This window comes from Hyaena hyaena, unplaced genomic scaffold (assembly GCF_003009895.1).
Source record: "Hyaena hyaena isolate Hyena2069 unplaced genomic scaffold, ASM300989v1 scaffold_2, whole genome shotgun sequence".
Lineage (NCBI taxonomy): Eukaryota > Metazoa > Chordata > Mammalia > Carnivora > Hyaenidae > Hyaena > Hyaena hyaena.
Genome location: NW_024080634.1, coordinates 7,357,425 through 7,501,603, shown reverse-complemented (window position 1 = coordinate 7,501,603; position 144,179 = coordinate 7,357,425). Strand labels below are relative to the sequence as shown.

General features: G+C 44.4%; 1 protein-coding gene across 9 annotated transcripts; it reads right to left on the bottom strand.

The window, feature by feature from the left end:
- Positions 1-60,546: 60,546 nt before the first annotated feature.
- On the bottom strand, positions 60,547-134,766 carry KCNJ15 (potassium inwardly rectifying channel subfamily J member 15). Of its 9 annotated transcripts, XM_039229405.1 has the most exons (4): positions 134,510-134,766; positions 133,935-134,056; positions 65,959-66,059; positions 60,547-63,671 (listed from the first exon to the last, which is right to left on the bottom strand). In XM_039229405.1, exon 4 carries the CDS (start codon positions 63,649-63,651, stop codon positions 62,524-62,526), a length of 1,128 nt encoding a protein of 375 aa, XP_039085336.1. In that variant the 5' UTR covers positions 63,652-63,671; positions 65,959-66,059; positions 133,935-134,056; positions 134,510-134,766; the 3' UTR covers positions 60,547-62,523. The 9 variants fall into 9 exon arrangements, 7 of the variants coding, with proteins under 7 accessions (XP_039085336.1, XP_039085349.1, XP_039085362.1 ...); XM_039229418.1 differs by lacking the exon at positions 133,935-134,056; XM_039229431.1 differs by lacking the exons at positions 133,935-134,056; positions 134,510-134,766 and adding an exon at positions 104,851-104,933.
- Between the last annotated feature and the right edge of the window lie 9,413 nt (positions 134,767-144,179).

Sequence of the window (144,179 nt, the reverse complement as noted above, 5' to 3'; positions counted from 1 at the left end):
TCTGAAGCAGGCTATCAGCACAGAGCCCGACGCGAGGGTCGAACTCACGAACCGTGAGATCATGACCCGAGCCAAAGTCAGCCGCTTAACCGACTGAGCCACCCAGGTGCCCCTGCACACATCTTAAAATAGAAGTCATTCAAATGAAAGGACATTTGGGAAAACATCTCGAGGACTTTTAAAACTGTGACCCGTATCTCTTCCCAGGGCAGAATTTATATTAAACAATTTCTGGGAAACACCCAAATATTGTTTGCTAATCTGCAGATTTGAGGTTGGGCTACATGAAGATTTGAAGATATCTCACCTTGCTGTGAGATATAAGAGCGATAATAATAAGGGAATCTCCTGGAAGGACACTATCTACATCAGAGGTAGAAATTCATTTACTCATTCATTCAAAACAAAGGTCTGAGACCTACAAGAGCAGATGGGAAGTTAGTTCCAGGGGAATCAAAAGCAAACGGACCCCAAGCCCTGCCTTTGTGGACTTCAGAGTCTTGAGGAATCTATGTCCTCATTTGAAGGTGAAAGCAGAGAAGCCAAGAAGGTAAGTATGGTTCTTAAAACATACAGGACAAGTAAGAAGTAGAGCCTGAAACTGAGTCCAGGGTTTTGATGCTTGCTAGGCGCACTTCCAACTACTCAGTGCTGCCTCCTCAGGGGTATTGCAGGAACTCCATACAGAAACATAATGAAGCGAGGCAGCTGTTAGTGTATTTACACAAGTGCTGACCTTTCTGCGTCATGATGCATGCCTATTTCTTTTTGTACAAGTACCTGATCTTAACTCTCAGCATCTTATTCATTCAACCCTAAGTCCAATATAGATTAGCTTTAATCTAAAGGTTCTTGAGGGAGGAATTACTGAGAATAACATGGAAAAGAGCTCAGAAGAGCACTCAGACAGGAGCGAGGTTGGGAGGAGCTACCCCAAGAATGGGAGAAGATTATGGTCTATGGGATTCACTAGCAGTGGAGGTCTACACCATCATGAATGCGTAGGCACTCAAGCGATAGGGATTCAGAGATGTGGCTGAATGGTACCCCTAGGGAGCTGGAGCCCAATCCTGGAGATCCCAGCCCTATTAAGGACCCTGCTTGACACTGAAGCAGGAATCTCTAGGGTGTGGGCCAATTAGTGTGCCCTGGACACCAGAGAGCTTTCACTTCCGGGACCTAGAAATGGAGGAACCCATCACGATGATGACATTCAAAGATTCAAGGTCCTCACTAACTCTTGGTGGAATCAATTTCATTTCATTTAGTTTAGTTTAGTTTATTTATTTGAGAGAGGGCACAAATGGGGGAGGAACAGAGAGAGAGTGTGCATGAGTAGGGGAAAGGGCAGAGAGAGAGGGAGAATCTCAATCTGCTGTGGGGCTTGAACTCATGAACCATGAGATCATGACCCAAACTGGAATCAGATGCTTAACCAACTGAGCTACCCAGGCACCCCTCCTTTTGATTTTAAAACAAAATAATTTTAAAATAAAACAAAAGAACCTAGTTTCTTACGCTAGGTTCATATTTAGGTATCAATATACTTATCAATAGCTTGTGTTATTGATAACACAAGTGGAAAAAAATCAGGAAGATCCAAGATTAACAAACCTGCTCTACTGAAGTTAGGGAACTATTCTCAACAAGTGAAGAACAGACATTGTTTTCAAACACATATGGATCATTTATAAAACTCTCCATATGTAGGCTTATTAGGCAAATCTCTGTACGTTTTAAGGATTAAAGTCATAAAATACCCTCTCTGACCCAAATTATGTTAAATATCAATTTTTAAAAGTCAAGTCAAAAATTATACTCAAGAAATATGCTACCATTTTCAAGAAAGAAAGTATAATGGAAGTTAGAAAATATGACATAATAAAATGAAACTATATATCAAAAATTTGTGGAATGTAGCTAAAGCATCACATAGAAGTTTCTAGTCTTAAATGGTTATCGTGATAGAAAAATGGACAAAATTGGTGGGCTAAACACCCATTTTTTAAAACTTAGTACAAGAACAGCAATACAAACAAACAATTTTAAATACAAATTTTTTTTAAAAAGGAGAAAGTTGGATATATAAACATGAGGGCATAGAGTGAAAATTAGGCTCAAAATATAATTAACAACAAAAGTTGTTTTGTAAAGGATTAATAAAATTGAAAAAATCTGGTTAAATTGCTTAAAAAGAGAGAGGATACAAGTTAAATAATAATTGAGAATGACTAAAGGAATAAAGCTATGGTTGTTGGAGACATTTAAAAGATGAAAGGGTTCTGCAAACCAGTTTATGCATTTTCATTTAAAAATTAGATTGAGTTGACAAGTTCCTAGAAAAAATAAAACAGACCACATATGATTCAAGAAGTAGAAAGCCTGAATAGTCTTAGAACCATTAAAGAGACTGAATTAGTTTCAAAAATCTTCCCAGAAGAAACCTACAAGCCAGATGGCTTCGTTGTGAGATCAACCAAATATTCAAGCTGAAAATAGCTCAAAAATTGCCCAAAATATTATAAGGAATATATAAAGAAGAAACAATCGTCAGTATAATACACAATTGTAACATAACCTTGATACCTGAATCAACAGACAGTACAAGAAAAGCCAATCACACTTGCGAATATGAGATGCAAACGTATTCAGCAGTATTGGCCAATAGAACTCAGCCATGTATAACAAAGAAATTACATTATAACCAAGTTGGGCTTCTCAAAATAATGCAAAGTTGAGTAATCATTGGAAAATCAATTAATGTAACCCCCACATGAGCACACCACAGGAACAAAACATCATAGATAGATACAAAAAAATTATTTAATATAATTAAACCTTGATATATTATTAACTGTTAGGAAACAGAGAAGAAAATGTGATCTCTTTAAGCTAATAAAGGGTATCTGTAGAAAACATACCAGCAAATGTCAGACTTAAAATTGAAAGTATTTTCTTTGATGTTAAGAACAAGAAAAATGTCCCTACTATTACCATTTCTATTCAACATAATTTTGGAGTTTGTCACTAGATTACTAAGGCAAGATCAAGAAAAATGTGAGTATTGGATATAAAGAAATAGTTCATTATTCACAGAAAATATGGCTGTGCATAAAGAAAATCCAAATTAATCCCTAGATTCATTTTTTTAATTTATAAGAGTTTTGGCAAAATTATTGAAATAAAAATTCAATTACATTTCTACATGCTATCACATACATCTAGAAAATTAAGCTTAAAATGTATTATTTACAGCAGCATAAAATATGTTGTATCTAAGAATAAATCTGATAAAGAGGTGCAAGATCCCAATGGAAAAATAATAAAACTTCATTGAGAGACATCGAAGATTTCAGTAAATAAAGAAATGAATCACATTCATGGATTTGATGATGCAATGTTACAAAGATGTCTATTATTTGCAGAATCACCTTGAACTTCACTGCAAATACTGTGAAAACTCCCAACAGTTTTTTTTTAACTTTTCATGCTGATTCTAAAATTTATACAGAGAACCAGATTCACCAAGACATCCTTGAAGAAAACACAGCCTGCCTACATTTTATGGGGTTTTTTGTCCTGCACCATACTAAATCTTAGAATGTTATAATAATTAAGAATCAGAGTGTGAGATGGCTCAAAGAGACAAAAAGACCAATGTAATAGAAGTCCATAAACAAATTCAACATATATGAATATCTGATATAATCACAAATGATAGTGAAGATCAGTGCACAAAAGATAGGATTTTATTTATTTTTTAAATTATTTTTATGTATATTTATTATTGAGACAGAGAGAAACAGAGCTTGAGTGTGGGAGGGACAGAGAGAGAGACACACACAGAATCAGAGGCAGGCTCCAGGCACTGAACTGTCAGCACAGAGCCTGACGCAGGGCTTGAACTTATAAACTGTGAGATGGAGCCCAACGTAAGCCTTGAATCCACAAGCCATGAGATCATGAGCTGAGCTGAAGTCGAGTGGTTAACCGACTAAGCCACCCAGGCACCTCAAAAAAGGTGGGCTTCTAAATAAATGGAGCTAGAGCAATTGGAAATCATATATCAGGAAAAAATACATTACAGCACTATTTAATACTACACATAAAAATCAGTAATACATGACTATGACTAAATGTTTAGAATACAAAAGTATAGACTTTCAAAGATGTTACAGAAAAAAACATGTTCATGACCTTGAAGTACAAAAGAATTTAATGACAGAAAAACTACAAAGTATCAAAGAAATATTGATAAAATGTTTTATATTAAAATTATGAACTTGAAAGGTATCATTAAAGACAGTTAGAAGATAAACTGCACACTGGTAGAAGATATCTGTGACCCATGTAGCCTGCAAAGTACTAGTATCCAGAATGTATAGCCATTATTAAATCAGTCAAGAAAAAAAATGTAGATATGGAAAAGAATTGAATAGCTCAGTTCTCAAGAGTGGAAACATGATAGGCAATAAATGTATGGATAGTGCTCAAGCTCACGGTCATCCAAGAGATGTATGTTAAAACCAAAATGGTATCCATTTACACTCATCATATTGGCAAACATTGAAAAGTCCAATGAAGGGGCACCTGGGTGGCTCAGTCGGTTAAGCATCTGACTCTTGGTTTTGGCTCAGATTATGATCTCACGGTTCATGAATTTGAACCCCGCATAGGACTCTGCACTGACAGTGCAGAGCCTGCTTGGGATTCCCTCTCTCTCCACTCCTCCTGTGGTCTCTCTTTCTCTCTCCTTCTCTCAAAATAAATAAACTTTAAAAAGTCCAATGAAAAGCAGTAATGGTGAAGATGGAAAACAAAGGGAGCTCTCACGCAGTACTGGTAGGCATGGAGATTGATAGAGTCTCCTTGGAAAATAGTTTGGCATTCACTGTACAGCAGATGATGCGTATGCCCAAAATCCTGTTAGGGAAATTCCAAAGGAACTCCCCACTAGTCCACTAAGATACATGAACCACGATATCACTACAAGCATGCTTATAATAGTCAAAACTGGAGACAACACAAGACTCCATCAACATTAGATTAGATAAGACAATGTTGGTATATCTACATAATGCAAATAATGAATTAAACCCACAAACTTAATATTGAGCCAAAGAAGCAAATAGCAGGAAAGCATATACAATCTGGTTTCATTTATTTAGATTTCACAAGCAGGCAAAGACAAACAACATATTGTTGAGTGATCGTGCAACACTGTTTAAAAGATAAGAACGAAAGCAAGAGGCTGATTATTTCAAAGTCAAGAGAGTGATTACCTCACAGCAGAAAGAAAAGAGGGCAAGGAGGGATGCTTGAGTATTTTTTTTATATAATGTTTTTTTATTATTATTGAGACAGAAACAGAGCATGAGTGGGGGAGGGGCAGAGAGTGAGGGAGACACAGAATCTGAAACAAGCTCCAGGATCTGAGCTGTCGGCACAGAGCCCAATGCAGGTCTCGAACCCATGAACCGTGAGATCATGACCTGAGCCGAAGTCAGGCGCTTAACTGACTGAGCCACCCAGATGCCCCGATGCTTGGGTATTTTAAAGACCTGGTGATGTTTTCTTTCCCATGGTGGTGGTAATTTCTTTATTTGCCCTGTGTAGTCATTTTAAACGCTCGTCTGTACATATGATGTGTCTTCCAGCATAAATGTCTTACAAAGACTGTGCCAGAAAAAGGATAAACAGACTAAGTCACAATTTCATGCCCATGGAGAGCGGGCTCCTGTCGGAACAATGTTTAGCAGCCTGGGGAAATGGGGTGTATTCTCATTGCTCTTGCACAAGGATGCTCCATTTCTGCTGTGAGACGACTCAGAGTTCACTTTGGGCACACTGGGCTTTGGGATCCCTCAGAAGATTTACTGCCTCTGCCAAATGCTCTCTGTTGGTTAGTTATTGTGGGATGTCTCTGCAGCATTGTGTCTGTCTCTACTGTGAGGGCCCTTGTGATTGTCCTCCCTTCAAGAGGTAGAGCTTAATTCCCCACCCTTCAAGAGTCGGAAGGACTAAATAACCTGCTCCTACTAAATAGAATGTGGTAGATATGACAGTGTGTATCTCCTGAGATTAGGCATTGTGACCTCTCTGCCTTGTCTCATTGGGATAACTCATTCTGGGCAAAGCTGGCTGCCATGTCAGAAGGACACTCAAGCAGCACTATGAGGTCCAAGGTGTGAGGAACTGAGAGGTCCCACCAATAGCGAACCCTCTAGCCCCCAATCAAGACTTCAGAGGAGCTCATTCTTGGTCAAGATCTTGTCTGAAATCTCATAAGAAACCATGAACCAGAACCACCCATTTAAGCTGCTTCTGAATTCCTGATGCACAGAAGCTATGAGGTAGTAAATGCTCATTGTTTCAATACACTAAGTTTTAGGGAAATTTAGTACACAGCAATAGATAACTAATGCACCTTGTGTTCTCAGGATTGATTTGGACCCAGCATAGTATTTGATTTGGACTTTAAGAATGGCTGAGGTGACAGAACATGGTTTGACCCCAGATGGACAAGGTGCTTCCTCTGCTTCTGAAATACCTTTGGCTGGTTCTTATCTCATGCCACTGACAAAGTATATGTTGATCCTTAGGTTTTCTGAGACTAAAGCCTTGGAGAAATGCTTCTCCTTCTAGATGATAACGGGGTCATTATAAAAGCCTAAGACTTTGTTTTTTTTGTTTTTTTTTAAATTTTTTTTAATGTTTTATTTATTTCTAGGAGAGAGAGACAGCGTGAGCAGGGTAGGGTCAGAGAGAGAGGGAGTCACAGACTGAAATTTTTTTTTAATTTTTTTTAATGTTTTATTTAAAAAGCCTAAGACTTTGAAATCCTGGGTTTTGCGGATTGTAGATGAGCTAGTGTGGGCTTACAAACCCCACAGGCAAGCTCTGGGTCCTACCATTTGCTGGTTGTTTGACCTTGGAAATGGCATTAGCCTCTCAGAAGTTCTTGCTCCTTATTTGTTGGTCAAATACCAGTCACACAATAAATCCATGCCTCTTAGGATTAAGTTTGGCTATGAAAGAAGAAAAACGACGGCTTTACTCAAGGTAGGATTTTGTGTCTCTTCCGTGTCAAAACCCGAAGTTAGATGGTCTAAGGATGCAGGGTGTCCTTGATCTCAGGAAACCCAGAATCTTTTTGTCTTGTTGTTCTACCATGCGTAGTTATTCTGGTCAAAGGTAAATGTTCTAACTCCAAAATACTCACTGAAAAGCAAAATTGGTCTTGGACCATGTGTCGGTTAGGGTTCTACCAGAGAAACGGAACCAGTAGAATAGTGGGGGACTGGCCAGCTGACTGGAAACTCTTGAGAAGAATTTCAGTTTTGCTCCTAAGATTGTTCAGCTGATTGGAGGAGGCCTACCCAGATCACTAAGGATGATCTCCTTTCCTTAAAGTGTACTGATTATAGCCGTTAGTCACACCTACAAAATACCTTCAGAGTGGCACCTGGATCAGTGTTTGAGGACCTGTCAAGAGCGACGTTTACAGGCTACAGTCTAGTTAAGATTGATCCGCCACTTCTTGGTCCCCTGCAAAGCGCCATGAAACACAGCCACAGCTGAATGCTCGGGGCGCAAATCAGGAACCTCGTTTACAAGGCCTGCACTTGGAGCCCTGGTTCTCCAGACGAGGGGCCAGAGCTCCCCAGGCATGACTCTGAGCTGTGGGGACGGGACCGGAGATGAAGTCCTGTCACCCCCACAGCTCCGGTCTTGCTGGGAGAGGCAAGCTTAAAACCCCTCTAGGGGTAGGGGACCCACCCTGCGGCCTGATGCCGGGCCCTCCTAGCCCCCCCCACGGGCACTGCCACAGAACGAGGGTAGCAGGTGGCCCAGGCACCCGCTTCTGTGCTGATTCCATACGTTTTCTCCAGTTCATGCTTTCCAGCAGGCTCAGCGGGTGTGATCAGGCTGTGCGTCCTTGATGGCTCAGTCAAGAGAGAGCTAATGAAGAAGGGACAAAGAGGAAGAGGGACACAGCACAGGGTGAATGCGCTTACTTTCCACGGATGCACCTAGCAGCACAGAGGCTGAAGAGTGCAGTCATGATTCCGTTAATATGGAGAAAGAGCAAGGGAAGGGATCAACCTTTGCCATCAGGGCTTCTACTAGCACACAGGGCTCCTTTGTGCAGATTAGAAAAGGCACTTGCTCTGGGCAGACAACCTCCCAGGGCCTACGATTCACAGCAGGGTGGCCCTCCCCTGGGACATCCCTGAGCCAGGATGCAAGGCTGGGTGACTCGGAAACAACCTCCACCAGCGTCGTAGGGGGCTGTCATCCTGCGGTGCCCGGAGGTCTCAACCCTGTGCTGCAGCACCGTCTGCCCCAGAAGAGCCTGCTCTTTCTTCTGACCTAAGTGACTTGTGGTTGAACATGTCCTTTCAGTAACCGGGCCAGACGTGGGGGTAAGTGCTGGAGACACCCGCCCCCCCCCCCCCCCCCCCGGCCACCGTGACGAGTGTCTGCCCTGTGCTCCAGCCCAGGGATAGAACACCACGTGATGACAGAACTACGCATCTTTCCCATTTGGACGTCAGAAACACTCTCTCCTGTCCAGGAACCTGAATGGCCGTCCTTGACGGGTTCTGGACTTGGCCTTCACGAAGACCTGGAAAGGACTTACTGACATGACTGTAGCCATGCTTTTTAGGAAAAGCTGAATACCGTGTACTGGATACTTCTTCTTTTCACATATAACGGAGTGTAAGGGACACAGACGGAGGATGCTTTCCAGTTCTTTTGTACAAGTTGCCTGGGACTTTTAGTTCTAGAAGCTTCTTATCAGGCCAAGAGTACAACTCACGAGTTCCCATCAGGTCTGCAAGGCTCTGGGTGATTTGGCCGTGCTGCTGCCTTTCTTACTGTGCCACATACACCATGGCCTCGTCTACGGCCAGGTCCTCCACACTAGTGGTCCCCTGTCTTTCCCCCTAAGGCACTTTTCCTCCAGGTCTTCACAAAGCAGGCTTCTTGTCCTGCAGCCTCAGGGAGGCCTCCCGCCTAGTCCCGAAGGCCCTGGGCTGGTCCCTCGTGCCCTTCTCCCTGGGATTCCCCTCCCCTACATTCTACTTTTCCACCATCTGCTATGGCTTCCTTAAAGGAGAGTCCTGGCCCCTGGGTGGGTGGACTCAGTAAGGACCTTTTTACTTGTAGATGATGCTGGTTTGGAAAGTTTGGGGATGGATTTCAGGCAGAGATGCACCCTCCCCACAAGCCTCAGTGTTGGGTGGGCTCATTTTATGTCCTACCAAGGTAGTTGCCCAAACAAAACTCCAGGCTTCCAGATCTCTAAGCTCCAGTACCATTGATATTTGGGGACAAAAAATTCCTTGTGGCGGGGCTCTCATGTGCATGGTGGGTGGTCAGCGGGATCCTTGGCCTCTCCCCACTAGATCCGAGTCATCCCACTCCCCCCCACCCCCGCCCTTAGCATGACTCCCAACAAGGTCTGTAGACATATTTCCAAAGAGCCCATGAGACACAAAGTCACCACTGGTTGAGACTCACTGGCTTGCATCATGGCCTTTGAGCCACTCCAAAGGAAAAGCACTTCTTGGGGCACCTGGGGGGCTTAGTTGGTAAAGGGTCCGACCTTGGCTCAGGTCATGATCTCATAATTCATGAGTTCAAGCTCCATGTCAGGCTCTGTGCTGACAGCTCAGAGCCTGGAGCCTGCTCCGGATTCTGTGTCTCCCTCTCTCTCTGCCCCTCTGCCACTTGCTCGCTTGCTCTCTCTCTCTCAAAACTAAATAGATTAAGGGGCGCCTGGGTGGCTCAGTCGGTTAAGCATCCAACTTCAGCTCAGGTCATGATCTCACAGTTCATGGGTTCGAGCCCCATGTCAGGCTCTGTGGTGACAGCTCAGAGCCTGGAGCCTGTTTCAGATTCTGTATCTTCGTCTCTCTCTGACCCTCCCCTGCTTACACTGTCTCTCTCTCCCTCTCTCAGAAATAAATAAAAAATGTTAAAAAAAGATTAACATTAAATTAAAAAAACACTTCTTTTTTTCCAATATTTACAAGAGGACTAACTGGAATTATTCCCTGACTTCGGTCACATGTCCACCCCTGAACTCATCACAGAGAGAGGCCAGCCTGAGCCTTGTGCCCTCAAAGTAGGGTTGGCTCTGTCACACTCAGACCTTTGATGGTAGTGAGGAAACTTCAGCCACAAAGGCAGAGCTATTGCGAGGTCTGCAGGAAGCCTCCTCCAGAGCGTGCATCGCTGTCCCCACGTGTGCAGCAGGCTGCACTGGGCCCACTTCACGCCAGCTCAGGAAAGCTCTAGGAAAGCGCAGACGATTTCAGGACTTTTCCATAGAGTGGAGATCCTTAGCTGGGGCTGGGTAACCTCTCAACTGCATAGCCAAATCCCTTGCATTTATGAATTTTTCTGGTGAGATGCTCCATTTCTTTCATCAAAACCCCGAAGTTTGCCATCACCCTGGAATATCAAAGGCAACTGTTGTAGAGGCTGACCTCCTAGTTTCCAACCTTTCATTTAAAATAATTATTTCTTTCTAAAGTCCTCCAGAAGTATTTATGTCCATTTTCCAGGTTTTTGTTAAGTTTATCAGATGAGAAAATGAACAATCACCAATGAATTTTTCAACAGATTTACTGATATGAGATAGACAAACATCAAGTTTATTTACTTTTTAAAAAATATTTAAATTGAAGTATAGTTAGCAGACAGTGTCACCATGAGTTTTGGGTGTACAATATAGTGATTCAACAGCTCTACACATGTCTCGGTGCTCATCGAGATGACTTTCAAAACTTTTAATAGTGAATCCAGGTAAACCTAGGAAGAACCTTCCATACTTCACTGAATAGTGCTCTAAACAAATACCTGTGATCTGTATGTTTGGACCCACAGTTCTTTCATGGCAAACTGACTATGCATTTGTAGATAATAGAATTATGAGTCTAGACTCAACCAAATGTTCTCTGTGAATATATTAATCAAGGTTGTCAAACTTTTTAAATTAAATTTTTATTTATTTTTTATTTTTTTTAAATGTTTTATTTATTTCTAGGAGAGAGAGAGAGACAGCGTGAACAGGGGAGGGTCAGAGAGAGAGGGAGTCACAGACTGAAACAGGCTCCAGGCTCTGAGCTGGCAGTCAGCACAGAGCCCGACGCGGGGCTCGAACCCACGAACCGCGAGATCATGACCTAAGCGAAAGTCGGATGCTTAACCGACTAAGCCACCCAGGCGCCCCTAAATTAAATTTTTAAAAAATGTTTCTTTATTTATTTTGAGAGAGAGAGAGAGAGCATAAGTGTAGGAGGATTAGAGAGAGAGAGAGAGAGAAAATACCAAGTTGGATCCATGCACAGCCTGACTTGGGGCTCAATTTCATGAATGGTGAGATCATGACCTGAGCCAGAATCACGAGTTAGATGCTTAACAGACTGAGCCACTCAGGCACTCCATCCAACCTTTCTGTTGAAGCCAAGAAGTGTAAGCTAGGTGATTCTGACCTCAATGTTTCCGACTCTGTTCTCACCAGCGGCTCCAGGAGATGTGATTGCAGGCAGAGAGCACTGGTGAGGGAGGTCATGAGCATATGCCTCTGTTCTGAAAGGCTACAGAACCCCAGGTAGTGAGTGGCCATAGCAGTAGCAGGCACCAAACCCACAGAATTTGTTTGGTTGTTTATTGATTGATTGATTCATTCATTCACTCATTCATTGGTTTATGTATTTAATTCTTTGGACAAACAGTCCTGTAGCTTCCTTCCATGAAATGGAAGTCATGGTGGGGTCAGGTGCAATGGACCCCTAGGTTTGCATTACGATTTTTAGCTCGTGTGATCGCCCTTTACGTTGGCAGGACCCAAGCTCTGGCTATCTCCTGACTGGGAAGAACAGATCTGATGCCATTTCCCCCACAACCCCTGCGTGTATCTGAGGGCTTGCACTCAAGAGAGTTCAAGTAGTTTTCCCAAGACCTCTGTGACTTTGACAATTATGCCACAGTCTCTGCCCCCTGGATCACATGGTTTTGTTCCTTCTTTCCAACCCTCCCAATGTGTCCCCTTGTCTTTTTTTCTCTCCTCTTTTTTCAATCCCCCACTCCATCCACCTTCAGGTTCCTCTTTCATCCCAGAAAAATTTCCAAGAACACAGGAGAAACAGGTGGATACACAGAATTCCTCTCCTACCCAATAGCTGCAAGAACAGCCAGACACACTTTTCCTAATATTTCTGGAATGTTCCAGACACCACGATAGTGACGGGGTCCCCAGGGACTTGAGGTCCCAACAGGGTTGAGAGCAGCTGTGAGGGAGTTGCTGGACGGAAATGCAGAAGGCGAGAACGTGAGCAGCAAATTTCTTGTCTTAGAAGGATCGCTCTGATGACTTGGTAGAGGAGGACCTGGGTGGGGGGAGAAACTGGCTGCAGGGTCTGCAAGCTAACTAACCCCCCTGGAGTGCTGGACAAAAGTGGAGCAAACGGCCCTTGTGCTGGGACTTGCTCATGGATGTTCTGGCCAGGTCATTGGCAAATAATGATGAACTTGAGGGCAGGAAAGGCTGACACAGGGGGAGAGGGGGGTCCGGGCAAATCTCATTCCTTTCACAGTAAGATAAAGTCTCTGGTGACAAAAAGCATTCTTGTCGATGGAGAAGTGTGGTGGTGCTGGGCCACAGTGGTCCAACTGCAGTTGGGCAAGATGAAGCCACCTTTAGGTCATAACAGGGAAAGGGGACTATGCCTAAGGGTTGAATCAGGACAGGGAAAGGCTGATTGTCACTGGTGGTTAGCGATTTAAATCTTGGGATGCATGAGAACTAGTCCACCAAGAGTAGATCTAGGGAGATACTTCAAAGCAGAGTGTGTTGGTAAAGAATTGAGAAATAGGAGGGTAAGGCTTCTAGATGAGGAAGGCCCAGAGGGATGGAGATGAGTCCAGGCAGTGGAAGAACACTTCCACTGCCCACCTCCTCAATGCTCCCACGTTCTCTCTCCTGCTCATCTTTGGGCATCTGCTCCCTCTCCCTGAATGCCCCGTCTACATGGCCACTGCTCAGTACTCCCTCATCTCCCCAGGACCATCTCAGATCTCCCTGTTCCATGTTGGAGAGTGCCTAGGTCAAGGCCTCAGAATGCTTCTCTCTCTACCCCTTTCTGGATGAGCTCAGACAGTCTCTGACTTGACATGCTATCTGTGTCTGCTCAGGGTGTAAATGTAAATAGATGGTTCCCAAGATGAACCTATAGTTGACACCTCCCATGGGCTCCAGTTGACCCCTTCACACTCAGCATGCCTCCAAGCAAAGCCGAACTTCCTCTTCTGCCACACATCAGATTCAAGTTCAGTTGGTTGTGTATTCAGAAAGTGTATAAAATCAGTCCAGTTCACATCACCTCCACCAATATCTCCATAGACTGAGGCTTCAGCAGGCTGCAGCAGTTAGTTTTGCTGACTAATATTCCCAAACCAAAGAGGCTTTGGATGGCCATCTATTTCTCGTTCATACTTCATTTCAGCAGCTGGGTTCAGTTCCTGACTTTGCCCATGTGTTTGCTAGTTCTAGATTCTGGGTTGAAGGAGGAGCTCCTCTCCCCTAGTTTGGGACTCCATTTTTGCTAAAAAAAGAAAAAAAAAAAAGCCAACCAGGCAATGACCTTTAAAAAAACTCTTGCCAAGATGTGGCCTCTGCTTACGTCCCTTGGGCCAAAATAGATCACATGGTCAAGGGCACAGTCAGTAAGGTTACCTTAATTTTTTAATAATTAATATGTTCTCATGATTCAAAAATTTGGAAACATAAAAAATGGAAAAGCAGAAAAGCAAACAGTGAAAAGATTTATTCTCATCCTGTCCTCTACCTTCCCAGGTCATCCTCAACATTTAATGACTATTGTTCAATTCTTGTCTATCTTTTTTTTTTAATGTTGGTTTATTTTTGAGAGTGAGAGAGACAGAGTGCAAGCAGGGGAGAGGCAGAGAGAGGGAGAGAGGGAGACAGAGAATCTGAAGCAGGCTCCAGGCGCCCAGCCATCAGCGCAGAGCCCTGTGCAGGGCTGGAGCTCAGGAATGGCGAGATCATGACCTGAGCTGAAGTTGGACACTTAGCCAACTGAGCCACCCAGGTGCCCCTTTTTCTATCTTTGTAAAATTAATATACAAAAAACCACGAATATAAACTTCTATCTTCCTTCACCTTTTATATGAAATATAGCGAAATACATTCCTTTTACACTGCTGTGTGTTTTGCCTTTTCCGCTTGAAAATGCATCCCAGAGGGGCGCCTGGGTGGCTCAGTAGGTTAAGCAATTTTCAGCTCAGGTCATCATCTCACGGTTTGTGGTTTGAGCCCCGCATCAGGCTCACTGCTGTCAGCACAGAGCCTACTTCGGATCCTCTAACCCTCTCTCTCTCTCTCTCTCTCTCTCTCTCTCTCTCTGCCCCTCCCAAGTGCGTTCTCTCTCTCTCTGTTTTTTTTAAACTTTTGTTAACATTTATTCATTTTTTAGAAGACAGAGTGTGACTGGGGGAGGGGCAGAGAGAGGGAGACACAGAATCTGAGCAGGCTCCAGTCTCTGAGCTGTCAGCACAGAGCCCGACCTGGGGCTCAAACCTGTGAACCACAAGATCATGACCTGAGCTGAAGTCGGACGCGTAACCAACTGAGTCACCCAGGCACCCCATCTCTCTCTTTCTCTCTTAAAAATAAACAAACATTTTAAAAACTCTATCCCACAGGCATTCAGTTCCCTGAAAGCTTCCTGGTTTGTTTTCATAGCCGCATGGTATTCTAGTGCGTGGATGTGACTTCCCCACTAAATTTTGACTTTTGCCAACCTCTTGATTACACAAAGAACACTGTAATGAGTAGCCTTGGACACACAGAGGAGAATTAGCAGAAGCCAGAAGTGGTAGATGGATTCGTGTTCCAAAGGAGCAGTTTTGAAAATATTTCTAGTAAGGATTTCAGCCCCAGATACATATGAAGTCACTTTGGGGTATCTAAAAACTACTGATCCCCAGAGCCAGCTTCCAGAAATTCCAACTGCCCCCATCTGAGGTGGGACTCAGGGGTTGGGTCCCTTTGCAAGTTTTTCAGGTGCACTGAATGGACAGGAAGGCTAGGAAAAGTGAGGTTGAGGAGGGCTGAGAGTGCGTGGAAGGGAAAGTATTTGTAGAGCAACACTGGACAGAGAGGAGAGGTTTGGACTGCCTGCTGTGTGGACCTTAGCAAGGTAAGCGGGTTAAAAGCTTTTACAATCTTTCTGTGCACTTAGCTGGGGTTTGTATTATGTGGCTCCACCTCCCATCTCCCTTCGAGTGACAAGGTTTTCTAAATCCTGTCCTTTCCTGGCCTCTTGAACCTCCCTTCCCATCAGCTTCCGCAGGGTAGACCAGTCTATGGGGGGGGGGGGGGGGGGACAGAGGCCATCGCTCCCCTGCAAGGGGACTTACCAGCCCAGCAGCTCAGTGGCCCTTGGCAGGAAGCACTAGAGGAACGTGGGGGATGACCTGTCCCCGGGACCTTCCGTGGTGGCCGCTGATAAGGGCTGGTTGGCAGAGATGTGAATGTGAGCCACCAGCCGCCCTGGCTCATAGCCGGAGCATTGAGGCTGGTCCACTGCCCCCCTCCCAGGACTGCCCCCTCCCTGATCTCAGGTTGGCAGGAAAGGAGACTGTTTTAGACCAGCGCAGGGTCTTGATGGGGCCCCTGGGCCATCAGGGCCCATCCGTGTACCGTTTCTCCCGCACTCTAGAACACAGCAGATCTGGGGGCTGCGTGCTGCGCACAGCTCCCCCACCCCCGGCCGCGGGCCTGCGCAGGGCCTGGGGAGAGATTTGGGATTGAGCCTGTGGCATGCACTTCTCTTTCTGAATGTCTGTGTGTCTGTCTGTGTGTATCCTTGTGTGTGGGGAGGCGTCTGCATGTGTCCATGTGTGTGTCTGTATGTGTGTGTCTGTGTGTCCCTGTCTGTGTGCATGTCCCTGTGAGTATGCCTGCACGTGTCTGCATGTGTATGTGTGTATCTGTGTCTGTGTGTCTGCATGCGTCTGTGTGTGCGTCCCTGTGTCTGTGTGTGTCCGTGTGCATGTATCTGTGTGTATCTGTGTGTGTACCTGTGTCTGTGTGCGTCCATGTGTGTTTTGTGGGCTGCAGTGTCAGAGTTCTAACTCCGTGTAAACGTCTATGCAGTCCGCATGGAGGGGCAGGGCGGCCTCGCTCCCCCCTCTGCCGGAGAAGACCCCCGGAAGGCCCCCCGGCGCCCCGCACCTGCGGCTGGACGCCGCCGCGCCGGACGGACCCGGTCGTGCCACGAGGGGGCGCTGGAGCCGCGTGCGCCGCCGCCTCGCCGGGACCGAGGCTGAGTCCTGCGTCCTGCGCCGTCCTCAGCTGGAGCGCTTTATTTTGAAGGCACCGCTGGTCCCTCCGGAATGTAGACACCAGCTGTCGGGCCATCTCCCGACGCTCCCGAAGCACCAAAGCTCCTTTTCATGGACATTTAAACTGAGGCCCGGCTGCACCGGGTCTGGGGGCCGAGGGAGCCTCGGTTCATTATAAATGAATTATACATTCAGATCATAAATGTTCATTGAATTTATAGCCTCGCTGAAAACCTATTCTACAGGTTCTTAGCAAAGCTGTGTAATATGGGTCCCGCTTTCCGCACCCCTGGAGGTGGGGGGTCTGAGGTCGCGGGCGGTGCACCTGCCGCGGGGGGGGGGGACTAGACCGGGCAGCAGGGGGCAGCAGAGCGAGAAGTGCGCGCCTGGCACACGAACCGGCTTCAAGTGGGGACACTGGAGAGACACCGGGCAAGGGCTTTCGTGGCCTCCGATGCCGGCTGCAGGCACCCCCACCCCCACCTTCCCCCGCACCCCTCCCCCCACCCCACCTCACCCCACACCCCGCCCCCCGCCCCCACACCCCTCCCGCCCCCCCCCGCCCCGCCCCCGCCCCCCCCACGGCCGCAGGCTCCCCCTTNCCCCGCCCCCCGCCCCCACACCCCTCCCGCCCCCCCCCGCCCCGCCCCCGCCCCCCCCACGGCCGCAGGCTCCCCCTTGCAGGATCTGCGGGCTTGCTCCCTCCGGCCGCCAGGCCCTCACGCCCACCCCGCCCAGGGCCCAGGACAGAGCCAGCTCAGCCCCTCCAGGCCCCAGCCCTGCGGCCCGAGTCAGCGCAGGCGGGGCCCAGGGCAGAAGCTGAATGGCTGGGCCATCGGGGCCCCTCCGTGTCATGTTTCTCTCCGAGTCTCGAAAATGCAAGATCCTGGGGCGCCTGGGTGGCTTAGTCGGTTAAGCGTCCGACTTGATGCTCGCGGTTCGTGGGTTCGAGCCCCGCGTCGGGCTCTGTGCTGACTGCCAGCTCAGAGCCTGGAGCCTGTATCAGTCTGTGACTCCCTCTCTCTCTGACCCTCCCCTGCTCACGCTGTCTCTCTCTCTCTCCTAGACATAAATAAAAATTTTAAAAAAAAATGCAAGATCCAGAGAGGCCAGCGTGCTCGGTGCAAGTGCCCCCAGCAGCCTGGGCAGGGCCCGCAGAGACACTTGGGATTGAGCCTGGGGGCACTTCTCTCTTACAACGTCGGTGTGTGTGAGCTGTGTGTGTGTGCGCTGTGTCCGTGTGCACCCGTGTGTGTGTTGTGAGTCTCTGTGCGTGCCTGTGTGTGTCTATCATAAGTCTCTGTGTGGACGTGTGTTGTGTCTCCCTGTGCGTATGCATGTGGGCGTGTTGTGAGTTTCTGTGTGTGTCCGCATGTGTGTGGCCATGTGTCTGTGTTTGTTGTTGGCTGCGGTCCCAGAGCTCTGATGCCCTGGAACCATCCTTTCCAGAGTTTGGGGCAGGCGCCCTGGAGAAGAAACAACCTTGGGGCTCGGGGTCAGCCGACCTCCTGGGGGCCCCCGGGGCCCGGAACCTGAGCCGTGGAAACCGGGCGCCTCCTGCAGACTCTGCCCTGGATGTGGCTTCCAGGACACAGGCTGGGCCCTGTGGCTGCATGCGAATCCGCCCTGCCTGGGGCTCTGTGAAATCCTGCATCACACGATGGAGGTGTTAGATGTGTGGGCACGGAGGCACCGTCAGGGTCGTGTCTCCCAGGAAGAGTCAGAGAAGTGCCTTCTGGGTGGATCCTGGGGGTCAGAGCACCGAGGGTGACCTGCCTGTTGTCACTGCCCGAGTTGGCCGCGCACCAGTGTGTTAGGCGTCCCGGGCCTGGCACACTCTGTGAAGGGTAGCCGCGCTTTCTCTGCCCCTCGGTCACATGTCCTTCAGCTTCGAGAACAAGTCCATAGGGAGTACATTCTTTGGTCATAAAACATCAGGAAATTCAGAGCCAGAATCCTCATCACTCCCTGGATCTGGGTGGGGAAAGACCTATTTATTATTCCGTCTCCTTTTCAGACAGAGTTCACGAAAACGGCTCGGCTCTAAAGGGAAAATGTACGCAAGCACCTTCTTAGTGGAGCAAGAAGAGAACGTTCTGATTGCCAGTTGCCCTGAAATGTCCTGTTATTCTAACACAATGTCCAGTCCGTCGGACATTTGTTCACTCAACACCCATAATTTGGCTCAGTCAGTTAAGTGTCTGACTCTTGATTTCAGCTCAGGTCATGGTCTCACAGTTCATAGGATCAAGCCCCACATCCAGCTCCTTGGTGACAGTGCAGAGCCTGCCTCAGAATCTCTCTCTCCCTCTCTCTCTGCACCCATTCCTCTCCCCCAACTCATGCTCTTTCTCTCTCTCTCAAAATAAATAAACTTTACGGGGCGCCTGGGTGGCTCAGTCAGTTAAGCGTCCGACTTTGGCTCAGGACATGATCTCACAGTTCGTGGGTTCGAGCCCTGCGTCAAGCTCTGTGCTGACAGCTCAGAGCCTGGAGCTGCTTCAGATTCTGTGTCTCCCTCTCTGTCTCTCTGTCTCTCTGTCTCTCTCTTTCTCTGCCCCTCCCCTGCTCATACTCTGTCTCTCTCTCTGTGTCTCACAAAAATAAATAAAATGTTTAAAAAATTATAAACATAAATGAACTTTAAAAAAAAACACATTTCTTAAAGGAGATGGAGAAGGAAACCAACGTGACCTTCAGACTTCTGTCTGAAGGGTCAGGTGCTCCCTCCATGCAGGTGTGAGCGGCTGGGACAATGGAGCAGTCACGGCCCCTGGGGGCTCGCGGTGGGTGCAGCGCTTCTAAAACTGAGGCTGCAGACCTACTGTGTCCAAATCCCTGTGTCTGTGTGTTAACAAGGCTCACTCCCGAGCATGGCCCTGACTCCCTGACTCCCGAGCGTGGCGCCCTCTGCAGTGGGTGAGCTGACAGGTCGAGTGAAGAAACCGCATTCCCGCGTGGTGAGCATGGTAGGAGGGAACACAGCCACTGAAATCCATTGATGGCAAACACTTACTTCTCAATCGGCCACGGCCTCTTCTAATACTTATGGGTATTAACTCAGCTACTGCCACGGCAGGCGTTGGAGGTGGTTTCTACCAGCGGTTTGTTTTCTGGATGAGGAAACGGAGGCACAGAGAGGTTAAGTAACTTGCCCAAGGTCACACAGCTGGAGAGGGACCGGGATGCAGGCAGCCTGGCAGCAGACTCCAGGATCTCAACGGCCGTGCTACCCTGTCCCTGCTACAATGTAAGAAGGAAAAACCCTTTGTGTTACAGGGCGATGCATCCTCCTCTTAAGGAATTCGTCCTTGAAGGTTTGGACTGAGCTAGAAATTTAGAAATGAGGACGGAGACTCGAAGATACCGGTCAAAGACCCAGTGAAACTAGACAGGAGTGGTTGGGGTGGAAGAGAGGGGAACAAAGAGATGCAAGACCCTTCTAAGGAAATAGTTAAGACCGAGGCCCGGGTTCTCCCCTGAAAGTGCAGGGGACGGAACCACAGGGAACAGCCCAACCGAGTCAGTGCGGCTCTCGCTCAAGAGGTGGCGCTGTGTTTCCTAGGAGGGAGCAGGCTAAGGGGTGCAGCTCTCCAGGCCCCCCTGAAATGCTTAGGTGCCTGGTTGGTTGGTAGTGTTGCTTTCGGGCAGGAAAACCTTTGCTGGGATCCCCGGGTGGGGAAACACCCCGCCCCGCCCTGCCCTTGCAGGTGTTAGAGGGGAGAAGGTCATAACCAAAGCTCTCCTAGCAGAGCCAAGGTCTCAGCCCTTGGGGGGTCCCCTTGGCCTCGTGCAAAGACAACCGTAGGCAGGACTTCAGAAAGGTGCCCGGTCTGTCGAGTGGCTGCTACCGGGTGAGCAGTCCCAAGTCCCAATCTTCTTAACAAGGGCTCTACTGAACAGGTTATTATGTGTGTAATCCCCAGGGCACGGGCCAGGAAACCCAGCCCAGGGCAGGCAGCACCAGGCTGACATGGAAATCCTCATGTCCTTCCAAGTCCCTTCCGGCCACCCCACCCGGCCCGCAGCACCCGCCCCCAGCCCGGGCGGCGCTTGCTCTGAGTATGACAGAAAGTGAGACGGGTAAACCCCAGGTGCCCATCTGGGTTCTCCGTATGTGTTTGTCCCTGAAAGGGGGAAACCGATCGGATCACCGGAGGGTTTCAGTTAGGTTGAGGGATTTCAAGCGTCCTAAATCCCCCAGGCTCTGGTCCTACTTTACATCATCAAAGCTGACCTGGGGAGAGGGGAAGAAACAATGTCATGTGACTGCAGGTAAGCCTTAAGTGTCAAAATTCTCCACCTCTCTCTCCCCCATCTCCCCCTGCTTCCAGTCATCCCTCCCTCCCAACCAACTTCCTCCCTCCCTCCCTTCTCTTTTTCTCTTCTTTCCTCTCCCTCCCCCCCCCCCACTCCCTTCCCTTCCTTCTTTACCCTGATTGTGGGGCGGGAGAGGACCCCTTAGAGACAGCCGAGGAAGCAGAGACCAGAGTTTTAAAAAAATGTTTTTTATTAATGTTTATTTATTTATTTTGAGATGGGGGGCAGGCAGAGACAGAGGGAGACAGAGAATCCCAAGCGGGCTCCGCGCCATCAGTGCCAAGCCCAGCACGGGGCTCTGTCTCATGAGATCGTAAGATCATGACCTGAGCAGAAATCAAGAGTCTGACGCTTAACCGACTGAGCCCCCCAGGCGCCTCCAGAGCCTCTCCAAGTTCATTGTGCTCACAAATAAATCACTTGCGGTCCTCACCAGCATCTGGGGTGAGCCTGCGATTCTGCATTTCCAGCAAGCTTCTAGATGCTGCCGCCCAGTGATACTTTGGACAGAAAGGCATGAGGAGGCATCAGGGATCAAGTGACACACCTGGCCTGGCGGTCTTGGGTCTGGTGAGGGCCCAGCAGGGGGCGCTGATGACTTCCAGGAGGCCTGGCAGCACAGCCGGTCCCTGTGCCCCTCAGACCAGCTAGTCTGAAAGCTTTAGCTTTGCATCTTGGCACTTGGGGATGTTTTGAGCTCAACTGGCTCTTATCAGGTCCTGGGACACAGGCTGAGGCGAGTGGAAAGGGAGAGAAGAAAACTAATGACCGCCTTGTCGGGAGTCCCTCCACTAGACAGGGGGAGGTGACAGGTGTCCCTTTTAGGCTGGACACCAACTCAGTCCTGACAGGCTTCCAACCCCACTGATCTGAGACGGTTGGATAAAACTCGGGGAAATTAGCGTTATGCATCAAGCATTGTGCAGGGACAAAGGCGGCCCTGATTGTACCTGAATCACCAGGGACGGGTCCCCACTGACCGTCTCTTGACACGAGGCCAGGTGACTCTGACTGCACTCACAGTTAAGAGCCACCATCAACATGGTCACGTCCAGGCCTACACGTTTCTCCTTCCAAAGACATCAAGCTGTGTTCCCTGCAGTGTCTCAGCAGGCTGTCGGGAGGGGCTGCTGTGAGGGTGGCCGGGGACGGCCAGCCTCTGCCCTCGCCCTGGAGGGACCGAGGCCAGATAGATTCAATCCTGGTCCACAGCCCCCACGTGCAGGCCAGGACTAAGTTCAGATGTTTGGATCCTGGCTCTAAATAAAGCACCTTCAGCATAACCCCCCCTTCCTCCTTTCCCCTGAAAAACGCCCATGGGTGCTTCTGCCCCCACTCACACATATTTTGTGTGGTTCCCAACTACTACAAAAAAAAAAAATCCAAATTCCTGTCTTTGGAAGACAGACTGTATTTTACCATCCACTCATCTGCCGCTCTGTTCTGTAAGTATGCTTTCAGCCACTCCATTTTCCTGATTTGCTCATCCTTGGAAAATCATCTACTGAGAGCTTTCCTGCCCTGAGCACCTTCCCTGCCAAGGTCTTCCTCATCCTTCCTGGAGCAGCAGCAGTATTCTTGCTCTCTGGGGATTTCAAGAGGTAACCACCCCCTCTTCTGACTTTCCATGGATGCTGCCCTGTGGCTGGAAAGCTCTCTGTATTCAGGGGACCCGATTTACCTTGCCAGGCTCAAAGCCTAGCCCAGCGGGAGGCATCCTGCAGATAGGAAATACATGTTGATAGGCTGGCAGAATGAATGCATTATTATTTTTTTTAAGAGGGTCAGGCTTGTGCTGAAAGAGTCTGATGCTCTTTTTTAAAAAAAAATTTTAAGTGTTTATTTATTTGAGAGGGAGAGAGAGAGAGCAAGTGAGGGAAGGGCAGAGAGAGAGGAAGACACATAATCGGAAGCAGGCTCCAGGCTCTGAGCTGTCAGCATAGAGCCCAATGAGGGGCTCAAACCCTCGAACCGCAAGATCTTGACCTGAGCCGAAGTCGGTCGCTCAACTGACTGAGCCCCCCAGGCGCCCCTGGATGCGCTACTGAACAAGTCCTGTGTATTGAAGGACCCATCCTGACTGTTTGAGCTTCATGGTCTTCAGGGACTGGAGAGGAGTCCTCTGATTAGTGAAGATAGATAGGCAAAATTTTTGAGTCTTTAACCCAGAATATAAAAGCAAATGTGACATGGGCATAGTTTGTCCTTCTCCAAATAGGTGGAGCGTAACAGACACAGGACACCACATTGGTAACCACAGATACATCAGAAAGAAAACACTAAGTGTGACGGCGAACAACTAAAATTGTCTGCATTTTCAGATCATTGTGATTCCTTAACGGGTTGATTCAGAGCTAACGAAACGGCCCATGGCTTAATACTATGCACTATAACTGCCTAGAAGCATCTTCACATCAAACCGCTTGGTTGACATGTAATAGACTGACCTTATTAAAAGAGCATGAAAATAAGTCCTTGGGGGTTCATGGTGGGTAGACGCCAGAGACCCAAGCTACGCTCTTCTCCAGGGAGTGTGGGCAAAAAATCAGATGACGTAGATTTCTCTTATTTCATTTCAAAGTGTGGCTAGGCTCCAGAAACCAGACCCTTCCCACCTCCCACTTAAGAGTAACTAACCACAGCTGTAGAATGATCCAGATAACGGACGCAAAATGATGTTTCCTTCTCCCTGGACTTCTCACTGGATTGTTCTTCCTGCCCTCGCTCCCCAGGTAATTTGAAAACGCTGTTCCACTTTGCTTCCTGTAACCGTAGCCAGGCATGCGGGGCAGTGAAGAGAGTCATTATTTCCATAACTGTCCATGAGCGATTTTCTTACTTAAACCACATCTCCGACCCTCCCCTCAGAAAACAACCCAAACAGAGAATATGTTTTCTTAGTAAACCTCAGTCAAATATCTTGGCCAGTTTGCCATTTTCTTCTAGCAGATTCCAGGAAACAGGGATGCAGGGGTGCCTTACAAAGCCCTAGCTTATGAGGTTCCAGACGTGAAGCTCCCATCCTGAGAAACAGTAGCAAGGGGTCAGGTGTATGTGGGGGTTTTCCCTTCCTTTTTCTTCTAGTATACACAAATTATAAGTTTAGTCCTTTTTTACCTCTCTTTTCTCATTTTTAAAAAATTTTTATTTATTTATCTATCTATCTATCTATCTATCTGAGAGACAGAGAGAGACAGAGCGTGAGCAGGGGAGGGGCAGAGAGAGAGGGATACACAGAATCCAAAGCAGGCTCCAGGCTCTGAGCTGTCAACACAGAGCCCGACGCGGGGCTCGAACCCACGGACCACAAGATCATGACCTGAGCTGAAGCCGGATGCTTAACCAACTGAGCCACCCAGGTGCCCCCTCCCTCTTTTCTCTTAAGAATACTATTGTTTTTTAAAAACTGTGCTCACATGAGTTTTCCCTCCCTCTTTGGTGCAGATGGTGACAATTGCTGGGAAAGTTTGCTACTTCTTTCTAATGCAAACAGTGATAGAACCTTGAGGTGGCTTAGCGGACACGGCGGGCTTGCCTGTGGGTTGCTGGTGCCACAGATTGCAGGGAAGGGGCAGGCTCTGCCCCATGGTCCCTTCCTAGGAAATCCTCCTTAAATCAGCCATGGCTGTGCTCCCCATGGATTCCAAAGTGGGGCACCTTCCCTCCCAGGATCTAGGAATCTTTCATTCAACCCGTTCGACTATGAAACTAGGGTCTAAGGGACTCAGCTCTCTCATATTTCCTGCCCTATCATCGAAGTGTGAGGTCTCCAGTGTCCTGGGCAGCGAGAAAATGTGTGACTCAGTTGCCTGTTGTGTAACCGCCCCCCACGAGGGGCCGCAGCACATGGGACCCACCGCCTTCTGAGACCAGTTACATTGTGGAAGCCTCAGCAAAGAAGATTCTTAAGTGGAGCAAAGTAGCATTGCTGCTTCATTCTCGAGAAACGACTCCTCTGGGGGTCACAGGAAGTGTGGCCATTTTCCCCTGGGAACCAGCTGTGAGGAAAGAAGTAGTTCCCCCACAGGAGGTTACCCCACCTACTTGTCACATGAGAATTAACTTTCAGTTTCTGCGACGCTGTTCAAGTAAACTCCTTCCACTCTCCCCCAATCTCATACTCTCACTGAGCAACCGTCCAGGGTGGGGCTTCATCTTCACGTGACATTGTCGTGGCTGCACAGGGACAAACCATCTTTGGGAGGATGAGCAGTCCTTTCTGGGAAGCTATCTCGGAACTGTCCTCACAGCTCATGGCCACTATTTTTGTAAGTCAGGCCACGGGATTAACAGGATAGGGGTGGGAGTTAGACGGCGGGGATCGCTGTGGGTCCAGGGACCCGAGCTCCGAAATGCCCAACAATCCGAGAGTGATTACCTACTAATACGTCCACTGGAGAAAATAGTTGCTACCAGTGCTGGATCACTGCATGCCAGGCTCTGGGCTCCCTGTATCTTATGGGTATTATCTCACCATATTTTCTCAGTAACTATATTTACAGAGAGAAAAACTCTGATTTAGAGAGATTAATAAATTGCATAAGGATGTAATTTTACAATTGATAACTGATAGGGCTTAGAATCCATTATGGACTGAATGGTGTCCACCCCCCCCCCAAATTTATATGTTGAAACTCTACCCCCAGTGTTACTATATGCAGAAGGTGGCTGTCTATGAGCCAGAAAGAGATACCTCGCCAGAAATGAACTGTGAAGGCATATTGATCTTGGGTTTCCAGCTTTCACAACTATGAGAAAATAAATGTCTGAGGTTTAAGCCACCCCGTCTGTGGTATTTGTTATGGCAGCGTGAGGTAACACAGAGTCTGCCTCAAAATCTATGCTCTTAACCATCCCCCATGCTCCGCGGTCTCCTTACTGCAAAGTAGGACTTTCACGCTTGACGGGATGATTTAGTACTGATACCCAGGGCTCATAGGGAACCCTCCTGCCCTTACATAGAAACTTCAAGGGTGCTCGTGGTCTCTTCCCCTGTGTGCACACTAGTAGATTATATTAACACGCAAGCATACCAGATCAGGTGGTTCATAACCAGTCAGAAAGAGCTGGAATCTTGTGAGAGGATAGAACCTTGTATCCTTTGAGAATGCAATACCGGCGATGTCCCTAAGGCATCTCAGTGCTCTGTAGGTCTAACTGATTCATGATTTTCCCTGCCTCCTGTCCCAACCCCCAAATATCACACCCCTGGTCTTCTGCCTTCTGCTGATGCTCCACACCTCAGTGAGTGGTACCCCCCACTTCCACCCTAGTCCTATCCCTGAGACTTTTTCCCCAACATCTCTGTGACCCATCTGTAACTGAATTCTAATATTTTCCTTTAAAAATATTGAAATATACTTAACATACCATATTATATTCATTTCAGGTGTACAATATAATGATTCGACAATTCTATACATTGCTCTGTGCTTATCACCAGGGTATTCTTAATCCCCTCTATCTGTTTGTTCTTTTAATGTCCTATATGTCTTCAAAATACATCTGCTTCTCCCTAGCCCCATTGCTACCACCCAACTTAGATTACTCAAATAGCCATCCATCTGGTCTACCCATAATGTAGTGTCATATAGTTGTTAAGTACATGACTTTGCAGCCAGAGAGCCTGGTTGGAACACCAGCTCTGTATTCTCTCTGTGTGTGTTAATTTCTTCATAGTTAAAAGAAGGATCATAATAGTCCCTGCTTCATCGGGTGCCTGTACTTCTGTTAGACACTAATAAGTGTGCCAGACACATCCTAAATCACTCAGCGCTAGCTGTTATTAATGGTACCCACTCTGCCCTCCTCTCATCTGTCTTTCCCTATGCAGGCAGAACGCTCACTGAATGCTCTATGCAAAGCTATTGTATGACTTCTCATTGCGCTTGGGATGAAGATAATGGTCTTTAACTCACCTACCAGGAATTACTCTGTGTGGTTCTCACTCACCTCTATAGCCTGACCCACAACTCACTCCCATGCTTCTACAGCTTCACCCCTAGGCTTCCAGACCTTGTGCTCCCTGCCCCCCTTGCCATAGGGACTCCTTTGCACTTGCATTTTATCAGGTTAAGAACCACTTCCCCTCCGCTACTTGTCAACGTAACTCCTACCCATCGTTTGTTTCTCAGTTCAAATGCCACTTCTTAGTGGAGGACTTCTGTAACTCCTCTTGGCTCATTTCCATGTGGGAGGGTTTTATTTGTGTGGGGGATTTTTAGTAATGTTATGATTCCCATGTGAACAGCACGAGGGACTGGCCTAATGCATGACAGGTAGCAGGGACTCAAGATTATCCTATCACATGAGAGTTTAATGAGACAATCATGACCCCGTTCATCACTTCTAGACCCCAATTCTTCACTCCAATCACTTTGTAAGGTAGGAATTGAAGGGCAGAGTAGAAACTCATCCTTTTAGGCTATTGGAGTCAAGCTCCTCCTGGCTTCTCAATCTTTTGTTGAAGGGGAGAGAAATGGTCACCAGCAGGTGGAGCCTTATGGGTCCCTGTGCTCATTCACATCATTACCAGGACCCTCACACAATGACTCAACTGGCAGGTGGAGTCATGAGTCTCCCTGCTTGCCAGTGGGTAAACAGAGGCCCCGGGAGGTTGATCTGTCCAAGATCATACAGCTAGTGAGCGACAGAGCTAGCGAGAGACAGACGCGTTAGGAACCTAGCTGTGCTCCAGCACCCGGCTGCAGCGGAGACCCAGACAAAGACAGGTGATGATAACACAAAGGAAGGAGGCCTGCCCATTGTCCTTGTCATCGTCTTCTTTGTCTTGGAGTCCACCCATTCTATTTCCTAGTTGTCACAATTTGAGTTGCCCAGAAGCACATTCTGACACGGAGTTTAGGGTAGATGTTGATGACAGGGTGCCCTTGGGATGGACACCAGAGAAAGGGAGAGGGAGGAAAGCATGAGGGAGAAGCTGAGTTGCAGTGCAGGGCAGGCAGCCTCAGCTGACTCTACGGAGAATCTGCGAGCTAAAAAGGCCAAATGCTGAGCCTTTACACTCCCTCCTCCATCCTTCACTGATTGTGGGCCATCCCTCTGTGATGGAGGCCATCCAAGGAGGGCTGATTGCTACCCTGGCAGCTGGAGCAATACATCCTCCATTGAAGGGGAATCTGGCTAGGGCACCATCATGTCTACTCAACTTGTCCCCATTTCATGCTTTTTCTGCCTAATTTATGGTTTTTGCCCTTTCTTCTACTCTCCATGCTTTCTAGCCACTCATCAGTCTGGGAGGAATTTTCCTGACTGAATCTCTAATAATATGTACCTATGATCCCGGGATGGCTGTATGTCTGAGTGTGTGGGATTTTCGATCTGCAATAACTGACACTAGAGTGATTACAATGCCTGAGGGATTAAAACCAAAGAAAGAACAAAAGCAAAAGGAACTCACCTGTCCTTTTCCATTAGAGGCTTTATATTCCAACCCATAGTTCCTATTCTTTTGAAAATAATGTCTACAAAGCAGAATAATTACATAATGCATATCCTTGAAAAAGGCCTGGCTGTAATAGGACCAATGCTCCCATGGACCTTGCTTCTGTTTGGCCCTTTGTCCTTCTCAAGGACTTCCATGTGCGCTTGACTTCTCGTATCAAGGCAAACACAGCAGATATCGATTCCTTCCCGAGCCTGAGAGGACATATGGAGGTGAGTACCATACTCAAGACCATGGTGCCAACTCACAGCAGAACCAGGAGGAAAATATGGGTCTCTCAACACGCAGAGCTTTTCACTCTTCAGGTTTTTAGCAAAAGGAGTCAGTCACATGGAGAATCTCCTTTTGTGTGATGGTTTCCTTTTTGTGAAAATATCTAGATTCCTTTATTGTCCAGTTAGATTACTCAGGCTTTAACCTTGTGATAATTTGCTTTCTTTGGAGTCAGAAGAGTCCAGGTTTGGAAGTGCCTGGGTGGCTCAGGAAGTTAAGCATCTGACTTCGGCTCAAGTCATGATCACATGGTTCATGGGTTCGAGCCTCACATCAGGGTTTCTGCTATCATCACAGCCTGTTTCAGATCGTGTCTCCCTCTCTCTCTCTCTGCTCCTCTCTCTCTCTCTCTCTCTCCAAAATAAATAAACATTAAAAAAAGAGTCCAGTTTTTACCACATTGCTCCAGCGAACCCCAAGGGAGCCAGAAAGCATAGACACCAGCAGATGTGAGCAAACAGCATATTAATGTCTGAACATTATAATAATCACAATAATTATAGTAATACTAGTAAGCATGATTTTTTTTTTTTTTGGCCTCTCTGGAAAGACAGGCTCTAGTCTCAGCAGAGTGAAGCTTTAAGTTGGCTCTTAAAATGTGTCACTTATTCTCTGCTCTCCCACACTCCCAATCTGCAAACGATGTCTATAAATCTCTTCCCTGGTCTATGTTTTCAGACAGTCTGAAGATCATTTCAACCGGACTAGAGACTGATTTGAATTTTCCACAAGTAGATACAAGTTCACAATAGCCTAGCAACCTGGCAATTCCTGTGACTTGGGACTGCCCTTTTTGACCCTCCCTGTTCTTTCCTGCCAGCGGGCTTCTAATCTCTCTTGGCATTAGGACTCAGTCTCTTGCCATGGGACCTGCACCAGTGGACACACTCAGCCCAAGGGACCCTGGGACAGACTCAGCATAAACACGGTTCCACGTGAGTCAAGCTTCTGGGGTAAGTGAACAGACGCTGGGCTAAAAACCCGGAACTGAGCATTGTTTAAGGGCTGTCACCTGCTCCTTGGCTCTTTCAGTCCCCTGGGGCTGGCTGGGCTGCTGACTGCATGCCTGGTCCAGAACCACACAAAAGCCAACATTTTATCAACACTCGACAGCCAAGTAAACACTTCATTCACTTACTTTTTCCTGGCTTTGCTCTACTTGATAACAGAGGAAGTGTCCTGGAGAGAGAGAGCGATGGAGGTGTCAGCAGAAATAACTGTTCTGGGCTCATTGTGGCAGGCATGGTGCTCACCAGAGCTGACAGTGGCTACGGGGCCATTTTCACAGGTGGGAAAGAGCAGGTCTCATCCAGGTCAACTGTGGCCTCTTTCACTGTGTCAGTCTGTTGCATTTGAATTCCCTGAGGCCAAGGAAGGGACTATGTGATTATTATGAAGTGGAAAAGACTGAACAGATGTACTATTTCACAGTCTAAGTTATCAATACTGTCAGATTAAAGGGGCTGATTCTCTTGTCTTCATACAATCTCCATCATTCTTGAAAGACCTTCTTAACTCTAGTCTATTCTAATGCTTTGGGGACATTTATGAGGTCAGCATCTCTCCAGGAAACACAAGGCCAATACTCTGCAGTCATAAATATGCTTCTAAATATATTGATGATAACGTATTACAGTAGATGGCCTGGTGCTTCACAGAGACCTTTTAATCCTAAAGTCTGTTTCTATTTTCTGATAATCTTGGGGAAGTGAGGAGTTTGAGGTGGCAAAATGAAAAATATTGGAGGAGATGGTTGTAGTGGAATTGTTCCGTCCCTACCAGCTCAGGAACTGGGCTGAACCTGTCTGTATATTCCTGATTGAATCTGGAGATCACTGGGGAAGTTAGGTAATGAAAGAGATCCAACCCGTGTCATACAAGTGGGTAGGAAAGAGTAAGGTGGTCAACGGTAGCATAGTTGGAGACATGACCCTAAAATAAGGAGCTGCAGATTTCTGCCAGGGCAAAGGACTTCACATCTGCTCTGGGAGATGTTCTGAGGCTGGCCTATCAAAAAATGGGGAGCAATTCAGCATGAGAAACAGAATGGATATAACTTCATACTTTCATGATCCTATTAGAAACAAGTTGACCTAAAGAATGTGGAATTTTTTGATCCTTCTGGTCTACATGGCTCTGATAGAAGAGGGTCTTCTGTTAGATATGCTGGAGACCCTGAATGCTCGGGATCAAAGGTAGTACAAGTGAGTTTAGTGAGAGCGATTGCCATCTCTTGTTGGGGTAGTGATGAAACTTTGCCAAGAAACCTTTGCAAACTCTGAAAAGTTAGAGTGAAAGGGCTAGTAATCAACTGTTTCCTACATTAGTTGGAGTAAAAAGCTTGATAAATACCCTTTCAAATCTCAGTGATCATTCATCCCACAATATTATTTAACCCGTATTAGGTGCCAGCAGTGATCTAGGCGTTGGGGATAAAATAACGAATGAGGGGGACGTCCCCGCCCTCACTGAGCGTTGTTCCACAGATAGCAGTTAAGAAGACCTGGCTACCACAAACAATGGTGTGCAGTTTTCTGGAATCCTACCAAGCTTCAAACATTTTGGTAGAGGACATATGAGATCTGAGCATGAGACTTCTCATGCCTAACTACTTGTACAACATCACGAGTCAAGATGCAAGGGTGAAGACTGAACACCAGATATGTCCTTCTAAGACTATTGACCTCTCCAAGGCTGGGACTCTTGACCTTGCTATTTCAAGGGAATGGGAACTCTTGGCCACTCTGTGGACATCCCAGGCTCTACCATAGGGTGTGTTTGGAGCAGCAGTGACTGTTGATGACTTCATGTCTCAGTTCTCAGCTTGGGCTTGTTGCCTTTGGCCGTCGGTCTGGGCTCTGCCCGCATGTGTCCTCTGGCTGGGCTCTGATGATCACATGAGGTACTTTTCCTCAGAAGCAAAAACAGAGTTTTTGGTTAGTTAGCAGGGTGGGCCAGTGGCCCACTGGCAAAGATGCTGGTTGTGACTTAAAACACCAGGAGTGGGCAAGGGAAACCCTCCTTTCTGAGAACTGATGAGAGTCCTTGGGGGAAAAGAACAGAGACTTGTGGTGGGGAATCTGAAACTCTGGGCAAAGATAGACCTGAAAGCAAAACACAGGCATGACTTCCAGGAACCAGATCTGCTGGGAACCTCTGGGGAAGGGGCCAGCCAGGAGCACCTGGCCAGGAAGCCAAGGACACAGCAGTCACCGTGCTTCAAGGCTCTGTAGGCTGGAAAAGTAGGTGCATGGTTACCACGGGGACTACATGTTCCATACCCCTTTCCCAAAGAGGACAAGCTATCTGACACACTCTTCTAAGGATAATAGATGGAATTTGGGATTTGAAAGAGTGGAATTTGGGATCTACTCAGGAAATCTAGAATATAAGGTTGTTGTGTAGGGGAGATGATATTTCTTCCCCACCCCATGTGGAGGGATATCTATTATGTACTTTGGCCTCCTGTCTTTCTTTCTTTCTTTTCTTATTTACCAGTTTCTTGGAAACATGGGCAGCTATGAATGGCATATTTTTTCCTAGTTGTAGCTACACTTCATATTGTTCTCATACGCCTTAAAGAGTGGATGAACAGTCTGTCTACCCGGTGTGTATTTGTAAGTCAGCCCCTAAATGTTTCCATCACAGGTTTGAGCAAATCTATTTCTTGGCAATAAATAAGACAAATACACAGTATTTTATAAGGTGAAGTAAGATGATGATTGATAATGATTAGACTACATGTTATGTGGCTTGATAAGTTTTAACTATCTTACTGAAGAAAACCCACCAACTGTAAGAGGAATTCTTAATGTATCTTGAAGACTGCCCATTCCACAAAGTGTTCTGCTTACATCTAAGAACAAGGGACAATGACCTGAACTGCTCTGGCTGTTCTGTATTCAGAACATCACAACATAAGTCAAAATACACCATTTCTAATACCAAGTTTCACCATACACGGAACTATCTATCACACAGGGAAAGACAGGAAGCCCTGTGGCTCCATGGTCCTCGTTTTATCATGGAGATATTCTTTTTCTCTGATGCCATAGCTGTATTTCAGCCAAGGGCAATGAGCCACAGTAATATTTGAAGTGGGCAAGGGACGCTAATTTTTATAGGGGGAAGGACTCTTCAAATGAAGGTTCACTCTCAGACAAGTTTTAGGAAAGGGTACAACGTTAGCACAGGAAGCACTCAGAAAGCTGGGTGGGGAAGTTTACTGGGGGGTGTTCTGGAGAAATCTACAACTAAGAAAGTGAGAAAGACAAGAGTGAGTAGAGGAAGAGGCTGATACTCAATGGCTAACATTGAACTGATAGGTGCTTCCCCCTTATCCACTGCCCAGTCTAGATTCCCACCTCCTCAACTACAGCTCTGCTAGTGTAGACAGATCACCTGATAAAATGATCCAGATTCTCTGGCGAATCTGAGTCCCTGTGTACCATACCCATTTAGGTCATGGTTGCTGTTCTTTTATCATTGAAACTGAGAGAAAGAGCATCAAGAGATGCCCTAGTTTGTTATCCAAGGGCCACACCTATTTTTTCTATGCCCATTGTGTAGCAGCAACATTATCATTTCCTGAAGATTGGGACTTACCACTGGCAATATGACACCACTTTTCTTTCCCTGCAGGTCCCTTGGTGCAAGGGGGCCTGACGTTACTTGATTGAAGCCATAGCTTAAGTTTTAACGAGGTTCTTCATATCCCCTGGGTGAAGCATTTCCCAAGTCTGGGAACTAGGACCTCTAAATTTATTTTTAATGTTTTTTATTTATTTGTGTGTGTGTGTGTGTGTGTGTGTGTGTGTGAGAGAGAGAGAGAGAGAGAGAGAGAGAGAGAGAAAGAGAGAGAGAGAGAGCAGGGTACAGTCAGAGAGAGAGGGAAACACAGAATCTGAAGCAGGCTCCAGGCTCTGAGCTCTCAGCACAGAGTCCAACGCAGGGCACGTTGGTGGCTCAGTCGGTTGAGCATCCGACTTCGGCTCAGGTCATGATCTTGCGGTTCGTAGGACCTCTAGGCACAGAAATCCTCAAACTGTAGGGATATCAAAACACAAATTCCCTATATTGGTCATCCGTAGTGATAGAGCAAGGTCATTTGACTCCCAACCTCTGGTTCCCAGACTCAGATATTGGACTTGTTTCAGACAGAGGATCATATGATGGTCATTAGTTGGTGTATCACATCCTATCCTGCGTGATGGCACCCTATCCCTGCAGTGTGTCATCTGTAAGTCTGCACCTCAACTTTAGGAGACCATTCCTCTGTCTTCCAGGCCAGTAGCTTCTGGGTGGGCGCTGCATAGGATAGATAGCACTGCTTTTGTTTGTGATTCCTGATTTGTGGATCAAACACTCTGGAAGTACTCAGATAGGGGGTTTGGCTGGGATCCTGTGGACAGGGAAGGGTGAGCCCATACTTGCAACATACATGTATGCCTAAAAAATAAATGACTGCTTATGTGCAAATATCTCCTGGAAATTTTGGCCTCTAGTTGGTTTCACCATATGTGCATGTTGCTTAAGTTCAAGCCCCTGGATGCCTGTAGTTTTCCCAAGAGTGAGCCAGAGAAGGTTCTAGAATAGTCAATGAGGTTGACGTCTTATATTAACATGCCTTCAAACTGGGGCATTTTTACTCCCAGGGCACTCAGCCCTCAGCTGAGGTAACACAAAACCACAAGGCAGAGCTCCCTGGGACATCCTTTTTTTGAAGCTTTGGGCAATCTCGAATTCTATATTTAATATAAAATAGACATCAGTATATTGTGGAGTGGGACATAAAACTCTCATCAATTATTAAGATAAATACAAGACTTCAACGATATTCCAGGCTCATTATGGGACTACTCCAAGCTATCCCTCCAGTCTCGGGGTGTCTATTCACCTTCCTTTATAGCTGGAGGTACTCAGTAGAAAATTCTGAGAAATGCTGCCCTGTATATACCAAAGGTATTGCAAAACTAGGCTTACTGTCCGTGGTCCCTGGCTTACCCAAGTCAGGGGTAGCTAGACTTATGGTGAAGTAGGCATTTGGGGCACTGTGGAGATTCAGTTCAAAGTGGGGTACAGAGTCACAGATTCTAGAACTTCTGGAGCCACCTGGGGCCTACTGGGCAGACCTTGGTCTCCAGAACCATCTATGTTATGTGGGAGACCACTCCAGGCAAACCCCTGGTATAGATTTGCCCCTGAGGCTGAGCTGGGTAGAGTGTTAGCCTCCTGTCTGCCTGGCTCTGCCTGTGGCCCCCCATGCAGTGTGAGCACATGAGCTGGGTCTTCACTTTTGGCATTTGTTATTCTAGTTGAGTCCTGAGCTCAAGCATATCCTGTGCTAGACACATCATCTAAGATAGAGTCTCAATCACACACCTCAAACACAGCCTTGGGACAACAGACTGCATGAGATTTACATGTACGTAAAGATCTCAAAGTATCGGAAAGTGCTCCCTGACTGACTGAGTGTTCCCTGCCAAAGGTATTTGAATCCAGGGCCCATGGAAGGCTGGCATTGACTTCTGGATCCTGCAATGAAAACTCAAAGTTTGGTAGAGGGAAGGGAGAAGGAGACTGAGCTCTGAGATTTTAGTAATCCACTCTCTTTTAACAAGGAACCCCACTTTCACACCAACCTGTCTGCCAGTGAAAATGAGAAGGCAGCAAAGAATCAGGTTTGGGCTGGTATTTCCTTGAAGCTCTCTTTCTGGACTTCTGGCTTCACTGCTTCCTGACTGTGCGATCTTGGGCAATAGTCCCCTATTTCCATCACCCACCCTAAGACTCCATCCCTGAATACAGTCATGAATATGAATAGTAATAATGGCTGTCATCAGAATTAACAAAATGGGTGTATGTAAATCCTTATCAGGGAGTGCCACGCTTTGGAAGGGATTCATAAATCTGAGATCTCACGTTTTGCTTAATCACATCACAGCTTCCGGCTGCTGGGATCAGAAGGTTGGCAAAAACAAAGAAACAAGTAAAGACAAGTGTTCCACACAGGTGAGTGCCTGTGCCCACTAGCCTCCAGGGTTGCGTGGGTGCCTGGGGAGGCTGTTGGCTGGGGTAGGGCCCCGAAGAAGGTTGGGTGGAAGAAAGACGAATGGAGCTCAGGTATTTGGAGGAAAGAAACATGTCCTAAACTAGGAGTGACCGTGGCTTTGGGCATAGTCTAAACCAGAGGCCTGTAGAAGGCACTAAGAGAGGCAGGGAGAGGAAGGAATTCACTGCACAATGTGGGAGGCAGAAGATGACTTTGAGTGCCAGGTGAGCAAAAGCTCAGGACTAGGGAGGAGGGGCAGGGAAGAGAGGAAGGAAGAAAGTCACAAGAGGTGCTGGAAGGGTGAGGCTGGTATTTGAAGGGGGTGGTAAAACAGGCACCAGGCTTCACCATGGGAGTGGGGGCTGGGAATGGTGTGGCTGGCACAGACAGGTGACAGATGTGCAGGCAGCCTGGTGAACTGAGTGTATAGACTTTGAGCATGTGGCAAGGTTAGGGCACAGCTAGAACGAAGGCCTGACTGATTCCAGTCCGAGGGGCTCACATCACATGACATAGATTATCCAAGGACCAAGGTCCTTCTGGGAAGTCCCCAGTGGCCCTAGAAATCCTATTGTGCATGAACCCTTGTTCCCTACTTTGAACTAATCTCCATTGACCCCACATTGCCTCCAAATACTCTTCTTCGTAAATCAAGCTCCCCAGGACTTGACTAAACCATGAAAACTTGAGGGTGACATTGTGATTGATAATGGTAATCTCTGGGAGCAGAGTATAGTCATGAGCTTGACGTAGAAGTTGAGGTTTGATGGCCATGCTGCCGAGATGTCAGGACAGAACAAGTCCAGGAATGACATCTCACGAGTATATTGAGGTGCGGGCATGACATTAGAGCAGATCCACCAGCTGGAAGGCCGAACACTCAGGGAACAGACCCAGAGGGCCATACGGCCTCATTCCCCAAAGTGCAGTCCATGCCGCAGCAGCACATCCATGCCGCAGGGGCTTTCAGAAAAGCAGAGCTTCGGGCTAGGTTGCTGTGTAGCAGCTCTGAAAGTCTCATGGCTGAAAGACATTTTCTCTGGCTTTGAGCATCATGTCCTCAAAGGCTCTTACAGGAGCCAGGAGGCGGGGGGTAGAGTATACTGGGCCTCAGGCCATGGCAAAGTGCTGCAGACCGGGGGGCTTCAGCAACAGAAACTTCTTGTCTCGCAGCTCAGAAGGCTGGAGGTCTGAGATCAAGAGGTCACCAGGCAGGTTGGTTTATGCTGAGTCTTCTCTCCTTGGCTCACAGACTTCCCTTCTCCACGGCTCATGTCATCTTCTCTGTGTGTGTCTGTGTTCTAATCTCCTCTTAGAAGGACCACAGTCATATTAGACTAGGGCCACTCTAATGACTTCATTTTAACTTAATTACCGCTTTAAAGACTACCTCCAAATATTGTCACATTTCATGGTATGAGGGGGAGTGGATTTCAGTATAAGAATTTTAGAATGGGTACAATTGACCCCAGACAGGTGGCCAGGGAAGTGAAAGACCTCTCTCTGCTTCCCTCTTTTTTCCTATCACGGAGGAAAAGCTTCCCCTACATTCCCTGGGCAGATTCCCTCATGACATGTCTCAAACTGTGTTGAATGGTCACCCTCACCACAAAAGACTTCAACAAAGAGAGCAACTGCCTACTCTGACCTCTCTAGCAGGAGGGCTCCCAGGAGGAGGGAGTCAGTAAAGGATCTAAGAAAGGGATTCAAGCAAGTCCTGCCCTAACTAGGTATGTGACCCTGAGGATATGACTCAAGCTTAGTTTCCTTAAGTGTGAAATGAAGGGGTTGGATTGGATGAGACATAAGATCTCTTTTGATGCTGAAGAATTTATTCTAGAAACCCAAGCCCCATTGGCATGCCCAGTGTGCATGTGCAGAAGGGTGACTAATTCAGGGCAGTCCTTGGCTTGGGAGTTTGAAACACCTGGGAGCTGGTTGATCTGCTTCAATGATTTCTCTTTCCCAGGGCTGTAGACTCAGTGTGTCTGGAGCCGTTGGGCTTATAGGCATGCATTTCAAGGGCCAGTGATTAAAGTACCAGGTTGGACATCTGAGGTAGAGTCTGGCTGCTAACGGTCAGTGGGACTGTGTTATTAACCCAGCTGCCTTGGGGAAGGTTGTGTGGGACTGGAAAAGTCAAATCATAAGTGAGCAGAGGAAGAGACTGTGCTTAAATAACTTTATGGCTATTGGGAGAGGGTGGCCTGTGGTGTATTTGCTCATGTCCTTTCTTTCTTTCTCTTCCCCTCTCCCAGTCCATTTCCAAGATGGACTCTTATATCTGCCCTGGAAGCAATGGTTTATGGGGTCAGGTTCCGGGATTAACAAACAAATTTGAATGCCAGCTCAGCCGCTTACCAGCTGGCTAACACTGGACGGTTTGCTAAGCTTCAGGTTTAATCTTCGGATCCACTATCTGTAAAATGGTGATATTTTGTAAGTGTTTTGATGATGAAGTTACTTAATGTGTGTGTGGTATAAGGTCTAAAATTAAGGCTTAATATTGTTTTGTTTTGTTTTTTTTAATATTTTTATTTATTTCTAGGAGAGAGAGAGACAGCGTGAGCAGGGGAGGGTCAGAGAGAGAGGGAGACACAGACTCTGAAATAGGCTCCAGGCTCTGAGCTGGCAGTCAGCACAGAGCCCGACGCGGGGCTCGAACCCACGAACTGCGAGATCATGACCTAAGCGAAAGTCGATGCTTAACCCACTAAGCCACCCAGGTGCCCCAAATTAAGGCTTAATATTATGTGCTGCCTTAAATCTGTTCAGGAGCGCCTGGGTGGCTCAATTGGTTAAGCATCCAACTTCAGCTCAGGTCATGATCTCATGGCTTGTGGATTCAAGCCTTGTGTCAGGCTCTGTGCTGACAGCTCAGAGCCTAGAGCCTGCTTCAGATTCTGTCTCTGTCTCTGTATCTGTCTCTCTCTCTCTCTCTCAAAAATAAAATAAACATTGAAAAAATTAGTTCAAATCAGGAAAGCTTCAAATGGCATAATGTCTCGTCATTCTTCATTCAGTTCCTGCCGATAGGGCCCTCCTAAGCAAGCAATACTTCTTATCAAGCGGACCAGATTCAGTTCCTGCTTATCCTTGAGTAGTAGGCTTCATTCAGTCTTCTGCCAGCCCACAGAATTACTCAAGGAAGCCAATCACATCCTGGAGCCTTATCCACTGATGTAAGTGGGGTATTAAAGTCCCTTGCTATGGTCAATTTCTTCCTTTAGTTCTGTTGATACTTGCTTCCACATAAGCCTCGTGGTAACCACAAAGCCAAAATTTATAGTAAATATACAAAAGATAGAGAGAAAGGAATATAAGTGTACCATTAAAGAAAGTCATCAAACCACAACGGAAGACAGCAAGGGAAAAAAAAAGGAACAAAGAGAAACTATTACACACACAAAATTTTCTCTTGTCTCTTTTTTTTAGTCTCTTTCATTTTCTTCTTTTATCTTCATTATTTATTTCCCTCTACTAACTTTGGGCATCATTTGTTCTTCTTTCTAGTTCCTTGAGGTGTAAAGTTAGGTTGCTTATTTGAGACTTTTCTTGCCAAAGGAATTTATCACTATGAAATTCCCTCTTAGAACTGTTTTTGCTGCATCTCACAAATTTTGGTATGTTATGTTCCCATTTTCATTTGTGTCAAGGTATTTTTTTATTTCCCTTTATTCTTTGACCCACTGGTTGCTGAGTAGCAGATGGTTGGTTTCATCTCTACATACTTGTGATTTTTAAAGTTTTCTTTGTGTAATTAATTTCTAGTTTCATATCACTGTTGTCAGAAAAGACGTTTGATGTGATTTCAATCCTCTTCAATTTATTAAGATTTATTTTGTGACCCAACATATGATCTATCCTGGAGAATGTTCTATGTGCACTTGAGAAGAATATGCATTCTGTTGCTTTTGGATGGAATGTGTATATCTGTGTATATCTGTTAAGTCCATCTGGTCTACTGTGTCATTTAAGGCTAATGTTTCCTTATTGCTTTTCTGTTTGGTTGATTTCTACATTGCTGTAAGTGGGGTATAAAGTCCCCTACTGTTATTGGATCGTTGTCAGTTTCCTTCTTTAGGTCTGTGATAATATTTATTTTATATATTTAAGTGATCCTATGTTGAGTGGATAAATATGTATAAATGTCATATCCTAGTGTTGGATTGATGCCTTTATCATTATGTAACACCCAATCTTTGTCTTGTATTACAAGCTTTATTTTAAAAATCTATTTAGTCAATTCAGCTTTCTTTTGGTTTCCATTTGCATGGAAAATCCTTCTCCATTCTTTCACTTTCAGACTGTATGTCCTTACCTCTGACATGGGTCTCTTATAGGCAGCATATAGATGGATCTTGTCTTTTATTTTTTTTTAAGTCTATTAAGTGACTCTACATCTTTTGATTGAAGAACTTAGTCCTGTTACATTTAAAGTCATTATTAATAAGCATGCTATCTATTTCCATTGTGTTACTTGCTCATGGATTGAAAAGATCGATGTTATTAAAAGGTCCATACCACCCAAAGCAATCCACAGGTTCAGTGCAATCCCTATCAAAATCCCAGTAGCACTTTTTAAAAATAGAACAAATAATCACAAAATTTGTATAGAATCACAAGAAACTCTGAATCACCAAAAAAAATCTTGAGGAAGAAGAACAAAGCTAATGGTATAATGATTTCATCCTGATTTCAAACTATATTACAAAGCTCTAGTAATTAAAACAGTATGTCATTGGCATAAAAAACAGACATGAAGATCAGTGGAAAAATCAAGAGCCTAGAAATAAACCCACACATGTATGGTCAGTTAATTTACAACAAAGGAGTCAAGAATGTACAATGGGGGAAGGACAGCATCTTCAAAAAATGATGTTGGGAAAACTGGACAGCCACATACAAAAGAATGAAACTGGACCATTCTCTTATATTGCACATACTCAAAATAGATTAAAGACTTGAACATAAGACCTGAAACCATTAAATTCCTAGAAGAAAGCATAGGCAGTAAGCTCCTTGACATCTGTCTTTGTGATGACTTTTTCAATCTGACACCAAAAGCCAAAGCAAAATTAATAAGTGGAATTGTATCATACTAAAATGCTTCTGCACCACAAAGAAAACCATCAGCAAAATGAAAAAGCGACCTACTGAATAGGAGAAAGCATTTGCAAATTGTATCCCTAATAAGGAGCTAATACCCAAAATACATGATTAACTCATACAACTCTATAGCAAAACATAACAATCTGATTAAAAGATGTGCAGAAGATCTGAATAGACATTGACCAAAGTTGACACATAGATGGCTACCAGGTACATGAAAATATGCTCTACATTATTAACCATCAGGGAAATGCAAATCAAAACCATAATGAGATATCATCTCACACATCTCAAACCACATCACAATAGTTAAAATGGCTATTATCAAAAAAATAAGAAGGAACAAATGGTGTAGGGGATGTAGAGAAAGAGAACACTTATGTACTATTGGTGGGAATGTAAATTGGTGTAGCCATTTTGGAAAACTGTATGGATATTTCTGGAAAAATCAAAAATAGTACTACCATATGATCCAGGAATTCTACTTTTTGACATTTGTCCAAAGAAAATAAAAACACTAACTTGAAAAATGTCTGCACCCCCATGTACGTTGCAGCATTATTTACAATAGCTAAGATGTGGAAACAACCTAAGTGTCCAGTGATGGATGCATGGATAAAGAAATTGTAGTATATATATATATATACACATATCTATATCTATCTATCAATCCATTAATCTATCTATTATATCTATAAGGGAACATTCTTCTGCCATAAAAAAGGAAAAAAGATGAAATCTTTCCACTGATGATAACATGGATGCTAAGTGAAATAAGTTAGATAGAGAAACACAAAGACTTTATGATACCTCTTATATGTAGAATTTTTAAAAACCAAGCCAAAACAAAACAAAAAAACAAGCTCAGAGATGTAGAGAAGAAATAGGTGGTTTCCAGAGGCAGAAGCAGAGTATAGAGTGTGAGAAACAGGTGAAGAAGGTAAAAATAAAAAAAACTTAATTGGTTAAAAACAGACACAGAAGTTTTAAATCATTTTCAAAATATTGGCTTTACACACATACACATTTACATAGTAAGGAAAAAAAGAAAAGAAATTATAAGCAAGCAAACAAACAAATAAAACAAAACCTTCCCTCAACAACCCATACAAGTGTCACGTATTCAGCTTTCTCTGGTCTTCTTTATAGCATTGACTTCTTGAAAGTATCTGTACTCATTGGTTTCATTTCCTATTCTTAACTTTCTATTCAACCCACCCCACCCATTATTTACTTTATCAAAACCATTTTCCTGGGATCATCAATGAGTTCCATGAGAGTGAAGTCAATGCAAACTGTTTGATCCTTATTTTCTTGGCTTTTCAGTGGCATTGGAGGCTGTTGACAGTGACCTTGGCTTCTGTGACATCACATTCTGTTTTTTTCCTCTTGATAGTCAAACAAACAAAGTCCTTTTTAAGCTAAAATAAAACTGTAACTCTTGCCAGGATGTCTTACTTCCTCAGTTTGGTGTCTCAAACTTAGCAACCAGGGCTGCCCATGCCCAGATGAGAAGGAAGTTCATTTTCCCCTGGCTCCTTATCTGTCTGTTTCTAGGGAGAGGACACCAAACTCAGCTCTGCCCCCTTGAGGCGGGAGAACTTCACAACCTGGCCAATGGCAGCTCAGAAGGGGTGCTTGCTGTACTACTGACATGGTCCTGGAGCCTGTCGTTGCTGCCTCATCTGGGTGTGGGGGTGGGGAGGATCTAAAGAGATTTCGCCTTCTTGTGGCTGCCAGTAGCTCCCAGGGCCTGGCACATGAATGGAACATAGCCAGCTCGACCCCGAGCACCAGCTGTCTCCAGTGGCTGCTTTCTCTGGATGCTGAGGCAGCGTATGGTATCTGGCTGCCAAAACACCATCAGCCCAAGAAAGTGTCGCTTGGCTGTGCCTTCATCTCTGGCCTTCACCATAACTTCTGGTGCAGATCCTACTGTGGGCTCAGCCAAGGATGGGCCACCACAGAATCGGATTCAATTACAATGAGATCCTTATACAGGCACTCACGCCACCACTTCCCCAGCGTGCAAGCCTAAAACCAATATGCCTAGGACGATGAAGTATCCAGCACCAGCGACTTAACAGACATAGAACTTCTCTTCCAAGATGAGTGTTGTCCCATTCAATGAATTAAAGAATATTCAGCCGAGTGCTTATTATATAAGGCATACTTTCATAGACACTATGGGTATAGAAGGAAAGATGGAAAATCCCAGTCCAATGGAGCTAGTATTTCCAGTGTTGGTGCTATTTCCTGCCATTTGGCTTAAGCCAAGGCCAGCTTCATCTGTCCACCATGGTTTTTGCAAAGGGAAGCATTTCTTCCTATTCTATCTATCCTATTCTCTTCTTCCTATGCAAACTCTTGGAGTTGTACCAGCAAGTGGCATGGTGTACCATACTAGACAAACCAGGAAGCTGGGAGGTGGTGGCTATGTGAGAGAGATGTTGCATCTCCACCTGCCTACAGAATCAGGGCCCTTGCTTCATGAGAGTCATGTCCAAGCAGCTTGTAATTCACAAGAGTCAATGACCAGCAAGGCCTCTATGCTCACTTTGGCATCTCAGTATGCAGCTTCGTGTCAGGGCCCAGTCTACTTAGTTTGAATAGAATGTCTTCAGCTCTCTTTATGTGCTCACTAGACCAGGGAATATAATAAGAAAGGAGTAGTCACATAGTCACATCATTATGCTCCATTGGCCTGATCTATGATGGCTCATTGAAGCCACCTTCTGTAAAACCCATGGATCCATCCTTCTTAGCTTTGTTCTCAAGTGATGAGGTGGGTGTGGTCTCAAATATGTTCACAAGTTCTTTGACACTCCCCTGAAAATCATCTTGAGTGTGGGAGGGACTCAGTGACTCACTGCTAGTGAAAAGGGAAACAAAGCACAAGTGAAAGAGGGATATGTCAGGGGCAGAGCAAGTGAAGGCATGGTGACTTCTTGTTTGCTTTCTCTCTCTTGGATCACTCTCCCTGGAAGATGCTAGCCTCCATGTCATGTGAGTCACTATGCAGAGGCCCACATGCTGAGCAAGTGAGAACTACAGCCAATAACCAGTGAAAACTTGAGTGCTCCCATCAATGGTGTCTTCTCCACGTCCAACTGAGCCTTCACATGATTGCAGCTTCTGCCGATACCTTGTCTGCAATCTCATGAGACACTCGGAGTCAGAACCACCTACATAAGCCACTCCTACATTCCTGACCATCAAAAACGTTGAGGTTACAAATTCTTGTTGTTATAAACCTCCACCTTTCAAGGTGATTTGTTATGCAACAATAGATAACTAATATAAGGCATCATTACATTTTCAAAAACTTCTGAGAATCTAGCATAAAGTCACTGGTTTTATTAATGTCAGGGCATCATAATGAATGACACATCTTAGGTCAGAAACTCAAAGTCACAGCTTGTGTTAGTCAGGCTAGTGAACACCAGCCACTATAACAAACAAGCTTCTTCCACCCACAAATCCCAGTGACTTATCAGAATAAAGGCTTAGTCCTCCTTTACAAGAAGTCCAGAGTACCTAGGCCATCTGCACAGCCACCTGCAGTCCTTGGTCACTGAGCAAAGAGAAGGAAGAGACAGAAGAATTAACTATCATGGTCAGAAAGGGATATACATCATTCCTAATGGTACTCTGTTGGCCAGAACCTGTCACATGTCTTCAATTCAGCTACAAAGGAGACTGAAATATATTGGGGAGTCCAAGGATATCCACAACTGCTACTGTCACTCCCACATGGGCCTGTTTGGGTCTTCTAATTTCAAAGCTGGAACAAACATGGTTTAAAAGAGGTATGTCATCTGTACTTGCTCTTCATACACAAGCTTGGGGATTGAAATGGGGATACATTAATGATAATAAACCTAATTCTCTTATTCTCTGGATTTTGTCAGTAGCTTTTATTGTTTCCTGTATAAAGTCCCCACCACAAATTGTTTTTCTGAGCATCCCCCAGGCACCTGAGACAAACTTTATTAGACACCCAATGAGTCTGCTATTTCCTTCCTTTCTTTTGCTGGCCAGCGTCCAGGACTCCACGATCCGCCCATGCCACTATACACAGAGGTCGGTCCATTAGGGTTTGGTGAGTATTATGCCTCCAACAGAAGGCAAACAGACTGTTTCATGAGAAGGGAGACAATTGCCTCTCTCCCCTTTGTGTCTTACTTGGTCTCCTGGGATCTCAAGCTGACTTTAGATGAACAGAGCTCCTTAGGACTCACATGTGATTCTTTGGTTGGAGCCATATCTCTGAAACAAAGATGGCACTGCATTGCCCCTTCTCTACGCCTGCCTCCTAGGACACATTTCTCTTACCATCTCTGGTCATGCATCTGCCCAGAGCAGTCCATAAACAGCTCCTTTATCACAGGTCTTGTGAAACAGAGACTCCTGGAGAATGGTGGCGATCCCTGCTGATGGGTGATGTTAGGATGCCGTAGTTCTGCACCATTCTATTATAGCTGTGAGGGATATGCAGCCTGACAGCTGAAATCCATCACCACGCTTTCCAGCCTTCCCCGAGCTTATCCTTATTGAACTTACCCACCTTCCCCTGCACTTTCCAAGACATTTTTGATACCTTCCTTTAGCACATTATGACCGTGTACTGAACAGGTATGTAATTCTGGGTCTTAGAACTACCTGAAAGTGTGAACTTTAACCTGAATCCAGACTTCCTGGCATACCATTTCCCGAAACTTCCCCCTTGTTTTCCTTTCCTAAATAAGATGCTTGAAAATAACAGTTATAAAGTATTTATCAGACTTCCAAGAAATTTTATTAAACATCTTGATGAGTGAAGTATAAAGAAGTTGAAACACGGATCAAATTCTCCTCAAAATATGAGAAGTCTCACTCAAATGAGGAGAAGCATGCTTTGCAGAACCATGGTTTTGGTTTTTCTGAACCAAAAGCACTTGAGCAGAATAGTTTGAGACATTCAGTAATTCCAAACTGTGGCTGGGCTCACTCATCCCTAATTTCAAGGGAAATTAAATCCATGTGTTTCTCATTCATTTACACTCAGCTCACCAAAATACTGTTCTGTGAGAGTGACGAGACTACCAGGAAGCCGCCCAGGCTGTTTTTAAGACATGTCCTCAGCTGGGAAGGGGGCCTGGCCAACGTCCCCTTGGATCAGCTTCTCTGGTGGCCGATATTCCACTCTGTGGAACCCACAAAGTCCTAACAGACTCAAAACTCTCTAGACTTCTAGATCCATGAGGGCTTGGGGAGGTCAAGAGTCCAGGTCCCTGCCTCAGAGAAGATCCACAGAGCCCTTGTTACTCCAGTTTAGAGTAATTTGCTAATCCATTCGTTTCATCAACAACCTCGCCCTTCAAGAAACACCTCCTTCCAGCTTCCAGAAGGGCTCCTGTGCTGTACTAGATACTGTCAATGCATCACTCAGATGTTCTTGGATGCTGTGCCCAGCTCCCAACTTCTGAAAGCTTTGCTGCTAGAGTCTTACCCTGGGACCCTGGAGCTGTCTTACCGTCAGTCCTGTAGAGAAACCATATATTGTATGGAATAGTTGTGCTACTTAAAACAGGTTTCTTTGGTGATGGATCTGGGTGGAGACAGAATAACATAACAGAGAGAGGGGCATATGAAAGTAAAAGGGATTGATTATACTTTCAGGGTCTGGAGGGGGAGGCACAGCACAGAGCAGCACACAGTGACCACCTGGGCAGAACACCCAAGGGGTGGGCTCAACCAGGCAGGCAGGGAGCCAGAGGGGGTTACATCATAGGCAAGTGCCTTTAGTGAGGTCAGGTGGAGGACACCAGCAACAAGCACAAGGGTGGTTTACTGGTGCATAGGAATGTCACTAGGTCACGGTCAGAGAAGGCAAGGAGGGGACCTTGTGGCAGGGGCCAGCCTTATCACCCTGCTGCACCTGGTTGCCTGGGTGGGGTGCTTGCAGCCTACTTGTGGGGATATTGAGACAATAGGAAAATAGGAAGTTTTAAAAATTTACAATCATGAGACTTCTTGGAGGATGGATGATGAAACCAGGGCGTCAGTTCCCTCCCTGGAAACTGACTGGATATAAATGTTTGATGGGCCTCTGGAAAGAAATTCCAGAGTTTTCTCTATCTTCTGCCTCACACACGAGCTCCATTACAGCAAGGAGATCTGATCAACACTCCATTCCCTTGATAGCAGGGATCAAAAGGGTAGCCCGAGACCTCAGAAGCTCGTATCATGGCTCTCCCACAGCCTGGGCTCTGGTCATGAGACACTAGGGGAAACGGTGGTGTGGATTCTGATCTGACACAACTGCAAAACTAGGAAGACGGGAGGAGGGTAAAGAATGCCGGTTGGCATCCTCAACAAACCGCTCAAAGAGCAAACTGCCAATGGATGCCGTAACTCCAGGAGCATACAGCAAGATCGCTGCCATCTTGTGGCTAAAGCCTGACCCATGGCAAGTGCTCAATAAATATTTGATGTGGAAGCAACAAAGCTCTCCCTATAGAACGACAAAGTGGGAAGACTATTGGCACAGGTCAGTAGCTCTGACTTCCTTTCAGGCCAAACCCCGTCCCACTTGGAAGATGATTGTTCTTCTGAGGAGGAGACATAGAGCACAATGGTTATGTGGGCGATGACTAAGGCGGAGTCTGCCTCTTCTGGGGATAAGCTAAATAGACTTGGGCAAGTCCTTTAAATTCTCTGCTTTGGTTTTGGCACTTGCTGTTATAGGATAATGATACTACCTGCCTTGGCATCAAGGATTAAATGGGTAAATTCCTGTGCAGCTGTGAGAACAGTATCCGACACTTAGTATGTGATTGTTACTGCCATTAGAGTCTCACGGATTGATAAGGCTGTATAGGAGAAGTTGTGGGACATAACACAGCTGTATAAGAGTGGAAGAGGCAATGCTGATCACACATGTGGAGAGGTTCTAAGATACTCTGCAGCTATATCTTCTCTAGATTGAGTCATGTGGTCCTAGGCTCCTGTAAGTGTGGAAGTCAGACTAGCACCTTGGGCATCAGCTGGGAGCTTGTGACAAATGCAGAATCTCGGGAGCCATCCCAAATCTAGAGAACCAAAATCTTCATTTTAACCAGCTCCCTAGTGGTCAGCCTGCACACGAATTCCTTCATCTGATTTATTGTGGTAAAATTAAGATACAACAACTGCATTCATTTAAATTGTCCTGGTTGTGTGTGTGTGTGTATGTGTGTGTGTGTGTGTGTATAGCTTGTTGAGGTATAATTGACATACAAAACCAGAACATGTTAAATGCATATGTCTTTATCAACCAAAGTTCTAAACATATCTATTATTTCAAAAAATGTCCTGATCTTTTATTTTGTGGAGTTGTTTTTTTTTTTTTTTTTGAAGATCACTTAACGTGAGGTCTAAATGCTTAACATATTACAAATGTTAAATGTTATAACAGTGTATTGTTGTTTATACATACTATGTCTACAACAGATCTCTAAGACTTAGTTTTGAGATACATAGACTCTGCACCATCACCACAACAAAAATTCTGGGCATGTCCCTCACCTTCAAGAGTTTCTTCATGCCCTTTTGCTTTCTGTTTCTCCACCCTTGACCTCAGGCTGATAAGCATCTGACTTGTTTTCTGTTAATATGGATTATTTGGAATATTTTAGAATTTTATATGGAATAAACCAGTATGTATTCTCCTTATGTGGTTTCTTTTGCTCATTATAACATGACTCTGAGATCCATCTATATTGTTGTCTTCATCAGTAGATCATTAGTTTTTATTGTATTCCATTTTACAGGTAGATGACATTTTGTTAACCCATTCAACTATTGATAAACATTTAGGCTGTTCACAGATTTTCTGGCTACTGCAAATAAAGCTTCTATTAACAATGACGTATATGTCTTTGAGTGGATATACATTTTCATTTTATTTGGGTAATGAGTAAAAGTGGAATGACTGGGTATCTGCTTGCTGGTACGTTAGGCATTTCACGTTATCCAACAATTCCCTGGGCTTTGTTAACTTTTCCCTCTCTGTCCTTCAGTTTAGATAATTCTACTGATTTATATTCAGGTTACCTATCCTTGCCTTTTTCACTTCCATTCTGCTATTCAACCAATTAATAAATTTGTTATTTCAGATATTTTATTGTTGCAGTTCCAAAATTTCAGATTGGCTTGTATTTATATATTCTATATCACTAGTGAGATTTCTTTATTTTTTCATTCATCACCGTTGTATTTTCTCTACTTCACTGAGCAGTTTTAACAACTCTAATCTCGGGGTCAACCTCTATTAATTGTCTTTTTTCTTGAGTCTAGGTCACATTTTTCTGGCTTTTCATATGTCGTTTAATTTTGGACTGTACACCCTGAGTATTGTCAAGGATATATAGTAGAGATTCTGAATTCTGTGTTTTTCTTATGAAGTGTGCTTATGTTTTCTCTTTCTTTCTTTCTTTTTTTTTTTTTTTTAGCATTTATTTATTTTTGAGAGAGAGAGACAGAGTGTGAGCAGGGGAGGTACAGAAAGAGAGCGAGATACAGAATCCGAAGCAGGCTCCAGGCTCCAAGACATCAGCACAGAGCCTGATGCAGGGCTCGAACTCACAGATTGCAAGACTGTGATCTGAGCCAAAGTCGGACGTTCAACCGACTGAGCCACCCAGGCGCCCCTATGCTTTTTCTTTTAACAGGCAATGACTTGGTTAGGGTTAAACTTCAAACTTGACCTCACCTGTGGTTATGCAGTGCCTATGTTCTCAGTTTGGACTTTGCAGTCTGTCTTGTATGTGAATGGTTCAGTGGTCACCCACAGATTTTTCTAGAGTTTATGCACAGAATTAGGGATTCCCACTTCATGTTCCTTCCTTTCTTAGATTTTTGCCACCCTCCAGGTACCCTGGTTGCCACAGGCGCCTTCCCTTTTCTCCAGAGCCAGAATAATAGTGACTTTTCTTTGGAGTTTTCTCTGACCTCTGACACATCCCAACTGCAATTGCCTTAGGGCAAAGCTACAGAGAAGGGAACCTTCCCCCATGCTTGCTGCTCCTGTGAGTTTCAATGCTCCTTAATAGTTTACTCGCTTCTGTTCACTCTGTAGAATCCTTGGGAAGTTGATTTTATGCATTTTTTTCCCAGCATATATAGCTGCTATGTGTAGGAGGTTAAATTTGCTACCTCAGACAGAACTATTGTTTGTGTACTTTTTATTTCATTGATTTCTATCTCGTTTTTGATATTTCCTTCCTTCCATTTATTCTTTTTCTAACTTCTTGAGGCTGGAACTTAAATAATTGATTTTAGGCTTTTCTCCTTCTCTGAAATAAAGACCTGAAGTTATAGATTGTCTTTTGAGCATTCTTATTGATCTTATATCTTTATTTAAAATTTTGATAGTTTATCCATCATGGATTTCTTGCATTAATTTTAATTTTAAAAAACCCTGCTTCAAAATATGTGTCTTGATGACTCCGCTTTTTAGCACACCTTACATTTAGTACCCAAGGCAAATGTCTCATTATTTGACCTCACCCCACCTAGTTTTATAAGAGCCAGTGTTGAGTCAGTTACATAAGTGAACCAAGGCCTGGGAACAGCTCGTTGCAAGGCCTGGCTCCGGAGGTACAGCTGGGAAGTTGTGGACTGTTATCTAGAGGCATTGTAAGCTCAGTCGCGTGTCAGGGAAGCCCTTCTGAGAGGTGAGAGCTATGCATCATGGGGAGTCCATAGAGTGATCGGGAGCCCTCAGCTGAGATATAGACATTTTCAAGAAAGCCATTCATACAAGGCTGCCAGGAGACCCAGCAGGACTTGGCCAGGGAAATCCCAGACAGAAGGAGAAGCATAACCCATAGCCTAGAGGCTAAGAGAGGAGGAAGCATTCAGGGAATCCAAATGTCTCAGGGTGTTTGAAGACAGAGCGCAAAGCAAAGGGATGACAAGGGAGGAGGTTATCAGGTACAAGATCTCAGAAAGCCATCAATCCCATGTTAGGACACTTGGCCTTTGTCCTGAAGAGGCAGGTTTGGTGTGAGGGCATAATCTGATCAGATGTTAATGTCATCTGTTCTAGAACAACCACTCTGGGCACATCATGGGTGGGGGAATTGAAAGGGGGCAAGACTAGGGGCGCCTGGGTGGCTTAGTGGGTTAAGCGTCCGACTTTCGCTTAGGTCATGATCTCGCGGTTCGTGGGTTCGAACCCCGCGTCGGGCTCTGTGCTGACTGCCAGCTCAGAGCCTGGAGCCTGTTTCAGTCTGTGACTCCCTCTCTCTCTGACCCTCCCCTGCTCACGCTGTCTGTCTCTCTCTCTCCTAAAAATAAATTTAAAAAAAATTTTTTAAAAATTATAAAAAAAAAAAAAAAAAGAAAGGGGGAAAGACTAGAGATAGTAGAGCCAGTGCAAAACTTTTCAGAAAAACCAGATAAGGGACAATGGTGGCCTACGTGAAGCATGGAGCAATAGAAAGGGATCCATGTCAGGGGCTCTGGGGACAGGGACTGGCAATGCATTAGATGCTGGTGGAGGGAAGGTGGGAGAAGCCAGGTTGGGCCTCAGGTTTCCAGTACTGGGGGAGAGATGGTTTGGGGATGAGAACAATATACAAGAGCATCATTCTCAGAAACATGTGAATCCACCTGATTCAGCAAAATGATGCAAGTGTGAGAACCCAGCAGGTGTCCCTCAGCTTCTAAAGGGTGGTCCCTGCAAAGCCTCCTTCATGAAGCACGCCTTGATTAAAAGAAGAGTTTTTTCTAACCTTTGTAGGAGGAGACACAAATGCCAAAAATTACAGACACATAATTATAAAATGCATCTACAAGTCAAGTACTTTCAAGTCTTGGGAAATCAGCAAGCTCTTTGTGATAGCAGTCGGGATGATGGGGAACCCAGCATACGATTAACTTGTAGAGACTACAGTTAGTCTCTGGCTATTTGAAAACCAGTGTCAAAACGCCTTCCTTTGTATGAAGCAATGGAGAGAATTCCCAGGAAGAAGCCTCTTGGTTCTCTACACTGAGACCCAGAAACCCTCTCAGAAGGGGTGTCTAAGGATGTTCCTTGCCATGGATTCCACACAGCTGGAATCAAATCACAAGGGAACACCTACTGGAGGTCTCCTTTACCTGTCCGTTCTGCAGGACTCGGAAATCCAGATAAATGGGAGCCTTTATCTCTTCCAAGAAGAAGAAAAGGAGGAGTGATGGGTATGAATAAGCTTGCAATGAAGAGGACAGGAAAGAATAGTTGTAGGTTGAATTGTCCCTTCAAAAAGATATGCGGAGGTCCTACCTCTTAGAAGCTCAGAATGTGACCTTATTTGAAAAATAAGGTCTTTTCAAAGGTAATCAAATCAGGATGAGCTCATTACATCGTCCCTAATTTAATGCAACATGTGTCCTTGAGAGGGAAAGACACACATTATTGGGGCAATCACAGAACTCCAAAGGACGTGGCTTTGTAATAGGTGTTTGTTAAAGCGTCTGGCTTGACTGAGTAAATATTAAGTGAAAGAAGGAACCACGTTTTCTTTCAGCAAACTACACACCATGTCTGGAAGGGTGTGCTTGCCTCCTGGCCTCTGAGTTTTGCTTAGGGAACCCTGAAGCATGAGCTCTGGATTCCAGCTTTGACTCCTTCTCAGGGAAAGTGAAGATGCAAGGGGCCATTGGGTCCTCACCAAGTCTACCTAGGCTTAGGTCCTGCTCACTGTGACCCCTTCTTTCCAGGGAGGAAGCCACTATATTTTGCCCAGTTCCTTTCCTACCTTGGCCAGCCTCTTTGTGCTGGCCTGAAGTTCCAAATTCAGGGGGGTTTTTTTTTGTTCCAGAAATAAGATTTGCCTTGTTTTTCTTCTTCACTGACTCCCTCCTAGGGACAGGGCTCTGCTTCTGATTTGGAATCCCTAGGACTGGAGACCTGCTCCTGAACCTTTACTCCCTTGATCCCATCCTCTGTTGTGGATTCATACCACTCTTCCCTCCCATTTGCCCATGAAATGACGTCAGGACCCATCCATCAGAACCACCTTCCACAGTTAGCTTCTAGAGACTCTTCCTTGTGACCTTGCCCATGTTTCTAGCTTTTCTCGGTGTCTAGCTCTTGACCACTCTCACTCCAACCCTAGTCATTATTACAGCAGTGTGCAGGGGCCACTCTTTGCCCCCAGTAGGACCCAAAACTTAGTATCAGATTCCAGAGAGTTCTGCTGATTCTGTGGTCTTTGCTAATCTCTACAAAGCTCTCTGTCTCTTGTTCAATCAGCCAAGACCCTGAAGTGGTTACCTACCTCAGAGTTTCACTGAAGTTCCCGGTATCAGTCCTTATAGCTCATGTCTTCAGCACCCAGCAAAACAATCAGTAGGAAATGTAATGTCCCGTCGCCGGTAGGCAACACTCAAGCGAAATCCATATCTGTGCTGCTGTTGTTCATTATTAATTTTGGACTCATGGGCCAGGTCTGTGGTAACACAGCAACTCAACCATGGTTTTGTTTTCACTTGGCAAAAACACTTGAAGGCCAAGCAAATGCAGCTTTGTTTGCTCCAAGAACATCAACCACTAAATCCCTTAGGCTCCTTTGGATGCCCACCTGGGAGGCAGGGTAGAGCCTGGGAGAGAAGACAGGCTTTCACCTTGGTCCATCCTGGGTTTTATGCCTGGCTCTGTTACTTACTGGCCATGTAACTTTGACCAAGTTACTTAATTTCTCTTAACCTTGTTTTTGTCTTCTGTAAAATGGGGAATCCTAACAATGTTTACTCATGTTAAGGAGATACGATGCAGTCATAATGAATATAAGGAACTTTGAACCAACCAAGGTATGGAACTCATGAACCGAGAGATTGTTTGCTTGGTCACCATGACCTTCCTCCAGGAAAGTACAGGTGATCAGACCTGTGTTTTCTTCTTCACCAGGTATGCAGCAAACTATTAAATGTTCAAAGTTGTTGAAGTATTCAGAATGAAAGCTATAAGGGTAGTATGGTTTCTTCTCTGTCAATTCAAGGTGTGGCCAGAAGTCATGAGGCGTGTGTGTGTGTGTGTGTTTGTATGAGCAGAAGAAAGGTGCAGGCAATATAGCAGATCGGGCATATTCATGGTGGGGGGATAAGGAAAAGGACGCATTATTCTGTGTGGGTGTAAAACTGTGAGTCCGTAGTTTGTAGCCGACTTGTGGTAGATCTTTTAAAAAATTTTGTTAATGTTTATTTATTTTTGAAGGAGAGACAGAGCATGAATGGGGAAATTATAGAGAAAGAGGAAGACATAGAAACTGAAGGGGTTCCAGGCTCTGAGCTGTCAGCACAGAGCCTGACACAAGGCTCAAACCCACGAGCGGTGAGTTCATAACCTAAGCTGAAGCTGGGCACTTAACCAACTGAGCCACCCAGGTGCCCCTGTGGTAGACCTTTAAGTCACATATAAACAGGGTTTATAGGAAGGCATACCTGTCAAGAGCAAGAGTTTCCGACAGACTCAGTAGAGATGAACCAAGAAATATAGACAGTGGTCCTTTAGACTTATGAAAAGACATTTGGGACACTCAAATATACTACAAGTTGAGTCCTGTGATAGGTATATTAAATTCAAGTAAAGATATAGAAAATCTGGTTTAAAAATATTCATATAAGTACAAATCTCTAGGAAGAATGTGGATTTTTGCGTGAAAACTTAAACCACTAAACTTGATGCCTGACAGTTTGGAACGCAGGTGACCCAAACCAAGGATTTTTGAGAAGAGAGATCACAGCTGCTAGGATGCCTTGTTTTCATCCCAGAAGCAAAGCTTTGCACGCTGCTGTAACAAATGCCTATCTTCACTGGCCGAGCGACGTGGTGCAGAGAAGGAAAAACTATCGTATGTCTTAGACATGGCTAACTTGGTTCTTGCAAAGGCAAGGAGATTCTTGAGACAATGGGTTGTAAAAAACACATATCAGCACAAATTAAAATTAATAAAATAGTTCCTACTCCCAAACCTCATTACTGTGTTCCAAAATACTGTGCACTTTCTGGAAAACATTTTGTTTTCATTCCCAAACAGCCTTCTCGCATTTGACTTCTTACTATATGCACTAGCCTTTTTTAATTTCTAACTCACATTCTCGCTCAATGAACAGTCTTGCCACTACTGAGACGGTGGCAGTGGGTGAGTTAAAATTCCACAAGGGAAGGTTTCGAAAGAGACACCTGTCAGGGGTTTAGAGCTGCAGCTGCTACTTTGTTGTAGGTGTGTGTGGTTTCCCTGCAAGGTGCTTCCAGGAAGATAGCTGTCCCCAGTGCATGTCTCTGCCATGTGGATTTTAAACAGTTGTGCCTTTAAGGGTTATGTAACTATGTGTTCTCTTTCTTTTAATCCATTAAAGTAAAAGAGCAATGAAACATAAGGGACTTTGGTAAGGGATGAGGGGCAGAAAGGATGCTGTTAAATAGTTACTTGATCTTTAATCATTGATGAAAACGAAATGATCACTAGAGCATCAAGACAAAAGAAAGAGATGAGACAGGGCTTTCATCTTCTTTTCTCTGATTAAAAAAGAAGAAAAGTACATTCTTTCAGGCGCTGACAGGTAACGACACCTTAGCAAGATTTTAGGACCCACTCACTCCCAAATTATTGTGGTTGCTGCCATTGGTAACAGCCTCTGAGGTCTCCAGGGAAATACTAAGTCCCTCTCCATCAGAGTTCCATTGGTAGCACTGTTACCATTCCAATGAAATTAGGAGACTCTGTCTCTTTTCCTCCCAGACTCTTGCAGTTCAGCGTCCTATGGCTTCAGCCCTTCTTTATTTGAGAGATGCGGGCAGGTGAAAAGTACAGAGCTCCCTACTTCTCTGCCATCTTGCCTCACCTCGAGGAGGTCCCAATCCAATGAAATTTTAAAAAAATGCTCAAGTCTATAAAATCAACTTTATTGTATTTGCTATTGCTTCACAGACTGGAGAGATTCCACATGTAAACAGGAAGAGGAGGAGATACTTATGAAAGCAAGAAATGGCTTGACAAATAGGAGTGTGGGTTTTTAGAGCATAAAGGTACATATGCCAAGAACAATCACTGATCGGTCAGAGGTTGGCTGGGCTTGGTGGTCTCATAGTGTACATGTATCAACAGTCACCAGTGGCAGCTCCATCTTGAGAACTGGGAGTCACGATTCTGCTTAGGCAAATGCTTAATCCTAAAAACAGCTCAAAAGTCATGGGCAAGCAAGGACAGCCATTCTGTGGCACAGTGTGGCAATCAGACATAGTGCTGTATGTGGCAAGATACTGAGGCGTGATTGAAATTTCACTCCACGCACACGGCCAGGGGTTTATAAGTCGTGGGACCATTTGCTTGTGAAATCTGCACAGCATTAGGTCCTTTTGGAATGGAACTGTTTACCAGAGTGAAACATGCTTTTGGTAACTTGCAATTCCATGACACCCTACAGAAATAATTCTTCCAAAATAGATCCGAGTTGGCTGTTACCCTATCTTCCTGTCCTGACTGCTATTTAATGCTCTGTGTCAGCACACAAACACAGCTTCCTCTTGTGATCTGGAAGTTTGTTTTTGTAAAAAGTCCCTGATACAGTCATACTTCCTGTAATGATTGGATTTAATGCAACATCCTTAATCTTAAGATTTGATTGCAGATGAGAGAATAAAGTTAAATTACAGTGATTTTTTTTTAAATCCCTCCTTTGAGCTTTCTAATCACCTTCTTGGAAGCTTTTTACTTTTTCCATCATATTAAGAACATTTGCAATATAAGAATAAGAGTAGTTAAGAGCTAAGGGGTCACATTTCTTAGCTCAGAGTCAACAACTTCTGATTTTTTTTTTTAAGGAGATAGGTAACCTATAATCAATTGTGGTAGCTTCCTTAGAGTCTAATTTTTTTAAATTTTTAAATGTTTTATTTATTTTTGACAGACATAAAGCAAGTAGGGGAGAGGCAGAGAGAGAGGTAGACACAGAATTTGAAGTGGCTCCAGGCTCCAAGCTGTCAACACAGAACCCGATGCAGGGCTTGAAGCCACAGACAGTGAGACCATGACCTGAGCCGAAGTCGGATGCATAACCAACTAAGCCACCCAGACACCCACTTGGAGTCTATTTTTGAGTGGGTTCTACATTTACTTGAATATTTTTGAGGGGTGAAATTGGGTATCTTCAGGGCATGGGTGTGCCTGGATGCTAGACACGGTTTGGCCTTGAATGAAGATGAGACTGTGGTAAAGTACATACACCATGATGTAGTGGACGTGCTGAGAAAAACGCTTGGAGATGGACTTTGCTGTTGACTTTCCCATCTTTGACTTTGCACCTCACCGCCCCCCCCCCTCCCCCGGCCAATGCTCATCTAGAATCCATCCTAACCTAACAAGCCTGATTCTCTTGAAGGCGGTAGGGAACCGGGATTTCTGTCCACCATGTGGCCAAGGACTTTGAACCCATTACCTTTGGCCTCCTTGATAGAGAGCCTCAGAGAACATGCTGTTTTGCACTGCATGAAATGTCTCATAGACCCTCTGTGTTTTGCTGAAATTTACTTTCACTGATGGGGCAAGCCAGGAAAATCCCTTTCTGGAACACTCCCTTTCTTTATTATCTGCTGTATGAAGACTGCAGCTTCTGAGTGAAGGCTTCTTCTAAAGATGAGCATAGTTCTTCTGAAGATGAACATATGTGACTACTCTCTGCAGGACTGTCAGATTTAGTAAATAAACATACAAGACATCTGGTTAAATTTGAAATCTTCTGGGGCGCCTGGGTGGCTTAGTCGGTTAAGCGTCCGACTTTCACTTAGGTCATGATCTCACGGTTCGTGGGTTGGTTCGAGCCCCGCGTCGGGCTCTGTGCTGACAGCCAGCTCAGAGCCTGGAGCTTATTTCAGAGTCTGTATCTCCCTCTCTCTGACCCTCCCCTGCTCACTCTGTCTCTCTCTCTCTCTCCTAGAAATAAATAAAAATATTAAAAAAAAAAATTTGAAATCTTCTTCTAATTGTCTGTGCAATTTTGTAAATGTTTTGGGGGGAAAATGAGTACAGAACACTTAAAGCGTTTTATTTATTTATTTATTTATTTATTTATTTATTTAGAGAGAAAGAGAGAGCACGAGTGAGGGAGAGCAGACAGAGAGGGAGAGAGAGAATCCCAAGCATGTTTTGCACTGTCAGCGCAGAGCCCCATGTGGGGTTTGAGCTCACAAACTTTGAGATCATGACCTCAGTGGAAATCAACAGTTGGACGCTTAACTGACTGAGCCACTCAGGTGCCCCTGAACACTTAGAACATCTTAATAAAGTCCGTACAGGATGCAGGTCAAAAAAAATAATTAAATTCAAGACATGTCCTAAAGACCGATCATGCCTGGCATTCCTCACTCTGATATTATTATTAATACTTAGAATTCTACAGCCTTTACCTATCTATCCACTATCTTTGGCTTTTGTACTCTTATATCAATTAAGTCCATTGACTTCCACAATCAATTATTGTAATTTAATTGAGAATTAACTGTCAACTACAATTATCAGCTATTCCTTGGTCTTCTATTTTTTTAAGTTTTATTTATTTATTTTGAGAGAGACAGAGAGAGTGTGAGTGGGGGGCGGGGAGAGAGAGAGGGAGAGAGAGTCCTAAGCAGGCTCCGCACTGCCAGCACAGAGCCCGATACAGGGCTTGAACTCATGAAACCATGAGATCATGACCTGAGCTGAAACTGAGAGTCAGATGCTTAACCGACTGAGCCACCCAGGCACCCTGGTGTTCTGTTTCTTATACATCAGCAAATGCCAACTGAACAGTAAAAATTCTTGTTCCCAAATTTTGGCCATCTAAATGTTCACAAATTACTAATTTGAATCAATTATTTTTTAAGCATAATTTTTAGTTTTGAGAGAGAGACAGGGCATGAGTGGGGGTGTGGATGAGGGAGAGGGAGACAGAATCCAAAGCAGGCTCCAGGCTCTGAGCTGTCAGCACAGAACCTGATGTGGGGCTTGAACCCGTGAAACACAAGATCATGACCTGAGCCAAAGTCGGATGCTCAACTGACTGAGCCACCCAGGTGCCCCCTGAATCAATTCTTTTTAACCCACAGAATAATTTGACTTGATAGAGTAGATAGCAAAGTTGAAAAACAGCAAGGAACACACGGTAAGTGAGAGGAAGCTGAGCTCAGCAGAACTGACAGGGGAAGAAGATGAAGTAAAGTGGCTAACACCTCATTCCTGCCTTCAGTTTCTTTTTCAGTAAGTATTTACTGGAAAGCTTCAGGAAAAAGTTTGACTTAATTCATCAGTGCTTCTTCATGGCTAGGAAAATTGCTGTCCACAGGCCTAAGTTGGAGTGGGCAACCCATTCTGATTAAGATAAACTGAAGTGCACAGAGGGTTAAATGCAGGTAATCAATGAAGAGTGAGATGTTAAACTTTAGTCTTTCAAGTGTGTCTTCCTAGAAGAAGAAAGCTAAGTGCATCTTGGCTCTATCCAGAGTCAAATGCTGGAATTCAAGTGCACACCACAGAACATGGAAATCAAGCCTTAAAATGCTAACATTTCATTTTTAAAAACACCATCCCAGAAAGCTTTAATAAAATAACCTGCATTCCGAGTGTGTGTTTCAAATGTTTAACAGGCAAAGAAAAAAAGTCTAGCAAGAATGGAAACAAAGATTGAGACACTGGAAGCATTTGTTATGCTACTTGGTCAATGTCGACACTTTGACCACAGTGACAAAGTACAGAACCAAGCCCAAGGATTAGGATGGTCCTTGACTGAGCTACCAATGCAAAGACCTAGGGTCTTCTATGATTTTCCTCTCTCTTTCCTACTTTCACCAGATGATATAAGTATTGAGGATCCAGGCAAGGACAAAAGAATAATACAGGTATAGTAGTGCTACTTTTTAAATATTTCTTAATATACATTTAGTGGTATCAAAATCACCATCAATTAAAATTGAAAAATTAATTTAAAGAAAAATCAAACGAATCATCGTTTAAATTCATCTCAATATCTGATCCTCTTATTCATGGTGTTTTTCAGTTTTAGCCCATTATTTTAGATTTCTGGAGTCTCATCTGGTGCTGTAATTTCCCCTTGAGTGGGAAGGGGAGTCAATGTGTGTCTCTACTTTGACTCAAAAGGTAGTTCCTGAGGAGGGTCAATGAGTGAATCTTGGCTATGCTGTTGAGACCGTTGGTACCAGGTACTTTCCCTGTACAATGTATTTTCTTACTGAAGTAAGACACAGCTTGTAGACTAAATTGATTTGCTGCTATTGACTTCTGGTTTTCCAAATGGAACATGACATTTTTAAATGGTCTCACTGAGAAGCCTGATACATTGGAAATGTTTCAAAATGCAGAAGGCGTTTTGGGTCAGGAATGTTCCATTAGTTCAATTACTTCTTAGTTGGGTGTGGAGCATGAATCTGTTTCAGTCAAAAGACTGTCCAGATATAATCAAATAAGTTTGCCACCTACATCTTTGGTAAGTTTGTTAACACCAGAGCATTGTGCACCAAGTAATAATAATAAGTGTGCCTGAGAAATGCTAAGTTTCAAGCCAGATGCAAGTATAGAACTATTTACAAGATATCATATTACTGTATGATTTATCGTCTTATACAAGTATCGGCTTGTAAGATACTGCTTATTTGTCCTGCGAGTAGTGCCAAGGATCAGATGACCAAGTCTTCCAGATTTGGCTGAAATAGATAAACTCAGTGAACACACAAAAGATTTCTCCATCTCATGCTACATCAGTGTACCAAATACTATGTAGATATGCAAGATTCCTTATCTTGATCACATTTAAAGTAGCATTGATGTTAATACCTTAATAGTGCAACAGAAAACCTGTAAACATGTCTGTGGCATTATTTTCCTATTGATTACACCACAATATACAATTTAAAAAAACATATAACAAGTAAAAGGGCGAATGTCTAACTAAACTAACGTGATTTAAGAGAAGAAAAGATCTAAAACAATCTGCCATTAAATTATCAACAGAAAGAGAAAAAAGATTCCTGAACAATAAAAGAAAAAGCCTCTTGTGCATTGAGCTTGTGCTTTAAACCACCTCTACCACTAACTTTACCCCCATTATTCTTCCATCTGCATTAGATGTTCAGTCCCAGGTGAGGGGTATGAGCCACATCTTCTCTTCCATGGAAGGACATTTGAAAATGTGGTAGCACAAAGGCAAGGCCGATTTTGCTGAGAACCATATCGTCATTTCACTGATAACCTGAACCCAGATTATTTTCCCTTGTTCCTCTGAGCCCCAGTGTCCCCATTTTTATAGAATAAGCCATATATGAGCACTTCAGTCGAGGATTTGCTCTCTTAATTGCAAACATCTTTCATTGATCATTTCCACAATTATGCTTGAAAAGCCAGGATGTGCATGTGTGTGTGTGTGTGTGTGTGCATCCGGTGTGTGTACACATATGTGAGCTCACGTGTATGTCTATGCAGTGCCTACCCACGTATAGTCACATTCCTCTTGAGGGAATACACAAATCGACCCCGGTTTGAATGAAATGAGAATTCACCTGTGGCACGTTTAGCTGGTCCTGGCCCATGTATATTCTTTGCCCCAAAGAAATGTGGTTCATGGCCCCTAGGTTCTGCCAAGAGCAAAATGTTACCTCCGTACGACTCAGTTGCATGAGGTTTATTTAAATATTGGGGACATTCTTTACATGTTATCAGATGATCAAAAGTTTGTTCATGCTTCAAGGGGTCATCTGTATGTGAATTCATTATCCTCACCCCTTTTGACCCTTGTGACCCCATCCAACCTTGTGGAGTTCAACACCTGAGCAAGTTTCCGAGTGTAATGCAGCTTCGTTTTTCTTTTGTGCTGATTAGAGTCAACTGCTTAGTGTAAGACAGCTGTTAATCTCAAGTAGTTTTTTCTATCTTGGAATATCAGTGGCAGTTCTTTTGCAGACGAGGAGGGAGATGACTGACACGAATATTGGCCCATAATAATAAGCTGAAGAAAGAAGGACAGGCCTGGGGGCCATATGGATTTGGGGCCAACAGGGTCCCACAGCTTCTGAAAGTTCCCGAGAAAACTTTGAGAGTGGACAGTTTTCAGACTTTTATTTGTATACAAATCACTTGTTAAGGTACAGCTTCTGATTCTCTAAGTCTGGGTGGGACTTGAGCATCTAGAACGCTAATAAGCTCCCAGATGGTGCTGATGCTGTTGGTTTTGAATAGAAAATAGCAGCCTATTCCAACCAAAAAATTAATATGAACAATAGCGTCAACTCCATTTGTATGTTTTCGCAACTGTTAACTCCTGGCTTGATCAATTTCACTCCATACAATTCAATCCAATGAAGAAAGGTAGAAATGGAATTATTATTTTTATGAGTACAGAGTCCCTTCGCCCCTTTTTATGTGTTACCAGATAACTTCCATTATATATAACATTTTCTCTTCTGGAAAAAAAGGTGTTTTAAAGCAATGGCATAAAGGAATATAGAAACACATTTCAACTCTGGGACATAACGTCTTTGTCATTGTTTTGAATAAATATCTTATATTATAGCCGATAACCGGATAGGAATGCAATTCCTTTCAATACCAGCATTGCTAAATGTCTGTCCACCAGGCAGGACATCATTCCAATTGCCCTATACCAAGTTTTTGGAAATGTAGCCCCATTTTAGAAAATACAGATTTTGAGAGTTTGCTCTAGACCAAGCATTAAAAAAGGAACTTCTCAAATGTGGAAATGCTTGCTTAGGCACCAGACCCAAGGGAGTGGGGATGATTGTGTATGCGTGTGCAGTTTTTTAGAATGAATCCACACCTTTGCATTTTCATGATGACCTTTGCATCCAAAGGGAGCTGAAATGCGGAAACAGCTCTCAGAGTTCAACCCGGGGCAATCACTGCCATCAGACGTTGCTCTGTTGTAACAAAAGAGTTCTCAGTTCCCTTTCCCTCTGTTCCTCCTGCCTGTACTTCTCCTCAAGTTTCTGCTTCTCAGAATCCGCGCAGTAAAAGGTACAATCTGGGCTCTTTCGGATCTGTTCAAACTGACTGAAATCAGCCACGTACTTTCCGTTCTTTGAGAGAGAAACTACAGGCACAAATTCAAAGCCCCAGTAGATCTCCTCTGGGATGTAAGATGTGCGGCTCTGGCAGACGGCGCTGGTGGATTCCACGGTGGCATTGAGGAGGACGACGAGTTCAAACTCCTTTTCCTTCAAGTTTTGGGGTGTGAGGTCTCTCAGGGGGCTTGTCTCATCCAGCACATGGTAGAATGTCATGGGCAAAATGAGGAATGGGCTCTCTGAAGAGGAATCCACGTGGAATTTGACGGTGGCTTGGTTGAGCAGGATCCGCTCCCCCTCCTTGGTGACATGGGTCTGCAGGAGCTTGCCAGAGAGCTGGCATTGGATCAGGAGGCTCTTCCTCATGTTGGCCACCTGGATCACCAAACACAGCTTCCCGTTCTGCTTGGTGATGACCGCGCAGTGGCTGAACTTGATGGTCTCCGCCCGCTTCTTGGGTCTGGCGATCTTGGCCAGGAAGGTGCCTGTGATGAAGATCTCAATCAAGGTTGTGATGACCAGCTGAGCAACCAGCAGGAAGATGGCATGAGGGCATTCCTCCGTGATGGAACGGACTCCATAGCCAATGGTTGTCTGGGATTCCAGGGAAAAGAGAAACGCCCCAGTGAGAGAGTCCACTTTCATGATGCAGGGGGTGTGATTCGAAGCATCCTCACTCGGCTCTAAGTCCCCATGAATGAACGCAATGGCATAGTAGATCACGCCAAAAAGGAACCACGTCATCACAAACGTGGCGGCAAACAGGGTGAGCTTGTATCTCCACTTCATGTCGATGACGGTGGTCCACAAGTCTTGAAGGTAGAGTAAGTATATGCCGTCCACTTTGTCAAGCCTCACATTGCTGTGCCCGCTCTTAGACATGACTCGGGGTCGGTTGGTCTTGAGTCCAGCTCCTGAAGGGCGCTTCACCAGGGGAGCACTGGACATGCTGAGATGAATGGCATCCATTGTCAGGCTCTTGGGACCACCTAAGGAAATGACGAAGAAAGATGTTCCGTTACTGTCACATGTGGTAGGACACCCAGAAAGCAAAAATAAGATAATCGGGTGAAATACAGAGGAACGTACACAGACGTATATAAGAAAGGAGAATTTGGAAGGCAAGGCTAGTCTACAAGTGCTTGAAGAAGGCAGTGAGTGCAGTGAGGAGTATGGAGATCAGTAAACCTGGGCTAAATGCTGATTCTCCAGTTCATTTGCTGTGTGTCCTGGGGCAAGCTATTTAACCTCTCTGGATCTCAGCTCCTGAATCTGTAAAATGGGAACACAATCTACTTCTCAGAGTTTTGGTGATGGTTACATGAGATAATGGCCAGAAAGTTTGCCAAAACAAAGCCTCACCCTCAAAAGTGATGCTACTCTTCTCATTGTGAAATCACACACACATGCATCTACCCCACAGAGATTATGAATATTTATGTATACTCAATTATCGCAGATTTCCAATTCTAGAAAATTTAAAAATACATTGACTGAGCATAGAGTCAGTACCAACTAAGATGTACCATCTATAAGATAGTTTTGATGCCACAATGGAGAATATGAATACATATTTTTAAAACATGGGTAATATTAATAAACTTTTTAAAAACTTATTCTTTCGTGTGGCATTCTTTACAACAGAAATTCATTCCCCCCCCCCAATTCAGTGAATAATTTAGAATCTATTGCCTCTCCTACTTCTTGATTATATCAGAAGGGATTAAGCTATCAAACAATCAACAACAAACACATAGTGAATAATTACGCTTTCTTAATAGCTTGGTTGCTATGCTGGTTATTCCTAGGAAAATGCCATAAAATCCCACATTAGATATGATTTAAGTATGGCACAAAACTTCTGCATCACTCCTTTAGAATTAAGTAGAGCCATCATAGGAATCTCTTTTCAAGAGCTAAGGAACAAGTAAGCAAGGACAGGCATCCAACATCGTGGCAGAATAGACCCACCTAGAAGCATCAGTCTCCCACGCTAAGTCCCAGGAACGCTCCCCTCTGCCTCAACAGACAGGAACAGGCGGGGTGTGAGGCCACGCAGCATCTTATACCACCTGCCTGGTGACTGAAGGAAATCACCCCTACATTCCTTGAAAAAGATCATGTGAGGGTGTACAGGAGAACTCTACCTGGTTGGCATGGGTTTTCCCACCTCATCGGTATTTTAAGGATAAAGGAAACCCATCCCTCCCCCTTAAAAAGGAACTGGATACAGCGGTCTGTGATTCATGCAATAATCTTTGCTGTTAGAGCAACATCATCTCAATAGAAGTTTTGGAAGTAACTTCTGGGCAAACCCCTTCGAAGACACTGAAACCACCCATTAGAGACTACTGCTTGTTGAGCGTACAGTAAGTTGTTGCACTTTTTAATTTTCCTGTTATATTAAGAGTGTGTCATTTACTGAATGGCCCTTGAAATGGTTGTTGTTTTTTTCCTGGAAAGGAAACTTACCGTTTCATTTTCATTGCAAAGGAGGGCCCTACGCTATTCAGAATTTATTTTTCTTGTTGAAGCCTCTTCCATTCATTTGGAGCTCGATTTAAGAGAAAAATACAGGATGGGCTTCACTTTATCAGCCTCCCACACCCACTCCAGGAGCATTTCCCAGTAACTGAGAGGAAAGTGACCACAACAAAAGGTTGGAAACAAGATGCCAAGCTGCTGTGCCCGAAGACAGAGCCACGCTTTGAACCTGAGCGCTGCCAGAGCTGGAGGCAGTTTATGTGCAAGTAGGCGCATGCACTCCGTGCTCTTTAAAAAGAGAGAGACAGAGAGAAACTGCTAGGGGAAAGTGCATGCCATTCAATCCACTGCAATAAAAACAGAGGCTTAAGTTTTCAAGAGTGAGTGACAGGCGAGGGGCCTGCGGGCAGGAGCGAAGCTCCACGCTCAGACGTCGGCCGGGTTCTGGAGACGTTGGCCCTGTGTACATGCAAGCAGGGCCATGAAGCTTCTGTTTTAACCTCTCTTTAAGAGGGGCAATGGGCAAGGCTTGGGATGAGTTGGATCTTTTTCCTCTTTCTGCAGAAAGCTCCCTTTGTTGCATCTCTACACATCTAGCGTTGGAGGTGATAACACCAATAGCTATCTGAGATCTGTGCTCTTAAGAGGAAAAACATGGCCGACAGCATCTGGGGGAGAGGGGGTCTTGGGCTCAGCCTCTCTCCGTGGAAGAGTCACTGGAGGACCGCACTCATGGGGGAAACACATTTTCCCTCCCTCTCAACACCCCGTGCCCCTCTGATTGTTTACTACCTGGTCACTCCCTCAGCAGGTCAGAAGGTTTCTTCTTCAAAGCAGGTGGGATGTCTTCGCTCCCCTTCACCCACCTGGCTACCATGGGATGCTGCTTCTGCCTGAAAGAAAGAGGGACGCGTGGCATTCACAGGTGTTTACAAAGAGACTGACCCTTAATGATTCCCCCCAGGGCTAGGGCCCTAGCGCTCACCTTCCAATCCCTGGTAATCTGGCACGGTGACCAGAATAGACCAAAGGCTCAAGGAGTGGTTTAAGAATTAAATTGAAGCCCCAACCACAGCCCCTTCTATAGAATTCCCACCCTCTGGAGGGAGCTCAATAGTAAAACACCCTGAAAAGAGTGAGTTAACTCACCCCCATTGAGGCCCACACTCAACTGACCAGCAAACAGGGAGGCAGGAAGGGGAAGTGCAGAGGAAGTAAACACTGAGCATTGGAAGGGAAGAGTCTAGAATATTTTTACCGCCTGTGGAAATGCATTATTACTGTTGAGTCACAGAACATCAGAGCTGAAAAGACTGTCAAGCCCAAGGCATCTGACACACATTTCTCAAACGAGGACACACAGACCTGGGAGGTCAGAGTGACTGGTCTTCATAACACAGATGGCTCAGAGAAAAAACAAAGTCCAAAGTCTTTAAAAGCTAGATCAGAGCTCTTGTCAGCACACCACGAATGCCTTTTCAACCTCCAAAGTTTAATATAACCTGTTCGACACTCTGAAGGCTCTTTTGCAGTCTTCTTTTCTAGATAGCTTCTTCCTACGGTACGTATCTGTGGATCTCCCCACATTTCTGTCTGTCTTACACGCAGGGGCATCCATCCCCCTCCCACTTCCTTTCTGATCCACCAGCTACTATAAATAGTTAGAATACGTACTCTGTCCTCACGTCGGTAGCCCCAGTTATCAACCTGTATAGCCTCTTGCACACTCGGTTCTCACAGTGTATTTACGGTGTTTGGCAAACTGTCTTTTTATCACCACCTCTATTATCACCTGTAACCATCACCTGTGAAGGTCCCGAGTCTCCTTCTCTGCCCTCATCAATCTGCCCCCATCAATCTGACCCGTGTGCTTTACCATTCACACTTCATCACGTGCGCCGAATTTACAGTATTGTATTCTGTAGCAGGCTTCCTTCTCGAAATTGACTTCATTGTCTATACACACACCCATTTCACATAATTTTATGTCATGGCCTTAGATTTTTCCCCCTACCAATTCTGCAATCTAACTGGCTTCCCTCATAAAATGTTAAGAAAATAATAGCCGTTTCCAAAAGCTAAGGATGGAAAGAAGGATACAAGATATTCTCCCCTAACTTCTCCTCTCCTCATTCCACAAATAGGCAATATTCCATACAAACCGTTAGAGTCTTCTTTAGTCTCTGAAAATTGTATCTATTTCTCCAGTTTTCATTATCTTGTTCCAACAATTGGTTGGGAATGTAATCTTAGAAGGGTAATATCTTTACTAAAGTGTAGTCCTTGAAACTACTGAATGGAGAGGTCCACATTCCTCTCTACTTCAAGCCAATAACACACTCATGGAGTGAAGTCATTTATTGCCAATGGTGTGTAGCATTTATTTTCTGGAGATAAAGAAAAGAAAAACACATTTTTGAGACAGAACGAAGCAGCAAGTACATTGACAGAAAGGTATTTAGTTATGTGACAAACTGCACTTCCAGTCTTAGGGACAAAACAATAAGAATGGCAAAAAATAAAGGGAGTTCCTATCATGTCCTCTGAGAGAAAATGCTATCAAAGAAAGAGGGTCTTATAAGAATGGATGATCAAAGAAATCAACCACAGTAAGCTGGAACACTCTATTCTATCAGAGAGAAGTCAGTCTATAAATGACCAGAAAGCCACTGACCAAGTAGAAGAAATAGGTATACAAATAATAAGCATGAACAGAGTCAGAATAGAGTCATAAGTGGTCTAATGTGGGAATGATCCAGAGAAATAATAATAATGGCAATGATAAAATATTCAGATCAATTATAATCATCATCATCAACACAGATAACAGTACAATGCCACATGCCAGCCATTATTCCCAGTGCTTTCCATGCATGTACTTAGTCAACCCTCACCCCAAGCCCACGAGGCAGGCATCATCATTATTTGTATGAGGAGGAAACTGAGACACAAAGAGGTAAAGTGACTCACCCAGCTTCCCAACAGCTGGCACGTGGCAGTAGTGCCCCTGTGAAGCTCCCGTGCCTACCCTCTCTGCCACCTTGACCAAGGTCCTCCAGCTTTAGCTGCATCAGAGTCCCCTGGAAGGGTCAGAGTTTCCAATTTCAGTAGCTTTGGGATGGAGCCTAAGAATGTGTGCATCCAACAGTCTCCCAGGTGATGCTGGGAAACACACAGAAACACACAGTTGAAAACGACCACACTATGATATACAACATACCATAGTAGAATGTGGATATGTGGAATATATCATGTGGAATGATAGCAACAGCTTTCCCCTCTTAATGAAGACCCTAATCCCTTCACTTTCCCTGAGCATTTCCCTGTTGCACACAGGCACTGAGAACATCTGGTTGTTAGTTTTCAGAAATGTCTAATCTCTACCATCCTCACAGATGATTGTCAACTACCTAGTGGGCTGGTGATAAGTACTGATATTTTAAAGCATGAAAGAATGATCCCCACTACCACGCCACTACCACGTGGTGCAAAACTGATTCCTTCTAAAACGTTAGCACTCTGTTGAGTCAAATTTTGGGAGTTTTCAATTTGTCCGTCCTGACGAAAACTTCATTCTGTATTCCTTGGTGTGCAGAAAAGTAACTGATTTTCGCCCACAGAAAAATAGCTAATAACCAAATAGGGAGGCAGCAGAGATCCTTCAACCAAAACTCAAGTGGTGATATTCCACATACCGTCAGAGGGAATGCAATCCAAATCAAACCAGAACTTTGGATTTCCAGACGAAAATTGCAATTTGAGGGGATCTGACTTGAAGTTCTATCAAAACAGTTTCCTGTTTATGAGAAAAGTTGCTTTAAAAGCTTTCTTGGATATCAAATATTTCTAACAAAACATTTTTTGGATGATCTGTCTCTCGACTATGAGTCCAACATACCTGGATTAAATTTCACTTTAAGGAACCACGGTTTGAGCTAGTAAGTAGAAAAAGAAATGCTCGACAAGAATGTACTTGGGGTTCACTGAACTCAAAAGGTTTAAAAATAATTGAAAATAAAATCAATGAGGCTTGGCTATCCTCTCTTTGGATCCTGTGACTGTGGGCACACAGATTCATGTGCTGGGACCTTTGGCCTCCTGCCATATTCTTCCCTGCTCTTCAAAGCAGCCTGGGACTCGCTTCAGTGGTTCGTCTGACTGTTCTTAATGCAGTTCTCAACTCCATCCATGTCAGCTGAGGACACAGATGACTTTTCCCAGGTAGCCTCAGAAATGGACATGTCTACCAAAAAAAAAAAAAGGTGGATGAAGTTGACTCTCAGCAGATTCCAAAGAGGGGCTCTTTCATTCTTATCTGCCGGGAAAATGACTCTTTTCTTCTGCAAACCCATTTCCCCCCCCCCAGGCCTTTGAGAACTGAGGATGGCTGGTAGGAATAGAAGCTTCTGGAAAGCCATGGAATTGGTTTCTCTTCTCCATAAGAATCTTGGGAAGCAGCAGTTGAGATGATGTCAGATTTGCACCTGAGTTTCCTCTGTCTTGCTCTATGTTTTGAAGATAAGAACTTGGATTCTAATCGACAAAGCTGTGGCAACTGTTGGTTGTTGTAGCTGATTGTGGCTTCCAGTTATTTGCTGTCCCTTTCTGTGAGGTCCATCTAGAAAGAATCCTTCCCCGGTCTGTCCCTGAGGGTAGGGAATGAAGAATCTGTTTCCATCCTTTAGTGTCAGATGTGGTCATGTGACTGTGTTAGCCAATGGAGTGTGAGCCTCAGTGACTGCTGCCTGGCAAGGTCTCGTGTCCAGATTGGGCTGCTCCTTCTGGAGAATGGGAGAAGGGAGATACCAGCAGCCAAGCTAAAGCTGAGCCAAAGCTAATTTGCAACATGGGTGAGAAACTCTTATACCTTAAGCCACTGGGTTCTTAGAACTGATTGTTGCTGAAGCAAAGTCTAGTGGAAGCCTGACCACACGGACACACTTCCTGTAAGTTACTGGATTTTAGTATGATAGGAGAAGACAGGATGCAGGGGGCAGGGAGGGAAAAATTAGGACCTGAGGTCCCAGGTGGGGAAAAACACCTACTCTGGAACAATGCTGGGAGTGTCTAACCACAGCAAACTCCCTTAGGTGTAAGGTTCCTGTAAGGAATGTAACAGACTCCACCTACTCCCCCTCGGGTTTCCCTCAGGAATTTGACAAAAGACCCCAGTATGGCCATAGACCACCCCTCATACAATTAAAACCAATCAGGGATGGACCATCCAGGACCTAGAGCCAATGAGGAATGCACAACCCCTCACCTAGAGCTATCAAGCCAATATGGGTAGAACTTGAGAAGGAACAAGGAGGAAGGGGTGGGGGAGGGCTGACCAGAACCTTCCAAAACAAGGACCCTCACCTATAGTCCTCAGGCATTCACTTTTGAATGTCCCCTCTCTGTAAAGAGAGCTTTCCTACCATTCTTCCTTTCTAATCTTATACTCTAACAAATTTTTGCCTGTTGCTCATTTTGGGCCCACCTCTTCTTTCTGCAAAGTGACAAAACAAATCCCACATATTGTGGTAAAAAATCCTGGAACGTTAGGATTATATGCCTGACCTAAAAGATACTGTATTTAAAGGAAATATATAAAGTCTTAGAACACTTCTACTGTAAACTCTGAATGTTGGTCTATGAATAAATACTCAGTAGAGAAAGAAACCCAGATATAACAAGATTCCAGTAGGAAGAAAGATTCATCTGACCTATAAGGACAATTAGGAAAGGTGAATAAATTCTCATTAAATTGCTTCTAAATTTTTTTAATGTTTTTTTAATTTATTTCTAGGAGAGAGAGAGAGAGACAGCGTGAGCAGGGGAGGATCAGAGAGAGAGGGAGTCACAGACTCTGAAACAGCCTCCAGGCTCTGAGCTGGCAGTCAGCACAGAGCCCGACGCAGGGCTCAAACCCATGAACCACGAGATCATGACCTAAGAGAAAGTTGGACGCTTAACCGACTAAGCCACCCAGGTGCCCCAAATTGCTTCTAAATCAACATTTAAGTTTATCTTGACAAGACAACTTCTCAGGGCAGAGAGAAGGATAGAAGGGCCTTAGATGCTATATCACTCTAATATTCTGTCAAGCAAGAAGCCCTTACTGAAGGCGGCCTCAGAACCCATGATGAGAGACACACGTTATCATTACTGACAACTTTTATTTGGGAAAGGGGCTACTTTCCAAAGCAATTACAGACAGTATTATATTTAATCCTTCTCTTTCCCTCGTGAAGAAAGCATTTTCTCGAATTTCTAAATGAGGAAATGAAGTTTAGATCAGGTCGTTGACACATATTCACAGAGTTCACACATGGAGGACCTTGATGGCAAATGAGACCTGTCTCCAGAGCTGTGTCCCTGTCTAGCCACTGTGACCCTCTGTTATCAAATTCAACTCACAAAGAGCATCTCTACACATGATGAACTTTCTTTTTTAAAAAAATCTTTTTAACATTTATTCATTGTTTGAGAGACAGAGAGAGACAGTGTGAGTGGGGGAAGGACAGAGAGAGAGACACACACACAGGATCCAAAACAGCCTCCAGACTCTGAGCTGTCAGCACAGAGCCTGACATGGGGCTCGAACCCACAAACTGGGAGATCATGACCTGAGCGGACGTTTAACTGACTGAGCCACCCAGGTGCCCCTATACATGGTGAACTTTCATGCAGCATAATGGAAGTTCTTGCTCACTACATGTTAACATCCGTTACAGAATAAATTGCTAGGATTGATTTATTGCTGATATTGTGCCAGACCTTATACAGGGACCATGTATTAATTTGAATTCTCACATTGATTCTGAAAGAGGTACTGCTATTTTTGGAGGATTCCAGGTTAGGAAACTATCATGCAGCACATGGTTTGCTTAAGCCTGTGTTCCATGCTTCTCCTCTCTACACTGTGATGTCTCTAACTTCCATGAGCCTCAGATCAACCAGAGGTCTTGAAACATGGCTGTGACCCACCATGAGTTTCTTTTTTTTTTTCCTGTTTTGTTTTTTTTTTTTAGTTTTTCTTAATGTTTGTTTATTTTGAGAGAGAACACACGCACTGGTAAGGGAGGGGCAGACAGAGAGGGGGACACAGAATTTGAAGCAGGATCCAGTCTCTGAGCTGTCAGCACAGAGCCCGACATGGAGCCTGAATTCATGAACCGTGAGACCATGACCTGAGCAGAAGTAGGACGCTTAACCGACTGAGCCACCCAGGCACCCCACTGAGTTTCTGATCCAGTGGGTCTAGACTGGAACCTGAGAATGTGCATTTCTAGTGAGTTCCCAGGTGATGCTGGCCCAGCTGGCCTTGAGATCACACTTGGAGAGGGTGACCCATGCTAGGTACCACCTAATGAATTATATAAAATACGTAGGAAATTCCCAAGCACATAAATTGGGTTGCCTCAAACGTTCATTACTTTCGCACAAAGGAATGGCCCTTCGGTGTAAGAAAGAAGAGAAAGTCAGTGGGGTTAAATATACAATTATGGTAGCTGCCCAGTGGAGTTTTCAATTGCCAGGAGAAGTGTCCCAGGGGATAGACGTTCAGGTACATTATCTTGGAGGTGAAACATGAATGTTGGGGGAAAAGGAAAGTAATTAATTGAAAATTTCCCCAAAGTCTCTTCCCTGGATGGGGTATCATTCTCTTCATTGCCCAAGAATGTCAGAGGCCTAAGGTGTGAGCCTAGACTCTATGGCTGAAAGAGTTAGAGCTGAAAGGTCCTAGCAGTTTTTGTTCAGCCTTCCCCCAAGTGCATGGTGCAGGTATTTCACAGATAAACAGATCTGTGCTCAGATAATTCGGGGAAGTTTTGCCTACCGAACACCCAAACAGCTCGCCATCTATACCCATCGGAGATTGATATCTCATGTTCATATATTCCAAAGTCTGGGAAGTCCTGCCGAACTATATCTGGCATTTCTATAACACTTTGAGGAGCGCCGATTCAGTTTACACTCTATACTTTATATCTGGGGGGAAAGTGGATCAGAAAGGCTGTGTGACTTGTTCAAGGTCACTGAGCCAGTGGCTGAGTGAGGGATGTAAGTAAGCAAGGCTTTGTGCTTGTCTATACGTTTTACAGGCAGGTATCTGTCTTTGTTGTGATGAGTTAACCATCTCACCGGATCCTGAAGAGGGGGTACCGTAGAAGAGGGTGAATCTGTCGCCCCCCCACCCCCCGCCACACACACACACACACACACACACACACTCATACCCCAAAAGCGGTAGAGTCAGTACCACTCAAAAGCTCATTTGAAATGTCACTTCTTAACTTTCACACTTCAATTGATGAATCACAACCTTGCAGGTGCTGACCCCGATACCTGTGTCTTAAGAAGAACCCAACTTCCAAAAGGATTATATGGCCAGAGTTGGTCAGCAGTGGCCTGACGGGTCGACAAAGTCTTTGTTTCGCCCTCACATCCATTGAAAAACCATCAAGGACTCCTTTAAAGACAGGCCCTGCATTTTGCATTGCATGTGAGTGTCTAATGATCCAATTTGCCTCTGTGGTCGAATATTTAGCCTTTTCCCTATGTTTCCATTCCATTATTATTGTTTCAAATTCCATAAGTACTAAAAAAAAATCCTTTTCCATCTCTCAATGTGGTTTTGCATAGTTATACCCTTTACCCCTCAATGCAGATTCTTTTTTTTTTAACTTTTTTCACTCCATAGAACATCAACCCTTCTCTACTCGGCAAAAACAAGTTTAAACAGACACAGAGTTCAACAGGAGACTCATTTTCCATTTTCCATGGCAAAGACTCCAAGCACTGGAAGAAGGCAGGAGTATCATTTGCAGAATATTTTGGTAAAGACAGTTTAATTTCAAGCCCTTTATTTGTGAAAGAGCCGGCTAACCTAAATAAAACATTATACATCTGTCTGTTGTTACAAGTGACCAACTTAGCTGAACGTTATTATTTAATAACAGCTAACTTTCCTATAGAGTAAGAGCGTGCAGTAACTAAACAGCAAATGGAAATTTCCTTTGGTTTACCACCCTTGGCCTCTCCGTGCTCCGACATGTGAAGAACTTGGGTAATAAGCATACTCTCCCCTCTAATCACAGCATGGCTTGGACATGCATTGTTGTGGAATGACTGGTAAAACAGGAAAATTTATGTCTGAGGGGGAAAAACAGAAACCAAGGCGAATTGTATTGCATTAGCCTCCCTAATGCACTGCCCCTGGTTTTCTCTTCAGGGAAGAGAGTTCTTTAACTAACTCATGGATACACACTATTCTTGTCTGGATGAGTTCAAATGCAACACAGAGAAGGCAGTTCAACAGTGTCCTGTTCAGATTTTAGCTAAGGAAAAGAAAATGCAGAGGGTTTGGGTTTGTCTGTCTGTAACCTGAAATACGTTAGAATGGAAGGCATCTGCTTTTGCAGACAGCGCTTGTGGAGAAATAAATCTTTTATTTGGTGTATTGTGTCTAATAAAACTCAAGCTGAGCATAGTTGGAGCATTAAAAGTGGGAGGAAAACAATGGGAAGCCAGCCAGGGGATTCCTTTTCTATAACTTTCATCTCAGTACTATTCGCCAGAGACCAGAGCACTGTGTTCTTACAATGTATCATTACATCAAACTTTCACATTTAATGATTTTCCCCTTAATGAATCTCTCACTCACTAAGACATTGAATCCACCACCTTTAACCCTTCCCATCTTTCTTTGCCTCACATATATAATATTTTTACTATAAGAAATGCATAGGAATATAAAAAGAGTATCACATTATAAATCTACATACCGATTTCAGGCTGCCTTGTTTTTCTGGCTGCACGGTGACTGCTTTTTCTTCTGTTTAGAATACATTTGGAATTGTTGGTCTCTATCAATTGATGATTAATGGCCTTGGGGGTGATTCACCTGGACACAAGAGTGGAATTCTTCTCTTGGTTGATTTCCACGCACATTATTATCATAATTGGGATTTCATCCCAGACAAAGGAAATCAGGACTTTCACTTGATTTGGAACCTGATTACTTAACAATGGGATGGGTGTCCAAAGGTTTTGAAATTCAGTCTCACTGTCAGTCTCAACTTTGACCACATTTCTCTGATAGAGAATCTGGATATCACAGGATCTCAGGGGAACACAGTTTATACCCAAATTCTTGGATTGTGGTCAATTGACTTGAAGGAATCCTCATATTTCTGAGCTGTCTGCTCGTCCCAAAGTTGAAAACATAGGTGCTTATGATCACTGAGTGATAATAAGAAAATCTCAAACTTCAAAATCCCTTTCCATCCAATCAAAGTCTGATATGCTTGACAGTTAACCAATCTGCATCAGTAAACAGCATAAGAAGACACTTTCTAACCATCTATAGTTAATTTGCTGGAGGACTATCAGCCCAATTTTGGAGTTTTTAGGGGTTACCAGGTGGAATATGAGATTCCCAATCAAAAATGAGTTTCAGGTGGGCCACCAATGATTTTCTAGGATAACTATGTCCCATGCAATATTTGGTATATACTTATACTAAAATTATTTTCTGTTTATCTGAAATCCATAAGTATGTACTATATAGGTATAGTACAAAGGAGACCTATATTTAAAAAATAATTTTTAATGTTTATTTATTTTTGAGAGAGATACAGAGCATGAGCAGGGGAAGGGCAGAGAGAAGGAGACACAGAATCGAAAGCAGGCTCCAGGCTCCGAGCTGTCAGCACAGAGCCCGACAAGGGGCTTGAACTCACAGACCGTGAGATCATGACCAGAGCCAAAGTCAGATGCTCAACCAACTGAACCACCCAGGTGCCCCAAGAGACCTATATTCTTATTTTCTAAACCTGGCATCTGTAGGGAAGAGCAAATGTATGCTCATGGGGAGCTCAGAAGGTCAAAAACTGTAAAGACAAGGTTTAATGCACAGACATTCTTAGAAGGGCAGCCAGTACTGAGAGCTGTGCAGTAAATGTAACCATTGTCGGATGAGAAAGAGAGGGGCCATTTCATGCCTGATTCACCAGAAAGTGTCAGACCATCTAGCCAGCTGGCCTCAGTTTTCATCTTTTAGCTTGGGGTCTTTCTCCACTTTTGCATTATGGTCCTTTTGGTCAAAATGCCTTCTCAGAATGGGTTTACGCAGATAAGAATTTTAAAAATATGATTACAGGAGGGCCTGGGTAGGTCAGTTAGTTAAACGTCTGACCCTTGGTTTCGGCTCAGGTCATGATCTCACAGTTTGTGAGCTTGAGCCCCATGTCCGGCTTGATGCTGACAGCACAGAGCCTGCTTGGGATTCTCTCTCTCTCTCTCTCTCTCTCTCTCTCTCTCTCTCTCTCTCTCTCTTTCTCTCTCTCTCTCTTTCTCACTCTGCCCCTCCCCAGCTTGTTCTCAATAAATAAATAAATAAACAAACAAACAAACATTAAAAAAAGAAATGTGATTACAGATGACACTGGTAAAGCACTTAAAAACACAACTGGGCTTCTTTTTCAACCATTGATAAGTACTAACATTTTGAAGGTGCGGTGAGCAGAAACAGTTATTTCGAATCTGGGAAACAACTGTACTGTAAAGTGGAATTTTCCGGTTCCCTCTGATTCCCATTGTCACCAAATCCCAGGTGGGACTGGAAGGATTACAGTGTGCTCCCCATTCATAGTGAAAAAGTATACATTTTAGTTAGAGGTGACTGAGAACGAGCTGTTCCTCCCCCGCCCCAGCCTAGGCTGTAGACGTTCTACCCCTAACCCGCCCAGGCTCCATGGACCTGGCTTTAAACCCTGTTGTGAATGAGGCCCCCTGGTGCAGCGATTCTGATACTGTCCCAGAAATTAAGCCAACATATTGAGTCCTCCTTGATTGATTTCCCCGGGGACGCTCCTGACATTCGTAACAATATTTGTCTCTTCCGGAAGCACAGCTGGGATACCAAACAATTAGAAGCACAGTCCATTCCTTCTCCAGCAGGACGTCACCGCACGGCCCGGGGGTGGCAGTGACCAGTACGCAGGTACACGTGCGACCCGTGCAACAGTCCCCGGGGGAGACATCCCAGCACCCCTTACTCGGAAGCCACCTTACAGTTTCTTCTTACGTAGAAACAAAGAGGGAAATGACAGCTGAGAAACACACAGAAGCCTTTGTCTTCAGAGCCTGACACTATATTTCTCAGAATTGTGAAGCTGGATTTTTACAGTAAATGTGCTATTCAGGCACATGCAGCTTGATGTTACCACGATTTCATCATCACTCTTACCAAGAAGAAAGCAAGCTTACTCATCTACAGAATAGTTGCTCTGACAACACTCCCCTTTTATAAATCTTCCTACTGCTGCCAGGATAAATCTTGCACACCTTTGTGAAGGTAAAGCTTCCATTAAGCCCCAGCTCTTGCTCCCTCTTTATCTTTCTTCCCTTCAGGATGTAGCCTCAGTGCATGGCTGCCTTTTCCCCCCGAGTTCAATGCCCTTGGGGCTCCTTGTCTCCCACACGACATTCCTTCTTAAAGGTTCTCATTCTCCCCTTCTCGGTTAACTTCTACCTGTTCTTTAAAAGTCAGGTTGAATATTACCTCCTCTGTACTTAAAAAAAAAAAAAAACCTTCTTCATAAACAGCATAAAGGTTAAGTGTACAGAGCCCTGCTTCTGTTAATCATAACTGTGTGACTTTCGACAGCTTACTTAACCCCTCTGTGCTCAGCTTCTCATCTGCAGAATCATGACAATAAAAATTCTTATGCATGATGGGGCCGTGTGAGGTTATAATACATAAAGCACCATAGCTCGCTGCCTGCTCACACTAGTTATTATAGAAGCGCTACTATCATTAGGTGTTAACTATAAACAGAACATTCAGAATATGATGTACCAAAAGGAAATTACGTTTCACACAGATAACAGGAACGGGTTCTTATTTTGATTATAGCAAGTTCTTGTAAATGGATTAAAAAAAAACATTGCCCCCCTTCAAACAGCAATCTTTATAAACATACACTTCAAAAAAAATTAGGGGCGCCTGTGTGGCTCAGTTGGTTAAGCATCCGGCTTCGGCTCAGGTCATGATCTCACGGTATGTGAGTTCCAGCCCCACATTAGGCTCTGTGCTGACAGCTCAGAGCCTGGAGCCTGCTTTTGGATTTTGTGTCTCCCTCTCTCTCTGCTCCTCCCTTGCTCACACTCTGTCTCTCTCTCTCAAAAATAAATAATATTAAAAACAATTAAAAAGGGGAAAAGGGGACGCCTGGGTGGCTTAGTCAGTTAAGCGTCTGACTTTTGCTTGGGTCATGATCTCTCGGTTCGTGGGTTCGAGCTCCGCGTCGGGCTCTGTGCTGACTGCCAGCTCAGAGCCTGGAGCCTGTTTCAGAGTCTGTGACTCCCTCTCTCTCTGACCCTCCCCTGCTCACGCTCTCTCTCTCTTTCCTAGAAATAAATAAAACATTAGAAATTTAAAAAATAAATAAATAAATAAAAAGGTGAAAAATCTGAAGATATTTCAATACTTGTTCCTTCATTTGGACACCAAGAGATTGCTGAGCACCTGTTATGTGCTAAGCTCTGCACCGGGTGCTGGAGATCAAACAGGGAATAAGGAAGACGAGAGTGGTGCTTGCTTTCCTATGGTTTATAACAGAGCAGGGAAGGGAGCTACTAAAGAAACCAGGAGATGAATGGTTAAAGGTACGTGTGGGAAGCCCTAGGGAGAAATTCAGGAATGGATGAGAGACTCGAACACAGGGTGTGTAGTACATTGTCGTCGGGGGTCCCAGGAAACCTTCCCTGGCATTAAGGTGGGGACATAAAGAACGAAGAGCCCTTGGCAGGTAGGTAGGCGGGCTTGGAGGGAGATGAGTGTTCTGGCCAGAGGGACACATGGTATTTGCCAAGGCCCTAGGTGGCACGGAGCCTGCACCTTCCAGGAAGTTGGGGAGTGGAGCAGAGCCAGGCAGGAGCTCGGGGGAGAGCCGTGCCACGCAGGACCTGGGGTGCTCCTTGCGGACCATGCCCGTCATCCTAGGGGAATGAGAAGCAGCTCAGGGTTTCAATCAAGGAAGAGAGGATCACACTTGCTTTTAAAGTCATCATTATTGACACAGCACGTGGGATGAGTTGGAAGAGGCTAGCATAGAGGCTGGCAGCCTGGAGAGCTGGTGCTTTCAGTCACCCAAGCGGTAAATACCGGCGCGTGGACAAGGACAGCGTCCGCAGACTGAGAGGAGCTGGGGGCTCCAGAGTTCCGTGTTGCAGACAGAGTCAGTAGGCACTTCTAACAGGTGGGGGGCGGGGAGCAGGTGAGGTCTCCAAAATGACTCCTGACCTCCTGGCATGAAAATAATGTGGATGGGATGTGAGAAGGGGGGTGGTTAAAATGAACGTACTCACAGGGCCCTGGATCTTCCACTGGAATTTAAAAATCCTTCATATGTTCTCCGATACCCATGCTGTTCGAAGATTTTGATATTATATGTGCGTGGAGCTTACTCCGGGGCACAATCTTAGCACAGAAGCAGGAACCAGGCCTTCCAGGGGTGAGGTCTGGAGGACTGCTCTGGGGTATGGGTGGGACAGACATGAGCCGAGATAAGACCCGGGGTCTGGGCTGAGGTTCACCAGAGAGGGCCGGGCAGGAGGGATGTCTTTAATGTTTACACCTGCAAATGGAATTTGAAACGTGCAAGTGGATGAGATTCTCCCGGGCGTGGAGTGTGGGAGAAGCAGTCCCGGTCTGAGCCTCGGGCAGCCCCAGGGACTGGCCGAGTAGGAGGTGCTGGCAAAGGAGACCCAGAAGCCACCGGTCCAAGAAACACAGCTTTTCGCTGGTCAGGTCATCACAGATTTTTAAAGACATGTCGACAGCCCAACCTATCGCCCATGCTCAGATAAACAGCTTTACATACGGCTTCTGATAGAGTCACTTGCACAGCTTTTTCTGCTGGAAATTGACAATGTTACACTCAAAGTTCAAAATTGTTCGTTTAGGGGCTCCTGTGTGGCTCCGTTGCTTAAGCCTCCAACTTTGGCTCAGGTCATGATCTCACGGCTCATGAGTTCAAGCCCGGCATCGGGCTCTGTGCTGACAGCTCAGAGCCTGGACCCTGCTTCCGATTCCCTATCCCCCTCTCTCTCTGCCCCTCTCCTGCTCGTGCTCTGTCTCTCGTCCTTTCAAAAATAAATAAACATCAAAAATAGAATAAAATAAAAACCTCTTTATTTATACTCTTTGACCCAGTGACTTTATGTCTAAGAATAAGTGTGAGTTGAGATTATGTGCAAGAATGTCTTCTACATTAGTTACAATATTGAAACATTCAGATCAACTTGCATCGCCAATAAGAGAGAAATGGTTTGAAATGTATAAAATGTTTATAAGCTAAGATAGTGTGGGGTCTTTAAAAATGAAGGCAAAACACTAAACGTGTTCCATTGAAAACAGGAATTTGATAAAGCGGGACATATGCGCATTTGCTCCATGTGTCTCTCTCCAGGTAAGATTAAAACGAAATGCGTCTAACATGTCCATAGCAGTTATCTCTTCAAAGGAAAACAAAATCAGGAAGGTTTTCAACTAGACTTTCCATTTTATGGAGTTAATCTGAAAATTCAATTTCCCTAGTACAGACCATTCCCAAACATTCCAGATTTTACTATAAATGAGAAGTATGCACTGTGCCCTACTGAGAAACTTTCCACACAATGCTTTGGCCAAACCATATGAAATAATTTACTTTCAGAGACGTTTAGATTGTACAACCCCAAGAACCTAGTGTTCAGTAAGTGTTCAGGGTTATTATTCAAGGTTATTATTTTATGTCAGCCGAAGGCTTCATTTAATCGACTGGGTCGGAGGAATTTGCATTTCACCCAACAGGCCTGCTGAGCAAGCAGGTTTCCTTCCCCATGCCTTTGTTCGGGCAGGTCCATTTGCCCCAAATTCCTTTTCTGTGCCCTATGTCTGGCAAACTCCTATTCATCCCTCAAAGCCCAGCTGGAACGCCCCTTCCTTCAGCTTCCAGGGAGAGTTCCCTTGTTCATTTCCTCTGCCTTTTGCAAGTGGTTCACACCTCGCAGTAATAATTGTGGCTGTAGTGACGTGCTTGAGACTCCTCTTTCTCCTTAAACCGGGCTCAGTCAGGGGGTGTTTCATTTAAATTTTTTTAATTTAATGTTTATTTATTTTTTTGAAAGAGAGACAGAGAGACAGCGCATGAGCGGAGAAGGGGCAGAGAGAAAGGGAGGCGCAGAATCGGAAGCAGGCTCCAGGCTCTGAGCTGTCAGCACAGAGCCCAATGCGGGGCTCGAACCCACAAGCCATGAGATCATGATCTGAGTCAAAGTTGGACGCTTAACCGACTGAGCCACCCAGGCACCCCAAGGGGGGTTCATTTAACTTTTAACCCTAAAGCCAACACAAGTACTGCCACATGGCAGAGACGCTATGTTAGAGGGAAGAGCGGGGTGACCAAAGATATCATGCAAGTGAACTCCTAGCTGTCCAGACTTAGTATCCGATGAAGCTTATTTAAAGATATGCCAGCTGAGGGGCGCCTGGGTGGCTTAGTCGGTTAAGCGTCCGACTTTCGCTTAGGTCATGGTCTCGCGGTTCGTGGGTTCGAGCCCCGCGTCGGGCTCTGTGCTGACTGCCAGCTCAGAGCCTGGAGCCTGTTTCAGTCTGTGACTCCCTCTCTCTCTGACCCTCCCCTGTTCACGCTGTCTCTCTCTCTCTCTCCTAGAAATAAATAAAAAATATTAAAAAAAAAAAAAAAAAGATATGCCAGCTGATGTTTTGGGTCAGAGGGGAGGCCAGTCCAAAGCCCGGCACATCAGAGAGAAGAGAGTACAAATGTGCCACTGACTTGAATCACTGAACTAGCAACAAAGGTTTAGATTTCCAATTTTGACTCATAGCTCAAAGAATATCCTACAATATCCTGTCTTGAAGAGAAAATGGCTCTTACGTTTCTCTCACCGATAACACTGACAAGCACAAGGGCATAAATGTATTCAGTTGAGCCTAACCCAATTACTTTCTATGTGTCTCCTGTTCTGCACACTGGCCATCATAAGTTAAAGCCTTTAAGATCCCTTTGAGCGCTAGCTCTCTGTTTGATTCCTCACAACAGAAGGCTCTGACATTTTGTGCCTCAGGAATCCAAGAGCCAGGAAGGAACTGAAATATTCAAACTGAGTTTCTACTTTATCCTTTTCAATGTTTGTTTATATGTTGTGCATCTTTAAAAATGTGCATAATGCTAAGTGTCCATCAACAGACGAATAGATCAAGAAGATGTGGTTTATCTATACGATGGAATACTCCATGGCAATGAGAAAGAAGGAAATCTGGCCTGTGTAGCAACATGGATGGACCTTGAGGGTGTTATGCTGAGTGAAATAAGTCAGGCAGAGAAGGACAGATGCCATATGTTTGCATGTATAGGAAGATTAGGAGGAACTTAACAGAGGACCATGGGAGAGGAGAAGGGGAAAATAGTGGGGGAGAGGGAGGGAGGCAAACTATGAGAGACTCTTGAATGCCAAGAACAAACTGAGGGCTGATGGGGGTGGGGGAGAGGGGAAAGGGGGTGATGGGCATGGAGGAGGGCACTTGTGGGGATGAGCACTGGGTGTTATATGGAAACCAACTTGACAATAAACTATTTAAAAAAGTAAATAAACAAAAATGTGCACTGAAAAAGTAAAAAAAAATGAAAAGAAAAAAAGAAAAAGAAAAAGGTGCATAATATATTAGTACATACTAGTATACGTATATTAGTACAAATATGTACAAAAGGGTGTGTATTGTGCCTGTAAGTCCAAAGTGTTCTTGTGGGGGGGGGGTGTATGTGTGTATGGTGTGTGTGTGTGTGTGTGTGTGTGTGTGTATGTGTTCTTGTGTATTTATGGTGTGTGTGTGTGTGTGTGTGTGGTATGTGTGAGGGGCAGGACACTGTACATTTTTGAATCCAGTGTTTATTATTATTTTTTAATGTTTATTTATTTTTGAGAGAGGGAGCCAGAGAGAGAGGAAGACAGAGGACCCAAAGTGGGTTCTGTGCTGACAGCAGAGAGCCCGATGTGTGGGTTGAACTCAGAAACCATGAGATCATGAGCTGAACCAAAGTTGGACACTCAGGACTGAGCCACTCAGGCGCCCACAATCTGATGCTTTAGACCAGTGCTTATTACACCTTAATGTGCAGACTGATGTCCTGGGGATCCTGTTAAAATGCAGATTCTGATTCAGAAGATCTGTGCTGAGGTCTAGGAATGTGCGTTTCTAACAGCCTCCCAGTGATGAGATGTGCAGTTAGCTCTGATATGCAATCAGCATTTCGTAACCAGAGTTCCTCATCTGAACTACACAACACAGAACACAGAGAATGGGTTCAGTGACCCTTTTCTCTCCCACAGATGGCCATCACCAGCTGCTTTCCCTCACAGAACTCTATTGAGAAAGAGCTTTCTTCTTTTCCAACGTCGGTCCTCTTTTATGAGAAGCATAGCTAGAAACCAATGTTTTGACCATTCCTAATCATCAAAGGTCCTTTGGTACTAGTACTAAGCAGAAGAAAGCTAAGTCAGAAGTTTCTGATGCATAAAAGCTACCACCATCCGCCCTCACCCTGATGGGACCCTAGTGTTGAAAGTCAGTGGGTTACAAACGTTCTTTGTCCAAAAGAAGAGGAGAAAAAAAAACCACACGGACATAGATAGTGCTCAGTGAATATTTGTGAGTGAAAACACACATGCATACACACACACGATATTGACAAAATGGTTCTCTTAATTTGCAGAGTCCACATAGCCATTCGTGTGTGTCCTTGTACAACATTCAAAAGACTGGTCCAATTTGAACCACATGCCTTAGCTTAGTTTCTGAGCTACTTTCTACGAGGCAATAGTAATTGTAAACCCATTCTCCAATATCTGCATCTTCTCTGCTGTGGGACTGGTATCAAGGAAGAGTGACGTGTGATTGAATGGGAACAATACTTCCTCCGGATCTAGGCCCACGTCCCACACAAACATAATGCAACCCACAGAGCTCAGACTCAGTGCCTGAGATCACGTTTTCAGGATTAGCAAGGACAGTGGAGTGGATGAAAGAGAAATCCTAAAGGGCCATTACATTGGCCGTTTGACATGAGTTGGCCCCCAAATTACATCTAGTTGACCAATTCTTCATGTTCTATCTTGGATCCATCTTCAGCCCTATTTTCAGTCAAGAGATCCCAGTTTCAGAGGGAGGAATGGGGAACAAGGCTCTGGTTGCAAACCTTGGGCAATGTTTTGTGTGTTTCCTGCACGCTGTCTTTTGTTCCTTTTTGATCATTGGTAGATATTGCTCATGGAACAAGAAAAGCCAAATTACTGTCTTTGGGTCATGAGGAAGGACAAAAGGTTTTGCTGAGGAGAACTGGCTTGCATCACACAGCCAAGCCTTGAGGAACCCTAGTTTACATCAATATCCCATGAAGCTGCCCCTCTCACTTCTCACTCCTACTGCCTTGGTTTAGAGACACATACCTTCTTTCTTTGGTGACCATAGGAGGCTCATAACCAGGTGCCTGTCCCCAGTAGCCAGTCCTCTAAGGCATTCCCCATGGTGCAGCCCTGATGATCTCCTGAAATCTCTCCTCCACAGCCCAGCTCAGCAGCCCTAGTTATCTACAAACCAAGGTCTGATCCCCTGACCTTATGAACATGGTGCACGCCTCCATCAGGAGCCACCCCACCTACCTCTTGGCGCCAACTTCTCTGCAGCCTGTGCAAGCCGTGCTGAATGACTCACCATTGCCCAAATGGGCTGGTCTATTGACTGATTTGATACCTTCAAACGTGCCAAGCCATCTGCTAGAAAGCTCTCTCCCTTTCTTCACCTGCTTCCTCCTGTCTACTTTTGAGACCTTGCTCATTCTAGGGATGGGCTTCCCCCATTCTCAAGGGTTTAGCACTTGCCCTACATGCTCCCCCTTCCTTGCGCTTCTGTCTCTTGGAATATTTATCTGAGGGCTGTGGAGCTGTTGGTTTACATCTGTATATCAAATTAACAACAGCCATTAGCTGAGAGTATACACGTGGCAGCACTGGCTTGACAGTTCATATTCCTAAACTCCAAACTTCAGAGTAACTCTGGCAAAACTCCGGTAAAAATAAGGGACTCTGATAAGTTAGGAAGCTCGCCTAAGGCCACACAACCAGTCAGCAGTGGTGACAATATTTAGATCCTGGTCTGACTCAAACTCCAGCTCAGGCATCACCCACCATTGCCTCTCATTGAAACATAAGCTCTCAGACCCTATGTGCATGTGCCAGTGTCAAGGTTCCAACAGGCACTTAATGTTTATGAATGAATGAATAAATGGATGAGTGAATGGAAGCAAAGGCAGCTTGGAATCTTCCAGTGCTAGGAGAAGCAGCGATGGGTGTTAATATGAATGCTCCCATGTATTGGTGTATTGATGAGCAAAGCAGAGAAAGAGTTCCTTTGCCTCAGTCAACTTACCGCTGAAAGATGGAGGGGGGACCATGCCTATGAAGCCAGTGTTCCTTGGATCTTCACAGGGCTGCCTTGCAGCACCCTCACCCTGAAGCTGATGCTATGCCTCTATTCTTTCTTTCTAGGAGCAACTCCACAGCTGGTCAAGCCTGACCCAGTCCACCTCTCTTCCCATACTTCGTTTAGAACCACAACACATCATCTTCAGTTATACCTGCAGACTAATTCTTGTTTCCATCCCCTGCTCTTCTGCCCTTTCTAGGCTTCACCCTGCTCACTGTGCCCCTGGCCTCCTTTCGGCCCCTCTTTACTCTGACTCCCTTTTAGAGCCAATCTCCCTTTCAAGAATGAGAATGTGTCTGTGTCAGTCCCCTGAGTCAGCCCTCAAACTGCTTTTCATGTCTTACATGATAAAGTCTAACCTTGTTACGCAGTGTCTGAGTTTTCTAGGTGAGAGCCCCTGACTACCATTTTGGGCACATCTCTGGATGTTCACACCATCATCCGTGCCTCAGTGATGGTGATCTGCACTTCTCTGCACACTGCGTGCTGCCCCACATCTTCCTACCTGCCTTTGCTCCAAGTGTGTCCACTGTCTGAAAGGCCCCATCTAGTACCAGAGCCCCCAGTTGAAACCCGTGCAGTTCCCCCGCTAACTCCTCCCACTGGGGGTTCATTTAAGACCTGCTTCTCCTTTACCGCTATAAGGTATCACTACACTCACTCCAGTATCATGACTTTCTCTGAATGTATCCGTCTCCCCTTCTGGATGGTGAGTTCTTTGAGAGCAGGAATTAGGACATGTTCATCTCCATATCCACAGAAATACAGTCTGTGGCATATAGTAGGCATTCAAAAAAAAAGTTTTGATAACTCATACTTATGACTCTATAAATGAGTCAACAAATGAAACAAGAAATGGATTAATAACCAATCCATAAATTAAAGAATGAATGAAGATCAAAGACATGGCCCAAAACATATGAGTGGTTTCGACATATTTATCATTACATGTGCAGTTTTCTAAATTCTTTCTTTGAAGTGACGTGTAGTCACATATTGTCCTATCTCCGTGGGAAGTGGGTTTCCACTGAGCTACAATTCCCCGGGTTCAGGAATGCTTCCTTTCATCTGTCCTGACTCAGACGTTCCCGGAATCTGGCCTGACCATTTCAGCTTCCTCTGTTGATGACCCTTATGCTGTGATTCACTGATGTCCTCAAAGAGTACATACATGGATGTTCAGATATAGCTCTTCTCCCCAAGGATGGCTTACTTTTCTGGGAATGATTAATCATACCTGTAGTTACTTGAAGCATTAGAAGTTTCAACTAAAGACGTATAATTACGTTCACATGTGCTTTGTTTCCTTCCTTATTTACTTCGTTCCCCAGATACACACATACACAAAATTAGCCTGGAAATTGTTGCAGAATCCTATCTATCTTCATTCACTTGGTGGCCATTTTAGCAGCTTTCTCAACACCATCCTTAAGAATTCTAAGGACTTCACTTGAAGACCATGGTAAAATCAGAAGGAAGGGAGGGAAGGCTCATGAATCTGTACAGTGGCTAGGTGTTTCTTCCAATCTCTCCCCCCACCCCCAGTTCTTCCCTTCATCCATCAAACCATCACATTTGATTCCTAGGATTTACTTACTAAAATCAAAGGAACTAAACATTATTTGGGGCAAACCATTACCACCTTCTCGGTCATGAGAAATAGGATCCAGTTTTTAATGCTATTTCTATGACCATTTTAAATAAACTATGGAATGAATGAGTGAGGAAAACTAAAACCACACATAGCCTAGGATTAAAAATGATGCCATGGATTTTAAACTCCAATGGGACAACCCCTCCATCTGGGTTATTATTTCCTAGAAGCTGTTAGTATTCCCCAGGGACTCCTAATCACCAACATATCATTTATTCACCCATTCACTCTCTCACTCACTTACTCAGCAAGTATTTAACACTATTATAAGAAAAATATGATCTTATGCCTGGTCCTGGTCCTCAAGTTTTATCATCTAATGGAGGAGATGACATTGTTATAACACCAAGCAGAGTAGGATCCTTTCTGGCTAGCTCTTAGGGACACGTATAAACTTCTATATTAAACTTATGATGTTTTTTGGTTCACGTGTTTCTCCCATCCCACAAGTCTGTAAGCTGCATAAACACAAGGATTTTGTCTTATTCTAATACTCGATATTGTCCTTATCTAACAGAGTGTCTTTCCGGCTGACGTGGATGAATGTAATACATAGAAACATATGGAAAACATCCAAGAAAAGATCGATTCTTTCCAACGAGAAGAATCACAGAAGTCCTCATGTATTTTCTGCAGGAAGAGTAAATAGAAGAAAGAGAGTTCCCTGTGAGTGGAACTGCCCAGGCAAAAAAAGTATGATGTGGTTGGCAAAGTACTTTTCTTGAGTAGGTTCATTTGATTGGATCATAGGTTGTATCAATAATTCCAACTACGGCTGCATATAAGAAACATCTGGGGAAATTCTGAAATGCCCTAATACCTTGACTTCCCCACACATCAACTGAATCAGAATCTCTCAACAGGGTAAGGGAAAGGAGCAACATATTATTAGGAGCCTGAGTTTTTGCACTTTTTAAAAATTTGCTATTTGCTTCCAGTGTGTATTGATGCTTAAGAATCACTGTGGTACTTTAAGAAATTTAGGATGAGGACAAATTGAAAGCTATAGTGGTAATAGATTTTAAGTCTCTTGAGGTCGAACTGAAGAGTTTGATCTTTCAACAGGTAAAAAGAAGCCAGGCTCATGTAGCAAGACAGACTGAGATGGGAAGAGTAGATATAGAGAGATTGTGTAGGATGCTGTTAATGCAATAAAAATAAAGCAATACATGACCTTCAGGGCACCACCACCTTGGCTTGCCAACAGGTGAGACTCACATGCCTATTAGATGTGAAGTGGTGATGGGGAAACAGAGCTGGAGGGTCTCGATGGTTTGGTCCCTGGGTGAAGAGGAAGACTCGCATGACAGAGAGTATTGAAGGCAACGCCGTGAGATTGGCTCTCATCATGTTTGCTTTGAAGCGTTCTTCTCTGGGAAATAAACTTGGGGCTGGTGATGAAGATTTAGGAATCACCGCACGGGAGCAGAAGTGAACCACATGAGTCAATGGGATCTGTACAAAAGAAAAATACCAAAAGAAGAAGGAAGCTGAGGGCTGAATCTTGGAGACCACCTGCATTGAGGAGGATGGAAGACCTTCTGGCAACGCAGCTGGAGGAAGAGCAGCCAGATGGTCGGTTGGGCAGCCATGTAGCTCATCAGCTGGACAACTAGGGAAACAAGATTTCAGGAAAGAGGACATGCACTAGGGGTCAAAGATTTGAGTGTGGACAGGAGACACTGCTGCCCCCAAGGGTAAGTCCTAGAAAACAGGGGACACCTGTTTCCCTAAGACAGAAAGGGAAGAAGAAAGGTTACACCTACTCCTCATGTATTTATTGAGCACCCACGATTTTCCAGACCCTTCCAAACACTGGGGACACCACAGTACAAGCAAAATGCTTATTCTCATGAAGCTTCTATTCCAGCTGAGAGAAAGGGGAAGAAAGATAGGAAAAGCTATAGAAAAACATTGAGCAGTAGATGATGAAAGTTGATGAACTTTGCTCTTAGTCCAGGGAATGGACTAATGATGGTCCTATGGGGAGATAGGAGAAGGGATGAAAGATGTGGAAGAGACCAAGGCTAGCTCTCGAGAGACCAGGAGGCAAGACAAGAGATGAAGGAGTTCAAGCAGCCACAGTCCTGGTTTCTTGGTTACACCTGCTGTGACTTTGCAGATACCAAGGCCGAGCACCCTGGGAGCCCTGGCTGAGTATGAAAGATGGGAGGTGCTGGAGCTGGGGACTGGCAAGGCCTCAGCAGTAAAAGATCACCGGGACTCGGGATTACAAATACCATGTTAGAAACATAAACATGTAAAAACCACAGAATGTAAATGCTCAAGGTCATGGCGCACTCATCAGCTCGTGGAATCCATATGGTAATTGAGCACATTAAGAAGCCTCCTAACTCTGCTATTGAGTTTTAGAAGGGCTGTAATTTAGTATCACCAGCTATCAATTAGGCCTGTTTTCCTCATCTGTAAAATGAAAGGGTTGGCCGAAATGGCCTCCAAGCTCTCTTCAGCATGGGCAGCAGTGAACATCAGAGAGCACGCGAAAATCTGAAACTTCATTTACTTCTTTAACGTGTACCTTGAATGTGTAACTACTGATCTCAGAAATGCAGCTGCATAGCTAACACAGCTCTGGGATGACTAAGCCCTTGGCCTTATGGATCATCCTGGTTTTAAAGATAAATTGCCTGTGAAAATACACACTTAAATTCCAGTGGGAGAAATCTCAGGTGTCACGGGTAATTGAGAAGTTATTGATAGACCATTGGAACAGACTAACAACAACATTCTTAGAGATGAAGAGGTTCTAATTATTCTCAAGCTGGGGAAATTGATTTGTCAATACTGGGGAAAAGGGGGAGACACTCATTAAAAGATACCAAGGAAGGAAAGAAGGAAGGAAGGAAGGAAGGAAGGAAGGAAGGAAGGAAGGAAGGAAGGAAGGAAGGAAGGAACTAAGAAACAAAAGAAAAGAAATAAAAGGAAGGAATGGAAAGGAAAGAAGAGAAAGGGAAGGGAAGGAGCTTTTCAAATATTACAATGAACAGCTAGGGATATTAAATAGAGTTATACACATACAAGTCATCTCTCAGAGCAAGAAGATGAATTTACAGCAATCTATGTAGGATCTTTTTCACTCTCAAAAATTGTGAATTAGAGTTAACCAGGCCTTAAGCAGATCTTAAAAGCCTAAGGTAAAATGTGATCAACTGGACAATCAGTTAAGGATAACCAGGCTACTAGCTAGCTATCAGCATTTAATATTTTAAACATCTTACCTCTTTTCACAAGCCATGCGTTTTGTGAATAATACAATACATGATATTGGAAGAAGGAAACCAAAGTATGTGCTTGTTCAAACAGTTGCATTTGTTAGACACCTTGTCATTGAAATCAAGGTCTTTAAGTCTCAAAAATCAGCCCTAATTCTGCAAGTTATTTATTTGTGAATTTAATCTGAATGAGTCTCTAATTGCTATTTTTAGAAGCCTGCTTGTTCTTTAGTCATAGTGGTATACCCAAAGCCTTTGTTCAGGAAAATAAATTAGGGCTTCAATCTTTACAGTACAGTACAAGTATTCATCATTCTTTCCTAACACAGTTAATACTGTATTTTATTTGAAATCCCATAGTGTAGTGCTTTCTCATATTTAAGCCCTAGAAGTTTCAAACATGGGAGTTTTCTTCAAACCAGTAAGACTCACAGTAGTTGAAATGGAAAAGAGCGGAGAGCAGGGGGGAAAAATATCATGCCTGAGGTCAAGATGAATCATTTGGGTTGGACCTTCCAGAAATTCCCTGGTCTATTGAGGTTTGGATGTTTTCTTTTTCCCTTCCCTCCGTACCACCCTGGGTGGCCAGCGGGAAGCCCTCTGAGGGTCTTACCTTGAGTCCAGGTGCGGGGACCCAGCTCGATCAAAGGTCCCGGGGATCCGGGGCAGTGACCAGGGGGCCCGGCTCTGCCGGAAAGACCTGAGAGAGTGTGTGCAGTGCAACTCTTGGGCTCCATGCTCACGTGGTAGCAGAAGCGGGGCAATGGAGCATTCCTCACCCACTTCCGTGGTGGATGAACAACAGAGCCCTTGGCCCGCAAGGAATTCCAGCCTGGGACTTTGGATTTTATGGGTGAATGACAGCCCCCTTGCAAAAAATAAAGGTACTTGTATCTGATTTGGCTCAAGATTCTTTTAAAAGCTATTTGACACTAGAAACTGCCCAACAGAACTACCACATAAGGTGGCACAGCATTTGCTCATGCTTCATAGGTGCTGGGGGACACCAAGCATTCTTCCTCTCTCTCGAATGCTCTCCAACTGGCTCTGGAGACTTGGAAACTTATCTGCCCAAGAATCACATTTTAATCATTCTCAAAGCTGTCGTGGACCTCATACCCTCCATCAAGGGACCGATCGTGGTGCTGGGTCAGAGGTGGTGTGGTTTGTTTTTAAACCACTGGGTTACTGGGGCACCTGGGTGGCTCAGGTCATGATCTTGTGGTCCGTGAGTTCAAGCCCTGTGCTGGGCCCTGTGCTGGCAACTCAGAGCCTGGAGCTGCTTCAGATTCTGTGTCTCACTCTCTCTCTTCCCCTCCCCTGATTATTCTCTCTTCTCTCTCTCTCTCTCTCTCTCTTTCAAAAATACACAAACATTAGAACACCAGGCTACCAAGCAGCCCCTTGTGGTAGAGAATTACTGTAAACAAAGGAAAACACACTAGAAGTTCCCTGTGATGTTGGATGGATCTCGGGCACCATCATTCTCGATGACCTCCACATGCATTTCTACAGATGGTTCTTCTCTCCCAGCCTGTTCCTGTAACGACCTCTGGACAGGATGTGGACTATCTGCCTGGAATAATAATGACCAGGCCCGCCGCCAGGGTGTAGACAGTTGTATCGTGGAACATGCTAGCACACAGGCTCACTGCTTTCTGCCTAGAAAAATACGGAAATGGTGCTCAGCTCAGCTCTCAGAACTGCCTTTATAGGATTGTCCCTGGGAATGACAGCATTCAGGGAAGGAACTATTAACAAATGTCAATAGTTTAGGAGAGCAGGGATTGTTTTGCTGTGTTAAACCTGTTCTCTCTCTCTCTCTCTCTCTCTCTCTCTCTCTCCACACACACACACACACACACACACTGGTCCGATTTACAATTTTGGTCATCTTCCCTTGGTTTTGACGAAATCAGATGAATCATCACATATTCATTGAATATGATTCCATACTCAGATTTGTCTTGAGCATTTTGGTCATGGGGAAACAACATGAAACAGCAGAAAAATATAGGGTTGGAGCCAAACAGACTTGGGTTCAAACCTCAAGTCTTCTGATACACCAGTGGGGGTGGGGGGCAAGTCCTTAAAGTCTGGAAGCTTGTGCCAAGGCCCACCTGAGGGGGTTATCCTGAGGATGAAGGAAGATGCCCTGTGGAAGGTACTTGGGAAAGCGACTTTGGACAAGTATTCCATCTCCCTGATTTTCAGATTCCTCCTTTCAAAAAAGGGAGATAACAGGGCACCTGGGTGGCTCAGCCAGTTGAGCATCTGACTCTTGATCTCAGCTCAGGTCATGATCCCAGGGTCATGGGATTGAGCCCTACATTGGACTCTGTGCTGAGCATAAAGCCTACTTAAGATTGTCTCTTCTCTCTCTCTCTCTCTCTCCCTTTCCCCCTCTCCCATGCTCACCCACAGTCTCTCTAAAAATAAATAAATAAATAAATAAATAAATAAAAATAAATAAGGGGGACAATAAAGCTCATCTTCCAATAGACTAAGATCAAAACAGCTAGCTGAATGCACCCAACACAGAGTGCAATGCAAGACTCTGAGAAGCATAGCTGGCCGTCATTCAGTCAAGGGCAAGGGACCCCCAGCAATCAGGGGCTTGTCATCTGCTTGGGGCAAGAGGCAACACCTGTACTGAACAAACACCTACCTGGGGACCCAACATATGAAAAGGTCTTCATTGCACAGACACATTCTAGGTTTGGTGCAGCCTAGAGAGAAGGAAAGGCAGGGAGTCCAGAAGTGGTGAGGCCCCCGTGGAAAGGAAAGCAAAGCCTCCTGGGCCTTGAAGGGAGGGTGTTCAAGGGGGATAATGAGACCAGAAGGGGAAAGGGGCCACACAGGCAAAGCCAATAAGGTGAGGATGAATCCAGAGCAACTGAACAGGAGGTAAGGAGAGGTGGGAGAGGAGCTTGGAAACTGAGGTCAGGTGATGGAGAACTTTGGCGATAAGCAGGTCAGTTAACAGATACCCTGGTCAGTGCTAATGACAGTCAGATTTCATAAGTCTGGGTGAGACCACTATTAGCTGCACGCGTCCCCGAGTCTCAGGGACACCTGGCGTTTTGGTGGCAAACTTCCTCTCCCTCTCCTTTTCACTGATTTTAGAGAGCACTGCGGTTTCTTACCCCACCGGCCTGTGCAGCATGTACTCAATTTATAGTTTACAGGGGTTTCTCACACACCCATGTATGTTTTCCACTGAAGTCTGTACTTTTTCCTAGACCCACCCGAATTCCAGAGCATGGCTCATTTGTACGCCAAGTTCATAATATTTCTCTTTGTCACTCTCCTCTTCTTATAAAACCTAGGAGAAAGTTACCTTTTTAATGTTTCTGTGTGTTTTTAACAGCAAAAAAATATAAAGGATATCAAAAAAAATAATTACAAGGGTAATTTATGCTTCAATTTGCACTGAGAACAACCTAGTCAATGGGCTTCTGCCAAATCTAAAATCTTGTTTATCAGAGTTTGAGTATCTATAGGGGCATAATCCCTTTTATAAGTAAAAGAATAATTTAAAAGAATCTGTTTGAAGATTTTGTAAGAGTGGCGACCTAGGCTCTGGAATTCTGGGTTCCCTTATAAAGTAAGGCTTTAGAAAACACAACTGGATAAAAAGGGAGTTAGGTCTTCAGGGAGGAAGTCAGCTCATTTTGGTCATTTTGAGAATGCTTCTTATCTGTGGATTCCCAGCAGACAGAAGAGCCTTCCTGATCGGTTGATCAAACACATCTTCCTTAACTCCCCAGTATCACTGTGGCAGGAATTCCTCCAAGCTCACAGATGAGAAACTGAGAAGTTAGGTAACATGCAGAGGGTCACACAGCCTGTAAGTGGGGGCTCCGATCCAGGGCTCTCACCTCCAAATCTACCTTTCTTCTTGCCGGGCACCGTAAGGAAAGGCCTGTGCTCACCTTGGGCTGGGGTGGGGGGCTGCTGAGGAATCTATGCAGGACGTGGGGACCAGAGGTGGAGACATAAGGAACCAGTCACTGTTGGTTGATGGCTTTCCATGTGCCCCAAATAGGCAAAGACACCGGGGATCAGAATATCAGTGCGCCTTACCCAGGGCTCTGTGGCTGGGAGTTCCCACCTCTGAAATTCACATCTAGAATATCTGCTCCCAGAGTCCACAAAGTCTCTTGTCATGAAAGCATCCTGCTTCTTTCTTCACAAAGTGAACTTCTTTTTGTCAAGTTTCTATCATTACCCGCCATGGGCTTTTTCTCTCTCACCTCTTGTTTTTGTAGGGCTTTAAGAATTCTTACCACCTCTGTATATTCTCCTTTCCAGAAGTTTCTGAAATATTACTCATTTGACTTTTGCTAAGAACACTAAGGCTTCCACTCTCTTAATCCAGGTATATATTTTTCAAAATGACTATAATACTGCACTTTATGTTTCGCTGAAGTTTTGTTTAATCACAGCACGGCACCAAAAACCCGGAAGGTATTCCCTGCAAAATAAACTTCAAGGTATAGGCTCAATGCCAACAGCACTAATTGTTCAGAGGGAACTGGCATTGCTTGCTCATTCTTTCTCCCTCGTTATGACTGTCTTTGTCAGATCCTGCCTGTGTTCACAAGGTCGCTGATCTTATGAAAGAATAAACTTGAAAAGTCTTGCTTTAATCATTGCAGTAATTAGCAAATTTGGACACTGCATTATCTTTCCCTTTTTACTGGAAACACATTCAAGAATGGGCTTGTCGTTTCTCCAGAGCATCTCAGGAAGACTGAAGCTCGTAACTTGCAAAAACCAGGTATTCACCCGGCTACGAAAGAGCCTGAGTTGCTGGAATCTTCCTTTAGGAGCACGTGTCAGTGCCCCTCCTCACTAAGCCTATACTTTTACAGTCTTGATGGAGGTTGAATTATTGAATTACTTGGTGGACTTTTAGGAGGAAGAGGAATGGGCTAGCCACCCTTAGAATGGGGCATGGCGGAAAAGAAACTTTCACCATCAACAGGCTTAGAAGGAGGAATCCTGCAATCCTGAGGACTCTGATTTGCCAGCCACAATAATCTCTCAGTCTTCTGAGTTTTTATCTGGAGTGTGAGTTGGGAAGAGGCTACCAAGCCTTCTCCACCATCTTTTCTTGTTGGCACCGTCAGACCACCTGCTGCTTCTTCCCCTCAACTTCCAGACCTGCTGCCTGCCTGCTCTGATAAGTGAGTCAAGGCAGTATCAGTAAGAGCGTCTCCAGAAACTTCCTACCGTCTGTTGCTATTTTGGTCTTGTATCTGCTTCTCTGATGATTCATTCTCTTTCTGCCTGGTGTACTTTTCCTCTCATCTATGTCTGCCCCTCACCGGTTATGTTACCCAAGGTCCTGTGCTCACCATTCTTTACAGCTCTTTATACTATCTCTCGTGTCTTCCACCTGATGCTCTTGACCATGTCTGGTCCTATTATGTTAACTGTTACTGACTGACAGCACCTCCTCTGAGATCCACTGTTTTTCCAACATCCCTTGGGATACCAGTCCTAGAGAAGTGCCCAGAACTGACTTGTCCCAAACAGAAGTCATATTATTTATTCTCCCAAAAAGCAGTTACTTCTCCTGATTTTTGGTTCCAACAATGGCGCCTTCATTCTGCCACCTGTAAAGTCCTTCCCTCCTGCCTAATCTAGTGGGAGCGCTTGTAACGCACCTTGCGAATGCCTCCCTTTCCCCTTCTATTATCGCTCTGGGCTCCAGGCCTTCATGCTTCCTACCAGCCTCTCAACACACCCTTCTAGCAAGTCACGTGGCCTTCACTGCCAGACTGATATTCCTAGAGTGCAGCTCAGAACCCCCCCAAACCAGAGCCTTCGTGACTCCTCACTGCTTACCAAACCGAACCTCAGACAGTCCTTGATAACCAGCCTACCCTTGAGTCTCATCGCTCCAGAGACTCAGCACTAAAGACTGTGGACTCTAGAGGCCAATGACCTTGCATCAAAGTTGGCTTCACCCCTTATGAAACAAGTTACATAACCTCTACACCCTGCTTTCCTCCTCTCAGAAATAAGGCTAATAGCAAAGCCTACCAGATAAGATAGACAGCTGTTGTGAGGATTAAGGTGGACCTGGAACCAAATGGTCTTTAGTCAGCACTCAGCGTCACCTTGACTCTTGCCATCAGCCCTCCCCTGCCGCCCCCCGTCCCTCTCCTCCCTGGTGCACCTGTCATTCTCCTCACTCTGATGGCTTCTCTCATCCTGACTCTCAAAGTCCTACCCATTCTCCTATGCTCTCTCAGACTCCCCAATGCCTTTCTCAACTGCCCCAAACAGATCTGGTCTTATCTCTTGACTCTCCCCAACTGTTTGCCTGTGCACTTCTTCTCTTCAGCCTGATGCCACAGACATTCTGCTCTTTGAGTGGATTCTACTTTTTCTCCACTTCTGTTCCCATCCACACGTCATCACAGAAGCAGACTGGGGGATCCCTGAGATCAAGGACTGAGTCTTTTCCCAACACCACTCAGCCTCCTGCTGAGCACGCTGCCTGCACACATGTGCTGGGCGAAGGGGCTTGGGGCTGGAGCCCAACTATCCAAACCCCTAATAGGATTTAATTAAAAACTCATTAAATATGCATTCCCACCAACTTTCAGGCTAACACATCATAGACTATTTCTAAAGATATTGAAAGTTAAACAAAGGCTGCTACAAAAAGCATGGTTTAGAGAACATTCCCAGGAGGCTGGGCTAGACAGGCCAATATCCAAAATAACCAAAATTTATTCTTAAATTTTTTAATGTTTATTTTTGAGAGAGAGAGACAGACAGACAGACAAACAGAGAGACACAGAATCTGAAGCAGGCTCAGGCTCCGAGCTGTCAGCACAGACCCTGACACAGGGCTCAAACTCACAGACCAAGAGGTTATGAGCTGAGCTGAAGCCAGACACTTAACAAACTTAGCCACCCAGGGGCCCCTATAGAATTTATTTTTAAATATACATACCCTCACACAGCCTTAGACTCTGAAACACCATGTACTGACATAGGCTGCTCCCCGTCAGAGTGAGATGTATTTGATTATAATCACAGAAAAGAGGCTCTTCTAAGTTTTAGTCCTATAATATTCATTCCCAAATTGAGGAAATCTTAGAAAATTCGCTTTGACTTAAAATATAAAACACACTGAGAGCCAAATACCCTGATTGCCACAGGTATGCTAACACAGGCCATAACTAAGCATGGCACTGAGGGAGACGAGAAGCGATGTGATGATAGGATCTTGTCCCCTGAATTGGCCACACCGTGAATCAAATCCCCCTCTTCCTCCCGGGATTGCGGCAAATCCCTCTTCTTCTTTATTTCCCTTGTTTTCATCCCCAGGATCCAACTTTCAGTCCACACTCCCAGGCAAAAGCCAAGGAGTTTTATTACAGTGTCCTTCTTTTCAAAATACTTTGCATGCTGCTTACTTTCCCTGTATGGGATTTATTCAACTACTTTGTCTAGGTGAGTGGTGCCCCATCTAAGCAATTCTAACAGCCGATCTATTGCTTTGAAATGTTCGCCAAGGGAAATAAATGCACCCGTTAGGCGTTTTCAGATATATGTTATTTTAAAACACTTTGGATAAAAAGTTCTCCATTGGCATAAATGCAGGTCACAGTTCAAGTGAAGATGTAATTATAGCCAAAATTCCACCTTCATGTCAATGCCTGTTGATTCAACCAGCATTGCCCAAGGGATTATTTGGACCAAGCTCTGGGAGCCCCAAGAAAGAATCAGGTAAATCTCCATTGTCATGGCGCTTACAAGTCAGTCAGTAGGCGAGAGAGACACATAGATTGCCTTGTAACGTAGGGCTGAGTGGGACTAGCCAGCTAATACGCGATGGGGAGGGATGTCTACAGGGACTTCCTAGCCTCGGCGTGGCTGGTCATAGATGGCTTCCTGGCACTAGTGCCAGACCCGAGTCTAAACCAGTGGAGAACATTTATCACCTCACTTAAGGACAATTAGATTATAGACACAGTGACAATTAAATTAGAGACAGTGATTTTTAAAAAAGGCAAAGAGCCAGAGTAGATGCCGTCTTTCAAAAGAATTATAGAAAGCGATGCATGTGAAACTAAACACTGCAAGGGCCTATTGATTCCCAGTTTCAAATGTGAAATGTATTTGAAATTTGCATTTAATTCTGAGGTCACAAACAAGATTCTGCCACTGTGGGCCTGTGTACATGAAATCTGTGGTTTTTAAAAAATAGATAAAACTCGGGGCACCTAGGTGGGTCGATTGAGAGACAGAGAATCAGTGGGGGAGGGGCAGAGAGAGAGGGAGACACAGAACCTGAAGCAGGCTCCAGGCCCTGAGCTGTCAGCACAGAACCCGACAAGGGGTTCGAACTCAAGAACCGCAAGATCATGACCTGAGCCAAAGCCGGATGCTTACCTACTGAGGCACCCAGGCACCCCTTGAGTGTTTCTTGGTCAGATTATCCCAACTTTCATATGGATAAGAATCGACTCGTGTGACATAGCACCCAGCTCCTTTGTTAAGGAATGTTGTTAAGACCTACATCCCTATAATAACATTTTTTTAATACTGGTTAGAGGGAAGTTTGGGGGGATGTTTCATCTTTAATATGGACCTCAGGTGGAAGCTACAGATTTGAAATTTATTAAACAAGATAAGATGTTGAAAACAAAGCACCGCCATGTGGTGATGTTGTTAGCATTGGGATACTCTCTATACCTACAGTTTCATTATTAATGTTCATGCTAAGTACTCACCCATGAGGCGTTTGTCACTTGCATATATATATTTGTATCTCATGTTGCCCACTGTTTATATATAAATTCTTTCCATGGACTTTTGAAAATATAAAGAAGACAGGGCAGATTCTCATTGTGTAGTATTTAAAGAATTCTAGACAAAGGAACCAGACGCTTTAGCGGGTATGTGGGGGATGGCGTTTTTAGGAAGAGTACGGATGATGTCAAATCTCAAGATGTTTCAAAGCAAAGGATAAACTGTTCTTAAAAGGTAGGAAGAAAGGGTAACTCAGGAAGTGAGAAAGCCAGAATTGGAAAGCCAATCGTGTATTGTTTGGCAGTGCGGAGTAGAATGGAGCAAGATATCAATGTGTCAACATTTGAAGGGACAAACATCGCTGAGTGGGAGCGTTATCTGGCGTGGTAGGCACGGGCTTTGCAAGCATTCATACTGAGAAATGGCGCTGTTAACTGCCTGCAGAGCTGGGAACAACATTAACAGAAACCGAGGCAAGAGACTCTCCCTTGCCAGACATGTGGACATTTCATGCCAATGTCAGGGGGGAACCTCCAGCCTGTTAGCAGAGAAGAACATTCTTTTTTTCCTTTTTTTTTAAATTTTAAGTTTATTTGTTTTTTGAGAGAGAGAGAGAAAGAGAAAGCAAGAGCACAAGTGGGGTTGAATTAGAGAGAGAGGCTCCCAACCAGGTTCTACGCTGTCAGCATAGAGCCCCATGCAGGACTTGAACTCACGAACGGTGTGATCATGACCCGAGCCGAAATCAAGAGTCAGATGCTTAACCGACTGAGCCACCTGGATGCCCCGAGAAGCACATTCTTGATGCCTTTAATATCGTGCTAGGTTCTAGGCTCGCCACTAGCATGGTGTTCTTTGAGTTTTAACTTGAGCGCACCATGAATTTCAGCGCCCGCACACTCTGCTGTAGGAAAAACAGAACTTTGGTAACAGCTTGTCCTTGGGCCTAGTTATGGCCTAAAGGTTTGGCCACAGCACAAGTATCTACATTTCACGGCAACCCGCCAGTGACATGAGAAACACTCCACCTATCGCCCAGATCAATTTTCCATATATCACCGATCATTAGATATGCGTAAGCACGATGGTATTTCCGCTTATCATTTTCCAGTTACTTAGAGGGCAGCCAGCAGTTAAAATTTACATAAGTGAATGCAACCACTCCCTCAAAGATAAAAAAAAGTATTGAGCCTTTATTATGTATGACAGGGTGGATTTAGGTAATGGCACTAAGCCTCGGGATGCCTCACGTGTGCTAAAGCTTTGTACCTAATTTTCTAGTCACATTTTTCCTTAAAGAGGGCCCCCAAATCGTATATTATTCAAGCTCCACACCACCTCGATGAGTGTCTGGTGCCAGTACTGGAGAAAACACAAGAATTTCATAGTTATCAGCCCGACACCAGGGGGCAACTTCAGCCAAAATTGGATGTGGATTGAAACCCAAATCCGACTACCTGGGTCCTCCAAACAGCCTGAGAATTGAGTCCCTACTCAGAGGCATCCCTCTGTATTCTAATGGCCCCATGGTGATGTGTAATCCCAGGGTCATAGTCAGATTAAGAACCCTGAACCCTAGATGGGAGAATTAGTGCCCAGTGTAGTCCCCTGGCCTTTGACCAGCGCCACAGCCCCCATCCCAGAAAGAACTGCTTACTTCTGCTCCTTTCACTGCGGATCAACACATACCCAAATTGCTCTGAATTTGAACCCCAGAGCTGCAGGAAAGAACAAAACAAAACTGTACTTATTCTGTTGCTAATTCTTTGCAACATTTCCTTCCCACCCTCAGCCCCGGGGCAGAGGCAGGCTCTTCCGCATAATTGCTAACTGCTTCCTATGGACATGTGTGTTTTTGTATCAAATATCAACACCCTGTCCTTCTCTGTCCAGTCTGTCTGATGCTAAGAGCATGATTAGACATCCCTGGTTCGTGTCCATATCATGGCTAAAATACCTGGCTTTTTGTGCTCTAGAATTTTAGGTGTAGAACCACAGACTGTATTCTGGAATGAGGCTACAGGCGACCTTCTAGAGTCAAACTGGATGGTGGTGACTATGGGTTTATCGATCTTTTCACCTGTGAAGGTTTTCTGCCCGCTGAAGGGAACACAGGTACACAGACCCCTCACAAGCTCTGACGACCTTTCTTTAGGAGGCGTGTTTTGGGCTAAAACGCCCTGGGAATATGGTTAGAATTTCCACGTGGACTCCGGCTGCACCCTACTGAGTGGAGAAGCCCCCAGCACTGTCCGTATTAACCCACAGCACTTTTTGCGACATTTGTCAGATTCCAGATTTTGCCTGAACGGCAGGAACTTGGATTTTGCTCCTTTCCCCCCTTTCACCTCAACAAAGTAACACTCACAAAATAAAACGTTTTTCCCAGAACGTATTTTTTAGATGATAAATTATTTTCTCCCTGCCCGTGCCCTCCATCCTCCCCGTCAGGGTGGGAAAGCAGGCCGTCCTCCTCTCCTTCAGTGGAGGGAAGGTTTGGCATTTCTAGAACTGCTTACTTCTGGCCACACGGTTCCCTTCACCTGCCTGTGAGCCGGCACGGGGAAGCCACCTGATCGGCAGCAGAGCGCCGGGTGTGTTGGGTCAGGGCTCTCTGCTTCCCCGGCCACTGCATCCTTAACGGTTACAGAGCAGGGCTCTCCCACGACCCAGCCCCACTGCCAGGATGGCTCTATGACACAGAGGTGAGGGCCAGGGAGACAGAAGGAAGGATAATAACTCCAGTCTGACAGGCCTCTTGCATCTGTCCATTAATACGCAACACTCTCTTCTTCGCAGGCATAAAAACTGACATCAACTCTTGCCATAGCTTCCTAACTATTTTCCAAGCCAAGTTACCTTGACTTGAAAGAAGAATTAAGACACATTTGGAGATACCTGAGTTTGTCCAGTGTGAGGTGCTTAATTAAATTGCTGCAGGCTGGGCAGTAGGGGAAGGGGCCCAGGTGGCTCCGTCGGTTGAGCGACGACTTCACCTCAGGTCATGATCTCTCAGTCCATGGGTTCGAGCCCCATGTCGGGCTCTGTGCTGACAGCTCAGAGCCTGGAGCTGCTTCAGATTCTGTGTCTCCCTCTCTCTCTGCCCCTCCCCCACTCTCACTCTTTCTCTCTAAAATAACATTTAAAAAAATTTTTTAAAAAGTGCCACAGGGGAAAAGACAGTAGCTGAATTACTTACATATTAAAGGCTGCAGGAAAACGATTAAGGAGGTTTGTACGCCTTGAACGGGGACAGTCATCGGTGCCCTATCATGCCGACGGCGACGCTTGCTTTGGTTCTAAGATTCTGATGCGGCCAACAGGCAAGTACGGTCCCGAACCACCCAGACTCTGATGTGAGGCATGTGAGGAAGTCAGCGGATTGCTCGTGTCGAGGAGGGGCGCGGCAGGAAAGGCTGTCCGAGGGTTTGACATTTACTGATTGAGGCTGAGAATGCTTGCCTGTCTGCAGTCGGTGCCTCCCATCGGTGGTTCCTCTTGTACCAAGTATGTTGCTTTCAGGTATATAATTACACACACACACACGCACACGCACACGCACACATGCACACACATGCACACACGCACCAAAACGAGAAAGCACAGCCCTTTGGAGATCTCCTCCCCGCCAGGGCAGAGCAGGAGCCCTGGGCGAAGGAGCCAGCAGACCTGCTTTCATTGGCTCTCACGGCCCAGTTGGGAAGCCTGGGGTCTCGCTTTCGTTCCCGCAAAAACGCGCCGTCTGCCCTGGTTTGAAGTGTGAGGAGAGGAAATTGGGAAAATAGCACTTTCTGTAAAATGACCACAACCGTTGGTGGAGGAGGGAGTGGTACGAGGGTGGGAGGGCTTTTTAAAAATGTGTTTTCCTTAAGCTTCCAGAATCACAGCATTCAACCTGGTCTATTCCTGCAAACCCCCACGACCACCCCCCACAAGCACTTATGTGTTTATTTAATTCAGGGAAGACATGGCAGCTCCGTTATTTGATTAGCATTTCTGAGATGCTGATGTCCCCGATCTGGTTAAACTTTTCTCTTTTCCAGCCTTTGGGGAAGCTTTGCCGTGTTTCCTCTGGGTCACTCCCCACATGCTCATTGATTACATTCACAGTTAGGAAGGACGGAAAACTACTAAAAACAAAACCAAAAAGACAAAAAAAAAAAAAAAAAAAAACCCAGGAAAGGAAGAGGGGAGGGAGCCCTGTGTCAGGTAAGTGCTTGCTGGGTCTACCGGCAAACTTCCGGATACTTGGGGCCAAGCGATGGTATTTGAACCCAAGTGCCTGCTGCACTTGACTCTCCCTTTGGATTCTTAGGACAAGTTTAAGTTGAGAGAACCTATCACCTAAGGCTATGCTGGATCGTTACACAGTTGTTTAAACATTTATGAGACGAGGCACAATAGGGTGAGATCTGGGAAGGCAGTCCATGGGGCGTGCGTGCCAGTGTGATTCTGAGGTTTCAAAGAAAGGACTTTACACATCATTTGTCATTTCCTTTTTTCAAAATTCTTCCTTTAAGTAAAAAAAAAAAAATTACAATATTTTCTGCTCAGAAGAAAGAAACCTGCAGGCATGAATTGATTGGGACACTAATTTGAGTCTTTGGTTTTCTCAAGTTGAACCTTGCGTTATGTGGTCAGTTTCCCAACCCGTGGCTTAAAGAAGCGGGGAGGTCAAGAAACACCTCGCTGAACGGCAAGTTCATATTTCCTCCGGGCGGCTAAATGCGGAAGTGCAGAGAGGAGATAAAGCACTAGCTTCACGGGAGCGGTGTGGAAATTTCACTCCGAGTAACACCGCTTTGCTGAGAGCAGTGTAAACTCACAGGAAATCACACGCAGGGTCTAAGCCACGTTACCCCGCCAGGTTGTGAACCGGGTTCATAATGTTTCCAAAGCCAGAATTGTTTACCTTCCTTCCACCTTCCGTGGAAAACTTACATAACTTTTTTTTTCTCTTTCTCTCTCTCTCTCTCTCTCTCTCATAAGGATAGGTAACAGATTTGAAAATATTCCGGTGAGGTTTCGCCTTACGGCAACCTACCCTGACTGTCCCCGGGGCAAAGGAAAGGAACAGCCAGAGAACGACCCAAGAAGTATCTAATCACTGCAAAGCAGTACCAAACCCGCTCTGACAGACACTGTGAGAGAAAACACTTGCAAGGAGAAGCCGGAGTCATTCCTTCCCTCCACCTAGATCACTTACACTCAGAGCAAACAAGACAACATCTGGATATGGTTTCACAAGCAAGAAGGAAAGCACTTTTTCCCCTTTTTGCCCCATCATTAAGTAAAAAACGCGTTTTCCACATGCAAACAGCACTTGTAAATTTCCCCCAGATAAGCTGGGAAGTTTTGAATGATTTAAGTGAGTTTCAAGAGAATCACCACCCGTTCATTGCGTTGGAGTACAGTTTTTCAGAAAACTCTGCAGCCGGCTGAGTGCCCCGGTGTTGACCGAGGCGAGTACCTCTTACCTGCAGAGATGCACCAGGCTCCTGGCTAGATGGGAGACAATGACCTGGCAAAGAACCGGTCTGGGCGATGGAGGTCGCCTTGGGAAAGATAGGTGTTTGGGGTTCTCTCAGAGTGAAGAAAGGTCTCTCGCTGTTCGCTGTCAGTCAAAAAACTAGTTGGTACAAGTTTGAGTAGGATTTACCTGAAGGAACTGAAGAGAGGAGGAAAGAGATTGGGAGAGATTGAGCAGAGGGAGGAGGGACCTGGAGGGAGGAGGGCAAGGGGGGAGGGAGGAGAGGGAGAGAGAGAGAGGGAGAGGGAGAGAGAGGGCTCCATGATGTCAGCAGTGTGCCTTAAGGAAATCTACAGACCAGCAAAACATTCTAGTGGGCACCCAGCCCTGAGCTCCCTCAACACCTGCAGGAAAGAAAATGAATGTCCTTTTGAAGAAAAGAGCCAGTTAACCTTTGAGGAAATTTTGGCCACTCTTATCAAAGCCTCTTTTTTTTTTTAAAGGCCCCTTTGCCTACATAAACCATAAATAAGTAACCAGACGATCTCTTTGAGCCAGCTCTCCTATACCTCCTCCTCCTCCCTCCACTGCAAATGAATATTAACAGACATCCCTGCCTCTTGGGAAAGGCAGAGGAGCCTGTACAGATGACACATATATTGAATATATATAAAAGCAAAATGTCACAGAGAAAAAACTGTGTTTTTAGCTCAATCCCCTTATGGCCACGTTGATTTTTTCCTATAGCCTCTGTGTTCTCAGATCAGAAAGCATAAAGAAGTTGGATGGATGTGCGTGAGATCAGGTTCTTCTGGACCGTGAAAGTTGGGACGGGGGTTCCATGTTGGACTCTGGTTTCCAGCATGTGTGCGGAGTCTGGCGCTTCCGTGAGGAACGGCCTTACTTCCATCCTTGAAGCCAAAGGCTAAGGGGAAGGCTCAGTCTCTGAAAACGGAGGCAGAGTTTCTTTCTGGAACACCGTGGTATGTCCTCCCTACACCAAGCAAGCCATTTCTTGCCGCCATGATGCCAAGGGAGGCCCGTCCAAGACCCGTGTGGGTCTCCAGGCTCCCGGCGGCCAGAGTACACAGGGGGAAGCCCTGGAAAACACTGAGAGGATGACTGTGCCACAGGCACCTTCCCCAGTGAGATTCCCCTGCACAGGTCCAAAGGCGCGGCCAAGGGAAGCGAAGGCCATCTGTCACCAAAAATGACCATGACACCCTCACACTCCCACCCCCTACACGGGCACCTGGGCAGGGTCAGGGCTCTGCAGCTGCTTTATGCTGGAGGAAAGAGGGTGTCACTTGATGGATTTGTTGGAAGCAAATGATATGCCCCCTCCCCTGATTTCTGGGGTCCACACTGCTGTCATCATCCTCTCTACTCCATGCTGGGTACAGCTGCGGCTTTTCAGGGGGCTCGAACTAAATGCGGGCAGTAAGGAGTGAAGGGTTATTCTCCTTTTTAAGGGGGAAAGTCTGAAACTCCCTATTTTGTCCCATCCCCTCCCTTGACTCCAAGCCCTGGTGTAAATCATTCCTTTTTCTGACTCCCCAGGGGGAACGGTGCACCCTTTTGTTCTTCTCTTTCCCAGGAAGCAAGGGTCTCCTCTTCAGCCTGCGAGAGTATGGTGGCCCGTCACAGAAGATGCTGGGTTTCCGGGGAGCTCAGGGCTTGAGAGAATGAAGAAGACACGGAAGGTACAGATACCTTCAAGCTGGTGATCTTACTCCAGATCATAGAGTCAGGTGGACATCATAGGAGGCTAGTACAGAAGTCCCATATAAAACAGGCAAGGGAGCCTGGGTGGCTCAGTCAGTTGAGTGTCCGTCTTTGGCTCAGGTCGTGATCTCACAGTTAGTGAGTTTGAGCCCCCCATCAGGCTCTGTGCTGACAGCTCACAACCTGGAGCCTGCTTCAGATTCTGTGTCTCCCTCTCTCTCTGCTCCTCCTCTGCTCATGCTCTGTCTCTCTCTCCCAAAAATAAACATTAAAAATTTTTTAAAAATAATAAAACAGGTAAACACAGAGGTAGAGATAACAAGAAAGGGGAAACCCGACATCAAGGTGTGACTATATCCTACCTCAGGTGATTTGCACAGGCTGTCCCATCAGCCCAGAATGTTCCCCATCAGATCTTCATTTACCCAATTGACCCCATTCAGGACTTAGCACAATGGCACCTGCTCTGGGGGGCTGGGCCCCTCATCTCATGGGGCCCCAACCCAATTCTCTTCCTAGTTCCCCCTTTCACTCTGCATGTCATTTAGCACTGCCTGAATTGTGCCAATTCTTTAATCATTTCCTGCTGGTTCCCTTTAGCGCTCAGCTGCACCAGTCATGTTCACTACACGTCCCTAAAACCATTAATTGTCACGTAGATTTGTAACTGTACACTACGATTTGTTATAATTGAAATGTAATTCTTATTTTCTTACTTTTGATGAACATTTCCAGTCTCAGCTTTAATTAATAAACTAAAATTTGAATACTTATTCTCAACTGATAAAGTTCTTTCAGAAATGTTATTAATTTGATGCTCAGGCCAAAGAGGCATGATTAGTTGCATTGAAGGATGAGGAAGCCAGAGAGGCTAAGTGATTTTCTCAGAGTCACAGAGCTGGAAGGGGGTCAGGGGTGAGGCTGGAAAAGGTTCTTCTCTCTCTCAGCGCATGCATTTTTCATTAGGCTACATTTTTCTCAGATTAGTCTATTGTGGGCATACATACACATGTGTCGATTCCTTTGACTATCAAGCCATATACTACATGAATGATAATCACGGTCTAGTATTCTGGTCTTAATTCTTGTAGGACTGTACACAGTAGAGCTCATGTGCATTCATCACACACTCCTAAACATTGTGAAAGAAGAAAATGAGTTCAAAATAGTATGAATACATGAAATAATTTAGAGGTTAAGACAATTAGATGTTGAGGTTGTAGGTATGACAGAATTCACAAAAGGTGGCAAGGCATTAAAAATGCAAGACAGAGTGTTGTCAGGTGAATCGGAGAGTTCTAGAAAAGTATCTATGAGATTTCTGTCACAGGGAGACAGACAGCATCAAAAATAATTAATAAATTATTTTAATAACCGATTTATTTATTTATTAAAAAAATAAAATTATTTAATAACCGAATTACGTCATTCAGTTATTAAAACATGCTAAATGAGGGAACAGGACAAAGTATTAATCTTGACAGAAAACATTTTGTGTCACCCAGTCTCCCTCCTATCCAGTGAGTGAAATCTGCTTTTCAATCCACTTTTAAAGAGGGGGATCTGGAATCTACAATCAGATTACTTCAAAAAACATAGCTTATCATCTTGTAATTGAAGATAGTCAATGTCATTGGTCTTTTCCCCTAAACTAAAATATAAACATGAATGAGTATTCAGTGAATCTTCCTCCCTCCCTCCCTTCCTTCCTTCCTTCCTTCCTTCCTTCCTTCCTTCCTTCCTTCCTTCTTTCCTTCCTTCTTTCCTTCCCTTCCCTTCCCTTCCCTTCCCTTCCCTTCCCTTCCCTTCCCTTCCCTTCCCTTCTCTCCTCTTCCCTTCCTTCTCTCCCAGTTAATTGAAAGCAAGACTCTTACATGTGTCAAATTTAAATAGAGTACACACCTAAAGTCTGAATTTTTATCCAAAGTTCCAAAATGATGTCTTAAAACTGGACAGAAAGGATCACGAGACCTAGGTCTTTCAGGAGAGCCATTTCCCAAGAATAATTTTCAAAAGAAAAAAGAAAAAGAAAATACTGAAGTGCTTCCTATTCTCATCTTGGCTTAAATTGAGACATAAAAACCTTCAAGCATGATGAAAGGAAAGAAGTATATTTTTACCTTTGGATAGATCTATTTAAGTTGCATTAGATATGGGACTGTTTAAGGAAGGGTTATGTCAGTGTTAAAACCTCCTGGAAGCTGCCTATGACCCCACTGGCTTCAAGTGCCCTGCACAGGGTCACTGGGGGTGGCCAGGTGCCTCCTTTGCTCCCACAACTCCTGTCCCAGAGGCATGTAAGGGGCGCCTGGGTGGCTTAGTCGGTTAAGCGTCCGGCTTTCGCTTGGGTCATGATCTCGTGGTTCGTGGGTTCGAGCCCCGCGTCGGGCTCTGTGCTGACTGCCGGCTCAGAGCCTGGAGCCTGCTTCATATTCTGTGTCTCCCTCTCTCTCTGACCCTCCCCTGCTCACTATCTCTCTCTCTCTCTCTCTCTCTCTCCTAGAAATAAAATAAAACATTAAAAATTTAAAAAAAAAAAAACAAAAAACATCCCCCGCCCCCCGGAATGTAGGTGAGCCATGGGGAATGAAGAATGCACATTTCAATCCTTCCAAGACTCTGCAGACCAGAGCTGGGGCCCTGCTTGTCTTTGACCTTGCCAATGGGAGGCTTGCATCAGGAAATCACAGAGCTGAACTCGTCTTGGAGTGGCTTTCTAGAAGCAGGTGTTGTGACCAGGAGGCACTTGCGATTTATTCAAGTGCTCTTGGAAGCACTCTGATGGAGGAAGGGGAGGCAGGCAGGGAAGGGACGAAGTTAAGGAAGGGGACAATTTTAGGCTCAGGCCAGAATCTGGAGAGGGTTCTGGAGTGAAAGTAGCATCTTAGATAAGGGAGCTGGAATTTCTTGCTCCTGCCCCAGCCACCCTTGCTAAGAGGTGAAGGGCTGATGGGCCATCCAACTTCCTCGGTGCTCTGGCTTTCTATGTCTGCAAGGAAGTGGCTTTGGTAGCCCACAGCAGCTCTAAGGAGAAGGTGGCTGGGGGTGACATATATGCACAGAGAAGTGGGGAAGGAGGTCCAAGGGGATCTGGGCAGACCACCAGGGGCTTTGGTTCATCCTGTGAACACTGGAAGTGATCCCTTCCACTGGTACGGTGAACCTTCACCCCTCAGCGTCTGCCACCCTCCTCCTCTGCTACATCAGTTTCCCAATCAAAATAAAATCAGGAATCTCAGCACTCAGCTTTGGAATTTGTCTTAAGACGCACGCGGTCTTAAGTTCCAGGTGTCTTAAGTGTCTGCCTCCAAGTGCCAGGCGGACCCCAGCAGGGCCCTCCATCACTAACAGAACACTTGCTATTGAGGCCATGTCAATTTAATTGATTAATAACTGAACTGGGTGTCTTCTCTTTGCTGGGCTACAAAGACCCCACGGTCCCAGGCCTGGAGGAAAGTGCAAGATTGGGAAGTAGCCGACTATGATAAATGCTATATTATGAAAATATTCTAGAAGCCCATAGGAAAGGCAACGGACTGTGCTCTGGAGTTTGAAGGTTAGGCTTCCCGAGGAGGGAACAATTGAGTTCAGCTGATAAGGTTTTCATAGGCAGGGATAAAAAAGGGCTGTAGGCATTATGGAAAAAAGGAACAGAATGAAAAAGGGTGAAGGTGGAAAGAGCCAATGATCTCACTTGTGGGACAACTCAGCAATGTGGCTCTAACCCCATCAATTGGATGGCAAAAAATCACAAAAACAAAAATGCATTCAGTTACAGAATCATTAAAGGTATTTCATTAAGTATGAAAGTATATAGGTCATACTGGTCTTAGTATGAAACTCAAGAGCCTGAAAGGTAGCCTTCTCTTAGTAACATCAGAAGAACATAGAGTCTGGGATGCCTGGGTGGCTCGGTCATTTAAGCATCTGCAGCTCAGGTCATGATCTCACAGTTCATGAGTTCAAGCCCTACATCAGGCTCTGTGCTGGCTGCGCAGAGCCTGTTTGGGATTCTCTCTCTCCCCCTCTCTTTCTGCCCCTCCCTCACTCACACTTGTTCTCTCTCTCTCTCAAAATAAATAAATTTAAAAAAAGAATAAAGGGCACATTTTTGTTTTTTAACCTTAAAATTTGTGAATATTAATTTTTTAACTAAGAGATTGAAGCTCACATTTGTTCTCCATCATTTCTGCCTCCCATTTGGACATTCCAGTCACCAATTAGAAGTGAGTTTGCTCCAGACCCCACAAACCCCATTTTATCAGGAAACTCACCACCAGCTCTCCAAGCCATCCCGTTCATGTAAACACCTCGTCTCCCCCTTGTTCCCTCCTGCCTCCCCCACCGGACATCTCTTCATGGAGTGGCTCTGAGGGAGAGGTTATGTTCCAGAAAGGAAGCAAGGAGAAGTATCAGCAAGTCTTAGTTACAGCTCAAAGGAGCTTACAGGCCATCCTGCCCAGTTTCTTGATATTTGGTTTTAGACTCCGAAGACCAGAGGGACAGTGACCTTCACAATGTCCACAGAGCCTAAAATCCGGGATCTACACCAACATCTCACTGCAGATTCTCATGCCTTGTGCTGTACTATGTTTGTCCCCAGATAATTTATTCAAATGGCAGAAACCTATGTCAGAGCTCGTATTGGTATAAAAAGAGCTGCGGGTATCAGTGTAAGGCTGGCAGGATGTGAGGGCAAACTGTTTAACTCATTCTCTCCCCAGATTTGGCTGATGGACCTGGAGCTTCAAGCTGATAAAGTGCTAATAGGACGATAAGAATAACTTCTCCAAAGTTTCAAGCATAAGAAGATCTCTTAGTGCACACTTTGCCAGATCAGGCTAGAAGCAAAGTAGTGTCCCCAAGGCATTTAACTCAGTGTGGAAGCAGGGACCAGCCCTCATTGCCAGAGCTTGCCCTTTGCTTTTGGAGCTTTAGTGGCTGCTCACTGACAATACACTCAACATCTTGGCAGGGACAGGGATCTCTCAGAACTGTATTATTTTGCCTTTCAAGGATTGTGACCAGTTCTAGCCTTCTCTCTCTGCTCCTCCTTCCCATAACACGCCCTATGGCCCAAACAAGGTCCCTGTTGCATTAACTTCTTCTTGATGCCAGCTTGCCTCAACTCAGAGCTCACAACCCACTCCATTTTTTTTCTTAATTGAGGTTGAGACAGTTGGGGAAGCAGATAAATACATGTTTGGCCCTCTTCTGTTGAAGACAATCATGATCAAACATGCCAAGTTTGAGGATGTCATTTAGGATAAGGAATGTGGCTGTGTTGTGTTCCATGGAGGACCTGAGAGAACTTTGAAATTATCAACAGCAGCAAATTCTGAAAAGGAGCTTAACAAGCCAACTACTCGAGGTATAGAAAGACTTGGTAAGACAAAGTAATGGTATTTCTGTAAACCCAATAGAAAAGCTGGCCTCGTAGGTAAGCTTTCCCAACTTTTATGACAAAGCCAGTTACCCCTAAAGACTGTAAAGGATGATTTCTTGCATAGAACAGGTGAATGGCCCTCAATGAATTATTTACTTGGTCATATGTTCTTAAACTTGATTTCATTTATTGATTTTTAGACCATCCCATAGGGCACAGCCTCCAAACTAGTAAGTCATTTGCCCTGTTCACTCTTCTAGCAGATTTCCAGTGACCTGTCTCCCTTTGTCCTCAGGTTTCTTAGCAGAGGAACAGGTGAGACTGAGAGCAACCTGTGGTCAGTCACTGGAGAGATTTCTCCATTTTCCGACCATCATTCCCAACAATAACAACAAAATCCTCCTCAGGAAAACACGAGGGCTTTCTCCTACGCTTCTTTTGTTTATGAATTTTTTTTGATAGAGAGAGAGAGACAGAGCATGAGTGGGACATGGGGGGCAGAGAGAGAGGGAGACACAGGATCTGAAGCAGGCTCCAGGCTCTGAGTTGTCAGCACAGAGCCCGACGTGGGGCTCAAACCCACAAACTGTGAGATCATGGCCTGAGCCGAAGTTAGATGCTTAACTGACTAAGCCACCCAGGCACCCCTCTCACGTGCTTCTATAATGGATGGCACAAGGGGCACCTGGGTGGCTCATTCACTTAAGTGTTTGACTCTTAGTTTTGACTCAGGTCATGATCTCAGTTTGTGAGTTTGAGCCCTGCGTCAGGCTCTGTGCTGCCAATGAGGAGCCTGCTTGGGATTCTCTCTCTCTCTTTCTCTGACCCTCCTCAACTCTTCCCTCTCTCTCTCAGAATAAATAAACTTACGAAATAATAATGGGACGGCACAAAAATTACCCCAAAATGCAAAAGTTACTTAACAGAAAGGAATCTCCAAGTTATTCCTCTAGAGCGTGAGTAACCATCTTCTGGGTTCCATGATTCTCCCTGGGAAAGTCTCTGGACTTAGCCCTGGAAGTCTCACATCCTGCAAAACCCCTTAGATCTTTTGTAGTCAACTGCTAAATTTTTCAAACTTAGTTTGAAAATAAAGTGTTAGCAGAGGCATATGTCCTAATTTGTTAGCACCAATCAGACCTTTGCTAGGGCATTTGTGTGATGCAATTTGGTCACATGGGAAAATGTGTGCTTAAAACGTTAGACACAGGAAATGATCACCACTCTTCATGGGGGGCTAGACACCTTCTTTTAAACTTTGCCAGAGCTAGTTGTTGATTCCAGGCCCCCACCTGCAGCAAGGCTCGGGTGTTGGTGAGGTACAAAGCCCCACTGACGTGAACCCAATGGTGATCCAGTTTCCCCTTGCCTTATTCAAGTTGAACTCTGTTGCTTTAGCTATTGTTGGTACAACCTCATATCTCATGTTAAATTCACACAATTTGTTTCTGGTTCACCGGAGATCCACTTCTACTAAGTGAACGGTGGCAATTCCCATCAACGAAAGGTAGATGGTAGATTTTGGTTCCTGAGCACACACAGAACCTCTTTTCTGCTTCTCCCAAGTTCAGTCCCTGGCCTCTGGCACAGTCCACTGGGTGCACGTTGCCTGTTTTCTGGCTCTTTTTTTTTTTATTATTTAGCAGTTATTGACATTGTTATGCTGTAACTCTCTCTTTTGTAGCATCCTGAATCACTTCCCTATGAGCCCGTACAGCTCCCAACTCTGATAACCACACAGAAGAACATCACAAAACATTCTGGTTCTGCATCAGTACCCCTTTTTCTATATGACATAAATGCACTTAGGACCCTTTTAGACATTTGTGATTAGCAAAATTGGGTAAACAGCTAGGGTTTTTCCTTTTGGATCTTTCCCATCGCAGAACTGTGACTTTTGCCAAATATTCTGGTTATTGCGGAAAAACTGAGCCATGCAAATTGGCTAAATTAGGCAAAGTGAAAATCCCAGCCCAGCTTTCATAAACTCTAAAGGACTTCACACCAAAGATGTAGTCGGAGTGCAGAAAGAGGGTATCAGGCACACATAAATATCAGCTGCAAACCCATCTATTCTTTGTCGACCTCAGCAGAGGGTCTGTGCTGCTTAGGAAAGCACCCCCTGGAGAAGGTGCAGATCTACCCAAAGCTACGCACACGTTAAACAGAAAATGGGCTCAAAGGGAAGACCGTCCATGGTCACTCTTGTCACATGGTGTTTCACCTTATCAAGTGTACTTATAGACACTACTGAGTCCTCAGCACAACAAAGAGATGATAAAGAATGCAAATAAAAGGATGCTTTTTTTTTCTTACTGTCCTTCTCCTTGATGGTCCAGCCTGAAGAAGAGAATTTGGAGAATTCTGAGGCAAACTTGGGCTCCCGAAAGCCAGGCTGTGCCTCCTTCACCTCCCTCGATGACTGACAGGACCTACCCAGGCTGGAAATGGCATGACCGGATTTGCCTTACTCCCCCACTAAAGAAATAATTCCTTGGGATAATCCCCCTTCGTGCATTTATTTTTGGCCACATGCTGGAGGGCATTTTATGTCTCCGTCATCTGTTCTGTCCCGGTGGCTTCGGTTTGCTGCTGTGGTCACCCTCGTCCAGAGGGAACGTTGACTTACAGCTTGCTCTTCTTCATCTTACATCCATTGTCAAATTTCTGCTAATCACTGAACACTTGCCTTCGCTCACTTCCCTTCTGAAATCTGTGTGTACTTACTAGGCGGCGGCAATTCCAAAGGCACCGCCTTATGGTTTATCAGTCAATAAATAGCACCTATCACCCACCAGAGCACACATACCAACCGGAGCACTACGGTTATCGGCTTAGACTCACAGTGATCTCTTGGGCAAACAGCGTCATGGTTTGTTTTTCAAATTGTTTAATGGTGTATCTTATCTTACTCGTCAGCTCTCACTCTGCAGTGTGGAGACCAACAGAAAAACCCAAAATGTAATCCTTGCCTCAGAATGCCAAACCGTGATATGATTTCTTTCTGGCAAAACAGTACACTGGAATGGGAAGAAAGTATAGGTTTAGTCTCTGTTAGGCATGGATTTGATTCTAGGATGTACTGACTGCTTGACTGGGGGGTGAGTTAACTGATTTGTCTGAGCTGGTCTGTGCACTAGTGAAACAAGGGAAGTAAATTTATCTCCTGGGGTTGTGCGTAGTTTAGATGAGGGAGAGGGATGTGTCTGGTTCCATGAGTGCTCTGTCAGGGGACCCCAGGGGAGCGGGGTTCTATGGGGAAGGTGGCTTGTATCAAGACACTCTTCCTGCCCATTGCGTTCAGCCACTGTGACAGGATACTCACTTGTTTTGCCTGAACCCACACCCCCACTAATGGTCTTATGCGAATCCCCATTCTAATACCTAGATTCTCTTCTTTTCTGTGTTTGAAATGAATTGTGGGACAGATCGATTGTGGGATACTTGGACTTCTCTAAGATCCGCTGTGTTTCATAGACCAATGGAACAGAATTGAGAACTCAGAAGTGGACCCAAAAGTATACAGCCAACTAATCTTTGACAAAGCAGGAAAGAATATCCAATGGAAAAAAGACAGCCTTTTTAACAGATGGTGTTGGGAGAACTGGACAGCAACATGCAGAAGAATGAAACTAGATCATTTTCTCACACCATGCATAAAAATAAACTCAAAATGGATAAAGGACCTGAACGTGAGACAGGAAACTATCAACACCCTAGAGGAGAAAGCAGGAAACAACCTCCTTGACCTCCACCGCAGCAACTTCTTACTTGACACATCCCCAAAAGCAAGGGAATCAAGAGCAAAAATAAATGATTGGGACCTCATCAAGATTAAAAGCTTCTGCACAGCAAAAGAAACAACCCAGAAAACTAATAGGCAACCAACGGAATGGGAAAAGATAGTTGCAAATGACATATAAAGATAAAGGGTTAATATCCAGAATCTATAAGGAACTCACCAAACTTCATACCCGAAAAACAAACAACCCAGTGAAGAAATGGGCAGAAGATATGAACAGACACTTCTCCAAAGAGGACATCCAGATGGCCAACAGACACATGAAACAATGCTCAGCATCCCTCCTCATCAGGGAAATACAAATCAAAACCACACTGAGATACCACCTCACGCCAGTCAGAGTGGCTAAAATGAGCAAATCAGAGAACTCTAGATGCTGGCGAGGATGTGGAGAAACGGGCACCCTCCTACACTGTTGGTGGGAATGTAAACTGGTGCAGCCCCTCTGGAAAACAGTGTGGAGGTTCCTCAGGAAACTAACAATAGAACTCCCCTATGACCCAGCAATAGCACTGTTAGGAATTTACCCAAGGGCTACAGAAATGCTGATGCATAGGAGCACATGTACCCCAATGTTCATAGCAGCACTCTCAACAATAGCTAAAACATGGAAAGAGCCTAAGTGTCCATCAACGGACGAATGGATCAAGAAGATGTGGTTTATCTATACCATGGAATACTACATGGCAATGAGAAACAATGAAATCTGGCCATGTGTAGCAACATGGAAGGACCTTGAGGGTGTTATGCTGAGCAAAATAAGTCAGGCAGAGAAGGACAAATACCATATGTTTGCACGTATAGGAGGATTAGGAGGAACTTGACGGAGTAAGAAGGGGGGAAATGATGGGGGAAAGGGAGAGAAGCAAACCATGAGAGACTCTTGAATGCTGACAAAAACTGAGGACTGATGGGGGGGGGGGGGGGGGGGGGGATGGGCATGGAGGAGGGCACTTGTGGGGATGAGCACTGAGTGTTCTGTGGAAACTAATTTGACAATAAACTATTAGAAAAAAATAAAAAATAAATAAAAACATAAAAAAAAAAAAAGATCCGCTGTGTTTTCACCAGTCCTCAGGCAGAGACCGTGAGCTGGCCTAAAATATTGCAATTGATTTCATTCTCCAGAAGCCCTGCTTCTTCTTCCGAGGACAGCAATGTGGGTCTAAGAGTTTCCGAGAGGGTTTTCGGAGTGTCATTCTATGTTTTCTTTATCAAAAACCACTTGAGTAGTCAAATAGTTTAGATTACTTGAATAAATAGGACATCGTTAGCTCGTTCCCAGGAAATGAATTTTATCATGCCAGTTTTCCTGAAGTGCCTTGCATGGCAGTGATAAGCTATATGCTTTGTGCCACTGAGTTAAGCATTGTTTCTTGACTTTTATGGGACATTGGTGTTCCCAGAAATCAAGCATGAGAATCTATCTCCAATCTTGGTGATAGAACCTAAAACAATATTTGACGTTACGCAAACACCCCTTCGGTTTCTTGTTTGCTGCTGATGTGTTGACTCTGCCTGATACTGAATCAAACACAGATACAACTAGCCTGCTTATGTGTGCAAGTGAGGAGGAGTAAGATATGGGGTGGGGAGTGCACAGACGGTGCTCCCGGTTCCCTGTGAGGCAATGCGCTCCTACAAGCAGTAAATATATGGCGGAAAGCTGGTGGCATGGAAACCACTTGGGAAGGATCAGCAGGGGGCCAAATGTGGAAGCAGCAATGCTGGTCAGTTCACTGAGTCCTAGAGATGGAATTTCAGTTAAGAGGGAAGCCTGCGTCAGCAAGGTCGTATCTGGTTTTGTTAGGTGTTGATTTTGTTAGGTGAGTGGCAAGTAATGGAAAGCTTCTTTACAGTTGTTTGTGCAAAACCACGTGTGTATTCACGATGCACATGGGTAGGCACGGAGATACTGGCACAAGATGAAACACCCATGGGAGACGCCGAGGCTGTCTTTGCAATGCGTAAATAGGATCCTCATAAATCATCCATCATTTATTTTTGAAATTTTTTTTCTGATTTTTAGGTTTGTTCTCTAAGGAACTGTAATGAACAAATGTCAGGACACCCAATGTCAAATAATGATGTTGTATTTATTTTTTTAAAAGGAGCACCTGGCTGGCTCAGTTGGTTGAGCGTCTGACTCTTGATTTCGGCTCAGGTCATGATCTTACGGTCTTGGTCAGGCTCTGAACTGACAGCACAGAGCCTGATTGGGATTCTCTCTCTCTCCCTCTCTTGCCCCTCCCCCCCACTCTCTCTCTCTCTGTTTAAATAAATAAAGATTAAAAAAACTCCTTTATTTAAAAAAAAATCTATCACAAATCTGACAATAGTGACACCATCTTTCCACCCGCAGGCTAAGTGTGGGAGTGACCTTGGGGGCCTTGGGAGTATGGTGTACTGTATTAAATCTATCTATCTTCTGTCTGTCTATCTACCCATCCATCCACCCCTCTGTCCTTCATTTCCTGATTTTCTGATGAAACTTTCTGTTTTTCTTTAAATTGAAGGTCAGGATAGCTTCCAATTTAAAATGCCTCCTGTCAGAAAGACTAAGTTCAAGTTTGGTTCTCAAACATGCATTTATACTATTGTGAAGAGCTAGTCCTGGAAGTGAAATTTTGTGGAGTAGGACTGGTTCTACCAGTCTGATAGACAACTAGGTAAATACATGCCCCTTCAACACACACACACACACACACACACACACACATACACACACACACATGCACCATATTGACCAGGTAGCCAGTATTGTGGTCACAAGGCAAGGCAACATAAAACATAATTTACCTCCTAAAGATTATGTTGGAATCCCACTTGCTTTGTGGTATATTTCTACTTTTTTTTTTTTAAGTTGAAATCAAGCACTGGAGATGTTCATACTTTACCTAAATGATTAACACTGATTTTAACCAAGACTATAGAAACACTCCCTTTGGGGTCCTTAACTCATCTCCTAACCTCTAGCAGATAATAAGGAATATGGAAATATCCTCATCCCTCACATGAGTTGCTGTGAATTCAAAGAAAATCAAAGGCAGCCCTGGAATTTTTATTTTTGGCCTGCATTCTGCAGAAAGATTCCTCCAAGAGTTTGTCCTCACTGTAAGCTGAAAGTAACTGATACCCCTGGATCTGATTGTACTTGGCAACACAAGAAAATTTTAGTGAGTTCACTGCGCAGGAAAAATCAAGACTTGATTCATGGGCTTGATTCCTCTTCTTGAGCCATTATCCCATAAGAAAAGACATTGTGACTCTGGCCCAGACACACCATTCATTTTGGTTTTCATGAGAAAAATTGTCATTTGTTGAAGTCTTGCCATGGATCAGCAATTTGATTGAGGTGTATTATATCCATTACCTTGTTTAATTATTATTATCTATTAAGTTATTTATGCTAATAGTACATTTACTATTATATTAACAAATCAGGGACCCCTGGGCGGCTCTATTGGTCAAACGTCTAACTCTTGGTTTTGGCTCAGGTCATGATCTCACAGTTTGTGAGTTCAAGCTCTGTGTCAGGTTCTACGCTGATTGTGCGGAGCTTGCTTGGGATTCTCTCTCTCCCTCTCTCCCTGACCCCCTCTGTAAACAAATCGGTGTCTGTGAGGTAAGGATTATCCTTTCTACTTTATAGATGAGAAAACTAAGTTTTAGGTTAAGTCATGTGCCCAAGACCAAATAGCTAGTAATTTGAGGCACAAATTGGTGCCTCAAGTTGAGATTCGTCTCACTTCAGAGCTCACACTCTGAATCACTCACTGTATTTTACAGCCACCCATGTGAGTCACCTCAGGGTTAATGGAGCTGTAGTAATGGATCACACCATGAAGATCAGAAATGGCCACAAATGAACACATGACATCAGACTGGAGTCCTGTTTGATTTCTAGCTATAGACATCCTCCATCTTTTAATTTTAATTTTATTTATTGTTTAATGTTTATCTATTTTTGAGAGAGCGAAAGCACACACAAGCAGGGAAGGGGCAGAGGGAGAGAGGGAGACACAGAATCCAAAACAGGCTGCAGTGTCTGAGTTGTCAGCACAGAGCCCAACATGGGGCTCAAACATGGAAACAGTGAGATCATAACCAGAGCCAAGGTCGGTTGCTTAACCAACCGAGCCACCCAATGCCCCTATTTACTTATTTATTTATTTATTTATTTATTTATTTTAGAAGTTTAGTTATTTATTTAATGTGTGTGTGTGTGTGTATATGTGTGTGTGAGAGAGAGAGAGAGAGAGAGAGAAAGAGAGAGAGAGAATCCCAAACAGGTTTTGTGCTGTCAACACAGAACCCAACATAGGGTTCAAAGTCATGAATGGTGAGATCATGACCTGAGCTGAAAGCAAGAGTCAGACTCTTAACTGACTTGAGCTACTCAGGTGCCCTCTCCTATTATTTGTAAAATAATACATAAGTGGAATCATTTATAAGGTGATCTCACAGCCTGGTTTCAGATGAGGAGGTTCTCAGGTGAGGGGACTGTGAGGCAACTGGTAACCTTAGTAACTTCCTTCCAGTAGTGTTTTCAGCTCATGACAATAATAAAATAGAATGGTGTTCCCCAACCCCAACTCCACATTAGAATCACCCAGAGAAACTTTGTAAATGGCCAAGGGATTGTGATTTAGTTGGTCTGGGGAGAGGTCTGGACATCAATATTGTGTTTCCCATCCTGAGGTGATGGGATTAAAACCAAGACTTAGAACCAGGGTGGGGCAGACATAGGAGAGTATAGGGCACAGAACCAGGGTGAGGTAAACTCAGATTTCCAGGTCCGGTTTCCAGCCCACCATCTCCTCCAAGTGAGCCTCCCTCTGAGACTTCCTCCTGTTTTCATTTATTTAAACATTTTATTTATTTCTGAGAGAGAGAGAGACAGTGTGAGCAGGAGACGGTCAGAGAGAGAGGGAGACACAGAATCTGAAGCAGCTCCAGGCTCTGAGCTGTCAGCACAGAGCCCGACACAGGGCTTGAAGCCACAAACCGTGAGATCATGACCTGAGCTGAAGTCAGACACTTAACTGACTGAGCCCCCCCAGGCGCCCCATTCCTCCTGTTTTCAGACCTTCCTTGTGATGGTGGTGCCTGTAGAACCCCTTCTGTGGCCACAGAGAGGGCCGCCTGTAACCTTTCCCAAACCTGAAGAAAAGAACATCTTAGACCCACCATGTCCATGTGGTCATCTGCCTTCAATGTATCCAAGTCCCTCAGTTGGCCCTCTGGTTACTTTGATGCCTTCTTCTTAAGAAGAAAAGAGGCTGTTCTTAGTCTGGAGTACCTACTGGTTCCTGTTAGTTCTGCAGACTAAATACCTTAAAGGTTATAAGACAAATTCCCACTGTCTCATTAGCCACCAGTGCCATTGTCCCGAGAGCCAGGGACAGGACACAGCTTTTCCAGGAGTCAAAAGAAAATGTTCTCTTTCCCCCACTTCCCTAAGTCATTTTGAACTCTGGGTTGTGCAGGAATGGAGTGGAGCCAGAGGTAAAGATTTTATTGGCTGGGCTTAGATCTCTTTAGAGGGGGCAGTTGGAGACCTGGGGGCCCTGGGAGTCAAAAGTTCTAAGACAATCTCCAATCTGTTCCATATCAGACAGAAGCAAAGTGGAAGACAGAACTTTGCGGAGGGGTGGTTGGTAACCATCAGATGAAGAAAGACAATGGTCTACGGTCAGGTCCTAAGGTTTGGTTCAGTTCGAGTTTCTGTGCCAAGCCTGAAATGTCAACTCATCTCTGCTTTCCTGGTATATTTTTAGGGTCTCAGCTAAGGGACCAAAGTCCATCCCATTGGCCTCCCTTGTGTACGATTTGTATATGAGAATTAGCTGTTGTTAGGCTCAGAGAGAATGAAGGAGGTACAGTCTGGTTTATATTACATATTGATCCCACCTCAAAACACATCTAATCTGGTACAGTCTTTCCTCTCTTCCTCCCAGAGTCTGGTGGGTGAGAAACCAGTCTGACCACAAAGAGCTTAGGGAGCCGGCGTTAGGAGCTTTGTCTCGGGTTCAGTTTGTGCCAACAGGATAGTCACCAAAAGGGGGTATTATTTCAAAGAAAAGGGAAGAAAAAAGGGAAGGCGGTGCCTCGGTATATTTCTTAAAGGGGTCAAGCTTCATACCTTCTAAAAAGGAAATTAAGAAGGACTCAAGCTTGGGAGTCACTGAGCAAGTCTTTATTCAAGTAACAAACGGACAAGACTAGAAATGCAAATGCAAATGATCTCATGTAGTTTACGTCCAATTCAACACAAGAGAACCAAACAGTTCATTTTAGGAATGGTTATTTTATGGTAAGAATAGCCTAGCATGGGAGAGAGCAAACGATAGCCCAAAGGTCAAATGCGGCCCACGTGCTATTTTTATAAATAAAGATTTATTGCAACGCAGGAGTACAGATTATTTATGGCTACCTTCATGCTAAAATGGTGGTGTGACAAAATTGAGACAAGGAAGTATGACTCACACAATGGGAAATATTTACTATCTGGTCTTTCAGAGAAAAAAAATAAATTGCCAGTCCTGGATTCAGCAGTTCAAACAGTATAAAATGTATCGCTTGAAACAGACTTCCTGGTCACAAGAAGTAGAGGAAGTGTCCAGAAATAAAGGGGTTCTTTCCAATGAGGAATTATTGAGTATCAAGTCCAAGGTTTGTCCTGGGAATATACAATAATAAAAAAAAAAATGCTCACTTTATAATCCTGCCCTTCAGAAAATTACAGTCCAATAGAAAAAGTCAGAAGATAAATAGTCCCAAAACCTTGTAGCTTGAGAACCCATCCAATATCTTAACTTTCTAAAAATTTAGCCCAAATCTCACTGATTGTGCAGACAAGGGAGAGAGACATTCAGTGTTTCTGAATTAGACATGAGCTAAGTCCGATCTTTTAGCCACGTTTCCATTGTTGGCCATTTGTTACTTAAAGACTTGACTCAGTGACTCTCAGGCTTGGGTCCTTCTTTCTTTCTAGACCATGCTGAGGTCACAGAGCCAGATTCGGAAGCAGTGAGTTAAATTTCCACTATTCGTTTCCTCCTGGTACACTGCACCATTTGGCTTGACAAGTTGGTTTATTTGACATTCACCAAGGTGAAGGACGCCTCCACTATGGGCCAGGTGCTCTTATACCAGCTATGAAGACAGCAGTAAATAGAACGGACCCTCCACACAGTCCCATTTTCTTTCCTCTTCACCTTCAGCTTCTAGGTGAACATACGACTGCCTCGTTCATCAGGGGGTAAAGAAGACAAGGAAGGCAGGTGAGGGTCACGGGGATCAACAAGGTGGCTGGGAGGCTGGGAATGTGTCACTGAAGAGGGTAGTCTTGCACTGAGATGGGCAGAGATGGAGGAGTTGGCCAAGCAGACAGAGTCCTGGAGTGGAGGCTGGAGAAGGGAGGGGGCATTTGTGGATGTGCAGGGGGATAACGATGCCAGTGGGGCAGGAGAGGCATGGGGATGAGGAGGGCTAGGGAAGAAACCGTGTAGAGCCTGCAGGCATGGTAAGAATTTGAAAGGAAGCTCCTTGGGCACTGATAACAAATACTGACGGGGCCTCTCTCTTTAAACTCCTTGCCCTGGGTGTTTGTTTGGTTTGGCTCCAAGGGGGCATGCTCGTGCACGTGTGTGTGTGTGTGCGCGCGCGCTTGCAGGATAGGCGTCTTTTCCACATGGAGCCCCATGTGAAATCCTGGTGCTCAGGTATCTCTCAAATCACGGTCAATGTGGCTGAAATAAGCATCAGAAAAGGAGCAGAGGGAACAGCATATATTTAGAAGCGACTTTGGGTAGATCTGAGAAGCACATAACCACAGTAGGGCTGGCTCCCTGATTACGTTTTCTGTTTGGGTAAAGAACCAAGAAAGAGCATGAAAAATGCACCATTTGGGTCTTGCCTGAACCAAACAAAATGGCCAGGGAACACAGCATTGGGTAGAGGAGCCCAGAGCCCACAAGGGAGGTGGCCATGACTGCCTGGACTGAAGTGTCTGTTAAGGATAATCCCTCCCTGGACAGATGAAAAGGGTGTGGGGGCTCCCGCGGGCTCAGTCAATTAAGCATCTGACTTCAGCTCAGGTCATGATCTTACAGTTCGTGGGTTCAAGCCCTGCATCGGGCTCTGCACTGACAGCTCAGAGACTGGAGCCTGCTTCTGACTCTGTGTCTCTCTCTCTTTCTCTGCCCCTCCCTGCCAAAATAAATAAAAAAATTTTTTTAATTAAAAAAAAAAAATAAGAGAGCATTTTACACTCAACATGGGGACCAAGGGAAAAAAGAGACCAAGTCATTCTTGAAAAGTTTAGACTAAAAACAAAACACGGAATAATCCACGGAGGGTGAAAATCCCACACTGCTTTGCCTAAGTTGATTGAGGTAGTTGCCTCAACTGTACACACTGCTGTTAAGTTGCTGTTTGCAGCACAGCGTCTGGGTCTGGAAAGCAACTGCGTTTGTACAAATTGGAAATGCCAGTGGGTCGCCCCCGTCCTTGCTATTGGCCAGGGACAGGGAGGTGAGCAGCAGGGCTCAGTGCAGAGGCTTCAGGCTCCCACTGTCCACTGGCGATCTGAGCTCCAAGACCCCAGTCTTCGATGAGCCACCCGGAATGAAAGCAGTGCCCCGCTGCTTAGGAAGGTGGCCTGGCTGCCTCACACTTGAGGAGACGGCAGACCTGAACATTCTCAGCAAGAAAAACATGTCTTAACCAAAACGCAAACCAGCCACTTGGCACCCAGTCTCTGTGACGCAGGGCTCCCCGACCGGCAGGAAAACCACAGTAAAGGACTGATTAGGCTGCTAGAACACATTCCAGGGCTGTCCGAGGCTATTTTTATTTTACAATAAGGTACAATATGTTCCATGATGCTTTCTCTCCTGGGCTTTTTTTTAAAATTATATTTGCATACTCATCAATTCCAGTAAATCACAGAGAATCTTTCAATCATTTGAACAAATTAACCATGTGGGGTGTGTTTGTTAGATTCAAGAGCAATAATAATGCACACGTGTAACTTTTATTGTGAGCAATACCCTGATGGCTGGTACCACCTGTTGCCCATGGAGATCCTTGATCAGAGGTGGGCCTTTCTAGAAACGGAGCCCCAGGGGGTTGGTGCCTGGGTGGCTCAGGCTGTTGGGCATCTGACGTCAGCTCAGGTCGTGATCTCACGGTTCATGAGTTTGAGCGCTGCATTGGGCTGACAGCTCAGAGCCTGGAGCTGCTTCTATGTCTCCCTCTCTCTCTCATACTCATTTACTCTCTCTCTCTCAAAAATACACATTATTAAAAAAATAAAGAAAAGAAACTGAGCCCCAGGAAAACTCTGAAGTTTTAGAAACCAAATGCTTGCATTTCTGAATCTTTTTTTTTTTTTCCTTTGAAGAGAAGTCAGTTGTGAAAGCAATGTTCGGTTAAGTGTTATTTGGTCAAGCAATGTACTCACTCCTTGTAATATTCCAAGAACTTTACCCATAAGAAAGTAAACGTTCCTGTTTTCACTTAGACTCCATAAAAATTATCCTTGTTTTGGAAGAAAGAATAGGTCCCCTGTAACATAATGGATATTCAACAACCCAGATGCATTTGGGCAACGACTTCCCACCCGCCTCTGAAAGGAAAACAGACAGCCGGTGTAAGGTTACTGGTAAAGCCCAGACCATGCATTAAGACTCACACTCAAGAAAAACTTCCTTGCTAATGCTTAACTTGTTACCGTAACCGTGTTTGACTTTTCAGAACTTCCTAGCGACTTTTTAACCGTTTTCAACCAGGAACACTGGACAGTGTGCATCCAATCCAGTCATCGGGCTCTCTGAAGAAGCTCTAGACTCGATGACCTTTGAGAACTCCCCATTGTTTTAACTTTTTGCAGACTTTGAAAAATCTGGAGGTCACAAGAGGTTAGCCACCTGCAATGCCATGGTGGGCGTCTACGTTTCTTGATAGCCATCGAAAAAGAGGGCAAGAAGCAGCAATCACTGCAATAAAGTGTATTTTAGTACAGTGGTCCTCGAAGATACAAGGGTGAGGGGGGTAGAAATGACTAGTAAATCTGGGTGCTGTATCTAGTTTTTCATAACCAGGAGAGAGACTAGGGCATGGATCCCAGAGCTAGAAGCCCTGGGAGGGAAAGGCAGTAAAAACAATACTCATATGTGCAAATCTACACCTCATAGACTCTTGTTCTAATGCTTTAGCGCAGTTTTGCTGACAAGATCATGAGATGGGAGCCAAACATCTGCATGAAATGGTAAAGTCATGGCAAAAATGTCCTTTTTTCACTGTCATCCTGTCACAGCAAAGCAGAGACATGGAATGTTTGCTATTCCCATTTCGAGGTGAAGTGAGAACCCAGAGATGGACCTGGGCCGTGAGTGGAGGTGCTGGTCTTTCCCTCGTATCTCTAATTTGTATTTTGAGATAACGTTGGAGGAGCTGATTTTTTTCCTATCTTTGGTTTGCTCATTAGCCTGCAAAGATCTTACACATCTACGCAGTACCTCATCCATTGTTTAACTATTATTTTTTATTTAGCTTTTATAGGGTACCAAAAATGTGGTTGGAGTTAAGTACCTTTTCTACTTTTCCAGCTACAGTGGAAATTCTTTTTGTTTGAAGCTCTTCAAAAGAAGAAAGGCGGGGCAGGAGGCAGGGGGAGGAAAAACATAAAATTGAATCAGGACCCAGAAGAGGTTTTTCAAAACTCATGTGTTCAGATTCCTTGCCAAGTGAGTCCTGTAGTTTGCCCATGGGTTCTCTTCCGAAGCAGGATGCCTTGACCAAGTGCCCTAGGTGGCTATTAAATTTGGTGTACTTTCTGGCTTGGTGGCTCTGTGACCTTGGGCTGTTCAGATAGCAATCTCGTGGGAACTGAGGATTGGCTACAAATATCAAAGTTGTAAAGTAAATGTCAAACCAAAGAGATTTCTGGTTGAATTCTTAGTAGCAAGTGTGAACATACCCCCAGGAACATCTGGGTCCTTGAAATATTGAAAATGAGCAAAAAACAAAAACAAACAAACAAAAACTAGTTCTGAGTTCTTCTCCATCTGCGCCATGTGGATAGATCTTTTCTTCCTCCTGTATCAGCAAGCCAGGGACCATAGCTAGGGTTCAGAGGGAAATCACTTGTTTCTGCAAGTTCACCTTCATCCAGAAACACCCTAGGCACCCATGGTCGCAGCTGCCAACCCACTGGTAAGGCTTGAACTTACAGACCTTCCCAAGGGACTTGCCTTTCCCATGACAGGGGTGTCTTTAACCAGGGAGTGACCTCTGAGAACAAAAATGCTTTGTAAGGGAAGGACAGGTAAAGAAATTTTAGAGAGCCCAAGGGAGAAACGTTCTTCTCCTACACTCTTGTTTCTCTATACCAAACCCTAGACAATATAGTATTGGAAAACCCTTTTATCTAATTATTCCATTTTTTGTCCTCTTTTCCTTTCACTGGGAAAAAAATGTCTTCCTTTTATGAATAACCTTTCAGAGGACTTCTTCTTCAAGTATAAAGCATGACAGCCTTCAACTTGGAAGCAGGATTAGGCTGATTTTTAAATAACGTACTTTCATTTTGTCTTCACAATTAACAAAAAGAGGTATCACCGTGATTGAGCTTTAAGATGCCTGTATTCATATGCTTGTATTTATACCGGACACACACTGTGGGTCCTGCTTTGGCCCAAAGGGTAGCTGTTAGCCCCTTGTCAGAGTTTCCTCATGGCTCCTCTGAGCCTTGGGAAAGCCCAAATTGCTATAGTTCACCACTGGACCTGGTCACCTACCAAAAATGAGCAGAGTGCCTGAACACCATTGATCTTGATGGATAGCCAAGATCACTTTCATTTCAAATGAAGACCAGCAGGAGGGAATGTTGCAATAGGTGATGAGCCAAGACAATAGGAAGGAAGAGATTGGGGCTTGCTTAACTCAACCAGCATCGTCAAAGCTTTCTGCGTGAATAGTCAGGCCGCCATGATAGCAGCTAAAACACTACACGTCTCAGCCGCTTATGAAAAATAAGCAGAAGATTACCAAGATGGTGTAATAGGGAGTCTGACTCCATTTCTGATACCTGACTGCTTTCAAGCCCCACCTCACTCCCTCTTCTGTTCCACATCTAGGAAGCTGAGAAGAAAGCCTGGGTGCCCCTTCCTTTGACAGTGGTGGAAAGTTTCAACCCAAGCTCCTACTTACACATAACAACTCTCCCTCTGGCTTCATCTCCTACCCTTAATAAAGTACAAGGCAATCCCCTTTCTCTGCTGTCTTAAGGTATTTGGGGATCATCTTGGGAGGCTGCCCTGCTCACCCCATAAAGCCTCACTACATCAGTAGCAAATCTTTCCACGCCCTCTTGGTGGATGCATGTATGGTATCATCGACATCAACACCTGAACTCACTTTTGGGTGAGGGGTCCACCCGCTTCTGGAAGACATCTTCATAAGAATTTACTTAACTGGACGTATCACTTTTACCCTTGCCCTTTTCCCTATTCCTGCTGGTGGTATAACAGCCACCCCCCTTACAACGTGGAGACACGCACCTGTGCTGAGTAGAAGTACTGGGTCCCTGGTGACATTGTGAGTTATCCCCATCCCCACCCCATCCCTATGCCACCTGCTTCTGGGCCTCTCGAGTCATGAAAAACAAGCCAAATTTGTTCAGGTGCTTCTTGTTCAAGACAGTTCCAAGTATAGAACTGTGACTGAGTTGTGTCTTGACACCCTGAGTAGAAATTAGTGCCCGGATGTGAACAGGTGAATATCGAAATACTTGAGCCACACCTAGAACTAAGTCACTCTCAGTACAGTGGCCCCTGGAACTAAGAGCAGCCACAGAATATTTTCCGGGCCAGACTCCATTGGGGAGAAAGGAGCCTACATAAGCTCACAGAGAGAGCCTGTTTTCATAGCTGGAAAATGGCCTGAAAATTGGTCTACAGTAGAATGTGGAGAGAGGTTCAGAACCAAGCATTTTTGTTGGGAAGCCACCCATATATCTCAGTCATACTGTGAAGGTACCTAAGAGAACCAAAGTGTCAGGAACAAGGGAGACCACGTATTGAGCACCAGTTCTTCTGTTGTTGATGTGCTAGATGTGCAAAGAGAAGAGAATAGAGGCTTCCTTCCCTTACCACCCAGTGGAGGAGTTAGCACAAGCATGCTAAAGAGCCATAAAGGAAATGACAATGAGAGGCTCAGCTAGTTAAATGTTCAACTTCAATTCAGGTCATGATCTCACGGCTCATGAATTCGAGCCCTGCGTCGGGCTCTGTGCTAATAGCTCAGAGCATGGAGCCTGCTTCGGATTCTGTGTCTCCCTCTCTCTCTGCCCGTCCTCTGCTTGTTTTCTGTCTCTCAAAAATAAATAAACATTCAAAAAAAAGAAAAAGAAAAAAAGGAAAGCCCCAAACTAGAGTCTCTGTGTCCCAAAACCTATAAAATCTACTGGCACCATTCACTGACCATATTGATTTTTGGGAAAGTGAAGGTCTCAGTTAAACTCCCAGCCTTTCTGGATTTTAGCAGGAAACTACTTTTTGTGGAGAAGCTGGACATCAGCTTCCACTGCAGCATGGAGAAAGTGATCTAGTAACACACCCAACCTGCCTGACAGGTACTGCCTCTACCTGCGTGGCTTATTCATGAGTCAGAAAACACCTTTGCAGCCAGCCTGGCATTTTATTTCATTCTCAAACTTGTCAGACTTGGGATGCCAAACACATTTTAAAATTCAGAAATATGAAACATTGTAAAAACCAGTCACTCACTACTCAGCTCTCCAAACTAGCAGATGCCTTTATGCGTAAACTCATATTTGCAGACATGTTAATGTAGGCAGGAAAGAACTCTATAGTAATACCAAGGACACCACTCAAGCTGGGTCTACAGAACCACGGGAAAGTCAGACATCGAAGCCGTTGTGATGGTTTCAGAGGATCGTTGGCCCTTTCAAAGAAAGTTCCCAGTTGTGAAGCACTCGTTCATGAGAGACCTTTAGACCCAGCCTTAGTCAGTCTGTCAGAGAGATCACAAAGACTTGATGTCCCTTAAGTTTGTCATTGTTACATCTTGCTGAAAGTAAGTTGTTTGACTTGCGTATTTCTTTATGCTCTACGTGGAACCAAGACCACAATAACTAATCACTTCATGTCATATCGTGTAGAACGTTTATTCAAAATATGGTCCAGGGCTAATAACATACATTAAGGTAATATATATGACTATGGTGGCATAAAGGAGGTGGAAAAGAACAAAACTATATTACAGGGAGGAGATTATATCACATGGTAACTTGAATCTACAGGAACAAATGTAGAGAGTAAGAAATGAAACAAAAAGATTGTTACGACAAAGCCTTTAGATATATAGTCTCTCACTTTTCTGATCTTAGCTTCCTTAAAATAGGTAAAATTATGTAAAGTAATAATTACAGCAATTTATTGTTGGGTTTATGACATAGAAATAATGTGTATAACAATAGTATTTCAAAAAAGGGAAGAAGAGGGTGGAGCTTTGTAAGAAAAGTTACTATATCTCACTGGTATGAAGTTAGCATGTCTAAAGTGATTTCGAGAAGTTATGGCATATACCATAAACCCTAGAAAATAACTTACTCTAAGCCACTAAGAAAATAACTCCAAAATATAGTCAAAAAGTCACTGGAGGAAGTTAAAATATTATACTAAGAATATGCATTTAATGCAAAGGAAAGTAGTAAAGAGGAACAGAGGAACAAAATGTGACATGAGATATGTAGAAAGCAAAAAGTCAAATGGAAGCTACAAATCCAACCATACCAATAACAATATTAAATGTGAAAGGATTAAACGGTCTAATCAAAGGCAGAAATTGTTAGATTGGATAAGAAAACATGATTCAACTTTGTGCTGTCCACAGGATATAAACTTTAGATTCAATGACACAAATAGGTTGATGGGTGGATGGGTGGCTCGGTCAGTTAAGCCTCTGACTCTTGATTTCAGCTCAGGTCATGTCCTCACGGTGGTGAGATCAAGCCCCCTGCCAGGCTCTGCCGTGGGTGTGAAGCCAGCTTAAGATTCTCCCTATCCCTCTGCTACTCCCCAGCTCATGCATGTGCATGCACTCATGCTTTCTCTCTCTCTCAAAAATAAATAAACTTTATATATATATATATATTTCTAGGAGAGAGAGAGACAGTGTGAGCAGGGGAGGGTCACAGAGAGAGGGAGACACAGACTCTGAAACAGGCTCCAGGCTCTGAGCTGGCAGTCAGCACAGAGCCCGACGCGGGGCTCGAACCCACAAACCGCGAGATCATGACCTAAGCGAAAGTCGGACACTTAACTGACTAAGCAACCCAGGCGCCCCAAAATTAAATAAACTTTAAAAAGAAAATCTCAGCTAGCTGTTTTTCAGAAATTGTCAATTTATATGAAAATCCAAAGGATACCGAATAGCTAAAACAAGCTTGAAAAAGAATTAAAGTCGAGAAGCTCACGCTTCAAAACTTATTACCAAACTACAATAAATGAGAGAGTGTAGAACAGCCATAAGGACAGACAGATCAATAAAATAGAACTGAGGCCCCAAATAACTCTATCATTTGTGATCAATTAATTTCAACAAGGGCGCCAAGACAATACAATGGGGAGCAAAGTCTTTTCAAAGAGTGAGGCCAGCACAACTGGAGGTCCACTGTGGAAGAATGAAGTTGGATGCCTTCATTACATTATACAAAAAATTAACTCAAAATAGACTATAGAGCTAAATGTAGGAGCCAAAATTATACAGTTCCTGAAAGGAGACATGAAAGTAAACCTTTGTGACCTAAGGTTAGGCAAAGCCATGAATATGACTTAAAAAACACAAGTAACCAAAGACAAAAAAAATAGATAAATTGGAACTTAATCAAAATTGAAAACTTTTTAAAATGTTTATTTATTTATTTTGGAGAGAGACAGAGAGAGACAGAGCATGAGCAGGGGAGGGGCAGAGAGAGAGGGAGACACAGAATCCAAAGCAGGCTCCAGGCTCTGAGCTGTCAGCACAGCTGACGGGGCTTGAACCCACAGACCGTGAGATCATGACCTGAGCTGAAGTTGCATGCTCAACGGACTGAGCCACTCAGGCGCCCCTAAAATTGAAAACTTTTAAGTTGTAAATTACACTGCCAACAAAGTGAAAAGACAACCCACACAATGGGAGGAAATGGGGGCAACGGGCACATTGAAAAGATGCTTGCAGTGTCCTTAGTCATTGGGGAAATGCAAATCAAAGCCACAATAAGAGGCCACTTGGCACCCAGTACAATAATTATAATGCAAAAAACATGGAATGTGGAGACATTGGAACCTCCTACATTACTGTGAGTGGTCCAAAGTGGTTGCACTAGTTTGGAAAACAGCTTGGCTGTTCCTCCAAGCGGGAAACATGGAGTTACAAGATCGAGTAATTCTACTCCTGGGTAAGTACCCAAGAGAAATGAAAACATACATTCCCAGGAAAACTTGCACATGAATGTTCAAGCAACGCTAGTCAAAATAGCTGAATGCCATCCACTGAGGAGTGCACAAGAAGATCAAGTTTATTTATACACCACATCATTCATCGATAAAAAGAGATGAAGTATGGATACATGCTACAACATGTATGAACCTTGATGACATGGTGCGAAGTAAAAGAAACCAAGCACAGAAGGTCACCTCTTGTATAATTCCACTGACATGAAAAAATGCACAGAAGGCCAATCTATACAGATAGCAAGCATAGCTGTGGCTGTCAAGGCTGGGTGTGGGAGACGCTGGGGGTGTGATGACTAATGTGGATTAAAATGTAACTTCTGAGGGGTGAGGAAAGTGTAAACTTGATGGTGGTGATTGCAGAAGCCCAAACAAACTAGCAGTCATTGAAATACACTTTCCAAACAGGTGCATTTTTTTGGTATGTGAATTATATATCAATAAAGGGGCTAAAAAATCGAATCCCTATATATCAGTCATGTAGTCTTGAGTTTTGGTTTCCTTGGAAAAATCATTTATTATAGTAGCATTTTTCAGTGTTTCCACTAGTGATATTTTGGGCTGAATTATTATTTGCTGTTGGGCAGTGTCCCGTTGTCCTGTGCATTCGAGGATGCTTAACAATGCCCTTGGCCTCTTCGGACTAGAAGATGGCAGTGTCCCTTCCTCCAGTTATGACAACTGGAACTATCTCCGGGGATTGACCAATGTCCCTTGGGGGTGCAAAATAGCCCCCGGTTGAGAACCACTGTATACAGTGCTTCACAGCGGTAATTGCACAAAATCAACGCTTCATTTTTTATTAACCTGTTAGGCTGATAGAAGCTTAAACACTTGCCGCTTGTTTCTCACAATAAAACTGAAGAATAGATTGTTTTTGCTACTTTCAACTTTTGTCCTGGAGCTCAAGAGACATCCAGTTAGGAAAATGGTCAAGGTGCAAAATTACAACACAGATTAGCGCCAGCTCTGAGCCTCTATTTAACTAGCATACTCGGTATCGTAATTTAGCAGTGTCTAATGAAGTATTGGATTTGCTTGCCACATGTTTAATGGACAGTCTTCTTAAATAAGAAAACATTTAGAGAAGTAAAAATGTATTTGTTTTTTATTCTATTATTGGTAATAGAATAAATACCATTAATATCTATGCAGAGTAAGAAAAAACGAGCAGGACTCTGGAGATTTAAATAAAAATGTTTCTCTTGAATTATTGTTTTTGATAACTTAGTCAAGCGAACTTCTCAATCTGCACTCAAGGAGTGTCACAAAAAGCCCGGTGATTGGAAAACACGAAAGTTGATTTCCAGGGACTGCAAGACGGCATGTGATTGGCTCTCCCACTGCCTAACAATAAGCTAAAAAGGAACGAATGAGAAAAAGAATTATCCTGAAACCCCAGGAGAGGCCAGAATCAGAACTGTGAGTCCTGGAGGAAAAAAAATGAGAAAAATGTGATGAATGTGATCAAAAGGTGTTGAATCAGTCGCCAAGAAAAGGGAGCGTGTCGCTTTCTCACAGAGCTGTAGCAACAGAAGCAAGCAAGGAGAACCACGAGCCAATGCCATGGGACATCTCGGTTTTATGTACACCTCCTCCCAAACACATTACTCACCACTGACCAGCAATGCCCATTGCCATGTACTCACTTCATGCTATGAAAATCGGATGCCCCACATTGGCTGACTATCCCTCCACAGCAAAATCATGCAGTCTTTCCATAACTGAGCCTCTGTGGTAATGAAAGACCCCACCGTGTCCTCAGGAACATCTACAAGGAACGTTAAGATGGGAGTGGGGGGGTGGTCTGAGGATTACATCCTGCCTTTCCACATCGCCCCAGAGCAGCCGGGAGCACAGCCAGCGTTTCCCAGCCCGTTTGTGTGTCATAGCGATCTCTTGCTGTACTTCCCCTGTGCTTATTTCTTTTTCCAACCTATCCGATTCAAAGAAACGGACACCGGCAAAGTCAAGCTCCTGTCCTTCCCTTGACACTCGCGCCCTGATCTGAATATTTGGCATCGCCTTTTATTCTCTTCTTATGACGAAATCCTGCCCCGGACTTTTTCACCTTCAAGTTCTGCCAGGTCTCTTACGCTGGGAGCCTCCAGTTCCAAAAACCCAGATGATCCTGGCCACGTGGTAGGAGAACGGGAGGCATCCAGCCACCGAGCCATCTGTGGTGAGAAAGCCACTCTGCACCCCTCTTGGCCGGGACACTTACCACTCTGACTGGTCCTGTTCTGCTCCTCTGGGAAATCCGGGACTCCAGCGCCGAGGGAAGGAGAAGATGAGGAAGCCTTCCACGAAGAGGGGGTGTGCACGCTGGGTGTGTGTGCTTTCACCTGGGTGTGTGTGTCTCTGTCACTGCGTGTGGTGGGTGACGTAGAAGGAGAACTTAGATTCATCTACGTTGAGGCACCAGGGTCCCGGGTTTTAAACATCTCCGCAGGCTCCCTTGTCTCTCATGAAATTTCCTCCACATCCTTGGAGTTGACAGGAACTGGCCAAGTCTTGGTCTTACCACAACCCAGCCCGTTGGGCAATCCAAGGGCGGGACTCTCTCTCCCTCATCGTTGGGTTGCCAGTTCAGTAGGGCCCGAAGTTCCTTTTCTGAAAAGGAAAGTCCATGCTGTGGGAAAACGCACTGATCATGGTTTTTTGTTTCCCATGTTTTGTATTTTCGGAGGGGTGGGGGGGAGGTCACGTTTAACCAACCCAAGTTAGCAAAGAGAAAAATAGGGTTTGACCACCAAAGAAGAAGCATCTGGTGCAAAGGTCCTATAAAATGCAGACTTTGCCAGGCGCCTGAGCGGCTTAGTCCGTTAAACATCCAACTTCGGCTCAGGTCATGATCTCACAGCTCGTGAGTTCGAGCCCCGTGTCGGGCTCTGTGCTGACATCTCGGAGCCTGGAGCTGCTTCCGACTCTGTTTCTCCCTCTCTCTCTGCCCCTCCCCCACTCTCCTTCAAAGGTAAATAAACATTAAAAAAAAATTTTAATGCAGGCTTTGCCCCACTTTGGATGTTTTCCCGTCTTTGTCCTCTTTCTCTGTTGTTCGCCCAATCACTTTTCTTTTTTTTTTTTTTCTTTTGAGAAAGTTGAACAAAATTTAAAGAGAGATGGTTTGGCAGAAGGTATTTTCCGGTGTCGTTTGAGACAGATTAAGGTCCATCAGCTTCTCTGACTGTCTCAAACTTATTACAGCTCCGGCCCTCCATTAAAACTCCCCTTTAAGCGTCCGACTTTCGCTTAGGTCATGATCTCGCGGTTCGTGGGTTCGAGCCCCGCGTCGGGCTCTGTGCTGACTGCCAGCTCAGAGCCTGGAGCCTGTTTCAGTCTGTGACTCCCTCTCTCTCTGACCCTCCCCTGCTCGCGCTGTCTCTCTCTCTCTCTCCTGGAAATAAATAAAATATTAAAAAAAAAAAACTCCCCTTTTAAATATAAATGGTTCTGGTCTTCTGTCTGATTCTGTGCCACGCTCAGACCCCTGGAACCTGGTTATAGTTACGCCATCTACTGGGTGTTGGTGGAACTGCATTTGCTGGACACAGTATCGTGCTGTCCCCAACAGCTTCCAAGAAAATACAGGGCTCAGCAATGCTGAACGATTTATGAGACCCATAATTCATCATTTGACGCCTGAGATGTTGTTTCTTAGTTTATTTATTATGAGAGAGACAGAGACAGTGGGAGTGGGGGAGGGGCAGAGAGCGAGGGGGCGAGAGAGAATCCAAAGCAACTTCCTTGCTGTCGGCACAGAGCCTGATGCAGGGCTCCAACTCATGAAGCTGAGATCATGACCTGATCCGGAACCAGGAGTCCGATGCTTAACCCACTGAGCCACCTGGGCGCCCCAAAATGTTCATTTTATTTCTAGAAGTATTTTTTCAGGAGAGGATACGTTCCCCATTTTAACTCTCTAGTTCTTCTTAGTGTTGAATCTAAGGAAACGTCCCTGAGAGGAGCTTGGATAATAATGTAGGTCAGATTGTAAACACTGGTCTTAAAATATCTGGGTATGTGGTCAAGGTTGTGACAGTCTGGATAACCTGAAAGGCCTTGTGCTACAAATATTTAAAAATGCTGCATAGCATTAAAAAAAAAAAAAAAAGCAAGTAGGGGTACAAGAAACATGTGACCTGGTACTAAAGCAGTTGGGAGTAGAGTAGATTTTGGTTCTGGAAAATAGGTGGCTAAATCTTCCGAACTCGTACGGGGACAGATGTTGAGGTGTTAGAGCCAGACAAAGCATGAATGGGAACTGGGAATACCTACCCCATTAGGGCTGGATCATGAAAGCTGCACCAGAAGCTTACCTACCCATTAGTACAGGGTGACAGCAAGGAAGACCATCTCCTCCTGTCCAGATTTGGGTGCAAATCTGGGGCGCCTGGGTGGCTCAGTCTAAGCCTCCGGCTTCCGCTTAGGTCAGGATCTCGCGGTTCCTGAGTTTGAGCCCCACGTCAGAGTCTGTGCTGACAGCTCAGAGCCTGGAGCCTGCTTCGGATCTGTGTTCCCCCCCCCTCTCTCTACCTGCCCCTCCCCACTTGTGCTCTATCTCTCTCTCAAGAATAAATAGACATTAAAAACAAAAAAAGGTAGAAATACCCTTAAGAATCCAGTAGCATAGCCCTTTCCTCTCACAAAGTTAGAGTTCAAATTTGCATTCCCCCACTTTGTCCAGGAATTCCCTGGCAAGAAATAAGCATAAAACTTGTTCCAAACCAGTGTGCCCCTTTGGAATCTTAGAAGATAAGCAAAGATAAAAACCTCTTTTGAGAATCACTCTGATAACTCAGACCACATGGAAAGTAAACTCCAGGGGCACCCGGATGGCTCAGTTGGTTGAGTGTCCAACTTTGGCTTAAGTCATGATCTCACAGTTCATGAGTTCAAGCTTCACGTCAGGCTCTGTGCTGACAGCTCAGATTCTGTGTCTCCCTCTATCTATGCCCTTCCACTGATCCTGCTCTCTCTCTCTTCCCCTCTCTCTCAAAAATAAATAAACATTTTAAAAGCTTAAAAAAAGAAAAAGCAAATTCCAATGAAGATTATTTCCCATTAAAAAAATTAAAGTATACAAAGACTTAATGCACTCCAATGGGGGTGAGCCGGCACATGAAAATAGAAAATTAGAATTCCATTACCCCAGGGGTGCCTGGGTGGCTCAATCAGTTAAGCGTCTGACTTCAGCTCAGGTCATGATCTTGCGGTTCGTGGGTTCGAGCCCCACGTCGGGCTCTGTGCTGACAGGCAGCTCAGAGCCTGGAGCCTGTTTCGGATTCTGTGTCTCCCTCTCTTTCTGATCCTCCCCTGCTCACACTGTCTCTCTCTCTCTCTCTCTCTCTCTCAGAAATAAAAACAGTAAGAAATTCTTAAAAAAAATTCCATTACCCGGGATATAAGAAAACAATTGAAAGAGAATATAAACTGAGTATGTGTAAAATGATGAAAGATATAGGTTAAAAATGCTAGTAAAAATGAATAAAAAGATTTAATGTTTATTTATTTTTGAGAGGGAGGGAGAGAGAGAGAGAGAGAGAGAGCATGATTACTAGTGAGCACAAGTGCGGGAAGGTCAGAGAGAGAGGGAGACAGAGGATCTGAAGTAGGTTACACACAGTCAGCACAAACCCCCTGTGGGGCTTGAACCCAAGAGCCATGAGATCTTGACCTGAGCCAAAGTCCAACTGAGTCACCCAGGTGACCCAGAAAAAAAACATTTTAAAAAAAAACAAGCTATATCTTTGAGAAATAAAATATAGTTACTGAAATTAAAATCTCAATTGGCAGACAACATAACAGAAGAGATATGGCTGAAGGAAATATTAGTGAACTGGAAGACAGATATGAGAAAATTACTAACAATGCAGCATAGAGACATAAAGAAATGGAAAATATTAGCAGATAAATGACTGTAACACATGTTTTATACATGTTCCAGAAAGAAAATAGAAAAAATAAGGGAGATGCAAAATTCAAGGAAACAATTACTGAGAATTTTCTAAAGCAGACAGAGAAAGAAAAATACCATATGATTTCTCTCATATGTGGAATCCAACCAAACAACCACACAGACACAAACAGAATCAAATACAGAGAACAGACTGGTGGTTGACAAAGGGGAGGTAGGTGGAAGGGTGAAATAGAAAAAGGGGAATAAGAAGTACAAACTTCCAATAATAAAATAGATAAGTCACAGGGATGAAAAGTACAGTGTAGGAAATAAAGTCAATCATATTGTAATAACATATGGTGACAGTTATCATGGTGAGAATTGAGTTAGGTATGGAACTGTCAAATCTATATGTTATACACCTGGAACTAATATAACATTGCATGTCAATTATATCTCAATAATTTAAAAAATCAGGTAAAGTCTTTAAAAAAAGAAAAAAAAAGGGGGGGGGTGTGCCTGAGTGGCTGAGTCAGTTAAGTATCCAACTTCAGCTCAGGTCATGATCGTGCAGCTCCATGAGTTTGAGTCCCACGTCAGGCTCTCTGCTGCCAGTGTGGAGCCTGCTTCAGATCCTGTGTCTCCCTCTCTCTGCCTTTCCCCCACTCAGGTGTGCAATCTCCCTCTCTCTCTCTCTCACTCTCTCTCTCTCTCTCTCTCTCTCTCAAAAATAAATAACCATTAAAAATTTTTAAGAAATAAAAAGAGGACACTCAGACTCAAAGAATATAATGAGTTTCAAGCAGGAAGATATGAATTTAAATCCACACCTGGACATATCATAACAAAGATAAAAAATATTCAAAACTACCAGCCAGAAAAGCAGAACAACTACGAAGGAACGATAGCGTAAAGCAGTTCTCAAAAGCAATAATAGAAATCAGAAGAGAGTGAGGTAATATGGTTAAGGTGCTGAGGGAAAAATATCAGCATAGAATTTTATATACAACTCAAGCTATTATTCAAGAGAAAGGAGGAAATCACATTTTTATTTTTAACTTTTGGTTTTATGGAAATATAAATATATTAAATATATGTCATATGTAAGAACCACAAACTTAAATGAATATGCAAATAACTATAAGTGATTTAGGGTTTGCTGAAAAAATTGCAACTAGATATAAAACGTAAAGGTGAGGCTCAACCAAACCATGACAGAAACACAGCAGAGAGGGCGGGAGGGGGTAAGGCACCTGGGTGGCTCAATTCGTTGAGCGACCAACTTCGGCTCAGGTCATGATCTCAGGGTTCGTGGGTTCGAGCCCCACGTCGGGCTCTGTGCTGACAGCTCAGAGCCTGGAGCCTGCTTCAGATTCTGTGTCTCCCTCCCTCTCTCTGCCCTTCCCCCACCTGTGTTCTCTTTCTATCTCTCAAAAATAAACAAACATTAAAAAAAAATTTTTAAGGGCACCTGGGTGGCTCAGGCAGCTAAGTGTCTGACTTCAGCTTGGGTCATGCTCTCATGGTTCATGAGTTCAAGCCCCACGTGAGGCTCTGTACTGACAGCTCAGAGCCTAGAGCTGGCTTCAGATTGTGTGTCTCCCTCTCTCTCTTTGCCCTTCTTTTGCTCACGCTCTGTCTCTCCCTCTCAAAAATAAACAAATATTTTAAACAATTTTGTTAAAAAGAAGGTGGGAGGAGGTGATTTGGAATGAAGTCGAATCCCTATGTTTGTACAGTTCATGGGGAATGGCTAAGACAGTCAGTAACAGTAAAACCCAGCTAAGAATGCATACTAAATATTTAAGTGTTGGAGCGCCTGGGTGGCTCAGTCAGTTAGGGGTCCGACTTTGGTGCAGGTCATGATCTCATGGTTTATGAGTTCAGGCCCCGCATCTGGCTCTGTGCTGACAGCTAGGAGCCTGGAGCCTGTTTCAGATTCTGTGTCTCCCTCTCTCTCTGCCCCTCCCCCATTCATGCTCTGTCTCTCTCTCAAAAAAATAAATAAATGTTAAAAAAATTTTTAATAATAAATAAATATTTAAGTGTTACCAGTAAAAGACCAGAAGTACAATATATAACTCACAAAAGAGTGAATAGGAGAGATTTTTTAGAAAAAAAAAACACCTTAATTTTTAAAACAGAAAGAATCAGGAGAAGAAAAGAAGTAAAAACCTTATGGCATATATAAAACTTAAATGGACATGGTAGAAATTAATTTCTTACATGACTACAATGGGCTGAGTTTATTAATTAAAAGACAGAGATTTTCAATTTTGATTTAAAAATATCTGGCTGTATGCTGTTTAAACTAAACAAAAGCAAAGGTATAGAGAAAATGGAAGAAAACTAATGTTATTCATGTCAGACGAAATAGGCTTCAAGGCAAAAAACAAAACAAACAAAAATGTTATTAGAAATCAAGAGGGTAACCATATCATAAAAAAGGAATAATTCAAGAAAAATAGGTAAAAATTTTGAAATCATGTGTATCGGACTGTGTAGCCTAAAAAATACAGTCAAGATGAGGAAATGACCAGGTAAAACTGAAACACAGGTAAGAACTAAGAAATGTAACACATCCATCTCAAGAAAACAGATGAGGGGGTGGCCGGGAGGGCTCAGTCCATTAAGTGTCCAACTCTTGGCTTTGGCTCAGGTCATTGATCTCAAGGCTTCCCGAGTTTGAGCCCTGCCTCTAAGATTCTCCCTTTCTTCCTCACTCTCCCTCTTCCTCCCCTCCTCATGCTTTCTCTGTCTCTCTCAATAAAAAAAGAAAAACAGATGGGATAAAAGAAATTATTAGGTATATAGAGTTTTTAAGTGAGAAAAGGAACAATTTGGCGTAGTTAGCATCGAAGGAAACTCTATCTCAATAATGAGAGAGCATAACCTTTTGTGTATCCACTAGCACATAGAAGTTGACCTTGTAATGAGCCACAAAGCAAATCTTTAAAATATCAAAGAACTTCTATAAGGGGACCATGTTCTCTTAGCACAATATTTTTAAAAGTAGAAATTATTTAAAGTTAATTTAAAACATATCTTTTTAACATTTGGAAGTGTAAAAACAGATTTCTCAATAAACATAGCTGGTAGAACAGGTCAAATGGCAGCTGGTTAGAAATGCACGAAAATAGGGGTGACCGGGTGGCTCAGCCAGTTAAGCATCCAGCTTTGGCTCATTTCATGATCTCGCAATTCATGAGTTTGAGCCCTGTGTCGGGCTCTGTGCTGACGACTCAGCCTGGACCCTGCTTCAGATTCTGTGTCTCCCTCTCTCTCTGCCCCTCCCCTGCTCACGCTCTCGCTCTCTCTCTTTCTATCTCTCTCTCAAAAATAAATAAAAGTGGAAAAAAATTTTTTAAAGAAATACATGAAAATAAAACTACTACACCCCCAAATGTAGCAGTATTTCAAAGGAAATATAAAGACTTGAGTAGGAATATATCTCACAATAATTAGGGGGAAGAAAAGCAAGTCTTAAAGTCAATGAGCTATATAGTTAGCATCAGGAATTGGAAGAAGGACAGACCTAACCATAAAGAAAGTAGCACAAAGAAATAAAAATAAAAGCCCCAAATAATTAAATGATAAATGAAAACTAGGCAATGTCAACAATATTAAATATATATATACATACCAAATATATATATACATATATGTATATATATATAAAGAGAGAGTCAGAGAAGGGAGGAAGAAAGAGGATATTATATCAGAATAAAAGATAAGTCACATAAATTAAACAAATGTGTTTATGAAAAATAATTATTACATTTTTCTTATATCTCACATTTTGCCCCTGACCCTTGAAAATTTCTTTATAGACTGGCCTGGATTTTTTAGATGTTTTTTGGAAATGATTGCATTACACCCCAAAGTTTCCTATTTTGATTGAAGATGCACGTTATACTTCTAAAGGCCAAGAGATTTTTATATGAAATAATATTTTTATAACATGCACATAAATGAGTTCAAAGTTGTGTTTCATATGTCTTTGAAACACCCATGAATTTAAACACTACCGAGAGAAACTATTTAGCTCAGCACACGGAGTGTTTGGAAAGAACTTTGATGTGTTTAGCCACCCCTCATAGGTGGTGAGTCTAGAAAGTTCCGATGCCGCTCTCTTCTCTGACAGCCATTTGATATGTTCTCCCTGGGGCGTGTTAAACAACCTCTCTTATACTAGGATTTTTGTTGCACGGTTGAGGCAACCACACTAGCTAAACGGTATTTTATTCTTATGCCATTCAAGGCACTTTTATGGTTAGTCCTTTCTCTTGCAACTCTTCTAGATTCCTCTTGCAATATTATCAATATTTCAAAGTAAACTCATAAAGCCTCACATGGCCAGAGAAGTATTTACAACACCACATATTCTGAATTAGTAAATGAAAGGCATGAACAGAATCCTCAACTCAAATTACACTCATGTGAAATTTTCTGGATACACGGGTTAGTTGAAAGAGATGCCAGAATGACCTGTGTTCACACACTAGTTTTAATTCTTACGAGTTCGTGAGTTACTCTACAAGTCCGTTTTCTTATCTGCAAAAGTAAAATAGTAATGACACTTTTCCTTGAGGATCGCTGTGGGTGAAATTATGGACACAATAGTCTTAGTTTGATGTTGGTGCTCATTCCATATTATATGCACTCCCTTACTTCCATAGACATTGTATCGCCAGCAGTAAAAGACATAATAAATTTTTTAGAGAGAGAGAGAGGGAGAGAGAAAGCAGGGGAGGGTCAGAGAAAGAGGAAGAGACAGAGAATCCCAAGCAGGCTCCACACTGTCTGCACAGAGCCTGATGCAGGGCTTGATCTCACAAACTGTAAGCTCATGACCTGAGCCAAAATCAAGAATTGAATGCTCAACCGACTGAGCCACCCAAATGCCCCTGGAATTTCTGACCTGCAGAACATGTGAAATAATAAATGTTTGTTGTTTCACGTCCCTATTTGGGGGGTAATTTGTTATGAAGCAATAGATAACTAATAGAATCATAGAATTGTTCAGTGAACCAAAGAAAGTATTTATATCTTAAACGACAAAAAGAGTGGACACCCTCATCTTCACAAGCTCATACAAGTGCTAAGAAAAGCACTTAAAGTTGAAGAGAAAAATGAGGAGAATACATAGATATGAAGAATTTAGGGAAAGAAGTGCCAATTACCAAAATACACATACTTTCAGCTTTTCTAAAAACTCCAAGATATGTAATAAGAAAAACTCTGTTACAATTTTTACCCATCAAATGAGCAAAGGTTTAAATAACATATTTCATGTTAAAGAACGGTGATGAAATTTAACTCCCCCTCAGTGATCACAGGGCTGCAAATGAGCACGATATTTCTAAAGAGAAAGTGAGCTATAGCCCAAGGACTTAACACCAGTCTTAAAACTGATACCTTCAGGCAGCTCCCCTTAGAAAATTATTAAATCAATCCATCAATTCATTTATTTATCAATAATTAATAAGTTAAACACACATCGAGAGGAAATACATCTCAACATAAACGGTGATTTTTACAAGGTGATTCAGGGTCTGTTTCTTTAGAAATTTCTTTCTTTTCCCCAGTTCTGCTATATTATTTCATAAACAAAAATAAACACATATTAATTTTTGGTGAAAACAGGAAATAGTCTGTACATAAGTATGAAATGTGAAATTTCAGGCTATTATGAAGTCAAGAAACATTCAAGTCATGCACAAATGCACACTGCCCCCTGCTCCCACTTTCTGGCTTTTTAAAGTTACACCTTTCTAGGTCACCGCAAAGCTCAACAAATAAAAGCTCAACTCAAGGGAGTATGAATTGTGGGCTTCATCTATGCAAGGAACTTGGACATGAAGGAGCCACTCACCTCCCGTGGGTGGGGGAGATTTTATTTTCCCAGGTTTCAGATTAGGAAATGGGAACTCCGCAACGTCCTGTGGCTATCTCGAGATTAGGTAGAACTGGAAGTGACCTTGGAAACTAAATA

Excerpts from the sequence above, each read along its gene's own strand:
- KCNJ15 (XM_039229397.1), bottom strand. The coding sequence starts at position 102,633 with ATGACTGTCCCCGTTCAAGGCGTACAAACCTCCTTAATCGTTTTCCTG. Across the intron at positions 63,672-102,572 it reads TTTCCTGCAGCCTTTAATAT|GTGGTCCCAAGAGCCTGACA; the intron begins GTAAGTAATTCA and ends TCATTTCCTTAG.